Source organism: Impatiens glandulifera, chromosome 1 (assembly GCF_907164915.1).
Source record: "Impatiens glandulifera chromosome 1, dImpGla2.1, whole genome shotgun sequence".
Classification (NCBI taxonomy): Eukaryota; Viridiplantae; Streptophyta; class Magnoliopsida; order Ericales; family Balsaminaceae; genus Impatiens; species Impatiens glandulifera.
In genome coordinates, this window is record NC_061862.1 from 31,651,079 (window position 1) to 31,792,950 (window position 141,872).

Consider the following 141,872-nt stretch of genomic DNA (forward strand, 5'->3'; position numbering starts at 1 on the left):
TTGTCTAGTTTAAAGTGTTGCAAAATATAGGAATTTAAAATTATACAATACTTGTTTTTCTCTCCTTAGAAGCTGTCTTTTTGTTTTTTTTTTTAATTTCTTGTACTTGCATTTTTGTAATCGAAAATACAAAATTTAACTTAAAAAGAATTCTACTAATATATTATCATAGAACTTAGACAACCCAAACAGGACCCAATCTGTCTTTGTATTATGTTGGAAAATTACTTCTTAGTGGCCCATAAAGTCATCGAATATTGATAGTGGGCTGGTGGTGGTCCATAAAGTAATGGGCTTCCTTGAACTAGGCCCATTTAATATTTGATTGATTTATGGACTTGACTCGTTTTATTGTCATTTTCATAAATACATTTAAATTATATAATATTTATTTTAGGACTAAAGTAGCTGACTATTTTGCTTTCAAATATAAATTAAATAGTTTGAAAATCTAAATTAATTTTATTTTTCATTTTGTATATATATATAAACTATTACATTTGATAGCTTTACCATTTTCGGCTAAAAGGGTCATATTATAATTTCCTGTACTTAAAAAAAATTAAATTAAACTTGTATTAACAAAATGAGTTAACTAAAAAAATCACAAAACAAATAATTACAAGTCATATTTATAATCTTAGAATTGATATTGCAATTTAATTTAATATGGATAATTTAATTATATAGGGATTATTGGAAAAGAACAGTTTATCATCCTTGTACGCATGCGTTTCAATAGTGACTTTTCACGAGGTAACCTTTTGAGGATATTTAGATTGTGATGGCTCACCATCTTTTCTATTTTTTCAATCCTAATTAGAATTAATTAGTGTAACTTTTATTATTTTATTTTCAAAACAAATAATAATTTGGTTGGTGACTGATTTCTAATTAATTTCTAAAACATATTTTAAAAATAAGATTATTTGAAAAAGTAGACATGGAAAATATCAATTAAATTAATGCGTGCTAGCTTTTACTTTAGTAGCAAGCCTTGCCCTCCCCCACATAATTACATTTCAGATTCTTTCTTTTATGCTTCGAAATTCCACAAAGGTTAGGCAAACCCACAAAAGTGCTCCTAAAAAGTTTTATTTTTTAGTGATTTTTTTGAAAAGAATTTTTTTTTGTGTTGGTTTCGTTTTTATTGTTAAACTTAATTTATAACTTTTTTTTTAATGATTTGACTTTTCAAACCGACGGCAATGTGTAGATGACTTTTGCATTTTTTATGGATAAATAAAAATAAATGAAAAGGAATTATATTTTAAAAAAATTGTATTTAAGATTATAACTTTGTTTATTTTGAAAATGGTTTTATGAAATATTACAAAAATAGAGTATGGTGCTAGTTACTTATAAATAAATAAAAACATATTTTGTATTGTGTTTTTTTTTGCAATTATTACTATTTGTTTGTTGGTTTGTTTTTTAGACGGAAATTGTCATTTCTTTCATTATTTGGTTTTGATGATTACCCTTCTATCAACTTCGGAGTTTGTTGTTGATGTTTTGGAGCGCTCTCTCCAACTTTTTTCATTAAATCTAGACTCGAGATCTTCTGGATCGAATAGTAAATGAAAAGTAGTACTGCATTTAAAATAACTAAAAAAGGATATTTGTGAATTTGAGCTGTCTTAACTTGATTGTATGTTTGAATTCTTAGTTATTTGGATATCATTGTCTACTTGCTTTAGTGTTTTGTGTCCATTCCTAGGGTTTTGTTTTGATTTTCTGCAAATGTTTTTGTTATTGGCTTAAACGACGAAAACAAATAAATATGTAAATATCTATCCCTTGCTATGTTAAAAGTATAAAATAAACAATTTCGATAAAACTTTTTTATAATTTATTAAAGCAATGACACAAGATACATTAATCAAAATTTTGAGGATCAAGCCATTTGAATTTTTAAATAACAAGAAAGACTTACGTTTGAAAACTAAAATGGAGGTTCAATCATAAAAGCAATTAGATGAAAGTGGTGGATTCAACATGCGCCAATGTGCGGTTCTTCAAGACGGTGGACGCTAACAAACTATATGAACATTATTCTTGAATTGGACGAAAATGGAACTTGATCATGGTTACAAAGTTTTGCTTATCCAATGATGAAGGATACTTGCATATTCGAAAAGTGAACAGTTAAATATTATCTTCTTTGTAAACATATTATAAATTTCAATTTTATTGTCCCTAGAAAAAAATGCCTAATAAGTTATGAGAAATTAAAAAAAAAATAGCATATATCATAATATATAATATATATATATATATATATATATATATATATAAACAAAGAAACAATATTTGAAAGTCCCTCACTAATTTTAGTTTTCAATCATTTTTGTATATTGATTGAAATCTTAAAATCGAAAAAAAATATATTTACAGAATTGTTTTGTACTACATGATATGTAACATAAGAACTATTATAGAAATTGGGAGAGTACTTATATTATTATATATTAATAATATTATTATTATTATACATATGATCATCATCTATTGTACAAATTCAAATAATTAATTAGATCCGCAGTAGCTTGGTGAGGATAAATTATAAATAAAATATATCCACAGATCGATGAGATCAATGATATAATCTATTATATAATTAAGCTACTAATTGAGAGAGAAATGGAAAAGCAAATAAATATTAACTAATAGGAAGGAAGAGAAGAGAAGACTAACACATGATCTTGAAGAAGTCATATATAGAAGCTAGCTAGCTAGCTAGCTATGGGCCAAACTTTGAAGATCATCCAAAACTTGGCTTTCTCCTCCATTGCATGCATGCGAATCAGAACCCTCTTCATATTTTTTTTTGAAAAGTGATGAACTTTTCAACTCATGTAGTGGTGGTAACCCACAAATCTGATATTGATATCTGAATATCAAAATTTTCAAATTAGAGATATTGTTAATATGTAAATTGATTCCCTAGCTAACTACTATAAGTTAAAAAATATTCACACAAGTACTTGATTATTAATTTAATTAGTGATAGAGAAATTAATGTAGTGGTGAGGAATGGTTTCTGTGTTAGTAGAAGATAATTAAAAGAAATTGCATCACTTTCTTTTGGTCCATTCAGATATTCTTTGAAAATGAGTGGTAATAGTTAATGGAGATTTAATTTAATTGGCCGAAAGAGAAAAAGAAAAAAAAAAAAAAAAGAGGCATTAGCTAGCATGCATGCATCTAGCCATCTAGGTACTATGCTATATATATATGAAAGATAGATACATATATAATTGACTTCTTTTTAATCACATACATATATATTTATTACAGTTGACTCTATTATAATCAAGCAATTTTTAGCCATCAAGATTCTCTGTCTAATTAATATATGTGGGGACTATATGGAAAATTAATTTGATCACTTGTGTGGATGACAATAATTAGTATGTAACTTGTGTTTCTAATTTGGTTATATTAATTAAATAATTTGTTATTTGTTAAAAAAATACATAATAAAATGGACGGAATTGTTAGATTGAGACTCTTTATTGGAAACCAATTGAGCTTTCAGATCTCACAATTTGAAATTAATTATGGTTAAAATTATACGAAAAAAGGTTTTGTCTTAACGATTTTAAACACAGTTAACTTATTATTTAGATGACATTTATATATAAATAAAAGATTCATGTGTCACTATTTTAACTACCGAATTTCAGTGAGTTGAGAGTTTAAACTATCTATTCATAAAATTCGATAGTCAAAACCCTTAATTCGCTGAAATTCGGTAGTTAAATTAGTAACAATATTGATATTTTATTTATTTATTTGTAAATGTCACGTGAATAATAGGTTAACGACATTTAAAATTAAGATAAAACCTTATTTTATATAATTTTAACAATAAGAAAACTCAAATTGTGAGGTTTAAAATTAAGAAAAGATTTGAAATCACAATTTTTCTCTATAAAGAGTCACAATTTGACAATTTTATAGGAAGGAAAACACAAATGTAAAAGAAAATATGAAAAATAATAATAATTAATTATAATCCTAGCTAGCTAATTAATCTTTCTTAGTAAAAGAATAAAATCTTTTAACTTAGAACTAAATCTCTTAATTAATATAGATGGAGCTAGATAGCTAGGCTTTCAGTGATATTAATGCTTCCACATCAATATATATTATGTATATTATTATTGATGGAATATCTGAGCAAACCCACCCAATAGATTGTGGATGTGGCTTATTATTATAAATAAATAATTTCCATCCAATTTAATTAAAGGCTGCCTAGCTAGATTATATATGATCAATTATTTTCCTCTTTCCAAATCTAACTAGATCACGATTTCTGATTTTGGTATACTACCAAACAAACAATAGTACCGAAGCAATTAATTAATTAATTAATTAATTGAAGCTAGCTAGCATGCATTATCAAAATGATGAATTTTATATGAAAAGCATATATACTAACCAAACCTTTCATTGATTGCGCATTCCTGGAGGCACAATGTCGCCAAGAAGCCCTTCATCCATTGTTGGGTTGGGTTGAGGAAATATCGATGTTTGATGAACATGATGAGTCTCTCTAGCTGATAATTCATGACTTGTTGATGGTGATTCATGTGTCGATAGACTGCTGCTGGGAATTAGACCTTGATGGGAAAATTGATTTCCTTGATAGTTAAATTGCAATATTGTTGATGATGACGATGATGGGTGGTGGTGGTGGTGGTTCATTTGGTTCATGTATGAAGAATAATCATGACTTGTAGTGGTGATAAATCCGCCTCTAGGGTATCCAATACTGTGATGACAATGCTGGCCTTCATATGTAGTGATGACAATAGTTGAGTCTTCGGATGATCGTTCAACCCTTTTCTTTACTATGCATTTGCTGTTTGTGCACCTATAATAGCTCCTACATGCACAATTTTAAATTATTGTCAGATTTGAAATGTGGATAAAACATTTTTATGATTTAAACATGTAAGAGCAGATTGTAAGCTGGTACAAAACAAAAAGAGTGCCCACAAATCCAGTAAAATGAAACGAAAATTATGACAATTTCAACTACTCAAACTCCCAAAATCAACACAATATATATAAAAATGTTAGATTCCAAATATATATATATCTTAGAGAAGGTTGAAGAAAACAATAAGCAACTTTTCTTTTAAACTTTTACAAAAAAAAAAAAAAAAAAAAAAAACTTATTTGGAGCTGATAAAAACTCAAATCACCTTTAAGAGAGGGTTGTCACCTACAAGTACTATTCTACCCAGAATCTAAAAAGTTGAATCATGGTAGCATCTTAACTCTTTTTTCTTTTTCTTTTTCTTTCTAAAGATATCCAATATGCTGAGAGAGGATTGCTTATCATTAACATTATTATTAATTTGACATTTCTGAAAATAATGAACATGAAATCTAATTAGTAACTGAATACTTCTATTTGGATTATGAATTTTAAAAATTAAATAGGTATAGATAAACAAGATATGAGGTAAGATATTATGGATAGATATATATGTAGAAACCAATTACTTAATTAATTGATGAGATAATATTTTGAAAAGTGACTTAATTAAGGTAGCAACTTAAGTATAATTATATTTGTCAAGAAAAATAAAAGCTTATTACATAACAAGCTGATCATAGAAGAATCTAGAGAGGATTAGCTAGTTTTGTAGACAATAGATGGATTTTTCTTTTTGAAAAAGTGAAACTTTACAATAAATGGAGGTTGAAAACTTTTTATTGCACAATCAATTACAAACATAAATGGTTTCAGACTTTCAAAAAAAATAATATTTTAAAAAGAAACACTTTTTCATTAAATTTGGTCCTATAAAAATGACAGTACTAGCACAAATTAATATATATAGTCAACAAATACAGAACAAGTTAATTATGATATTATGAAACACATAATAACTATAAAAATAATTTAAGTTGAAATGAACCTTGTTATGTATTAACCATTTTCATACAAAACTAAAAGAAGATATTTTATTGGTGAATGAAATTAACTTGATTTGTTATCTTTTCGACTTTTTTTGTTAAAGAGTATTTTAGTTGGGCAGATGTAATATTGTTTGATTATTCCTAATTAATGTATCAATCAATCTTTGGGGTGTTATAGTGAACATATAGTAATTGCATCAGTACAAGGGAAGATATAACTTGTGTGCTACCTAATTGTAGTTTGGGTGGTCTAAATTATTATTATTATTATTATTATTATTATTATTATTATTATTATTATATATATATAAATAAAAGTGTTTAAGTTAGATTTGATATTAATTATAATTGTAGGAAAACATTTTAGTCCGAACAGATTTTAAATTTTAATTCTGTTCGGGCAACTTAACATGTTTCTTTGTATTTATAACTTCTTTAAAGAGAATTAGTGAGGTGTTTTTGGTTGTGTTTGTGTTGGTGTTTGTATGAGTTTGTTGTTACTAAAATACTTATCATTTAGTGGTAGAATACATGAACTCATTTCATTAAGATTATGAGTTCGAATATTTAACCAAGAGATATTTTCAAAATCAAACAAAAAAATTCATCACAACAAAAAGATATTTTGTTTTTGTTTAACTTGTAAATATATACCGGTTTGGTTTTATTTATTTTTTAAATAGGGAAGTGAGTTTAAGATTAATTGTCTATTTTGGTTCTTGCTTCACTTTCTTTCCTTTTTTGATTGCATGGTCAATTATTGTACTTGGGTGCACTTGTCAATGAAACTTTGCGATTTGTTTTGAAATCTTGACAGGCTTTCCAATTGTTTTATAAGAGATAGGACAATCACTTTTGTTTTAATTTTGATAGGAAAACTTATAAGTGAAAATTAAAAATATAGAAATTTCATGAACTAACTAGGTTAGAAACTATTGATGATGAGGGAGAGATGACAAACCTTGGGAATGGACTATTTTTAACAGCCTTTTGACCATATTTCCTCCACCTATAACCATCTTCCAGATGATCAACTTCACTCTTCGTCATGAATGCAAATCGTGGCTGTCGAATTCTCTTTTCCCCAGTCTTCCTAACTTTACTCCTGCAAATTATTCAAACATTTGATATCAGATCAAATGATAAAACCTAATAAATAACCATCCCACTAGCTAGAAAGAATCCAAAACTTTGTTAATCCCATTATAAGAAAGAGATAAAGGGTTCAAACTTTATCATAAAACCATGAATTAAGAAACAGAGGGAAGATATAGCTAGGTTCTTGAAATTAGGCTAACCAAAGAAAGGTGATCAGAATGTCCTCATGCAGCTAGCATTTAAAGAATCCATGCATTGCCATATTGGAGAAGAAACCTATTCATTCCTATCAGATAGTTACACAGAAGAATATATGAAGAACCTGACACGATTTCAGATAATTGCACAGATAAATTAGAAGCATGTGAAAGAAGAGAAAGGGTACACAGAAGTATAAATGGAATTGTCAAAACCTATACACAGAAGTTATGGAATCAATTGAAGAATTAGATGAAGGAGACCTAATTAACATTCTACGGTTTTGAGAGAGAAAATCTAATGTATAACCTAAATGAAGATGCCCGGCCAAAATATAATGCAGTTTAGTGATGAAAAAAGAAGGTAAAGGTGGGTATATATCATGCTTTAATTATTCCTTCTTCACTTTCTATTGTCTTCTTCATTTGGTTAGATCTGCCAAATTCACTGAACCTGTCACTTTCTTAAGTAATTTTGTTCAAAGAGAAAAAAGTTAATGCGGCGCCTTTTCCGCCGCAAAAGGCGGTAGTGGCGAGCAGTATATCGGATTGCAGCCGGAGAGAAGTTTCGCCGTTGTACGGACAGCACACACATATATATATATATACACTGATCGAGAAGAAACGCGGTCAGAAAACAGGCTTGGCAGCTTTTTGCGCATAATTTTCAGAAATCTGCTCGAGTCAGTGATATCAAATTACTATACTGCCCTCAATCAGGACAAAAATTAATGGAGTAATCTCCACGCAAACAAACGGACTCACACTGTCTCAGCAGGTGATGGCGGCAGTTTCTCGCCGGATAACAACTTCTCCGGCTGATCTTCAGATGAGCTCGAAGATACCGATGGATTCGAAACGACTGTTGTTGACGCTTCTCCTCCCCTTGCGGCGCCTTCCTCCATCTGTTGCTGCTGCTTCTGCGAATCGGACCTGTCTATCTCATCCGCGACTCCGATTCCGCAAACGCCTCCGATTGTAGCATCATTCCCCTGCTCAGACGATCCGAGAGGCCTTAAATTCCAGCCGAATTGGCTTAGTATAGTGTTCTCCTCCCTGTCAGTGGCGAAAAAGTAGGCGGCGTCAGTATCATCATCTTCGCAGATTATCCAGCTCGAATCAGGAGAAAATTGGCTGATCGATTGACCGTATCGGATCTTATCATGATCCATATCTTAATTAGCCTCGATCAATACACACATTAAGCGAGTTATTAGGGTTTCTGAGTGTATGAGAGAGAGAGAGTGATGGAGGATTGGATTTACGCGTAAGAAATGCTACTGTTGTTTATTTGACCTCTCTCTCTTTTCATCATCGGTGCTCTCTCTCTACTTTCTCTCTCCTCTGGTTATTTTGAAATGAGAGAGAGAGAAAGAAAAATCGCCGTCATAACTATAAATCGTACGTGGGGGAAGAAGAAGATGAAGAAAGAGGCTGAAATAAGGCAAATGAAGATTCACGATTGGAACCCACGCGCTTTCCTTTTACGTGCTCAATTCACCCTTTTTATTTTAAAATATCATTCTTGTCCATCAGCTTTTTATCTTTCTTATCTTTTTATCTTTCATTTTATTTTCATTCAATTTTACTCTATTTTTATTAGGAAATAATACTGACTTTCATCTTTTGTTGCACATGAAGATTGTTTCTTTATTTTTGTCTCCATTAAAATCTCTAAAAGTATGTTTAGTGTGAAAAAATAATATTAAAGAATGACCTAACTTGGTCAATTTTATAGACTTTTGGTTATAATATTTGTATTGTACATGGATTGTTTATTAGAGATGTTGATTTTGTGAAGGTAAAAAAAGTATTTTTTTTTCTAAAGAGGATAAAACATATAAACAAGTTAGTATGAGGAGACTACAAGTAAACAAATCCAATAAAAAAATCTAGTAAGAAAATAAAACTTCATGATTTCTAGAGTGAGAATATCGCAATAACTCCACGAAAATATTTTTCGAACCGAGCACGAAAAAATTAGGTTAAAATCATGTACTATTTGTTTTGGACCTTAGGTCAACATTTTTAACTTGATTAATAAAATGTTAAAATTGGGTCAACCTTAAATACCCAATGTAGACCAGTCAACATGTTTATAACTTTCATTTTGTAAAATTTTGTGTTTGTCATTTCTTACTCATTTATTATATTTTGTAGGGTTTTCTTCAAACGAATTCGTGATTTAGTTTCATTTTTGTTTTTGTGTTAATGTCATTTTAATCTAAAATAGAGATATATGATATTAATGACATCGAGTTAAATCGGGTTGGGTTTGAGTTGAGTAACATTAATCGGGTCAATCGGGTTAAGATCAGGTCAATTACAAATAAATATATTAGATTAAGGTTAGAGATTTTAACTCGAATTACTAAATTTGTAGTTATATTAGTTTTGTTCAACCTACTAACTTGCCAACCCAAACCTGAATTGCCACATCTAATTATGATAATTTAGGTTTTCAGAATTTTAACAAAAAGAAAAAAAGAAAAAAAAAAGTCATTGTTCTCAAACATACTTGGATTTCTTTAATGTTATATGGTCTACTAATAAATGATGATTGATATGGATGTCAAATTGTTCTTCCTAGAATGACACATTTTTTCCTAATTGATTTCATGATTTCGAGAATCGACCCAATGAAGTTTCCTCAACTTGAAATAATCTCGATTATTTGTTATTGTTAGGTGGGGTGGGGAGAAGCTCCTTCACTTCTTTTTTAGTTTTAGGGATGCTTAGGCCCCTCAATGCAATGTAATGGTTTCATGTGACCACTTTCTTGCACATGGCCTATCTAAAACTTGGCAAACTTTTTAAATGTTACTTCCCCTTTACCGGAAATTATTAGAGCAAATAGTACATTAGGAAATGTTTGACAAGACCAAAAACAAATTAGATGATAATGGGATTGGTGGAATTAATCCAATTATCCCCATCTATATTAAACTATTTATACTAAGAGTTTGGTTGAAATTCAAACTTATACATTTTCATTCATTAAAGTTAATTACAATTGTATTGATTTTATGTATGGACGAAAAGTAAAGACAATGGAAAAGATAGGACATATGACATTTAATTATTTGAGTGATCAATTACGTACACTTTGAATCAGTAATATGCCATTCTTTCATGTCTCCATTTTTTTGTGGTTAGATATTTGGAGAAAACAAACCGATTTATCTTTTTGTCAATTCAATGTCATTAATTGAGATGTTTATTATATTTTGAGGTGGATAGTAACATTAGCTATATATATAATCTAAGACATTTAATTTAATTAACTTAATTGATTTTGTTTAGGGTTGTAAATGAGGTGATCCTCAAAACCGAACAATTTAGTATATATTCAAGCTTGGTTCGAGATTTTATATTAGAATTTGAGTGGCTTGTATGTATTTAATTAGTTTAATTTGGCTCACAAGTTGTTCGATCTTGGTTCATTAATAGCTTGTGTACAATTTAAAATTTAGAATAAGGTTTCACATTAGGGTAAGAGTTTCACTTTTTTTGGGTTATTATTATTTTTTTAAGAAATATTAAACGAGATTTTGAACGAGTCTTTACACAAACATGTTTACGAGTCTATTAACGAGTCTCTAAACGAACATGTTCGTGAGGTGACGAGTCGAATATCTAAAACCTCTAGATTGACTCGTTTTATTTCAAGCTCTTCAACGAGCTCAAGCTTGACTCACTAAGACTAACGAACGAACTCGAATGAAACTTTTACCAAGCCAAAATTCAAATAGCTCGTTTACATCTATCTCTGATTTTGTTTAGTTGTTTGTAAGGCAATCAAAATGAATCTTGGCCCACAAATTGAGCCATGTGATAACCTAACCAATGTTGATAAATTATATATATATATATATATATATATATATATATATATATATATATATATATATATGTGAAATAGCATAATGAAAAGAGTCAACCAAAGATATCAAAAGGTCACGGAAAAGAGTCAACCAAAAATATCAAAAGGTCACGGGTATTGATTCACACTAGAAGTATTTTGAATGAAAGCGAAGAGTTGTGGAAAGAGTGCATGTTTTCTTTTTACACCACTCAAATTTGAGTTGGTGTTTTATTTTATTAGGTGTGGCAACTTATTTTGCCGGGTCGAATTTTTTATCTCAAATTTTTGTGATCCAAATAATACTCCTAACTACACGTGAGTCGTTTGATGTTGATATTCTCTAATTGTGTTGTTAGTGATCATTTCTCGATTCCGTGTCTGTCCCGTTCTTAACAACAAAAGAGACGAAATTATCGAATGTAGAATTGTTTTTCATAATTTGAATAAAGAGCTATTTAATTTGATTTTTCGTCCTCTTTTAGGTTTCATCTTATGATTCGTACAAGTTTCTTATTATTTCGGTCATATATACTATCATATATGTATATGTAGATGCTTAATGATAACTTGACATTACTTTTTTCGGTATTGCTTACCAATTTTCGACTAAGTATAATTTCAACCGCCACCTTGAATATTTAGTAAAAAAGATTGATACCGTTTCATTGGTTCGTTCGACATACTCTACTTCAACACACATTATTTATGAAATTAAATGAATTTGTCATTAGAATGATCATCAACAAATTGCATGATTGTTGGACCTTCTCTATTGAGAATTTTAGTTTTCTAAATTGTTTGTATTAATTTGTAAGTTTTATTCTGTATTATTACTAATTAATTTATTATATGCAATTCCCACTAATATAATAATTTCACTAATTAAGCATATAATGTACCTCCTTCAAGACATTCTTTTTTTTTATATTTTTTTTGCTAAACCGTTTGCTTTGTTTTTTTATATATATTTTATGTTGCTTTTGTCATCTTTTTTTTGGGTAAGTAGCTAGCTAGTGTTTTTCTAATAAAATAAAAAGAATTGTACTAGTAGTTTGTTAATAAAATAAAATTAAAAAAATATAGAAATCCCGACAAGGTCATGTTTGTTTTTTGTCTCTTGTTATGAGTCGACCTTTCAGAATGAAACATAAGGTGGGTCAAACAAGGAGGTATGGGCTCTCTTCTTACTGTTTTACATTTTTCTTTTCTCTTTTTCTCATTTGTATTTTTCGTAAGATGGTTAAATTCACACCAATAAATAAATTGATAATGATCAATTATTTTATTAATTAGTAGCATTAATTGAGATATCACATATCTATCTTTTTGTTTTGTTTTGTTTCGTTTCTTGCTTTAAACTTATTTAAATGTTTTTACTTTATTTTTTAATACATTTTTATTCAAATAATTCATGAAAAAGTTGAGAAAGAAAAGAGAACTATTTGTGCATGAATATGGAATAATTAATGCATGAGTTTTCAACTATATAGTCAGGCTCATAAATAGTTATCGAACTAGCTATATTAGCCACTATATATATATATATATCTATAAACAAATAAATATATATACATATAGATGATGATAGACTAATGACGTGGGAAACTTTTTGATTTTATTTTATTTGAGTTTTTGAAAATATTATTTTTTAGAATAAGGCCTCGTTTGAATCAGCGTTTATAAGTCGTGTATAAGCATTTGCATAATAATCAGAGACGAATACAAGCGGGCTTAAGCCCACCCCTAATTAATTTTTATTTTTTTATTTTATATATATATATATATAAATATATATAAATAAGAAGTTAAAATTCTATCCTAAAACATAGGCTATTTCCTTTTTCCGGTGCAATTATATATATATAATTCTTCATTTTCATTGTTTTGTTTTGTTAGTAGTTTGCAATCAATTAGATTTATTTTCCTTAATTCTAATTTTATAATTTCTCTATTCTCTAGTTAGTTTTATCTAAATATGAAATGTTTAATTTTCTAATTCCTAAATATGTTGAATCCCATCATTTTTTAATATTCTAAATTTTTGGGTAATTTTTTTTTTATCTTTTTATGCATATAATTATTATAAATAATTATATATATATAATTGATTGAATGTATAACAATGACCATGCGTCCTTTTAACATCACTTAGTCCATTTTTATACTCAAAAAATTTATTCAACTAATTTAATAGTGAGATATTAATTTATAACGAAGTTTATTCTGAAAATTTTATCGAAAAACATTATTATTTTGAAGTATGAATTGGTACGTTATAAATTTGATGCAAGGCAGAATGTAAACGTTTTTATATTTGTTGAGTTGTGTAAACAATTGATCGATAAGGATTATCTTGTTTTAACACTACATGTTTCTACTATTGATAAAACATTTTCAATAATTAAGAATGTCATGACAGAAATTCGTAATGAAATGAATGATATTTTCTTGTTGATTACATGACACTCTATATTGAATTAGATTTAACTAAAAATATAAAATTAAATTTTATTATAAAATAGTCTTATTTTTAAAATTTTATAAAACTAAACTTATTTAAATATTATAATATAATGTCTTATTTTTTATAAATATATATATATATATATAATTTTTTATTTTAAATTCAAGCACAACCCTACTAATATGTTTAGATCCGTCCCCGTAATAACTGCTACACTAACTTTGCGTAATAAGTTGCTGTGTATATATATATATATTTTGATAAACTGATGACGTGGAGAACTTGTTTGATTTTGTGTTATTTGAGTTTTTGAAAATATTGTTTTTAGATTAAAGAATAGGTTATTTTTGTTTTAATTAGTTGAACTATTATTTAAAAAATAAATTTTATAAAATAAAATAAAAAATGTAGTATTTTAATTGATATATTAAATGATAGGATAGTTGAAAATAAATAAGATGTAATATGTAAAATTCTGAGCCTAGTTCGGTTTTGAGTTAATTAAATAATTCAAATAGTATTTCACTTTTTTATCATCTATCAATTTGTTAATAAAATATTTTATTTTTGGAATTAAAGAAGAACTAGCCTAACATCCCACAACTATGGTTACGCTTAAAATTAAAAAATGCTTTTAGATGAAATTGAACCCGTAATCTTAACTCTTATCACTTGATTATCTTGGTAGGGTATTAAAATATTAAAATATTTTATATTTTAAAGTATATATTATTTTTTCTGTTATTTTTATATATATCAATATCATTTAAATTTTTATAAAAAAACATTTATATTCTCTCAAAATTATTACTAATCACCATTTTCATTTTTTTCTCTAGGTCATTTAAGGCTAATTTGATTCAGCTTATTCTCAGCTTATTGACGAAAGCTTATCCAGCTTATTTTCAGGTACATTTTATATGATCTTAGCTTATTTAATCGTTAAGCTTGGGTATGTTTGATTCAGCTTATACGTCCAGTTTATTTATTTATTTTTATATTTTTAATATATTATTTAATAATTAATATTATATATTAATAAATTATTTAAATTAAAAAATATTATATATTTAAAAATAATTTATTATTATATATCTTTTTCATCTTTTCATACTCTCTTCTCTTTGACCAAATTTTTGAATTGTAAATTTAATTTCAAGATCTCTCACCATCCTTGTATTATCATGTATGTTTAAAAAAATATATATATTCTAAAATAAATGATATGAATAAAAAAATAATTTATTATTATTATATATATTTTTTACATTTCCACACTCTCTGATCTAATTTTTCAATTGTCCATTTATTTTTGAGTTTTCTCATCCTATTCGTATTATCATTCATTTCAATTGTAATCAGATACTTTTAAATAATTAAGGTTAGTTTAATTTCTAAAATTATAATTATAAATAAAAAAATCATAATGTATTTGTATTTTATATTTTGCTTAATTATTTTATATATTAAGATAAGTATATTATAAATAATAAATAAAAATATATTTAAATGTATTTTTTTTATTATAATAATTTTATATAAATATATTAAAATATTATAAATATATGGAATAAATGAGAGAATGAATAAAATGATTAAAGAGATTAAATTGATAAGAGAGAATGAATAAAATGATTAGAAATGAATGAAATAGATGAGAGAGAATGAATAAAAAATATTTAAAATTGATGAGAGAGAAAAACGTTGAGATTATAATCTTAAAAGCTGAGGAGAGAGGTAGAGAGAAATTTGAGTTTAAACGCAAAAGTGTGTTTTATTATAATTTTTTGTGTGAGTTACGCAAAGTTACTGTAGCAGCTTATTACACAGACGCCAATAAGCTGTTTATAAACGCTAAATCAAACTTGCCCTTAATTAATCTCCACCACCAAGGAAGAAAAATAAAAATAAAATAAGAGGACAAATTAATTGATGTGATATGACATCAAAATATTGGTACACACTGGTGTGAACAACTTATAATTTGTAATGTCTCAAGCTAACACTAATTAATTAATAAGGGCGGAAACCCTTCAGACATAGAGACAACTGTTTAATAATGACATATTATATATATATATATATATATATATATATATATATATATATATATATATATATATATATATATATATATATATATATATATATATATATATATTTATATGAGAGATAATTTTGCAGTTATATATTTATGATTTAAGTTGGGTCACAAATATTTATAATTTAAGTTGGGTCACACAATTTTTGACTGTTAATTTAGTAGAGAATAAACTATTGTACTAAATTAAGAGATTATGATTGTTAAAGTTATGAGAATGAAATTTTTTTGTTTCATTTTAAATTTAAATTGTCAAATGTATAGTTTAATTAAGCAATGACAAAACAATAACAATTAAAAAAATGTCTGAAATAAACTATCAAATAAAAAAGAAAGTATTAGACAATGTTAAGAAGAGAAAATAAAATAAAAAATGAGTCATAAAGAAATGAAAACCTAAGAGGTTGTTCGGTTGTGGGTTTTTTAAAAAACCAAGAGAGAAAAAAATTAAATAATGGACGATGATTTTGAGGAGATAATGATTATTTTTGGTAAAAAGACTTAAAGAGTATTGATATATATAAATAAAATATAAAATAATAATTTAAAATAGAGGGTATTTTAATATTTTGATTAATGATTTGAGTGATGTGATAGATAAAAAGAGGGTGAAGTGATATTTGATTTTGAATTGGTTTTTTTAATAACCATAACGAACAAGGCCTTCGGATTGGGGTTTTTTAAAATATTTAGAGAGGAAAAAAAGTAATGATTGGTGATGATTTTGAGAAGGTGATGATTATTTTTGATAAAAAAATTTAAAGAGTATTGATATATATGAATAAAATAAATAATAATAATTTAAAATAAATTGTATTTTAGTTAATAAAATGAGTGATGTGATTGTTGAGAAGTAATTGATTGAAAATTGATTTTGGATTGATTTTTTAAAAAACTCAAAGAGAACAAGGCCTAAGTTTCACTAAAAGAAGCCAAGTCGAAAAACGAAAACATGGTCTAACTACCCCATATGGAGATTTTTCAAAAGTTTTACGATACATCAAGTTGAGTCAATTGGTTATTTACTAGTACTTTGAATATTCTTGAACACTCATTTTTTTTCGATTCAGCCATATAATTTACCCAAAGCCTGCCCTAATGTTTGGTATGCCCTAGCCTATAAAAAATCGTGATTTTTTATTGCTAAAAAAATGATAAAAAATAAGTTTGGTGAGGTTTGAACTCATGACAAAATAATAATTTTATGTTTCTTCCCAAACCACTATGCTAGACTTATTTATGTTTAAAAGTTTATAAAAATTTATTCTTTATTTTATTTAATGGGCTGCCCTAACCCAGAGGCTTGCTGAGCTTACCCCAGCCCTGAATTTACCGTATAGTAATTACTACTAGGAGTAACTTCTTATTAAAGTAAAACAATATTGTACACAACTCAACCCAAGTCAAGTATCCCATAAACCAAATAACTACATGGATGGAGCACACCAGAAGTCCCAAATAAGTGTCAAAGAGTGTCCACAATTGAAAAAGAATATGTGTGACTTATTCTCTTTGCACTTAAAGCACAATTGACATTGAGTAACCTAAGTAATAACTCTTATTCGAATGCTCTAAACATACTATATATATACCATTACCATATATGGAACACCAACCAAATAAGTACATATCTTAGACTACGTCCCGATTTTCACATCACCCATGAAAGAATTGAGTCTCTAATTTTCGCATCGCCATCCAAAGAGTTTGATCATTACTTTCCAATTAATTAATGTCAATTTTCCTCAGCTCAACTATTTCCCCCTCCCCTATTAGAAATTAGAAATTGCTTCTTAGGGTTTGATTCAAAGAGGACACATGCTTCATGCTTGTACTTATTATTAAACCATCTCTTTATATACTAGAATTTTAAGACTGATCAATAAAAATGGTTGTATATATGAGAACTATACATTTTATAAAGCTTTTAATTTCCCAGTATGCAAATAAGTGTATGATGTATATATATCAAGAAAAGTAAAATAAAAGATTGAATTATTCCTCTCCACAAAATAAAAAAGTTGACAAATCTTCTTTGGATTCTTGACAGTAGGTACGTACGTGTGTGTTCCTCATCATAAATTGAACTTATGATTTTTGGACGTGAACACGATGTATGTATGATTTCACCTCGAACTTCGATTTATATATATATATATTTTAATTAATGAGATTAATTATTAATGAATAGAAAGGAATTAAAAAAAGTGTATTATAAAACGTGGTTGAACAAGGAATGGAATGATTCTAATTGGCCGACACCACAAGTAATTTTTTTATTTTTATTTTAAATTTGGAAGTGGGGTCAAAGGGCATAATATTGGCAGAAGCATTGAACCTTGCTGATAGTACTACTATTATTGGATATCATCATCATCAACGATTGATTCAGCAATAATATTATTAACCGATATCGATCCAGCATAAATTCTCTTTCAAATTTATCATTATTTCTGCTACCTTACGTACGTACGTAGCACCCCTCTTTATATATTATAAAAATAATGTCACCCAACTAAGATGGTTCATTGGTAAAAATTAATTTAAAAGATCAAAATATTACGGATTCGATTTCATCTGAAAATGTTTTTTGTTGTGCAGTGTCATACTAGTTCTTTTTTAATTCAAAAAAATGAATGGGTCTCTCTTTCACAAAATCATATATAGATTTACTCTCAATTGGTTAATTGTTTTTTATTTTGTAAATGGTTAGGATGGATAAAAAGAACTATTTATACATAAATATAATATATATATATATATATTAATTATAAGTTGTGATGTTCTTTTAACTTTACTAGGAAGATTCCCGTGCGATGCACACGGATAAAAATATATTATTACAACGTTCCGCGTTCATCAAATTTGGTGTTGAATTTAAAATATAAAGTGTTATTAGCCTAGTTGGTTAAAGAGTTATACTTTTTTTTGTTAGGTTACGAGTTTGAAACATACCTATAGAATTTTTAATTTTATTTTTAACCGTTTTAAGTTTATGGGCGAGGAAACCCAGAATCCGACCCAAATATCTATTTACTTTTACATATATATTCAAATTAACCATAGCTCTCGGACCTGACAATCCGGACACTTTCAAAATTAAGTATCATTATATATATATATATTATATATATAAAGATAAGCTAATTTGTTGAAATTCCATTGGATCACTAATTAAATCATTTATATGGGACCTCCTTTTTTTACCATATCTATATATATTTATAATTATTATTATTATTATTATTATTATTATTATTATTATTATATATTGAACCACATGCATGACTGCTAACTAATTACATTATATTAATAACCTTAATTATAAACATATTTGATATATTTAAGGTTCTCAACACAAATATCATATTATATAACACATATATGGAGAGACTATATTCTAAAATAGACCATAAATTGTACACTTATCTAAACCTTCATATATGATATATATATATAGATCAAACTTATAACTAGCTAGGTCGACACTTCTACCAAACTATATATGTATGTGGATGAGGATAAACAAATTAATTTCTAATCTTTTTTTTAAAAAATAATTTGCTTGGACCGCTCTACACAAGGGAAGCTTTTATTATTATTGTTGATAACTTGGTTTTATTATATCAATTAAAATATATATCTCTACTCACTTATATTATCATTTTATTTGATCTAGATACGAGAGACTCAATTTCTATTTAGGAATCGTTTTTATCAAATTGGACTTGAAATTTGAATTGTACCGAAACTCTAACTATTTAATTTTTTTTCATTGTTTTCTAATTACTTAAATAGTACGTAATATTTTTTTCTAAATTAATTTATTACATTTAAACAAAAATAAAAATTCTCTATTTTTCCGATTTTTTCAATTATTCTCACATTTTTTAAAAATATTTAAACAATAGTCAGCAATTTTGAATGCATCTCAAAAAAATACTCAACTTAAAACATAAATACGTTCAAATTGGTAAACCCGTATACAAAGTATCATTGTTATTAAATTTTTTGATAAAAAAATAACATTTTGTTCAAATTTTTCCTTAAATTATACAACCTTTTTAGTTACCAAAATCAACTTGGATAGAATTTAAAAAACAATACTCAATTTTTTAATAAAAAAATTACATCCAAAACGTATCTAAATATTTTTTTATTTAAAAACTTGACAAATTAATTAAAAAATTAAAAATTATACATTATAATAAGACGGATGTTTAATCCATGAAATAAAAAATCTTAAATAACTTAAATTTTGATGGTTGGAATTTTAGACCAAATATGTAACGATTAGTTTTAAATAATTAAGTTAATTTATCCAAAGTCTGTTTTGTCACCTTTCACAAAAAAAAAAAAAAAAAATACTATTTTGTGATTATCTTTTCAATAAAATTATAATTTTTTTAGTTAAAATATGTACATACTCTTATCTTATCTTTTATCCAAATAACTAATTAAAACCAAACAAGCTTTAAAATTATGTGAAGTAACTCATAACCGGAACTGGACAGATTTGGAAGAACGAATATGTTTAGAAAAGAAATATATAAAAAAAAACACTTTTCTCTCTCACACACAATATAATACTGTATTTAATACATAATGCATTTACAGGAACGTGAAGCTTGATAGTGATATGCTAAGGATGTTGATGGGTCAAGTTGCAACCTAACTAAATCAACATCTTTCACTTCTATTATTTGGATTCAACTCTTTTATTCCAATAATTTCTTTATTTTTTTTACAAACTACAATACCTAAATATCTTATAATTTGGAAAATATAAAAATCAATAAACAGTTTAAATAATCCACTTCCTTATCTTTACTTTATACACTATTAATATTCAATATCATCGGTTGAATCAAATATACAGTTGACTGGTTTCAAATCTTCTTATATATCATATTATTCTCATTTATAATTATTACTAAAATAAACAAATAACAATATCTACTTGATTATATCAAAAAATATATATATATATAAGGTTCTGAATAAATCCTGCAAGTTCTAGAGTTACCTAGAAAAGCACATTTAATAAAAACATATAATAAATCAAATCTAAAAAAAAAAAAAAAATTATCAATATTTTAAACTAGACCTTAAATAACAAAAAAAAAAAAAATCAACTTTCTACCGGTCCCGGTATAAAATGAGGAATGATAAAGCCCTGTATAATACGAGGAATGATAGGGAACACGACTTAGGAGGAGCGACTCGTACAGCGTGACATCGCTATTATACGAAAGTGATCTCGCTGTTATACAAAAGAGACCTCGTTGTTATACGAGGTCTCTTTTGTATAACAACGAGGTCACTTTCGCTATACGAGTCGTTTCCCCAAAGTCGTGCTCCCAATCATTTAATCATTTTTCGTATAATATATATATATATAATACAATAATACTAAATAATGTTCTAATTATAAATTAATAAATATAAATATATAATTGTAGAATCTACTACTTCGATAATATGTTATTTGGTTAAATATATTTTTTATGGGTTTATATACGTCTCATTACCTGAAACAACTGAAATCCATTCCCATATGAAAACCTGATCCAGTGATCTTTCTCAAATAGACTCCATTATTGAGTTCCTAGTAGACTATAATTTGGAACCACACTCTAATTGGTGAGTTACATATGCTACTACTATCAACTATACAAAGCCTAGCTAGGAAAGAACAACTTTGGGAAAAAAGTTATCATCTAGCATTATAAATAGGGAAAAAAATTACCTTTTCCCCAAGAATCTTTTTACTTTTTGTAATAAGATCTTACTTTTACTTTAAAAGGAGAATGCAATGACAAGCACTTAACTACTATATATCATGTCTGGGGATCAATCAAAATATTCCCACATATTAAACTACACGTGATAATGGATACAATTATTGCAAAACTAGAGGGAAAAAAAGTTATAATAACGGAATATAAGCATATTAGGCACCGCCACCGGTTATTATTCCATTCCGATGAAGGCACCAAACACTTCAATCCTATAAGAATATGAAATTGGATGATCTACTACTATTATTCGAGCCTTATTCTTAGGTATATATGGCCTTCAATTATTCAATTCATGACATTTTTTTTCAATTCTAATAAGGAGTTCAACATGCATGTTCAGAGTTACCTCAATAACTTGCTTTTTTTCTTTTTCATGGTAACACCACTGGCTCAATAGTCCATATGTCTCTTGCATATTCATGAATGGTTCTATCACTGCTGAACTTGTATGAACCGGCAGTGTTAAGGATTGACATTCTCGTCCATCTCTGCAACAAAAATTTGGATCATGGAAATGTAATCCACCTTTTGAAATGAATTGTAGAAGAAAATTAGGTTCAAATTTATAATAATAATCTATGGGTACTTACTTTTTGGTCTCTATATGCTTCATCAACTTTTTCTTGGCATTCTATATAACTAGGGAAGTCTTTACCAACCAGGAAATAGTCAGCACGACCATAACCTTCGGTTCCTTCCAAAGAACCAATTAGCTCTTCATAACTGTATGGACCAAAAACACCACTTCTCACATATGCCTTGACCTCCTCAAATCGTGGGTCTGGAATAAACTGGAAATGTATATGACATACAGGTTAATTATAACCTATTAATGCATATATTAGTTTGCTGTTTTTTTTTTTTTTTTGTTGAGAACAGAGATTGCTGTTTTTATCTATAAGTGAAGTGGAAAACCTTTCCATCTGCTCTTTCTTGCCGCAGCCCAGCTATTTCGTCGGCCTCTGCTCCAAATAGGAAGAAGTTGTCTTCTCCAACCTCTTCCCTTATTTCAACATTAGCCCCATCTAAGGTCCCGATTTGGATGCATCCATTCATTGCAAACTTCATGTTGCTGGTTCCACTGGCCTCCATTCCAGCAGTGCTAATACAAACCAAAAATTGAGTTTTAAATAGACAAAATTACAGCCAGTTTGTAACCACAAATACCTGATGTGTTGCGACAGCTCGCTGCCGGGAATAAGAACTTCAGCCACACTGACATTGTAATCAGGCACGAAGACAACCTAAATTCAAATTGGACAATCTTGTTAACTACAATCATTTACCCTGAAAAGCTGGACTTGTTGAAATAAATCCTACCTTCAAAAGATCACCTATTTCAGGATCATGGTTGACTGTAGATCCCACATCTGTGATAAACTTTACAATTCGCTTGGCTTGGACATATGTAGCAAATGCTTTTCCACCGAATATGCAAACTCGAGGTACATACATTGTTTTTCTCTCCTCAGCCGTGGCTTCTTTCATCTTCTTATAACGATAAATTATGCCCAAGATGTTTAGAAGTTGTCGCTTGTATTCGTGTATGCGCTTCACCTGAAAATCAGAGAAACTCGTCGCATGATGAGGTTGAGGCAAGGAAGAGCAGCTTAAAAAATACAGTAATCCAGTATATATCACCCAAAATATCCTGATCTAAATGGAATTGATCATAACAGAAGTGACAAAAGAGAATCTCCCTATTAAGCAGGCCATGTTACTTACATAATATTTACTATAATAGTTATGCTAACATTCCAAAAAGTCTCTGAAGATATCATTTCAGGACTAACACTATAATGAAGAAAAATTGATGGATATAACAGAAATCATAAAAAACCATTTTACTCAAGAAGGGACAGAAAAAATCTTATAGAATTCTTCTTCTTTTTATTTTTAGGAAAAAACCTTATATAATTATTATTCCTTACTCCATATGGGTTTAAATTTTGATTGGCTTGTCAATCTCCTAGAAAACATAACACACTTAAGAGGGTAATTTACTAGTTTTGTACATACAAATACACCCAAGAACCTTAATTGCCATCTACCAAGAAAGAAAACCAGAGTGGCAACCTCTTTCTCTTTTTACAGAAAAAACACCTACTCCTAACTTGACACGGAAACTTCTCATAAAAGAGCTCTATTACTAGTTGATGTGATAGTGATTAGAATTTTTTTCATTGTTCTGTTTAACTCTGTACATCAACTAATCAGTTTTATTTATTGTCAACTACCTAGAAAGAAAACCAGAGAGGGACCATCTAGCAAACTCTTTATCATTGTACAGAAAGAACACCTATTGCTAACTCAACACGAACACTTCTCATAGAGAGCTCAAGGAATTGATGATATTCAAGTAATTACGATTGTTTTTATAATTCTGTTAACTCTGTACTTCAAATATTTTGTTAATCATTTTGATTTCTCGGTGTGTCAAGTATTCAAGCTCTCTCAATTAGTTTTAAAACCTTTAAACACTACAAGAGAAAAGTAATTACATGTATAATTCATAAACAGTGCACTGATAACAAGTTTTACATGTCAAACATCATGTTACTATCACATTAGTATTTAATGTTTCAAGTTCTGATGCCTAAATGTGGTGTGTTAGGGTTGAACCTATACTGATTAACAGGTCTATGGATATGGAAAAAACACGCTATGATATGACAAGAGGATAAGCCTAATGTTGATTATAGTTTAGAGTTAAGTCTAACTCCTCAATGGTCACATTCTTCAATTATGGCTCCTAATTTTCGGAGAACAGAAACTAGAAAAAGAGCTTTCAAAAGTTCTCTGAAATGATGGGTTGAAGAACTAGAAGTACTGGATATTGATGGAAGTGAAATTCCTCTACAACAATAAATGAAAGTACAACACAATGAAATCTAAAACTGAGAAATATCAAAGAGAAATAGAATTCTCTAACAGAAGATAACCTGAATATCAAACATCGAGTCATAGCTGACAATGTATCCAGTTTTTTCTTTGAGGAAAGATACAATCTTCATTTTGTTTCGCCTTTTTGATTCCCTCCATTCTGATTGAAGTTCATCGTTGTCCGCATACTACAGATAGGACAAATCAATGCTGGGACAAAATGGTACGTTTTCTTGTGATAAAATCAGAAAGTATACGGTCAATCTTCATAAAAGAAATACAAAAATAAGAGTATTACCTTCCTAAGTACTGCCAACTTCTCGGTATTTGTCACCCAGTCGTCTGTATCGGTCCACTTTGTTATGATTTTACTCAAATCAGGATTGCAAAAACGAATCCATCTTCTTGGTGTTACTCCATTTGTTTTGTTTTGAAACTTCTCGGGCCATAACTGAAAATGTATTTTAAAAGATTAAATGTTTTGCATCTTCATAACCTTAACAGATAATGTTACAATTGCAGTAAAGCAAGACCAAAGAGAATGGATGAAAGAAAATTTTGCTTAAAGATATGAGTACCTTGTAGAAATCATTAAAGACATCCTTCTTAACTATTTCACTATGGATCTCAGCAACACCATTTACTGCCCGCCCTCCAACAACACAAAGATTAGCCATCCGGACAACCTTTGGGAGTTCCTTACCCGGTTGAAATTTCAGTTTGATTTTACTTTCAACATCCAGTGGTTCATTTACGATTTCCTCTGTTTCCAGTTCCTTAGCTTCATCAGAAATGTTGTTTTCTGCAATAGTATCATTAGCACGACTCTCCTCGGATTTAATTAGAAGATTCATGATGGTATCGGGCAATTCAACATTCTCCAAAATTCTCATTTCCTTCAGCTTATGCTGTAACAAGTCAAGATCCTCTATGCCATACTCAGAAACAATGGTTTGGATGAGCTGAACAAACAGTAAAGAGAGAAAATAAGCAGAAAAGAAGATCAGAAATGTGGATTGCAACATAAATGTGATCTTCCTGTACACAACAGCTACATAAGCAGGTACATTCTATCTTAGTCCATAAGGTCTCAGATTGTGGAGTTTTGTTTTTATGTACCTCATCATCAATCCTCTTAATAATATCAACATGTCGAGGAAGCAAGTCCGTCAAAAGCTGCAAATTCCATTTCTCCAATGCTTCAGGTAAAACAGTGTGGTTTGTGTAGGCTACGGTTCTGTCAGTCATAAAAGATATTTTTTCCAAGGTGATTCACGAGAAGAACGTGGAAAGAACAAAAAGTAAAGAAACATGGTAGAAGGTTTTACCTTCGAGTAATATCCCATGCTTTGTCCCAACTCAAACCTTTTACATCCATTAGTATTCTTAATAATTCTGGTATGCAGAGGGTTGGGTGAGTGTCATTCATCTGTAATGCAACTTTGTAAGGGAAGGAGTCCCAATTCAAAGATTCCCCTGACCTTTTCTCAAACCGTTGAATTATATCTTGCAAAGAAGCAGAGCACAGAGTGTACTGTTGCTTCAATCTTAAAGTCTTCCCCTCAATTGACTCATCTCCAGGATATAAAATATAACAAATCTGTAGAGGATTTACCATTTTTGTGATAGGTTTCCTATTATGGAGTTGCAGAACAGAGATAACAATCATAATTCATCTATAGTCGCCTTACTCAAGAGAGAAAGAAACGAATAACTTCTTCCCAAAAGTATATCTAAGCATCAACTGCTGTGATTGAAATAGAGAATTCTAATGAAGCATCTTTGTATATTTTTTCCATAATAAATGTAAACCAATGATAATAGCAAGTTACATGCTAATAAGAGAAAAACAAATATACCATTCTTCTCATGCAAGGTGAATCTGCAATATAGAAAGCCTTGCCGAAAACAAGAAAACAAGGACAAAATGTATTATTGGATTTTTGTATTCATACCTTTTCTGCATTTTTCATTGTCTCCACCGCTTTTGAATGTTCTCCTAAGTTGAATGAATGTAAATCAAATTTGTCTGAGTGAACTTTTGTGGACCACAACCGTAGATTGATAGTGGTTTTAGTTTTATACCCTGGTATGGGGACATCATAAGCAACAGCTAATATGTCTTCACCTCCAATCCACTGTTTCTTTCCATCTGATCCTTGAACAACATTGCCATAAAACTTAACAGGATATGAAACATCATTCCTCACTATTTCCCATGGGTTGCCCATCTGGTAGGGATTGTATATTGGTCAACATGAGGATAACATAAACTTCATACAGGGGCCAAAAGTAACTTAAACGAAGTTCATAATATATGTGTTTAATCCTTGATTCAATTTTGTGAAATACGTGTTGGAAACAATAAAATACCTCAAGCCAACTTTCTGCTACTTCTTCTTGACCATCTTTGGTAATATATTGTTTGAAAAGGCCATACTTGTATCTGAGACCATAACCCCATGCAGGATAATTAAGAGTTGCCAAGGAATCCAAGAAACAGGACGCAAGTCGCCCTAATCCTCCATTCCCAAGGGCTGCATCTGGTTCCTGTTCAAGATTATGTAAAAATTCAAATGTACCCTTCCCTGATAAATATATCTTGAAGGTCATTCTGATCAATCTGGTGATAGTGTAGTGTATTGTGTGCTCTAGAAATCTGGAACAGCCTAAAAGTTGAATCAAGCTACGTCGTCTAAATTAAGTATCCAATAACAATCATTGAACAAATAATTTCTTAAAGTTCATCTCAAGTTTTTTTTTTTATATAAATAGATTGATTCAATCAAGGAATTAACATATCCTCGTGCTATGTTATGTAAGGACAATTTGTACTAAGTTGGAAAGATAAGAATTCCCGACTCACCTGCCAAGAAACAGTCTCTAAACTGAGGCCAAGATTTTGTAAAGCATCAGCGTAAGGCCCCGTAAGCTGCAAGTTGCCAATGGAATTTAATAGTGCTCTTCCCTGCAACATGTGATTTTATATCAATGCCAAAACATTATGTCATATGATAGTATTGATATAAAAAAAAAGACAACCAAACCTGAAGAAACTCCATGGACAAATAATATGCCTGCTTCATATTCAACTTATTGTAATAATCATACGTTGCATTCCAATTTGCGATAAGCATATCACGAACACTCTCAGCAGTTGCATAATATGCCTTTGTCGCATCAAATCGCTCCTGGGAAAATGATGGTGTGAATTCTGCATGGTACTTGATGTTTGATGCAACAGACAGAGAATCATGTGCTAAAGAACTGATACCACCAGCTACTGATCCACACAACAGTGAACAATATCAAGGACAGTCTAGGATGGAACATTTGAACTTGTTCTAAGCAATTTGGAAAGTTGCAAATATAAGATCTGAAATTACGCTGTACACATAAGTTTATAAAATGTATCTGATGTTGATTGCATAGAGAGGTAGTGTAAGATGGACATAGGCATGCACATAAGCCTTATACAATACGAGATTCTTCACATAACAACACGGAGTTGCAGAATGCAGACAGACAATGCGGAATGGTAGTACTACTACCTTCTTCGAGGTGTGGATTTTTCAGCGTTTGCTCTTGATCACTGGCGACATTCTTCAGGGACAAACGCCTTGCAGTTCGAGAGCGAGAGGTTGCGGTGAAGAAGAGGTTGGAGTTTCGGTAAAAGTAGTTTGGATTGAGGAAGGTAGAGAAGGAAGTTGAATGTGCAACAGAATTCGTAGGAGATAATGACGATGAAGTCGCCATTTCTGCTTGTTAGTAACAAGAGTGTGGTGACTGGTGTGTGATTGTGATTGTGAGAGTAAGAGAGTCGGTGCTCTTATCTTCTTCAGCTACTCCATGAATCTCCTGACTGGCAAGGAAGCGAAATGCTTCGAATCGTCGTTTTCTGTGTGTTGGTTCATCGCTTTCTATTATATATTCTTCTTCTATGGTTGTTGAATATTATTGTTAGATATTTTCCGACCCTGAAAACAAACGTGTGATGGAAATGAAATAGACCCCTTCAAAATTGAAAGAGAAGCGAATAGGGAGTGACTGACTCCCCACCAACTTCCCACGTGTTAGTGTCACGTCAAATTTGTTTTAATTTTTTTTTTTTACAAAAGTAGCACGCGTCTCCTCTCTCTCCCCTTCATCACAAAATTAGCGTGCCTATCTTGAAACCCATTACGTACAGGGGAGGAAAGGTTCATCGTTTGGTTTTCAAGTTATATTTGAATTTCCGGTTTGAATTTATCAGATTTTTATTTTTTTTTAAGTTAAATCAAAAATCGAACCGAACATTAAAATTCAATTTCGGCGAATTCAAATTCGGCCAGATATTAAAATTAAATATTGAACATTTCATACACATTTGTACTTTTTATTACAATAATTGTACTTGCTTTTTTTTTTATTTTAAAGATTAGAGTATTAAAGATTATAAATGACTAGTGAAGGACCTAATTTAATATATAATATAATACAATATAATATATAATTATATATTATAAAATATATAATTAAAATAAATAATAAAAATAATTCTGTTTTCAGTTTGGTTTTTGAGTTGAAACCCAACTTGAAAATTAATTGGAAAACCATATTTGAATTCGAATTGTTTTAAAATTCGATTCGATAACCAACAATATTGAACACCCTTAATTACGCTTATAGACACTTCTTTTTAAACCTACGATTTTGATCAAATCCTAACCCCCTCCCCTACAAAACTAGCGCGCCTCTTTCTCTTCCCTTTCTCATTCGCCATATGTCATTTTCGTTCTCCGTTCGACTATCGTTCTTCAATTTCGATCGAAAGTTCAGATTGTTTTCACTTTGTAAATGTTGATTCAAAGATAGTAAACTCATTCATCCTTTTCAACTACTTTCTTCATTTATTGAGTGATGTTGTTTAACTTGCGATATTTTATGATGTTTAGGAATCAAATAAACATGGTGTACTTTGATGCATCAGAGAAAAACGAAACAAAGAAGAGTAAGACAATGAAGAGAAAGTTGTGTGACAACGTTGAAAGGTAATAAACAAGAATATTTTGAATACTGCAAATGTATAAACAAATGTCAATCCTAGGATAAACAAGAACATTTTGATCGATTGTGTTCTTGAGATTTTGATAATTAAGTGACATGGTAATTAGTTTGATTATGTTATTTATTGGCTTAATCTTGTTGGGTATAAGTTATTTTGAAACTTCTTTGTGATTTGAAAATGTTAACTTGTTTGAGAGGTTTTGCAGACATGAGATTTCAAGATTTAGTTTCAATAGCTTACAGATTTTTTTATTTTTTTTAAAAAAAGGTCAATACCGATTGGTTAAATTATCAATCGTCGTAACCTATTTGAGAAGTAACGATTGGTGAATAAACCAATCGTTATAGTTTATCTAAGAGGTAGCGATTGGTGAATAAATCAATCGCTATAGGCTTCAACGATTGGTCATCTACCAATCACCGTTGCCAATGCTAATTAAGGCAACAACGAGAAGGCTTATGTCGATTGAGAGCGATTGGTATATGATCAATTGCTATAGGCCTGTAACGATCGGTTTAGAGATTACTGATCGGTATAGGGTGTTTTTTTACTAGTTCCTTTTAATGTTTTGAATATTGCAAATGTATAAACAAATGTCATTCATCTTAATGTTTTGAATACTGCAAATGTATAAACAATTGTCATTCCTCATAAAATTTTGAATATTGCATGTTCTCAAAACAGTGTTGTCATGTTTTCAAAACTGTATTGTCCTATTAACAAAATTGTGTTGTAATGTTGTATTAAATTGAAATGTCATGTTTCATAAACTGAAATGTCAGGTTTATTAAACTGGAATGTCATTTGTATTAAACTAATATTTCAGGTTAAGAAACATGACATTTCAATTTAATAAAAATGATATTTTAGGTTAATAAATATGACATTCCAGTTTAATAAACATAACATTTCAGTTTAATAAACATGACATTTCAGTTTATGAAACATGACATTCCAATTTAATAAACATGACATTTTAATTTAATACAACATGGCATTTCAGGTCAAGAAACATGACATTTTAATTTAATACAACATGGCATTTCAGGTCAAGAACATGACATTTTAATTTAATAATCGTGTTTGTTACGTAGTATTAAATTCTAGATATATGATAATAATACTTACAGTAAATTTGGTTAAATGTTTGGTTAAAATATTTTATATAAACAATATTTAAAAGTTATATATTTTATACCTCAAACTAGGTACAAACTTGTACCTAGTAAAACCCGTTACAAAGTAGTATAAAAAAATATTTACATATTTACCCTTATATTTTTATTATGTTTTTTTTCTTGAAAGCCCTACCATTTTATAGAAAGTTCATCCATTTCTTAGTCTATCCAGTAATTCCTCATTTTCTCTTTTCATCCAACTTCATCTGAAACCCTTTTCTCCATGATTTTCATTTTCTTGAACTATTTTTCATCTAAACTCATTTCTACCAGCATAAATTTGGAGAGATTTGGAGAAAATTCAGGAAACTCATTTCTACAAACATAGATTTGGGGAGATTCGAACATTTCTACAAACATATATTTGAGAAGATTCGGAGAAGAATCAAGAAACTCATTTATACAAGCATAAATTTGAGGAGATTCGGAGAAGATTCAGGAAACTCATTTCTACAAACATAGATTTGGGAAGATTCGAAGAAGATTCAAGAAAATCAAGTATTTGTATCAGCTGATAGGCTTAGCCTAGGAAGTTAAGGACGAGCCCATTGTTTGAAGACGAGGCTAAGAATACAAGATTTGAACATGTATGTTTTTTAACATACACAATACAATTTTTTTCTTGAGAACTTATTTTTCTATCTTTTGATCAAATGACTGTTTTTTAGCATCTACTAGTTTAGAAAACTATATGATAAAATAGAAAAATATCATTTTAGTCTTACAATTGTTCTACGACCTTCAAGACAGAATCAGATCAATACTCATTACAAGTTCATGTGTAAATACTATTATTTCAAACTTTTCACTCTGAATACTTATTAGAGTAATTTTGTTCTTTTTTCTTAGTTTAGTACTTGAATCGGACCTATTATAGAGTAATAAGATTGCTTATAACATGTATATAATAATTAATTTTAATTATCTGTTATTTTATGAAAAATAAAGATAAATTAGAGAGATAAACAAAACTATAGGGAGTAAATTAAAATTGCATTAATTAGAAAAGATGATTTTGATCAGTTTGTTCTAACTATAAAATTGATTAATTCATCGTGTACAAGATAATCTTTCAATAACAATAACATTGATTGAGATGATTTTTTTTAAAATATCATATTAAAAATCAAAAACACTTGCGGTAAGTAATTATAAAAAATTACTAATGATAAACATTGATTCATATTAGTTTATTAGTCTTGAGTTTGTCTTAACTAACATTTGTTAAATTACTTTATTATTAATTCTTCATATTGCTTTATTAGTCTTGAGTTTGTTTGAGACGTGACTGATGTATGTTTAGATTAATACATCTTCTTACTAATAATATTAAATTTTAATTATCATTATAAATAGATGGATGCTACTGATGATGAATATTACAATGGTGAAACGAATAATCATGACGGTCGTCATAATGCAATTTGTATGTTTTTGAAACGATACAAAATGAACTTGAATTTTTTTTTTTACAAAACATGATTATGCTACTTGCTTATGAGCAATGTTTATCGACTTCCTAATCTATTCTTCCATCTATCAATCCTAAGTAACTCAGAACAAACACTATAAATAGGATGACAAAACACAATGACACAAGATGTATTGACTTGTTAAGAATGGATAGAAGGGATTTTCTTCGTTTATGCAACTTGATGGAGATATCAATGTTATCTCACTCCAAAAATGTATTTTAAGAAGAAAATGTAGTTATATTCCTCTATATTCTAGCTCATCATATTCAAATAAAGAATGCTTCATTTGCGTTTTATCATTCTGGATGGACAATTAGTAAATATGTGCATGAAGTCTTACTTAGTAGTTGTTGGATACACAAATAGAGAGGGTTTTTTAGCGTCATTTAAAGGCCATAAGTACCATTTAGGATATTGGGATGTTGCACAAACACCTTGAAAGAACATTTCGTTTGCTCAAACTTAGATGGGCTGTACTAAGAAGCATTATATTTTATCCAATTAAGACGCAATATCGTTAATTATTTCATGTTTCTTACTACATAATTATATAAGAATGAAAATTCTAATAGATCTTATGGAATAATTACTAATAAATGAGCTTTATACAACAATTGAATCCTCAAAATGGAGATAATATGAATGCTATAGAGATATATGATGATTGGACATAATGGAAGATTGAGTTAGCAAAGACAATGTTTCTTGAAGGGAGATTTGGAAGAAGTAATGAGAGTAAAAGATAATTGTTTGTATAATTTCTATCTTTTGAATGTTACAATTTGAAACCATTTTGTTTAATACTATTAGTATTTATTATTGTGAAAAAAGTTTATCTATTAATATTATGTTTCATATTATCTTTTGATTTCTTGTTTGTACAACAGTAACCCACTCAACATATGCATACTCATTTGAAAATCTTAATTTGTGGTACTTGTTATGTCACAAGAGTCATCTAGTTCACTTTCTTTCTGATGTCCACTCATTATTATTTAATGTATTTTCTGATATACAATTGTGTTACTACAATTTATCCATTGATGTTATTAATGCTTAGATATGGATAGTCAAATCGATGATGTAGTACCTCAACATGTTAATAAAAAATGGAAGAAAAATGTTACTAGTAAAAGAAGTTGGACTGACAAAGAGCAACAAGTTTTTATTGAAGCATTGAAAGATATTGTGAACTTAGGAATGAAGACATATAATTTATTTCGGTCAGGATACCTAAATGTTTTGTATGACAAGATGTTGATTGTGTTTTCTAGTATTGACCTACATCTTATGCCACATATTGACTCAAAATTTAAGGTTTGAAAAAGAATATACGTTGCAGTTGATCGAATGCACACTTTATTAGGATTTTAATGGGATGATATAGACAAAATCATTACTTGTGATGACGATGCTATTTGGGAGGCACATGTTAAGGTAAACAATGTTATATTTAAATTTGTTTTCATATTTTAGTTTCATATATACTTTATAATTTTATTTTGAATAGGTTGATCTTAATGCACATGGATTGAGAGACAAGTCAGGATTTGTGTATTGTATTTGGAAAGGATCGAGTAACTAGAGAATTTGTTGAAGGACATGTAGAAGTAATGACAGCAATGAAAAATGAAGTGGGGACTAATGATATAGAGTATGAAAATGTTGGAAAAGAGCTTACATCGGGGTCAGTTTATGAAAGAATTAGTGATGTAGAAGAAGGAAGACTGGGTAAGAGAAATAAATCCAAACATCTAATGACATGCATGAAGGAAATGAATGCCACAATGCGAGAATTCATTACAAAGTCAACAAAACAATTTGGTTGCATTAATTGATAAAACTAGTTACTAACATGATCTATCAACGACAAAAGTGTAAGTATGTGAAATGATTTATCGTCTTCATCTTGATCCAGTTGACAAGATAGATGCAACTATTGCAATTACAACCAATGAATAATTTGTTGACATATTTACATCTTTAAATGATGATGTTGACAGGTTATTGTTAAATCAGAAAGAAAAATTGTATGGGTGGTTAAAAAAAGGTAGGCATATATACTCCTTGTTTTTAATAGTAAGGTAGATAACATATTATTTTTGTCCTTGCAAAAAAACATGTACAATTGCATGTGTTTTGAGACTATTAGATCATAAATACTTTACATTTAACATATTATCTTAATTACATTTTTTTTAATTATACTTTGCCGAATCTATAAAATTATGTTATCAAGGAAGTTAATATATTGTCACAATCTTATTATTATGTGAACAATTTGGTTGTTAATTATTTTTTTTATTAACTAAATTTATATTTTTAAATGAGGTAAAAACAATACTTATTAATTTAATATAGAGATAAAAAAAACTTGACTCTTAAAATAAGATCAAAAGAGTTTAAGATTTTCTTATAAACAAATAAGTAAAAGAACTAGAGATGAGAGATGAGAAACAAAACAAAACAAAATTTAATATTCAACATAAAATAAAGAAATATAAAATGTGTTCACAAATTACAAACAATAATAAAGAAAAACATGAAGGGAGAAAAAAAAAAAAGTAAATATTAATTTAACAATTAGATTAAATTTATATAAATATAAAAGATAAAAATATTTTTTTACATTCTATACAATATTTTTATACTACCAACTGAACACATAATTATAAAATTTATACTTTATAACCGTCTTATATTTTAACTAAATACAAATAATATATAATTTACCTCTTAATATCTTTTACCACTTATATCTCCTGCAATTAATACAAATATATGACTAGTACGAATAATAAATTACTACCCTATTTTCTCACTTAATTAAATACTTTGTCATAATTTTATTCAATTATTTATTCATTATTAAAATCAGTTTACAATTTTTTTTTTGTTTTTAATATAAAAAAAGTCTTTCTCACCTAAAATTATTTAAAATTTTATTTTAAACATTATTTTATTTGATATTATAAAATATTTAAAAATAAATAAGTTGACACCTCATTTAAATTCAACTAAAAATTCTATATATTTGAAAATTGGTTCAACCTTATTATAGGAAACAGATATAATTGAAATTAAAAAATTACATAAATAATAAATATTTTTTAAAATTATATAATTTCACATATATTAATATATAATATTTTTACTAGTTATTAAATTTTAAAAATTAATAAATATATTTTTAAAATATATATATATATATTAATAATAATTTACATATATAATTTTAAATTATTTATATAACTGAAAACTTGAATAATAAAAAATTAATTAATTAAAAACTAACTAATAAGAGAAGTTTATAAAATAAATTAATAATTAATAATTAATATATCTATTTTCTTATGAATTTGATATTTGAATAAGAATAATGAGTTTTTAATAATTTATTAAAATAATTTATAATATTAAATAAAAATAATATTTAAAATTTTAATTGATTTAAATTTAAATAATTTATAAATATATGATTAAACATTTTTAATTAAAAGATAAAATTTTGTTTATATAAAAAAAATATATAAATATATTATAATTTCTTTTTAATAAAATTAAATAAGTAAAAAGAGAGAGGAGAGATGATAAATTAATCTTATAAATAATTATAATTAATTGAAAGATTAAATTAACTCATTTTTAATAATAAATATCTTGTATATATATATGTGTTAGTTATAAAGTAAATACGTTTAAATTTTTAAAAAAAAAATCAATTTAAAAATATATTAATAATAATTCATTTCTGTTATTAATATTATATATTAAATTCAAAATATATTTCTAATTAATATGTTAAAATTATTATAATTAATTTCTGATGTTATTATTAAAATGATAATAATATAAATGACTTGAGTGCTTCATTTATTAAATATAGCTGAAAAGAGTACTGGAATTTAAGTTTATATAGTTATATTTATTCTTAATCTCTCTCGTTAATTAAAATATCTTCTATTTTTTCATTAAATATTTATATATATAGTTAATTTAATAATAACATCAGTTATTGATGGAGGTTATCTAGCGCGCCCTTTTCTCAAATTCAATTTATTATTTATTTTTCTTTTCCGGTATTTGAAACTTGAAAAAGTTGTTTGTATTCTTCCTAGATTTACTACTTATAAGTATAAATTTTAGATTTGAAAAACCTTTTGGGCGTTTTCTCTCTCTCTCTCTGCTAGCTGAGGCCTGAGAGTTCTTAAACTGATCGGCGCTATCGCCGGAAAAAGTTTCAGCTGGTTTACCTATAATGACAAGTTATCGTGTTTCTACTGCATTGTTGGCGATCTTCCTACTGCCTTTACTCTGCAATGTCCTTGTTGATTGCAAAACTCTCAAGAGAGACGGTACATAATCTTTTCCTACGCTCAATTACAATTTTCTGTTATTTGAAATCTGTGTTTATTCATCTCGTTCTCCAATGAAGTGTGTGTATTGAATTTGTATTCAGATCTTCGTAACAATTTCAATCCCTAATTAGTTCTCGTGTCTTTACTCTTTAGTTGTGATATTTTACTCTAACCTATGAGATTTAGAGGTTTAGGCTATTACAATTAGAGAGAAGCTTCTAATATATTAAACATGTCTGCTTTTAAATTAACAATGTACATGAAAATCCTGGACGCGCGTGTTTTATCTTGTTTGTCACTGGTTATTACAATTTACAAGATGTGATTGCTCTGTTGCTAATTTGATAAACTCAGCTGTTTGTATCTATGCTGATATGGTGGTGGTGTTTGTCCTCTTATTCTGCAGTGAATGCTCTGAATGAAGTTAAAGAATCTTTAGGATGGAGGGTGCTATATTCATGGGTTGGTGAAGATCCATGTGGAGATGATGGTTTTCCTCCATGGTCCGGTGTTACATGTGAAAATCAGGGTGGTTATAGCGTTATTACGGAATTGTAAGCAATGCCTTGTATTGCTTATGACTAATATCATATGGAACAAATAAGTGAATGTATTTATCTCAGAATTATTTCAAATGTCAACTTTTGTTTTTCAGGGAATTGTGTTCTGTGTCCATTGTTGGTCCTTTTCCTGTTGCTGTGACAAATTTGTGGGACCTTACTAGACTGTAAGATTATTATTTCATTCTCGCTAATCCTTCATCTGACATCTGAGTATTTATTTTGCAGCATTGTATCAAAGCTGCTTCACATATTTACTGGCATGAGATATTCCTTGTTGTTCTAGTTATTATACCTTAATTATATAATAATGTTGAGATATATTCATTTTTTAGGGATCTCCATAACAACAAATTAACTGGACCAATTCCTCCTGAAATAGGTCGTTTGAAGCAGCTCAAAATATTGTAAGTATGCTTAAATGATACATCTATGTCTTTATGTGTTGTTTTGATAATAACCACCCACTATAGAGAACAATGAATTAATGGAAACAGAGAGAGTTTTGTAAAAAAATCTTCAATGCAGCTTATTGAGTGATGTGTTAATATTAAGCGATTTCCAAAGGCACTAGTTTCATTACAGAGAAGCATGTTACTTTCTAATTTCGAGATTGTTCTCAAGGATCTACTTTGTTTTTCATTTATCCTATATGTCTCATTCTTACATTGTTTCTTTCTAGAAATTTGAGGTGGAATAAATTTCAAGGTGAAATTCCTCCTGAAATAAGGGAACTGAAGAGTCTTACTCATCTGTGAGTAATTTTCATATCTTCTCTGTCATTGGAAGGAATTCCATTTCTTTTGGAAATTTACACCACTAAACAAAATGTATGATTTTAATTTTGTAGATATCTTGATTTCAATAACTTAAAAGGAGAAATACCAAAAGTACTAGCCAGTCTACGAGAGCTACGTTATCTCCATCTTCATGATAATCAATTTGTTGGTAAAATACCAACAGAATTGGGCACCTTGCAGCATCTCCGACACATGTAAGTCCAATTATATCCAAAGTCTTGGAGCTTATTTGATCATGGGTTATTTGGTTATTTTCAAATAATCCTTTATCAACAATCAAAATATCCTATATATATACAATTTAAAGTTTAAATACAAAATGATGTATAAACAATTTATCTAAAACAATATACTTTTTCATCAAACAAGATTTTGAATTCATAACCTAGATTTTTTTCAAATAAACCAAGATCAAACAAGCTCTTGGGATGTATAACTAGGTCAATCTTTATACATTCATGTCACGTTGAATATTGCAACCTCATGTCTCAGGGATGTTGGGAATAACCAATTGGTGGGAACCATAAGAGAACTCATACGCCTAAACAGATGCTTTCCTTCACTTCGTAACCTGTAAGTCAACTGCCAGTGTGGCCATCAAACTAACTTGGTATAGTTCAATGATCTTCGACCTATTATTTTTATTACTGCAGTTATCTGAATAATAACTATCTGACGGGTGGAATTCCTTCACAAGTAGCAAACTTGACTAAGTTGGAGATCTTGTAAGTTGTGACATAATTAATAAGCAGAATGCAGATAGAGTTAGTATCTTATTATTTGTGGATTGGTTGCTTTTGTGTGCAGGCGTTTATCATACAATAAGATGTCTGGTGTAATACCTTCTGGACTTGGTCATCTCCCAAAATTGACTTATCTGTAAGCTTTTGAAATTAGTAATAAAATAAAAATTTCTTTCTAATGTAAATTCTGCTAATTAATTACCAATACAGGTATCTTGATCACAATCAGTTCAGTGGGAAGATTCCTGGTTCAATTTATAAGCTTCATTCTAGTCACTTGAAGGAGATGTGTGTTTTCTTGCCTGTCTTCTCCATTTACTATTTACTATTTCAAAGATTGAGAGATTGAATCTTTTTGCATGCAGGTACATTGAAGGAAATGATTTTGGTCCTGAAGTTAAACCAATAGGCATACACAAAGTTCTTGATGTTTCTGACATGGATTTCCTGTTTTAATTTTAAATTAGGAATTGATTTTGGAGCTAGGTTAAAGATTATTTATTAGTTTTTTAGTTTTTGAACAATTGATTAAGCTGTATATAATTAATAGTGACAGGCAGGCATATTCATTTGTTGATATTATTCACCTTCAACTGGCTTGCTTTTATAATTCAAATGATATAATTTATTTTTTATTTTTTTTAAATGATTCATTCAATTAAAATAGTAATAGCTTAAACAAAACGTTAAAAATATAACATGAAAAAAGTTTAAAATTAAAAAAGAAAATTATAAAACAAAATACAATTAATTAGCTAAAAAATTCTCATAAAAATAATAAAGTTTTCAACTGTGTCAACAAGTTTTCTAATTTAATCTCTGACATTTATGTTGAATTTTTAACTACTTAATGTTAGGTGTTAAATGTTCTTCAATTTTTTTTTTTCAACCAGATAGTTCACCAGAAAATTAGGGACATATATCCATCTTGTAAGTCTCGCTCACTACTCGATTCATGCCTCCAAATAGTCAGTTAGTCTGCAATGGTTGTCGTATAACATTGAATTCTAGTCAAATTTAAAAAAAAAAAAAAAAAAAGTCTAAATATTTGTCACAACGTAACAATGAAAAAAAATAAAAAAGGAAAGTTGACTCCACCGACTTGTAAAACAAATAACGACGACTCAAGTAACAATGTCTATGTTCTTCCGCATACATTTATCATGAGTTATAATTCCGCCGTGAATAACACTCTAACAAAAAAAAAAAAAAATATTAATAGACATCTTAGACTCCCACAAATTTTCCCAACAAGATTCAATCATGTTGACTTTATTGAACAAAGTAGAAAAATGTTCCAATTGAAATTATCAAAATTACGCCACCGTATAGAATCCCGAAAAGACAGGAATAACCATTATTTCTAGCAATGACCAATAAGCATATAATGTGACAGGCTATCTAGATGATCATAATTGATTCCAATAAAGAAAGAAAGTGTATAAAATTGGCACATGCAGTGGAGATATAGAGAAAGGAAAAGAATAATTGTCATGATGAATGATTCTAATCAATAATAAGAAGGCCGGCCTTGCATGCAAAGCAATATCTAATCAACAACTTTAAATAACATTCTTAACCCATAATAATAATAATAATCTTCAGGCAGATCATGAGTACTACTCAAGACTATTATCATGCAACTGCATTAGCTGCAGCTGCATTTGCTGTTAAATCATTAATGGATGATCATGAACTAAGGATTATTGATCAAAAAGATAAATCATCCCTGAGCAAGACACCATCATCGATAATTAATTATGTGAAGAGTTGGGATAAAGGTCCATCATTGAATAAGACACGTTCAATAAGAAGAACAGAAACTGAAGCAGATAAATGGGAGAAAGCTCAAATGGGTAGGATCGAAGAAAAGTACTCGAAGATGAAGGCTATGATTCTGGATTGGGAGAAGAAGAAAAAGGGAAAGGTTAAACACAACAAGGCTGTAACCGAGGTACATACATTAGTCATATCATATCATCTATATCCAAATAATTAATTACATAATACTGAGATTTTATTTACTGAGATTTTATTTATTTGCAGAGTGAACTGGACTGCAAAAGATCAAACGCCATGCAACATTACCGTGAACAGATTGATAGAATTGAGAAAATTACAGGACGGGCAAGAGCTCAAACTGAAAATAATGAAAGAAATGAGAAATTGAAGGTGGGGGAGAAGGCTAATAAAATAAGAAAAACTGGGAAACTACCTGCAGCTAACTTTCTCTTTATTTGTTTCTGAAAAATAAAACCAAATCATAACTTGTTCAATAAGCACAAATTCAATGTATCTATTGATTTCCATAATAATAATAACAATAATAATAATAATAATAATACTCCAGCAATAAAATCTCCTAAATATAAGTTCGTATAAATTCTTTTGAGATGTATGTATGTTAGGGGATCTTTGTCTCTATGTTATCCGTCTCATCTCATGTCAAATTTTTAGTTTAATTGGAAGATTGACGAAAAACCGTCTCATGTCAAATTTTTAGTTTAATTGGAAGATTGACGAAAAACGGTAATAGTTGATTTTAATAACTTTCAACTGGATTTAGTGATATGGTTGGAACGGTTTGAACATCGAAAAACACAATTATAAAGAAGGTTTAAAAAAATAATTTTGATTTATTGGTTGATTCGTTTATCTATAAATCAAGTATAATAGACATTTTTAATGTAGGATACTAACCTAAAAGTAATAAAAATCCCTTTTTTTTTTTTTTTACCATAGTTTATTGGCAGCCCTAGCCGGAAAGTTGGGGTTCATAGTAAAAAATAATTACTTTTTATTTATTTATCTGGTTAATATTAGAAATATAATAGTTTTTTATTTAAATTAAAAAAGAAAAATAAAAGTAATTTAGTCTCTTTAATTGGCTTCTTTTCAAACTTTATATATATATAAAAAAAAACCTTAATTATTAAGAGATAATTAGATTTTATCTCTTTATTCAAATGTCTATAATCGGTTGGTTGATCGATAGAGTATGGTTGAGTTCGGTTTTAAGGTTTTAAAAATCACTTTAATTTAATATGACATTTTATCGATATGATTCCGGTTAAACCTGTTTCATCTCAAAACATTTTAAGATCAAAATATTTTAAGATGAAATTGAACTCGTAATTTTTTGGTTTGTAAATTAAAAATTATTTCAATTTTTAAGTGGTAATGTTTAATTAATATAAAAATAAAATTTCGGAAGTGTAGTTTAAAAAATAGATCATAATCTAATTTTTATTTTAGTTTTATATTCCAATTAAACATATATATGATAATTATTAATTTGTAATAAAAATAGTTAATTAATGAAAAAAAATCGATACCAAACAAGACAGACCCTAAATAAGGGCAGGTGCTCGTCATCTTCATGGTCGCCGGTTTGTTAATCTGAGCTCCCCAAAACCCTAATACACTACAACAGAGATCACCATGGATATGGATATCGATGAATCGAAGACTGCAGAAAGCGCGCGCTCATTCAAAGCAGAAGACCTGTTCAAGGCGGCAGAAAATGGAGATACTTCTGTCTTCACTTCGCTCTCTCAAGACCAACTCCTCAACTCGCTTTCTCTCCGCAACGAAGACGCCCGCTCCCTCCTCCACGTCGCCGTCTCCTATGGCCAGACCGAGGTCTGCATCTTTCTAGGTTATTTTTCATCCTTCCATTTCTAGATAATAACAAACACCACACGCTTAATTCGATATAGATGATGCAATAATATTAAAGTATCACCAAGTAATTGAGTTAGTATCTCACCGAAAAGCTTAATCAGGTTGTTGAATGCTGATCATGTATGTATGTCTATATGTTCTGATTAGGTTGTCAAGATACTGTTAGCTGGAGATCCATTGAAGAGTGGTGTAAATAGTGCTGATGAGGAAGGCTGGGCTCCAATTCACTCGGCAGCTAGCTGTGGCAATGACAAAATTCTTGAGATTTTGATAAGCAGTGGTGAGTGAGGATCGTTTTTATGCAAACCAATGCTAGTCTGAATTTTCCTTTTGTCTTTGAGAATTCTGCCTGACTTTCTTTTCATCTTTGCAATTGGTTTAAAGCATTTCAGATTCATCTAGGATAGGATTGATCCTTTCTCTATATGTAGTTATGCTCAGGGTACATGTTGTAGGGTTTACACAATGACACACTCATCATTCTCTTGCATTGAAATCGCGATGATAACTTGAGAAGCCATGTTGGTTAGTAGTAGCTAGAAGTAGTTTCTATCCAGATTTGCTCTCCTCTACTCTGCGGTTATGACTGAGATGAGATGATTTCTTGTGTTAAGCGAATAGAAATGTGTTTCAGTAGCTGATTATTACTCCCTTTACCTTTCCAGTAAATCAAATGAACACTAATGAATCAACATCAGGAAAATAAAGGTTATTTGGTTCAAGAAAGACAATTTCACACGTTTTTTCTTTGACCATCCAAATAGGAAGTGCTCTTATAAGAAATGTAGAACTAATTGAATAATTTTGAAATGAGGTGCAGGAGCTGATGTGAATTTGAAGAACGATGGTGGTCGTACTGCACTCCATTATGCTGCTAGCAAGGGTTGGCTAAAAATTGCAGAGATTCTGATTTCTCATGGTGCAAAGATCAATTCAAAAGACAAGCTTGTAAGAATTCATCTCTTCTTTTGTTTGCATTCACTGTTTATTCATTATTGATTTTTTCAGTTTCTTAATTAGTTTGTCTTGTTCTATTGAATTGTAGGCTGGATGCACCCCTTTGCATCGAGCATCAAGCACAGGGAAAGCAAAACTATGTGAATTTCTAATAGAGGAAGGAGCTGAGATTGATGTTGAAGATAAAACAGGTCAAACTCCGCTCATGAATGCTGTGATTTGCGGCTACAATGAGGTAATTGTGAAGAAATCATCATCGGTTTCATAAATTCTCGGATTTTTTTTGGGTCTCAAAACACGTATTTGGTTCATTGTCTATCTATAGGTAGCTCTCCTTCTGATAAGGCATGGAGCAGATGTTGATATAGAGGACAAGGAGGGTTATACTGTTCTTGGTCGCGCCTCACCTGATTTTCGATCAATTCTGATCGATGCAGCCAAGGCTATGCAAGAGGAAGAATGAGAGATTTATTTCTTCTTCATCTTAACTAATGAATGAATGAATGAATGGAAATGAGTATTCTATACTAATTTTCAAATTTTCCTTTTCTTGTAAGACAGAATATAGTTATTCCATTTGTGTTTGCTTAGAGTGGGTATATTTTTACTTTGCTACTTAAAAATAAAAATATCATCTATTTTAAATATATAAATCTTATATTTATAGTTAACATTTTTCAAAATACACATTATTTTTCTTAAATATATTAAGACTAATTAGATTCCAACAAATTATATTTTTCATTTAAAAAATACTTGTTTATGAATTAATTGAATAAAATATAGATAGATATTTATAAATATTTTATTTTAATTATAACATAATTTATTTGAAAATTATATCTTAGGTATTTTCTTATTGGGTTTTTCAAAAAAAATCTTGTATTTAATGGAATTTTTATTTTTATTTTGTATGAAAGGTGAGATTATGATTTTTGGATTGAATTATTATATAATTTAAACTTTAACAAGTTTAATTTATTTTATACATTTATACTTAATATTTTCTCTTACATAATTATATATATATATATATACTATAAATAATTTATATTTTTTTTTTATTATAAATACATAAAATTATTAATATAATTTAATAATTTTAAAAGATATAAATATAATGATTAATGTTTTATATTTTATTCAAAATTATATTATTTGAAACTTATCTTTTTAAAGTGTCTTTATTATTAGATAATCCTAAGTTTCTAAATAAATAAAACTTAATAGTGTGAAAATATGATTTAATTGTATGATTATAAGATCAATTATATATCTCTATATATATCAATTATTTGATCATCCAGTAATTTTTTTCTACCTAAATAAAAAAAAATGAAAATTTTAAATGTCAAGGTTAATTAATAATGGAGAGAACATGATAAATGAATTATCTTATTTCAAATGAATTATGCTTTTATGTTACTACTGCTGCTGAATAAAATTTGTGAAAGAAGAAATCATAATTTGATCAAAAAGAATTATTGAGTTAAAGTGGTAAAACTCCCATTTTACCCCTCCTCTCCAAACACAAATGCTGGCGAACCAGCAAAAATGGGGGGCAGTTTCGACCGTAAATGAATAAAAAAGAAAAAAATCCAAGTTTTCTTTCACGTTTCCGAATTCCGGCAAGAAAAAGGAGTGATCAGGTCCAACGATTTCGATTTCTCTGTCTTCTCTAACTCGTGTTTGTCTTTGCGCCTTTGCTGAATCCCTTGTTCATGGTATCCTCTCTTTTATTTACGTTTTCTTGCTTAAATTTATGGGATTATGTTTATTATTTGATGGGTCAAAATAATTTCGAATCTTGTCTTAAGGGATTCACCGCATTTCACTCAATTTTTTAGGGTTTTTATTCAATGTCGATCCATATATTGGATTGCATTTTGGGTTTTTTTGATGAAGAAATCAAATCAACTCAGCTATTATCCTCAACATTTTGTACAGGATTGCTGAGGATTCAGTAATTTCTGGTGAAGGATTGAGCAAAGAAGTTGTAATAGGGTTGCAAATATGTATGTAACTGTAGATAATGCTGCTAACAGGGGTGGATCACCTACTAATGAAAACTTGGATTCTGGTGTTGTCAAATTGGATCAACTACCGTGTTGGAGTGATGCCGAGTTTCGGGCTGATTCTAATGAGAATGGGGATCCAGCCTTCCCAAATTTGTACTTTCCAGACCCATTGGCACCTCCTCCAGGATCAGATAGTAGTGGAAATGGAGGAATGTCTAGATTTCCTGTAGATTATGATATCAATTCTAAGATATATTTGTGGAGAGGACATCCATGGAACCTTGAAATAGATGCTGTTGTCAATTCCACTAATGAGGCAAGCTGTTCCCACTTTCCTTCCTTTTGAATTGCTTTCTTTTAGGATGAAAAAACAGCCCCGTTTACCTTATCGGTGGTATAATGTTACTTCCAAACAGAGCTTAGACGAGGCACAAAGTAGCCAAGGGTTGCATGCTGCTGCAGGGCCTGGTCTTGCTGATGAATGTGCAACTCTGGTAAGGAAACAGTTATTAAGGTTTATTCACTTCCGTTTATTGTGTGACCTTATTTATAGGATAACTTAATTGATTGATATTGGATGTTTTAGAGATGAACTGCCACTATTGAACTTCAGAGGGTTTGATCTTGTTTTCTTAATATTCTTATAGGGTGGTTGTCGAACAGGTATGGCAAAAGTTACTAAAGCGTATAACCTACCTACCAGGTGAGTATTATCCAGTTCATCTTTGCCCCATTTGGAATGCATATTTTGAATTTGTTCAAGAGAAACGTAAATGCATTTTAAAATTTTTCTTTCATTAAGGCAATGTTTGATAACACAACTTATTACTTAATCTATAAAATTTAAGTGTTTGATTCAAATTTAGCTAAAAAAGTTAAGGTAGAATACTTGGCTTTCAATTCAGTAAGGTATAAATGACTTAACTCAGTAATATAGTATGAACATGTACAAAGACAACTTTAACCCCTAATCAAATTACATCACTATAAGGGTAAAATGACTTTCAAATACTTTCTCAACATTAGATTCATATTTTATCAAATCAACTAACATATCAAGTACTTAAAGTTTAGATATTTGGTTTATTGAACATATACATATTTAATAGGACTATTCATAATAGAATTTCTAACTTGAGTGTTATCTGTTTTCGGTCCTTGAAGAACTAACCTACTTTATTATGTTATTTAGGAGTGTTATCCATACTGTTGGTCCAAAGTATGCAGTAAAGTATCATACTGCTGCAGAGAATGCTTTGAGTCACTGCTACAGGTCTTGCCTTGAACTTCTTGTTGAAAATGGTCTTCAAAGGTCAGTTTGAAGCAAAAACATTTTGATTTTGGTAATTGAAGTTGAGCTGTCAAAATGATCATTAAAACCGTGTAACTCGATAAAATGCAGCATTGCCATGGGGTGTATATACACGGAGGCAAAAAATTATCCACGTGAACCAGCGGCACATGTGGCAATAAGTGAGATTTTCTTGTCTGATTTTGCTGCTTTTATGAAAGTAGTAAAATTGTAAGGATGGGAAATGTAGGTTGAGATTCAGAACCTATTTTGGCATAGGTTTTTGTCAACATGATGAAAAGACAGTAAAATCTACATTTGGCATGAGTCTCTAACCGGAAACTGATCAATGGAAATTTTTGGATCACAATCCAAAATTTGCCTCAATCACACTTCTGATACCATAGGAAAAAAAATTCACTTTCAATTTCTTTTGATGATCTTCCGATGTGATAGTGATTGTTACTAGTTTCCGATATGAATATTATGTCGAGATTTCATGATTGACCAAGTATTATAAATTGGGTTCGTGGAACATAAACTTATCTTCATCCTTGCTATTGTTCTCATTAGGAACTGTACGAAGGTTTATTGAGAAACAGAAAGATAAAATAAAGGCTGTGGTGTTTTGTAACACAACACTGGTCGACACAGAGATATATAAAAGGTACATCACCCTAAACGATTGACTATATTCTTTTCGTGGATTCATTTGAATTTTACTGTGTCCGGAACTCTCATTTCCTTTTACAATGTAGGTTACTTCCTCTTTACTTTCCTCGGGATAAACATGAAGAAGAAATTGCCATATCAAAGCTTCCTGCTGATGTTGGGGATGAAAACGGAGAGACTTTTATTGTTGAGCGCAAGATTAGAATAAATCCTTTGCCTAATGCAAAAAAGAATGGCGCAAAACCACTTCAATCATCTATGGATTTTCCTGCTAGTGATCTTGGGTTGATGAGGCGGTAAGATTCATTTGATATGGAGTTATTTAAATATATAACCTTTAGTAGTTTAATGATTTGAATTATGTGATTATTGAGTAGATTGTTGATTGGATAATGGATTATTTGAAAACAATCCCAAATAATCCACATTAAACAAGCCCTGATATATTCTAGGTCTTTTACAATATGAATTCACTGAACACGCTAAGTTTTTTTATGAACAGAGACTCGTCTTATCTTGAGTCATATTTGGATCCTGCTTTCATGTCACTAATGAAGGATCCAGATCAAAGACGAAAAGAGCAATGGGAAAAAACTGCCCAAGCACAGAACAAATGGAACGGTCCTAAAATGCTTGGTTTTGGCGATCTGGGTGGCCCTCTGTTGTCTTCTGCAGAAGAATACTCGCTTCATTCCCGATATATTGCTAAAGCAAATTCTCTCAACCTTTCTGAAATTGCAGAAATGAAAATTGTGTATGTCCTACCATAAAATTGTGTATGTCCTACCTTTCTGAAATTTTCAAGCTCAAATGTTAATTTTGATTGCAATTCAGATATCGTGGAGGTGTGGATAGTGAAGGACGTCCAGTTATGGTTATAGTAGGAGCACATTTTCTGCTGCGATGTCTTGACCTAGATAAATTTGTTCTCTACGTGGTTAAGGTGAAGTGTCTTTATTTTTTATCTTTTAGAAATCGACTCATTGCTTATTTCTTGCTACCAAGATTTGTTCTTCTATTTGATGCTGCAGGAGTTTGAGCCGTTGATTCAGAAGCCATATAGCCTTGTTTATATCCATTCCTTAGCATCTTTGCAAGCGTAAGCTTCAATTATTACTTAAAATAATAATAAAAAAATACTGCATCTTTGTTAAACTCTTGAATTGAGTAAACAGGCAACCTGACTTGGGATGGATGAGAAGATTACAGCAAATACTTGGATCAAAGCACCAAAGAAATCTTCATGTATGCTTACAGTGATCACTATTTTTCCAAAAAGTAATATAATAAACTCTGTTAATCGTTAACCAATCTGTGTGCAAGGCTATATACATTCTTCATCCTACTTTTGGACTTAAAGCTGCAATCATGGGTTTGCAACTGTTAGTAGATAACGTGGTATGATGTCTAATCCGATCCTAACTCGTTTAGCTGATCATATAACTTATAATCTAATTATTGCAAACATTCTTACATGATTTAGGTGTGGAAAAAAGTGGTATATGTGGATAGGCTTTTGCAGTTGTTCAACTATGTTCCACGAGAGCAACTCACCATTCCCGATTTTGTTTTCCAGTTAAGTATTCTGTTTATTTTGTTCAACTATGTGGTTTGTTGTGTTGCTGAAATCACGGACACTTATTGGAGGGTTACTCCTTATATTGGTAGGCACGATTTGGAAGTGAACGGAGGAAAAGGCGTTATTGTGGACCCTAGAACAAAGTACGTGTCTATCAAAAAGAACAACAATGACGACGAAGAATAGAAGGTGATTTTATATTTATTTATTTATCCACTCCTCCATTAATTTTGTATATCATTTATCTGTGTCTGTTTTGTAATGACCAGTAATTAGTTGCTTAAAAACTATCATATGGCTAGAACAGCAGTATTAATTTTTCATTTTCATTTTCTTTTGGGAGGTGACAGTAATAATAATAATAATAATAAACATTTGCTCCCTTGTGTAATTTGTTGCAAAATAAATTGAAAGAAGTAGATTGGTTAATATTATTTAGATGTGAATTGTTTATATATTATTATTAATAATAATAATAAAATAGATAGCGACAGAAGAAGGCAAAGAGAAAGAAAGAAGGATGAGTTAAGAATGTAAGAAGACTGACTATAAATAGAAAGGTACAACGTGGTGGAATGGAACATATCTCATCTCCTGTCTGTCGCATGCATCATCGCTTTACTCCCCCACGCGCTTTTCTTTTTTTCTTTTTTTTTTTATTAATTAGCCAATTATAAAAATCAAATCTTCTCATTTTCTTGTTATTGTCTACATCTATTATTATTATTATTAATTTTCAAAAGTTAAGACTAATATTCTTGTTTTTAATGAATTTGAATTTGCTGTGTCATAATTTAAGAAAGTGGATAGAAGAAAGAAAATTAAATATTAAAATAAAATGTTATATATATAATTTTTTAGGATTTAAAGTTTAGGGTTTATGTATAATTTTTTATTTATCTCATTTATCAAAATTCACATCGCTGAGACAACAAGTGGGACAGTATCCTCACTCGTTTTTTAACACGGAAGACTTTCTAAGTTAGATATTCAACTCATCGATATCCTTTTCTTTTATCATTACCTTCTTTTTTCTTTTCTTTTTTATCTGGGTAAATAAAAAAAAATTATTCAAAACCCAAATAAAACCCCAAGACCAATCAAGTTTCTCATGTTTACCTGCAATTTAACCATATGTCTATGATGAAGAATCGTTGATTACCAAGATTAGGGCAAAAACAGTTTGTATTGTTGCCTAAATGTTGGGTAAAGGTTCTTCTTAGATAATTGTTATATAGAGGCATATTTATATTGAATTGAGAGAGTAGGATATGAATGCAAAAAAGACAGTAAGATGGAGTTGATAAGAGAATAAAGAAAGAAGCATTTACAAGAAGAAATAGTAGGGGTGTCCTCAATTTGTTTGTTCAAGAATGAAAGATGAAATGATAGTATTAATTAGTTAATACTAATAATAGTAGTAGTTATTGGATTGAGATTAGAAGTAGAAGAAGAAGAGTCTAATCGTCTTTGCCTACGGGGCCGCCTAAGAGTCTTCCCCCACACAGTCAGGCTTCTCCCTTCGCTTGCCTGCAAAGATTGATGACCACCTTCTTCTTCTTCTTCCTCTGCCGGAGCTGTGGGGGGCAGTTCAACTACCGACCGTCGTCGTCTCCCTCTGCCACCGCCGCCGCCACCCCTTCTTGGAGACACCCAAGTGTGGCCAGTAGCTTTCATCAACCCCGAAAACGTTTGAATATCCTGGCTCACTTCGTGTCTCGATAAGGAAACCAAACCAGGGAGTATATCCCTTTGAAAGTCCCTCCTCTGCTTTCCTCGTCTACTTCTTCTACTCCGCTTGTTGTTGTTGTTGTTGTTCACCACATTTCCTCCCCCTTCTTCTTCGTCGGAATTATTCCCAATCATAATAAGCTCCTTCGGCATATACTCTTCTGCCTTCATCTCCGGCAGGCTCAAAGTTACAGCCTCAAAATAATCCATTGTTTCTTCACACGTTGAACAAGGCACAACAATCTCCGCAAACCATCCTAGTGGATCCTCCATTGAGTTGTTCTCATCATTCTCACCACAATCACCTGAAACTGAAATCAAGACTATCGCTTCCGCAGCACTCCTCACATTCTCTTCTTCCTCCTCTTCCTCTGGCAGTAGTAGTGGCGGCGCTTCCAGATCAATCTCCATTGAAACTTTTGGTAGTACAAGAAGGTTGCTTTTCACGGGTTCAATCGCCACCTCTTCTTCTTCTTCTTCGGTTATGCATGAGTTAAGGTCGATATGGGTTCTCACCTTTTTGTTTTCTTGTTCTTCAGGCTCCGGATCATAATAAGCCACATTAATATCGATTAATTCGCGAGTTGGCTGAAGAGATGCAGAAGTAGATGCAAGAGAAGACGACTCCTCCTTTGATGTAAAACCGACTATCTTTCTCAGAGGAGGAGCAGGAGCAGGAAGGGATTGCTGGAAGCTCGTTTCTGCAGAATTTGGATTCTTTGGTTTAAGCCAAGATGGCAAACGTGGATGGTCATCCTGTTTCCTTCCCCCATCTTCATTTGGGCTTACATAGGCTAGTGCATCCTTGTAACCCGATGAAGATCCTCGATAAAACCCATTATTATTATTATTAGCTAAAGGGTTTGTAAAACATAAATTGGAAATGGGACCCTGAACGCGCCACTTGTCTCCGAGAGTCTCGTGGGTAGTCGTCAACTGTCGCGACGAATATAAAGATGAATTTGTATGAAGTGAAGTCTGATTGGAGTTTCCCCAAGATTGAGACCAATCTATCTTATGGTTGAATGGATTATGCTTTCTGCCATGGAGTTCTCTCCTTTGTTCAGATTGAAGAAATCCCAATGTTTGGATTGCATCTCGAGAAGACGATGATGAATTCAGATGGTTTCTGTAATGTTCTGATAAACAACAAAGAAGAACATTAAAAAGAAATTCAAACCACATTAACAAAGTTCAAATAATGTACCTGCATCCGAATTATACATTGACCAGTCTCCTCCTCTTCCATTCGATGATCTTATAGCCTCTTCGTTCCTCCTCCTCGATGTTTCCTTAGACAATCTATGAAGAAATTCAGATTTCGATTTGGCCTCAATCTGGCAAGAAATTGATTCAGTTTCCTCCGCCTGAGTTGGTTCATTTAAATCAGCAAGAAAAACAAATCCCTTTCCACTGCCTTTCGAAGGATAATCCAAAACATCATACAAGCATTCCTCCTCCTCTTCTTCATTACCATTGAACTGCAGATCAAACAACCTTTTCCTAACCTTGGACGGCCTGTGATGATCCAAAATCTCACAATCTTTCGAACCAAGCGAACCACCTCCTTTATTACTGCAACTCAAAGGAGAATTCCAAGCAGAAAATGGGCTCGAAGAAGACGACGCCTCTTGTGGGATCATCATCATCATCCCCATGGTGGTCCTGTGTTTATGAATAATATCTTTCCTTCTAGCTTCCTCCATCATATCTCTCTGTATCTTATAAAGACAATGAAGTTCAACCAGCTGCCTCTTGAAAATAGCCTCATGCTCAAGCATTGTCTGCCTCAATGTATTCCTGTCAAACCCTACTAGTGAAAATCCATTGACTACATATTCTCCATTACTGCTGGGCAAAGATTTGTCACCACAAAGCATTGGCCAGTTATTACCACTAGATTGCTCATTATTATTATTATTATTAACATCCCTCATCGAGTAATAACCATACCCTTTACTATTACCTTCAATCTCCGTTCCCATTCCTGTTCATTCATTCATTCATTCATTCATTCATCAATCATTCAATATAATCGTTTTTACACTACACTACACTACACTCAACATATAGATAGATAAGATAGATAGATTACCTGATCGAATTATGAGAATCGATTATTAATAATCTTGTTTGTTAGCTGAAAATGAACATTTCAAAATGATGGTAAATCGAGTTTGATCTTGAAGAGATAGATACCAAATAAGAAGACCTAATTCTATTTATTACCTTAGAGCGGCATCATCATCTAACATCCATCCATTGATTTGGATTGGATTGGATTAATGAACAGTTGATTCTCCAGAATTCACGGCAGGGCCCAGAGGATGAGGAGGAGAAGAAGCAGTATTCGCCAGAGACAAAATAAAATATAAAAAATTACAAAGAAAGAAGCTCAAGAGAGAGAAGAAGAAGATTCTGAACAAACAACACAACACGCAGTTGGTGTTTTTGTAACTGCATCAAGTGGTTAGATCGTCAACAGGTAAAGAAGAAGAAGAAGAATATGAGTTTATTGGAGATTCCGATCTAAGATCTTCTTCTTCTTCTTCTTTGTTCTTCAGAGAAACAAAACTATCTTAATATTATTATTATAACAACAACAACAGTGACACATGAAATTTGTGTCTGTTTTATTCTCTGATTGATGCCCATTTCTTCTTCATCTTCTTCTTCTTCTTCCTTACTTCAATATCTTTAACTTTCTCTTTCTTCTCTTTCCATGAATATGAATGAATTTGTTGCCAAGCCAATTTAATAAGGTCTGTGGATTTTCAGGGAAATTGAAAGAAATGGGCATTTTTCTAGATTCTCTCCACTTTATTTGCATTTTTGTACAGAGATTAATGAGAATTAAATACTGTATACATCAACTTTTTGTTTTTCTTAATTACTATTTTTTACTCTTTTCATTATAACCCTTCATCAAATTCTTTTTCCAACTATCATACCTAACTCTTTTTTATATTCTCTCTTTCTCCTATTTATAACTTTTTCTTACTTTTTTTTTTATTTTTTATTTTAATAATAAAACATATATATTAGGGCTTGTTCATTTAAACAATTATCCACCTAATATTTGATAAATTATAAGATCAGATGTAGGAGATTCATGGTCTTGATTAAATATAAATTAATATACTCAATTCTTAAAAATAAAATCATACATTTAGGGTTTCTTTCACATGGGTTATATTTGAAAAGAGGAGATAGAAAAAGGAATTTGATAGAGAGAACGATGTGTTACTATATTCAGATTGTGTCATGTAATTCCTTCTAATTTCTTCTCACAAATTTTTTCCGCGATCATTTTTTATTTGAAAAATATAAAATACGATAAAGAGAATTTATAAAATATGGTATAAAATTTCAAAAAAACTTATGTTATGCCAAAATGTGAGAGTGCTATTGAGAAGAAACCAAACGGTTGATTGTTTAAGAATTAGAAAAAGATTTGAGGGATTTGGAATCTAGTCAGATTTATAATATTATTATTATTATTATTGTTAATCCCGAATAAATTAAGTGGGTTTATTTTGGTAAAACAGGTGTGGGAGTTTCTATTTTAATTAGAGTTTAATTGGGATTTGTAAGAGGATTGAAGTGGGGTCCACTAGAGAAAGAAGGAGTACAATTAGTTAACCCTTGACGTTTGGAATAATTACGAGATTGGTACCCCAGCTCTCTCAGTACCTGTACCTGATTGGTAGCAAGTAATAATCTCATTCTTTCATATACTCCCACGCGCCCCCTCTCTACGTAACTTCTACGCGTTGTATCCTTCTTTTAAAAGTTTTTTTTTATTATTTATTTATTTAATTCAATTCAATTATCATTCCAATTCATAGATCCAGAAAGTGTATTAAAAAAAATTAATTAGTGTACAATAAGTTTTTATAAATATATATATATAAATCATTTTAGAGCATGTTTTGTAATTAAATTTATTTAAAAAATATTATTAGGTATCTATTGTAATTAGATGATTTTTGTAATAAAAATATTTAAATGATATTAATATATAATGATAAAATAAATTATTATTTTATAAATATATAATATTTTGGTTGATGAAATAAGTAATTTAATTATAAAATGATATTTAATTATGATTAAATTTTTAAAAAGGAAAATAATAGAATTAAGTAGTTTGATTTTTTATTTTTGTAAGAAGGATTCTTATAAATAAATAATAATAATAATAATATTGTATGAAAATTTTAATTATATTTTTTAGTTTTAAGATTATTATAATGCCTGGTTTAATTGAAAATTATTTCATCATGGACTTAGAAAATTAATTTCAAGCTAGGTAGTCTTATATTTTACCAGCATGATCAGAAATTTCCTTTCAATCTTGTATTAAAAACCCAAACATAATCCAAAAAATTAAGACAATAATAATTCAATGATTAATATTTATATATATCAAATTAAAAATTAAAACTAACAATAAAACATATTTTTATTAGTTATTCCATCAAATGGTAACTTTTCATCTTAAATTTAAGATCTATTTAACATTTTAAGAATTTTGTATTTCTCCAAAAACTTATTCATGTCACATAAAACTAAACAAAATAAATTTAATTGTATTATTTAACTCATTGATTTCTCAAATACATGTGAAGTTTATCAAGAAAATATTTATACATTAAAATAGTATAAATAATATAACAACTTTTGAAAATAATCAAACAAAAGTTTTTGCTTCAAACTAAATAATAACAAAACATAAATTTATTTGTTTCAAAACATTCTTAACTTATAAATTATTAAAATCAATGTTTTTGCTCAATTTGTTTTTTGTTTTTTTTTTGAAAAAGTATGAAATGTATAATCTACTTAACATGGGTGACTTTCATAGAAATATCATTAAAAAATGACTTCAAAATATAATATAGTAAAATTCTTTATTTAATTAAGGAAGTTTTGCAATAGTTTAAAGGGAATTTATTGTGGATAGCAATAAACAAGCATAATAATAGTGGGCCTTTTCTTTATGAAAAAGACAATAGAACCAAATCAACCAATGACTCTTACCTATCTCAAATAGTTTTAGGAGAAGAAAATTAATAAGAGAGAGACACATAATTTTCTACTTTTTTTTTCATTTTAAAAGTGAAAGATACTATTTTTTGTAATATCATATCTCATTAATTAATTATTATTATAAATTATGAATAAATTTACTATAAAATTATTAAATAACATTGAAAATTTGAAGGTAATTTCATGTTGCAAGTTGGTCTAAAAATAACTTATTATGTTATTTAAATAATTGAAAGTATTTAATATTTTAATTGATGAAAAAATAATTAAAATAATAATAATAATTTATTTAAAAAGTATTTCAATAATCAAACAAAACGAAGCTTCATTGAGAAGATTAGTATAAACATACCTCAAAATCACATTGCTCTTCATTGACCATCCATATCATTATAAATTAATATTCCACCCCCAAAAAATATATAAATATGAAAACCAATTAAATCAATGGTTATATTATAAATTAATTATGCAAACCTTAAAAATAAAAATAAAAAAAATAAAAAGTTACTCCATTTAGAAATTCTTGATAATCACACTACCATTTTTTTTTAATCAAATATACTTCTCACTTAAGCTACCATTATGATAGCTTAAGTGACAAGAGTGATTCTTCGATTTTCACTTATGGGTTAATATTAGCCTATTATTTTAAAAAAAATATATAAAATAAAATCAGCCAATGTGTATGTTATTAATATGAATTTAGGCAACTATCTTTTCAGCTTTGATTTGTTTGTAGAGATAAATGTGAGTTTGAAATTAAGGATTAATGGATGTAAGTTAGACCTAATGTGGTCCCTTTAGTATCCAATTGTCACCATCATGGGAAAATGAGGGACACTTACTAACACTAGTGGAAGATTTGGCTAACTACATATCAATGGGACCCTCATTCACATTTCTTGACTCAAAAGCCCCCAATATTGTTATTATTATTATTATAATAAACTTTGTCAAAGTTATATTCTAATTGGCTAAATAAACAACATATGATGATTTTTCAAAAAAGAAAGACTTTTCCTACTATTAACCACTAGCCAGCCTCATGGCTTGGAGTTTTTCCAAAGCAGATAAATGTTTGGTCCCTATAAGATGACTTTCTAGAGGGATTTCACTTGAGCATTTGGCATTACATAACTCACATGTAAGAGGGTTGCTCATATGGTATCCATTTGCTTTCAGCAATTGTAATTTGTCTTTGTGGGAGCTACTTCCAGTATGATGCTTCAGATTATATACTGTAGAAAACGACACCTTGCAAGCCGAGCAAGAGAGGAAATCAGCTTTCTTTTCATATGATTGTAGATTCTTTCCAAGCTTCATTATTCCAGATGCGGTTTCTGGAGCTTTTCTCTTTTTAGTGGGCACAATTGGAACGAATAATGCCTCTTCCTGAATTTAAGAAATGGAAAATATTAAAGTTTTTCAAGTTCAATAGTAGATATATACATAGATTCTTCTCAGTTCTCACCGTTGGTAAACAGGGAGCTTGATCATTAGGGTGGTGCAGAATCTGCAGATATTCCGGTTTCCCTTCAAATGCTTCAATCTTCCTCCTATACTCGATCTCCCTTTCAAGTGCAATTTTAACAGGCATCAAGTTATCCAACACAATAAACTCTTCATCATCCATCACACTTTTACCATTCTGTCAAGGAATTCATTCAGTCAAAATGTGATATACATATATATCTTTGTTTGATAAGATAAAAGCAAATCTTGCCTCTGAAACAACCTCGTGATCGTCACAATCACGCAGACTTAAGGGTTTTCCAACTTTCCTTCTACGTTCCATCTCCCTTTGGAGAGCAATTTCAATGGGTAAAATGTCATCTAACATAATCATTTCATCCATCACAATGTTTTGAGTATAAATAAATATGTATAACCTATTTCTTCAAGCACACTTAGTAAACCTGCAAGTACCAGAAGCTGTTAATAAGAGCAGAACAATTCTCCTTCACCTATGTTCATAACTGCAGAAAGTGTACAGTCTATACATCAAGAACAACACTAAATAGGCTGATTTCCACCTCAAAATGAACTTATTTGCATCATTACATAATGTTATGAAGGAAACAAAGGATTATTGATAAATGCCCTAAATTTTCTGACTAGATCGGAGGATTGAGATGTTCTTGAAATTGCACTCTATATAACATGTACGTTACGCACGAGTGTAGTAATTTCCGAGGAGAAATCATTCTTCTCAACAAATTAATGAAACATCTACAAAAGAAAGGTTCAGCATTTCGTTTCCGAGTTACAGAGAATCTTACGCAGAGTTCTTGCGACCTAGAAAGAGAGAGAGAGCGACGCCATGAAACCGAGTTACCAGTGGCCGACGAATCTTTTCATTTCAGATTATTAAGCAAAAGGAGCAGCAATTGCAAGCTTGTGATCATGTTCTTAATCATACAGTTCATTCAATGACAATGTGCGTCGCTGGGTAACTTAATTCGGGAATAAACCCTAATTTTAAAAAGACAATGGCTGTTTCGATTTTGACAAGTGGTTCATTCAATAATCTTATGTATTTCATAAAATTAACCCTTTTTAATTTTTTTTTTTTTTGCTACAACATTCTTTTTTGAAATCGCCAAGAAGATAATGTTAAGTAGAATTGTTGATGAGTTGCTGCGCAATCTGATAACTTAATTAGGGAATAAACCCTAATTTAAAAAGACAAAGCAATTAGAGAAGAAACCCTAATTTTAAAAAGACAAAGCAATTAGAGAACAAACCCTAATTTTAAAAAGACAAAGCAGGAATGACCCATCCAGATTTTGATTTTATTTCAGACACTTTGAACTGGTCAATATTCTGTCCGACCGGTACATTCAAAATCTGACCCAAAAATTTTGGGTTCGAAACTTAGCTCCCGAAGGCTACTCAGCTTAAGAAAAACAAGTTATTGCATTTTTCACACGATTGCGTCGAACTTGTCACGAATTCGAATTCCGAATGTTAGAGGGATCCGTAGAGAAACCAATGTGGAAGGATTTGGAGATTGAGCGTGACAAAATCACCTAATTCGTCATCGTTGGCTGTTGATCTGGTTCAATTGGGTAGAGGATTGATTAAGGAAATATGCAAATTTGAAGTTCACAAACCATTCATTGTCGTTCATTCTTGTGGACAATAACTTTCAAGCGCATTTTGGGTCGGAAATGACTAGAAACCATCTATCATTCCATTTTCTTTTTGTTAAAATAAAAAGTTTGTTTTAAATCTAGACTACAATAAACCAAAATTCACCCAAAAATCAGGTTGAAGACCGGAATGATTTCCAGAATCTTGTATATTTTAATGACCAGCATAAATCTGTTTGAAAGATATATGGATGCCTCGCATGTCTACTCAAATGATCGTAAAATGAGAAAAAAATGAAAAATGGTTCAAACTCTTTGCCAGAAACTTGCACAATCACATAGAAAATAATTCTCAAAAATTGCAATGTATGGCCTAAAATACATTTGTTTTTCAAAGTCACTAAGTAATAAATCAATAAGAGGTAAACTAAATAATGTAATTGTAAGTGTAGGACAAAAATAAATGTAAAAAATCTAACCAAAATATTATAATTTGAAAAGAATTACAGTTAGAAATGCTATAACATTAATAAAAATCCATATAAATTGTTAGTAAACTCCACAGTTGTGGTCACACCGAACCAGAGGTTGATTCGCGAACTATCTCGTATACCGAAATAACATTTTCGATTGTTAACAAGAATATAATGCACCATTCAAGAAGATCCGACCTCCTATTTTGAAGAATTTCTTGCAGAAAGTGAATATTATGCTGCAAATAATAAAAATTACAGTAAGCACTAACCTTATTAACTAACATTTCAGAAGATAAAACAATCCAACAAACAAACCTCGACGAACTTCAATTTATAATTTAGGTTTCCAAAACGTTGTGTGATCTCATACTCTTCTCGAAGGTACTCATATATCTCAGCGTATTTCGCATCCCTCCAAGCAATTTCTGACCTAAATAATAATCAAGTTTCTTTAACTATTCTAACAAGACTAAGAAAAACAAATAGTTAGATAAGATGCATCACCTTTCGAAAAGTCCTACTTTGAGAATGACATCGGCCAAACTAGAATTAGCCTTTCCCATAAGCTGAAACAACTTTCTTCGATCCATAACAAAAGTACCCGTTTTTTCCATAACCCGATTAATGTCTGTGAATTCTTCAAGAATACCATCAACCTATGAAAACAGAGGACTTACTATAAAGCTTTCTCCATTTGAAAAGTTTAACAGTTCATGTCTTATACCTGTGATACAAAATAATCAAGGGCAATACTCTGGCCAAGAACACTGCCAATTATTCGAACGCTATCAATATCCAGGCTTCTTAAAATAATATGATCTGAACCGCCTTTCATGTCTGCTGTCAACTTCGGCTTCTCTTTCACCATATAATCTGTTAAAAACATCAATTAGATTCAAAACTTCATTAACTTTTTCAAAATTGATATGAAATTCAGCTTTACCATCTTTCTTCATTTCAGGTAACAAGCCCGAACTGTGTCTTCTAACAACGTTGAGATAACATTCGACTTCATGATCCTCGACATTGAACATGATAATTGAACCATATTGAAACACCACCATATAGATTGAGCAACTTATGTTATTGTTTTCTAACCCAAGACACTGAAAAAAGATAAAAATTCAACAAGCAAAAACTTATAATTAAGATTTAAAGAAGAGGGTTTGTCTTGGTCTTAACATTTAATGGAAATTTGCCAAATCTGAGAGCAATATGATTCGATGATCGAAAACTAGCTGGAACAACATTGCTTGAATTCTCTGCTTGCAAGCTCTTCAAGTTAATACTGACAAAACCATGACAGAAATACAAACATAAACATAAGAAATCAAGATGATCTTTCATCCCTTTCATACCCATATACTTTGAGATTGTTCAATTTGAGCTGGATAAACAAAGAAACAGAAATTTGGGTAAATCTAAAGAAGGTAAAAGTATAAACCTTGTGCAAGGAAAGTAAGCTTTAATGGGTATTTTCAAAGTCTCGGCGGCTTCCTCATCTTGGGTCTGAACCCTTGTATCAAAATCAAGAAACCTAGAATCTGATTCGTCGGCATATATGGTGGCGGCGGCAGAAGGAATTGATGAAAATTGACTTAAACAAAAACGTTGTTTAGCGGACGTCGTCGGAGAAGGATGAAATAAAGGGAAAGTCGTCGGAGTAAAACCGGATTTGCCGGCGGCGGCGAAGCGAGCGAGGTTGCGAAAAGGCTTCCATCTTCCCCCCATTCAATGACGGCTCTTTTTCTCTCCCTCAAATAATATCTCACGGCTCCACACACGGGTTTCTCTTCTTGTTTTTCCGTTAAACATTGATTCGGAATTTAAAAAATAAAAAGAGTTCAAGGGTAGATTTCAAAATTATAAATAGGGTATAAACTATAAACAAAATAAAATAAAAAAAACTTATTTCAGTAAAAGAAAAATGTTTTGTTTTGATTATTTTAGTAAATAATATCTTTAATAAATTAAAAATGTAATAAAAAATTAAATAAGAATAATTTTAATTAAAATTAAATAATATTAATTTATTTAAAACAAATCTAAACAAATATCTATAAATCACTCTCACCTAATTATTCAATATTAAGAAGATAAGAAAAATCGATTATATAAACTGAATTAATCAAACCGTACATACTCCTATATTAGTGTAGTAAATCATATCAACTTATATCTAGGGGTGTTCATCGGTTCGGCTTTCGGGTTATTCGAGTTCCTCGGTTCGGTTAATTCGAATTTTTATTTTTTTTAGCCAATTCGAAAACCGAACCGAATTCGAATAAATTTTAATGAAACCGAACCGAATTCGATATTCGGTTTGAATTTTGAATAATTCGAATTCAAACCGACCGAGAATTGAACCCGAGTCTGTACCGTGGCAGGGTAATATTCCACCACTAGACCACTGGTGTTTTTGTTATCATTTTTTTATTATTAAATATTGACTTCAAAATATTTTAATTTGATTATTTAAAACTTTTTCTTAAGCTAAGTTTGAAGAATAAATAATAAAAAAATGAATTCGGTTTTTGTTTTTTTTTTCGAGTTGAAACCCAAACTCGAAAACCAATTCGAAAACCGTATTTGAATTCGAATTGGTTTGAAATTCGATTCGAAAACCGAAAATGAAATTCGAATTCGGTCGGATATTCGGTTCAGACCAAATATTGAACGCCCTTACTTATATCTTCATAATCATTTATTCGAGTTTTCACAAATTATTTTAAAAAATAATAATAATAAATAAATAAAATAGTTAGAGTAATGGGTGAATTGGGATATTATTAGTTTAATTTTTATAAAAAATTTATTAGTATCATTTTGTATCAAGTTTAAACTTTTTTAAATGTGTCTTCACACAAAACATTTAAAAATAAAATAAAAATTACATGTAATATGTAGATTTATAGATTTGATATACTTTACTAATAATGTGTTTATTTGTCTCTGTTAAAAACAATTTTATAAATATAATTTAACTTCTTTTATGTAATTGAGAAACACTGTCTGAAACGCTGGTTAGGTCAACACACGAACAAACCCTAATAATTCAACAGTGAAGAGTGACGCCTGAAAGAGATCGAGAAAGAAGATAAATTAATCAAATGGCAGGTATTGCTTCTGGAGGAGATCTGACCGTCGTCTCTGCAACATTCGGATCATATCGATCTGTTCGGAGCTCATTTCCTCCTTCGCCTTCACGTGGTCGGGTATTATATCTATTTTTCTTCTCTATCACGGTTGATTTCTGATGAACTGTCCATTTGGAAACGGATTTGTGATTTCAATTGTTCGATTGATGAGTTTTGTGATTCTAATTTGATTACATTCTTCTTCTTCTGCTGCATAAAGGTGGATTTTGTTGCAGGTAGAGTTTTACTCAAATGGTGTTCAAGTGAGTTAATTAACTGTCATTGTAATCCCAAACGCCCATCATATGCTCAATTTGCTAAATATGATCATTTCACACACAACAATGATGATGATGATGATGATGAAGATGAAGATGAATCTAATGAGAGATTTCTTCTTAGTGCTGTTGTAAACATGAAATTCTTGGACAGACTGAGTTTAGCCTGGAAGATAGTATTTCCTACTACTACTACTACTACGACACAAAGAAGTATGAGAAAATCAAACGCAAAAATTGCTAAGCAGCGTTTAAAGATGATATTATTCTCAGATAGATGCGCGGTTAGTGAGGAAGCGAAACAGAAGATAGTGAACAATGTTGTGAATGCTTTATCAGATTTCGTAGTCATTGAATCACAAGACAAAGTTCAGCTTAATGTCTCCACCGATGGTTCCTTAGGGACTATTTACTCGGTAACCATTCCTGTTCGTCGTGTGAAGTCTGAATTTCAAGAGGAAGAAGAAGAAGTAGTAGAAACCAATATCAAACACAAAGATGATGATGGAGAAAGAAGAATTGAAGATTCAAACTTAAATGCTTCTTAATTTTATCTCCCCATTAGTTCATTTATGAACTGTTTTATCAAACATTGGTACATGGTATGATCCCACCTTTGTTTAAGTCTATGAAATTCACTCATAGAGTGGTAATCTGCCCCCGAATCCCAGAATTTATACATGATTGTTCATCAAATATTTGAATTATTTTTGATCAAATTAAAAACTAGTTTGTTAAGTAGGTAAAAAGAGAAACATACAAAAATTTTGATATATATATAATAATACTTAATTTTTAAAGTATTCGGATTGAAGGTTAGAGAGTTGTGGTTAACTTGAATATGTATCTGAGAGTAAATGGATATTTAGGTCGAGTCGTGGGTTGACATGTCCGCCCATAAACTTGAAAAATTAAATAAAATTTGTATTATACACAAGTTTCAAACTTGCAATCTTACAATAAACTCAAATTCACAATTGAAGGAAGTATAACATTTCTAATAATATAATTCCAACATTTTAAACAACTAAATTAATAATATTTTAAATTCGTTTATATAATTTATTTTATATATATATATATATTTTTAATAATTATATATATATATATAACATTTTATATAGAATTGTTAGTAATATCAATTATACTTAATGATTAAGTGTTTAATATACATAATAAAGATATTGGATGGTTGTAATAATTATAAAAAGTGAATAAAAAATATGTTAGTTGACGGAAATGAGTTCGTAAATGAGTGATAATAGTATTGTTGTTTGACGAAATTGAGTTGATAAAGGTCGATAAATAGGAGATAATTGAGTTCGAAATAGGAGATGATAGAATAATATGAAATATGTTAGTTGATCAAAATGAGTTGATAAAAATTATTAAATAGGAAATAGTTAAATAATATGAAATATGTTGGTTGACCGAAGTAATTGATAAAAGTTCTCTTTATTTATTTTTTTTCATTATTCTTATAGACTAGTGGTTTTTTTGATTTTGAGTATATTTCTATGTTTTATTATTTTTTTTTAAATTGGTCATTGAAAATTGTTATAATTGATCAAATTTTAATTATTAAAATAAATTTGATTGTTTAATTTCATATTATTATTATTTTGGTCATAAATATTATAATATTATTTAATTTTTTTATTATCTTATTTTGATCCTACAAAAATAATAAATATTTTAATATTTTGATTAATAATTTAAATTTTATGTGAGTGATAATAACAAAATTTTGTTCTGGTCGACAAACACCTATTAGAACGAGTCTATATATTTATTATCATTATGGTATGAGTATATTAAATAATAATTATTTAAAAATATATTTTAAAAATATAAACTAATATACAATTATGCATATCAACTAAACTTATAAAATAAAATTAAAATTGATAAATTAAAACCAGTTTCATTTACATTTGTTCTTATCAAATATAACTATAAATATACCTAAAAATTATTTCAGAAATGCAATTAAAAATATTTATCGATTTCTCAGATATTCAATACAATTCCAACTCGACTTCATAATCGTTTTCAAACAGAGTTAATGTTTCTGGTAACTTATGCAGGCTAGCAGGCCTGCTAGCCCGGACCTACTGTGTAATAAGTGAGACAATTGTCTTAAGCCCAAATATTTTTGGGGCACCAAAATCTTTAAATTTTTTTTTATAATAATATGTTCATGAGCTTATTTTTAAAAGCCCATAAATAATAATTGATAACCTATCAATGATAAGCTCTAACTTAATTTGTATCCAAAAAAAAAAAAAACAGTATCGAGAAAAGTATCGCACGATTTCCATTTATCAACAAAATCAAGAAAAAAAATAAGAACAAGCATTCTGGAAAAAGAAACACTTCCCCCAAACCCTTCGTTGATCCTCCAACTTGCCGGAATCGGAGCAGAAAACTCGGTCATCTCCTTCCCCGAGCTCTTGGGCCTTTTTCGCTCGTTCCAGCCTTGTTTCTCGGCACTGCGCCACTGCCCACTAGAGTTCTTCCTCCGATTTCGGTGAGATTTTGGTTTGATGAGATTAACATTGTCAGTAAGTTTCTCCAATCATAAAAAATGGATATTGATGTTGCTATCGGACAGTTAAAGGGGCTTATTTCTTTTCTCCAAGAGTTTAGAGAATCTGAATTTAATCAAGCCTTGGTTGAAGCCGAACATATTGCAATTGAAATGGGAATTGAACCTATTTTGCAAGTGACTATGTACTAGTTCGGAACATTAATTTTATATTTTGTTTGGATCTTCTTTGTGTTTTTTAGTATTTATTTATGACATATTGTTTTGATGATATTTTATTTCTAGAATTAATGTTACAAATATTATTATATTTAAATCGATAAAAAATATATGTATGAATATTAAGCTTTGAGGGCACCAAGTTTTGTGTTCGCCTTAGACCTCGAAATCTCAGGTCCGACACTAGGATTGGATTAGGTTGTCATTATTTTTAAATTCAAAGTTATAATATACATATATTAATGTAATTTTATGTATCCGGGACAAAAAAATACCATCTCCATTCTGATACTTAATCAACGTCTTCGAGTTTTCCGACTCACACTAGTCGGTTTAGATCGACTCGATTATCGTGGTGTATTTTTTTTGTTATCCCTACTCATATTTATACTCATATTCTATAGTAAAAATAGTCAATCTACCAATATTACTGGGATTAAATTTCTAATATTAATATGACTTATATATATTAATATTAAAGTATGATGACTTATATATTAATATAAAATCCAAATAAGGGATTAAGAGACTTTACTCATTGCCACCAAGTGGGAGAAATAGTTGGTTGACAAATATTAATAATATCTAGTACCTACAGCCCTATAAAGGCCGTTTATTAATTTGGTTATAAACCCAAATAAATTCCCAACAGCTAAAATTATTATTTATTTTGTTTAAGGCTTTATTTAATATTAAGGAATGTCAAGGGTTGATATCATTATATATATCATCCATTATGTTTAAACTGAATTAGTCATTGCAAATTTGTAATAGCTAATTAACAATTACTTTATTGGCATCTTGAGTATTTCTTAATAAATTTATGAATTGCTTAATATATTAAAAACTATCTCATTACACAATAAATAAATATTATTATTATTTTAAATTGAGACACTTTTAATTATAAAGAACCTGAGATAACTATAATCAAATTAAGAAAAATTAAAATAATTCAAGTGACAAAAATCTTATTTTATTATTATTAATTACTTAGGGTCCTTTTTCACAAATAAAATTTGAATTTAAATTGTCATTATAATTTTAATTTCACATAAATTATTTATAATTTTATTTTAATTCTTATAATTAAAAAAGAAAATAATAAAAACATTATTTATATAAGACTCAATGTTCATTCACAAATCATTTAAATTGAGATTGTTCTTAGCCCAATCCATACCATGGATAAAATTAAGTTACATGATGCACTTAGTAAGTCACTCTTGATTTTAATCATTTTTAACTATATATTATTCCATATTATTAAGATATTTATTTGACACATGTTATTAAGATATTTTAAGTATTTATGGTTCGATTCGGGTTAAGAAAACTTGTTAACTTTATAAATTAAAAGAAAAAAATATTAATATGATATTTTAACTTTTAAAATTCAAAATATTAATTTACTAAATTTATAAAAAAAAATATTAATTCGACATTTTTAATTAATAATTTCAATAATAAAAAAAGTATCTGTTGAACGTTATTATTAATTTTTTTAGACAACATTTTTATCCCGTCGAACAAACACGACACGACATCGAATTCATTCGTGATTTTGATTTCTAACACATAACATGACGTTTTGATTGTGGTAAGAAGGCAACGTCATCTCTATCTCAAAAGATTATTTTAATTATTATGTATAAAAAAATAAAAATTATTAAACTAAAAAAACAGTAATAAAATAATAACAGCTATTAATTCTGAATATATATTTTGTTGAGAAAGAAGCAAAGACAGCTTGGAATAAAAACGGTTAGTTATATGTAAAACACGTTGACATCGTGGGCCACTTGTGAGAGAGAGAGAGAGAGAAGCAAATGGTAGTTACATGATCAGTTTACGAGCAGACGGTAGCCTTGTTCATTTTCATATCTCCATTTTCACATCGCCGGCGACCGGCGAACCAGAGCAGTTCATCTCCGACGATTCTACGAATTCATGAACGCGCTGCTTCGCTAATTTTTATTTATTTGTTGCCTTCAATGGCTGATAAGGAAGGATCCACTTCATCGTCTACTCCTGCTCTTCCTACGGTTACACTTCCTCCTCGTAGTTCCATAGAAAGTCTCTTCACCTCCGGTTCCATGATCAGTCCTGGTCCGATGACGCTCCTCTCCAATTTCTTCTCCGATAATGATCCGGATTCCGATTTCCGCTCTTTCTCTCAACTTCTCACCGGAGCTATGCTTTCCCCCTCCGCAGCAACAACGGACTCAATTCATAATAACGATACACGCCGCCACGGAGGAGGAGGCGGTAGTAACGATTTTCAGTTTAAACAGAGTAGACCTTCAGGTTTAATGGTTGCTCAGCCGCCTCTTTTCACAATACCTCCAGGTCTAAGTCCTGGAAGCTTGTTCGATCCCTCCGGATGGTTCTCCGCCACTCAGCAGGTACTCTTTCTTCTTCATTGGATAACTTTTGATCTAGTTTCTAGTTCAAATTTCCATATATTCAGCTGTTTTCCTTTCGAATTGAAAATGAATTTGCTGTTGTAAAATATTAGGGACAATATGGAATTCCTCACCATCATCATCATCATAATCATCAACAGGCTTTGGCAGTCACAGGCATATCTCAATCTGCACATGAGCCTCATGATCAACAGAAATATGAAGTGCGTAGAAATACGAAAGAGGATTCTTCTGGTCAAAGATTACAGCCACCTTCCTTCAATATTGTAGTAGACAAGCCAGCTTTAGACGGATACAATTGGCGTAAATACGGGCAAAAGCAAGTGAAAGGAAGCGAATATCCAAGAAGCTATTACAAATGCACACATCCAAATTGTCCAGTGAAGAAAAAAGTGGAAAGATCTCACGACGGTCAAATAACAGAAATTATATACAAAGGACAACACAACCATCACCAGCCATCGCCTCAAGTTAATAAACGCGGGAAAGACAACACAAATGGGACTAGTACTTCTAGTCAAGTTACACATGATCATCAAGAAGATGATGATGATGTTGTTGATGACGATCAAGATCCTGATGGCAAGAGAAGGTATATATCATATATGGTAATTAAATTAGATGGATATTTGATATGGGGGTTGATGAAAATGTGGTTTTGCAGGAGATTGGAAGATGGGATTGAATCAAGTAGTGGATCTCAGAGAACAGTTACAGAACCAAGAATAATTGTGCAGACGATTAGTGAAGTCGATCTATTGGATGATGGATTCAGGTGGCGTAAATATGGACAGAAAGTAGTGAAAGGAAATCTTTATCCGAGGTAAATATGAAATTTCTATATACAATTGAAATATTAGTAATAGTAGTAGTGGTTTGGATTATATGTGTTATGATATTGAGACAGGAGTTACTATAAATGTACAAGCGATGGATGTAAGGTTCGAAAGCATGTGGAGAGAGCACCAAGCGATCGAAAAGCTGTGATAACTGCATACGAGGGTAAACACAATCACGATGTACCCGCAGCTAGAAACAGCAATCAGCACAATAATAATATCATGAGAATAAACTCACAGCAGCAACAACAAGTGGCTGTTTTACAGTTCAAAGAGGAGCGCCTATAACGTTTGGTCTGTTGCACTTTCTGCATTACTATAACCAAAAACAACATCAACAAAAAAAAAAAAAAAAAATAGTCAATTCATCTTTTATTTGACTGGATTTGAAAAGGAAATTTGTTTTGTTTGTATCTAAAGCTAACTTGTTGAAATATTTATTTATTTTTTTTGTGAGGGTATTTTTTTTTTTTTGTGAGGGTGGGGTTATACTTGTAATTTATATTATCATATATACCATTTGGTGATGTAACTTTATATTTGTTCAATTTTTTTTTATTCATTTGGAAAATGAAATATTCTTATCATGTAATCATCATATAACAGTTTGTTTATTTTTCTTACATCTAAGATGCTTTCTTTGTATGTGGACAGAATGGTTCGGTTTGAGACGACATTTTCCTGATTTGAGGAGTAGTTAATCGTGATAATATTTGTGTAGAGTATTCCAAAAGCTCTATAACTACTTGAAATGTTCTTCCCTCACTGTACCCCAGAAATGACTTTAAAAAAAAGAAGATAAGATACCCCTTATCTGAAAATGCTAAAGATCTATTTTTGGGACAAATAGATTCTAACAAATATCAGGGCTTTAAAGATCCAAATTAAATATAGAATATCAATAATATTATTAGTTTTCTTTATAAAACTCTTAAGTTTTTTTTTTATAATAAGAATGTGTAATATTTTATAATATATTATATAAAAATATTATTTCATAATTTTAACATACACAAATTTTATTTTATTTAGAGAGGATGGACGATAAATGCATTATCCGGTGGATGGATATTGGTAGGTATGTTCATATTGAAGAGAGATATTTGATTGATTTTCAATTAAATTTAAAATAATAATTTAAATAAAAAACAATAATATAATAACATTTTTTTTATTAAATAATAACATAATCATATATTTATCAAATTTCTTCATTAATCATAATATTAATTTATATTTTGAATGCAAATATTATTAATTCAATTATTTTACCCTACATGTGTTTTCAATTTGGATTGGATTGTCAATTCAAATTCATTTGAAAAGTCACCCTTAGCTCCAGCCTTATTTGATATAAAATTATTTGAATAACCAAAATATTATTTTAAATAATTTTATTTGTGGTAGGTTAATAAAAATTTAAGTTATTTAAGTAAAGAGATATTAAATATATAAATACTTAATTTGACATTTGGTTATTTAAAAATAATCTCAAATAACTCACCTAACATAAGTCTAAGTATAAGTCTCATATAATTAAAAGTATAAAACCACCAGTCCACCACCAAACAAAGGAATAATTTTATTAGGAATAAACCATATTCCAATACTATATAAAATAAAGATTTAAAAGTATACAAAGTTGGGCTCATTTTTTTTAAATAAATGGCATTCTACTATGCAAAAATTCTAGGTATTTGGCCATGATTTACAAAATCAATCTTATGAAGCCGAACACAACATAAAACCTTCTCTGGTAGCTCCTCTTGTTTCTGTGCCTGACAAGTTCAAAATGTTTTCAGTTAATTTATCTCATCAATGGAAAATGGGATTCGATTTTTACTCAAATTTTTGTTTACCTGAATGGTCAATGCAAGGTCGAGAATCCCATGTTTTAACCGGTCCCTGAATGCGTCGAGGCCTCTACGTGAGATATAACTAAACCGATGTATATCCAGGTCTATCTCAAAGTAGTTAGATCCCTAAATAGAAAAAGAGCCAAAACAACTAAGGTATAAGCAAAAGTTATATAAAAAAAAATAACCAAGTAAAAAACTTACATTGTAGAAACTATGCTGGGGACGTGAAAGCACTGGCTTATTGTTATAAGCATGCAATAGCTTCTTCTCTGTAGAACCTAGCCGAAGGTCTTCTGGATTAACAACACCAACCATGATTTTCAGTCTTTCTCTAAACGGGGTGGAAGATTCTCTAGCGAATCCCTTAACTATTTCTGAGTCATCTTCAACCAAACTCTATTGAAAATCAAAATACAACAATCAAACGCAGCTGCAAGTGTAAAAAATATTGATTTTGTGTTATACCTTGATATGTTCTTGGTATTGGGGAGAAATCTCTTTGTCAAAGTTATCTGAGATTCTGAAATACAATACAAGGCTTATACCCTCTCCATCATTATCGCCAAGGAATGTGGCAGGATAAGAAGGCAGCTGTTAACAATCATCAATGATCAAATTAGTTAAAAGAAGCAAATCTGAATGCATTTATTTGATAACTAACCTGTATGTTAACAATCAGTAACGATGGCACATTCTTGTGAGCTTTGACATTTTGAAGTTCGAGGTGTTGAGCTATATGATTTATCTTTTGTGAACACGAGAACATGTCGATTCCAATTGGAGTGTAAGGGCTGTAATCAGGAGCAGGATACTTCTTTTTTTCCCTGCAGGTTCTTATTATATCAATAGGTGGTGTTACTGAAAAAAATAATCTAATTGATGAGATATAAGACCTGAAATAATCTGCTCCCCTGAGCTTGAAGATAGAAGGTGCTACTGGACTCCAGCATCCTGGAGTTGGCCTCTCAATTGGTGAATATGAAATGAATCCAATCCTAGGACCTGTACATACAAAATGTTGAAACTGAAATGATCGGTTTTTGACTGAACAAACATAAGTAACACCACCTAAGCCACATACATACCACTATGTATACCGATGAATTCATCTTCTGAATCGGATTCAAAGAAGCTGCAAGAATCAAACCATGCTTCATCTTGGCATAATCCTGCAAATTCAAACCACATTTTTATCAACACCAAAGTTTTCGACGAACCATTTAATAATTGACTTTACTCCATTAACCCATATTAAGCATCTTTTACTATGTCAAATCACCTGGTTCATCTATCTTATACAATAAATAAAAGGGTTACCTTCCATTGGAGGTGGCCGATTCCATTGTGAGCTGTGAAAAGACAAGTTAGAGACCTCAGGTCCTCTGGAAATGGGTGAATCTCCAGGATCAGTGGGCTGTTGCAGCACAGGCTCAATGGAGACCAAAGAGTTTATCTTCCTGTGTCGTCTTCCAGATCTTTTAAAGTACTTATGTCTCTTGATTTTCTTGTTTGATGTCGAAACACAACCACCCATTAACAACAACAACAACAACAACAACCGAAGAAGAGGATCAAAATCAAATCAATATAGCCTGCAAATTTGAAGGCAAAAAAGGTGTTGATAATGAAAAGTGAATAGTGAATCACATGCTTATATTGACCAAGAAGATGAAAGCATATTAAAAATGAAAGTCAATAATATAGCCAGCCATAAGAGTCATAGAAACGTAGGTGCCAAGAAGGTTAATAAGTCAATAAAAGCATCTCCCAAAAGATTATCATATCAATCACCATGAAAAACAACTGAAATCTTAAGGAAGCTTAAAACCTCTAGAGAGAAGAACAGGGTTTTGTTTATTAAACTAAGATTGATTGAAGAAAAGAAGTTAATAAATACATGAGTAAAAGGTGAAGCTGAAAATAGGAATAATACTAAATGAAGCCTGCTGTTGTTTTGTTTTACTACATCAAATCCAATCCATAAGTAGAATCTAAAATCAAAGACGTATGATTTATGCAACAGAGAGAAGAAAGAACACGCGCAGAGAGAGAGAGAGAGAGAGAGAGAGAGAGAGAGAGAACCTGGAGGTTGATGATGGTGAGACTAGAGAGAGAGAGAGAAGTCCAAGGAAGAGTGGGGAAAGTAAAGGATCGGAAGCAGTTAGTGCTACTACTAATTATAATCTCATATAATATATATATATATATCTTATTTACTTTCTTCTAATCTTTAATAAAATAAATATTATTATCTTTTCTAAAAGTAAATAAAATAAATCTTATAGAGATTCGTGGTGATTATAGATAATTCTCTATGAATTAAATCCCTTTTTCGTTTTTCAAATACAAATAAATCAAAATGTATCAAATGAACTAAATGAATATTAGGATATGAGCCAAATTTTCTAAAGAAAAATTTCCAAATGTATTTTTTTTTAGAAAGTGAGTCAGTTAATGTAATCTATTGGATTGAATTTTTTTTTTATTTTTTCTTATCATCTAAAAAATTAGAGAATAAAGTTAGAGAGAGTCATATTTGGTCCAAGTCCTAACATGACTTTTTTTTTTCATTTAGTTTTTTTTTTTAAATCAAAGTTTATTTTGTAAAGTAAAATAGTACAATCTTACATTTATGATTTCATTTCAATTTATAACGAATTTATCTTAAATAAATCATTTCTCTTAAATTATTTAACGAGTTTTTAAGTTGAGACTTATTATTAAAAAAAACTCAAATGTCATGATTATGTTAAGTCATACCATACTAATTTATTGTGGTTATTTTCCTTTAACTGCAGTAAACTATCAATAACAATGTTATTTCTCGTTAATGTTACCCTCTTATATACTAATGCTAGTTATATAAATACCAGATATTTTAGGTCATCCGAACTACATCATCCGAACTACAATCCAAGTTCCTTAGGGTAGATCCACACTTACATAAAGTGTGAATATTCGTCTATGGAATTTGAAGGCTTTAATGGATGCATGCTGAGGATTGAAGAGGAAAAATATCTCTCTTTATATAGAAAGATAACTATTTGCATCTTTCATTTTAGTTGTTTAGGATTATGTGTTAGAGTCACAGTATCATTGAGAATGAATTTTACACTATCGACTGATTTCAAAGTTTAAGGTGTCTTAAGCGAAAATGTATAATAATTTTATATTATAGTTATCAAATTAATTTAGTCTAGTTGATTAATTGTTATATTGACCTGTATCCACCCTATATAAAACAATTTTATTATTTTAAAAAATTAAAAATAAAATAATCAGAATCAAAGAGAACTAAATAAATAACTTTGAGGACAAGTTTAGAAAAAGAATATTACAAATTTACAATGAACAAGGTGTCATCATCTTCAGGGAGAAACAACCGACTGAATTGCCTTCCACCAATTACTAATTGGCTATAAAAGTTGTTTGGATTCTTTTGTATTTTCTTAAATTAATTAATTTTCAAATATTATGGTTGAGTATGACATATGATATAGTCAAAGAAAATAATTTGTCAATTCTTACCAAAAATAAATTGACAAGAGCTGCCGTTTTGTCAACATTTTGTGACCATTTTAAAATGAGAGCAATTTTAGAATCTTTGAGAATTAATAAATCTATATATAACCATATGAAATGTGAAATTAAACTATATATATATTCCTTAATGTGCTATTAATTATTATACACCACTTTGATCTTATCTATGTTTATTATTAGTTTTTTTTTTTAAATTCATCATTTCAAAATTCACTATTGTAGACACTTATACACCTATATACAAACTTAAAAGTAATTTCATTGATATATATATATATTCTTCTTTTAACTAAAGAGTAGTTTGTGTATTAATAAAATTTGAGAAAAAAATGAAGTTATTAATATTATTAGTTTTTGTTATTAGTTTGAAAGTTTTCTTGAATTTAATTGTTGGGTGTAACTATTTTCCTTTTGTTTTTGTACAACGTCTCAACATTAATAATCTTCACTTTATTTTGTGAAATTAAATTAATTTTAATTTTGATGAGGCAAGGTAATGTAATGAGAAGATGTTAGTCAATTACATTATATATTCAAGTTCTATTGCATTATTTGAATTAGAGAATCACCTATAAAATATTTGAATAAATAAATAATATATTTAAATGATAATTTGATAAAATAAGTAATTGATAATAGTAGATACTTTAAATATTATTTGTCAAATAAGGTTTTAGTTCAAATATTAGGCAGATGCATAATATTTGTTTGTTTGGTGAAGGATGAAAACGAGAAATCAAAATGCATCGAGACATCAATGTCAATTTGGTGAGTAGAATGTCACATCATCGACGCAATTTAACTAAAAAATAAAACATTTAAAATTATAATATCAATTCAATGCAACTCAATACCAACTTAGGAAAATAAAAAATCAACACCCACCTATCTATGGGCCATTATTAGGTAACAAAAAGCAACTGAAATTTGGTATTTGTCTTTCATATTTTAACTCAATTAAATACTAATTTCATTTCATTTGAGTTTCTCTCATCCTATATATCAAAAGTCAATCCAAATCATTTTTTTAACAACAAACACTTTATTAAAAAAAACTCAAATGTCATGATTATGTTAAGTCATACCATATTTGGTGTCAGACATAAATTTTTTTATATAACAACTCATTTCAATTATATTATATTGTTTACCATTTTAAATATTTGTTTTTAAGGTTTTGAATGAGAATCAATTCTCTCATATATCTAACTTGTTTTAAAAGAATTTTGTTAGTTAAGCTACTTTAATATGTTAATTTTGCATATTTTAAAATAGTTAAGAGCATGTACATATAATATAGTCGCAAACAATTCTCCGCAAAAAATATCAAAATAAGCAGTAACAAAAAAATGCCCAAATTGAAAATAAAACAACAACATAACCATCTAATTAAGGTCAAAACCTAACCAAACTTGAAAACATTTACATTCCTATCATCTAATCGTTGTCACATCCAATACTTACAAGATCCACAATGGTATCGAACAAAAAATTCTATAAATTTTCTTACTTATACATTACACAATTATTTTTGACAATTATACCAATAAAAATACATGAATATGGTAAAAAATAAATAAATCAAACATCAACTATTGACTTGGGGGCATGAATGATGCATTAAGAGTATATATTCAAAGTTGGAAGGTAAGAACCCACTAATATATTTTTTGGAAAAACAAATTGAAGAAGTAAGCTAATATTGCTATATAATTAGAAGAATCTAGAAAAGTTTATTTAATCATGACTTTCAAACCATATCTCTTTTTTCTTATTATTACAATAATTTTGAATTCATATTGGAAGCAAAACAATTACTTTTTTTTATTATATTAATAAAAAAAATCATGTTTGGCACATTGCTAATATGACAGCAATAACGCACATCAAATGTTCCCTTACCTACAACCCATCAATAATCATATTTACATATATTGCCTCAATATTTAATTATTTTATGATCCTTCTTTTGCCACCCTATAATGGGACCTTTTATGTCCTTTCATAAAAGTATATTTAAATTTTTTCTAAATAAGTTTTTCAATATTATATTATATACATCCAATTAAATAAACCACATACAATACAAAGTCTTCTATCCCATTGATTCCTTAGTCCAATATCTCTTATGGGCTTTGATATTACTTGGGCAGCACAAAATGGATCAATTTATATAAAATTATCAACTAATCATTTGCAGCTTACCAAATTAGGCATTTGTTCGGATTTAGGTTTTTGAAAAAATTTCGAGAGTAAAAAAAGTAATGATTGGTGATGATTTTGAGGAAGTATTGATTATTTTTAGTAAAAGACTTAAAATATATTGATATATATGAATAAAATAAAAAAATAATAATTTAAAATAAAGAGTATTTTAGTATTTTGGTTAATGAAATGAGTGATATAATTGTTGAGAAGTGATTGATTGGAAAATTGATTTTGAATGAGTTTTTTAAAAATACAAGGAGAAGGAGAAGACGGCCTAGGTAAAGAAATTCAATGTAAATTAGAGTGATCATATAATACATACTATATGATCAATTTGTTTCAAATAATAAGCAAGAGTTAATCTCAAATCAATATGAATATCACAATTAGGTGCAATTGGTTATTTGTGAATAATCACAATTTTGGTGACCCAATTTGTTGTCCTTATTTTGACACATAGTGTGTATCTTGTAATTGGATATATTTTAAAAAAATTAAAACCAACCAATATTGTCATAGTAAAATATGAATGGAAAAATATTGTAAAGTGAGACATTGAGTCATACCTAATAATGCGGTTGTTATATTTCTTTTTACTAGAAATCATTTTATTAACTCTGAATTTTGTTCATATATAGTAAAATTTCTTATATCAAAGGTTTTTCAGATTACTGAAATACTTTTCTAAATTTATGGTGCTTTAATTTTTAGGTTTTGTTTGATTTTTTTATATTTAACTATAATCAAGTATACATACAATTCATTAATCAAAATGTCTTTTATTTAATTTATTTTATCGTTATATATTAATATCTTTCAAAAATTTTACCAAAAAAAACTTATCTTTTCAAAATCACAAAGTTTAATTGATGAAATTGTTATAATTTTTTTAATTTTAAAATTTAATTTTAATATTTTTATCAATATAAATCAATTTGTTAATTTTGTTTTTTATTAAATAAAATCATACAAAAATAATAACCAATATCAATCTAGTTCTTTAGAGTTTTTTTATGTTATTTTTTCTATGAATTTTTTTAGTAACATAAATCACTCCATTAATTAATATGTATATATTTATAAAATTTATATTTTAAATACAATAACATATTATAATAATTTAATCATTTATAAACTTAGGCATTCATTAGTGGCTTGAACTAGAGCTGCAAATGAGCCAAGCCGAACTCAAACTTGTTTGAGCTCGAGATCGACTCGAATAATTATTTATTAGCTCGACTCGAGCTCCAACGAATTTATAAATTTGAGCTCGACTCGATTATTATGTACAAGCTCGGCTCGACTATTACCTACAAACTCAGCTCGAAACTTTGAACAAAAATTAAATTTTCAAGTTCATACTCATCTTGAATTCAATCCAAAATTTATTTTCAAAATGAAAATATCAAACTTTCATATTTATTCAAATATAAAACATGATCTTTAAAATGAAAATATGAAATCATTGTAACTATTCAAAATTTCAAAACATGATATATAAAAGAGTTTGTTTCTTCTTCGTCGCTAATTTCCTTAAAAAAAAAAAAAATAGAGTTTCTAAAAGTAAAAATAATAGCGAGAGTAAAATAATAGAATTGTGGGCTTGATATATGGACTTTGAAGAGAGAGTAAAAAAAATATTTGTTTTAAGTTTTTAATATTAAAATAAATAAAAATTATATTATATATTACCATGCTCAAAAAAGCTCGACAAACAATCATACTAATACAAATATTATACGAGGTCGAGCTCGACTCGAATATTAAAGAGTCGACTTAAATCGAGTTTTGACCGAGCGGCTCACAACCAACTAGGCTCATTTGCCGCCCTAAGTTGAACTATGTAAAAAATATATTGATGGAGAATGATTTTAAGTATTTTTGGTAAAAAAAAATTAAAAAAATTTTAATATTATAATTAATGAATTGAGTATTAAGATAGAAAAAAATAATATAACAATTTGGTTAAAATTATTTTAAAAAATCTCAATCCAATCAATCCAACTCAACCAAACCTTAAATACCCTATTTTAGTTTATTTTTATAATCAAATAAAATTTATTTAAAAAATTTAACATGAAACAACCAAACCCTAGTTTATTAGGGTTTATCTTTATGCGTGGCTTGTGTTGCATACGAATTGATGAATTAATATGCTTGCATTAAAATTTCAAATAGAGTTGACCAAATAAACTAACAAAAGTCAAAAGAGATAAAGTAATTAATATAATTATTAGTTGGCATGTTACATTCATTCTCTACCAAAATCGAGATTTATCTTTCCAACGCATAACTATCCTATACAAGTGGTTCAATTTCGGGACTTGAATCTAAAATCTATTTTTCTTATTTGAATTTATGCTAAATTTTTGACACACATATTCATACCAAAAAAATTAATAATATAGTATTTTATGTGGCCTTACACTATAGTCTGAGATTCCGGTGGATGTAGATAACTTTAATTAGATACAAATACAATGTTATATTTTTTGAATAAAAAAATACATTATAAATTATTAGTTGAAATAACCCATAAAAGAACAAACCCTATTTATTTCACCAACGGTATATTAATAAATGATTGATGTTTTTCTTCATTCTATCATATTAGGTTAATAATTAATGTACGTAGTAGTAGTTAAAATAATTAGAACACATACATTTTAAATAAACATAGGGGCACGTGATTACAACCTAGCTACTATCTTAGCTTCAACTGTTCCATTTTTTTAGATCCTGTTTGATGCAAACTATATAATCCATTATACCTTTAAAAACATTTTTTTTTTTTAAATTCATTTAAATTATTAATTAAAATATTTTTTCTATATTTTATAAATTTAATTACTTCAAATATTTCCACATCAAATAAGTTTTTTTTTTTTTTCAAATAATTCAAGATTAAAAGGGATTTATTTTCAGAGATAGATTAATTTGATGTTGTTTTTTTTTATTAAAAGATTTATATATTCATATTTGTTTTTTTTAATTCATTAATTAAAATATTATTATTTTATTTTTATAAAATTAAATTATATATCTATTGTTTTATTTTATATTAATTATTTTTAGTTAAATTAATGTACCTATTAGTAGTTAATAATTAATGTATTGGTTTAGCTTCAACTGTTCCATTTCTTTTAAATCTTGTTTGATGTGAACTATATATATATATAAATTATAATCCATTATACCATTAACAAACACTTCTTTTAAAACAAAAAATCATTTAAATTATTAATTAAATATTTTATTTCTATATTGTATAAAGTTAATTACTACAAATATTTCTATTTCAAATAAGTTTTTTTTCCTTCAAATAATCCAAAATATAGAGTTTATAATCCAAAATTCTATAAAGATAATTGATTAATTTTATTAATTTTATTATCAATCAAAATCATTTAAAACATTCCAATTTTTTTTTTGGTAAAATTTAAATAAAAAATATTATAATAATTCAACAAATTATAACTAAAATAATTTTTTTTTCAAAGAATCTAATAACCGGAAATCGATCAAGCTCTATTTTTGTAGGTAAAAAAAAAAGGATAATAAATACAAAAGTGTAATTACAAGAGTAAATACAAATGAGAGTTGTTGGCAATTACACAAATTTGGCTTATTTAAAAACTAAGATTCCAAAATGAAACTTAATATACTATATATTTCAATCAAAAGAAAAAAAATAATTTGTTTTGAAGCTAAAGTGACACATGATTTCTCATCATGAAAAAAGGGACGAAAATAACCAAACAGAAAGTAAAAGGAGGATGTAGGGTAACTAGGTAATTTAATTATTATTTAGGTTTCTTACAAAATTAATTACACTCATCTTCTTCTTTTCTCTAGTCATCACAAGTCACAAAAAGGCAACCAAAATTCACCCTATTTCAATGAAGAGTGTTGAAATCATTATTCTTCTTCTTCCTTCTTCTTCTCCTTCTTTGGTGGGATAGTAGAATTAGTAGTAGTAATAGATTAAAGCAGTGAGCTTTTTGTTAATTTTGTCTCGCATTTTCGTTTGCCCATACACACCACCATCATCATTCTCACTCTTCTCGCGGCCCACAACTGTTTTGAGAAAAATCCAACCATCCAACATCCCCCATTTCTCTTTTTTCTCGATCATGGCCGGAGCTTAGAACAGATCAAATCCAATCCAATCCAATCCAATCAAAAGGGCAAAGAGATTGATTGCTTCACGAATACACCTGCCCCCCTTTTGCTATCTCCAATTCAAAGATGAGGCGCCATGGATGGCAGCTTCCTTATCACCCTCTTCAGGTTTCTTTCTCTCTAATCACATCTTGTTTTCAAATACCCAATTGGGTCTGTCGTCTCTTTTGTTGATCGTTTGTTTTTTGCTTTGTGGGTTTGGTTTGGTTTGGTTTGGTTTGTGCAGGTTGTTGCTGTTTCTGTATTTCTGGCATTGGGTGTTGCTTTCTATGTGTTTATTGCTCCCTTTGTGGGAGAAACTCTTTTTCAGCATATTGCTATAGGAATCTACACTCCTTTGGTAAGTTATGTAAGAAGAAGAATCTATTTGTTTTTATGTCTCTAATGGGTTTGTTTAATCTTTCCCCCGATCACTTGTTTTTTCTGCTTGTTGGGTTCTGATCTGTCACTTCTCTTTTTCAAAATATTCGATTTGTTTGTTTGCCACTTAATAAATAATGTAGCTCAAGAACAAGAAGATGACAGTCTAGATCTTTTGGTTTTTGTAGATTGTATGTTCGGTCAGCTTATACATATGGTGCACAGCAGCTGATCCTGCAGACCCTGGTGTCTTCTTAAAGTCGAAAAAACATTTGAAGATTAATTCAGATGGAACTACCAGAAACAACAAATCATCATCAGACATTAATGCATCTCATTATATTTGCAGCTGTTCAAACGTTTGCGAAGAACAACAACAACAACGACAAGCAAACGAAGATGGGATGTTCTACTGTAATTTATGTGAAGTAGAGGTGGTTATGCATAGATTAATTAACAATTGAATTATCTGTTATATAAAATTATTAACCATAAGCTCATTTGTGGAAGAAGGTGTTCAAGTACAGCAAACATTGTAGAGTCTGTGATAAATGTGTCGACCAATTCGATCACCACTGCAGGGTATTTTACTGATACTTTCTTCTTCTCGTTTTTTTCGAAAGCTTATTCTCTTATATAAATGTTAACTTTGTTTGCAGTGGCTGAATAACTGCGTTGGCAAAAGGAATTACCATAAGTTTTTCACCTTAATTGTCTCTTCCCTTCTATTGGTAAGATTTTCATCATCTACAATGGAGTTCATTATAAATATTGATTGTTGGAGTTTGTAAGATTGCAGCTTATACTGCAATGGTCAACTGGAATCCTAGTTTTGGTTAACTGTTTTACTAAGCAAAATCATTTCTCTTCTGAGATCACTTCCAAATTGGGAAGCAGCTTCTCTTTACTTCCTTTCGTTGTTGTCGTGGTGAGTCTCGATTCAAATATTGATTGTTTGTTCTCGATTCGGCGTCGAACCATATTCAAATATTGATTGTTTGTTCTCGACAGGCTGTCTGCACCATCTTGGCCATGGTTGCCACTCTTCCATTAGCTCAACTTCTCTTCTTCCATATTCTTCTCATAAAGAAGGTAGGCATCTCATCTTTGCTAGTTCTCTTCATTGAATTAATACTCATTTGTTGGTTGTTTAATTCAGGGAATAAGCACATATGATTATATAATAGCTTTAAGAGAACAAGATCAACAGAGTCCTCAAATGTCACCTGCTAGTTCCTCCATTACTGGATTAAGCAGTGTAAGCTCTCTTAACAACTTCCATAGAGCTGCTTGGTGCACGCCTCCACATATGTTGCTCGAAGATCAGGTACGTGTTACCCATTGTTTATCGCACTTCAATGGTCGTTTTTTTGGGTTTTGACGAATGTCTCGATCTTTTGTTAGTTCGACGTGGTTTCTGCTGATACCATATCTGTTAATTCACTGGGAAAGAATAAAATGAAGATGAAGAAGAAAGGGGATAGTAAAAGAGGTGCAGGTTCTGTAAAGATCAGTCCTTGGGCTTTAGCTCGATTAAACGCAGAAGACGTAGTAAAGGCTGCTGCGGATGCAAGAAAAAAGTCTAAGATTTTGCGGCCAGTAGACTTTGTGGTCCAGCAACAAAAACAAGCTTCTATCAATTTGGAATCTCGATTGAGTTTGGAAATATCGAGTCCTTCGGTTATTGCAGCTTCTTCTCCTGATAGCTGTGGTATGGACTCTCCTCCTCGCTTGTTTGGACCGTTTCGTGGCTCGACTTCGTCGGTTGCTAACGATGCACGAGGGCTTACGGGTGTATCGAATTGTATGATGCCGGCTGAGGAGCATATTTCGTGGTCAAGATCGACTAGTGATGGGTATGAAGCTTCTGGGGGCGAAGATAGTGATCAGTTTCCGTCCACGATAAACTTGACTAATAGACAGTCTGTTTTTGATCGGGACGAGATAAGACTGGTTAGCTTAAGGGATTTGGCTTCGTCCAGCCATGGTCATAGTAGGAATAATCTGTAGAGAAGAAGATGAGGGGAAGTATGGGTTTGTATGGTTTTTCAAACCCAGAAAGGAAGAAAGACAGGATGCCATATAATGTTTTCAAATTGGGACAAAAACCATTCTTGCTTGAAATCATTCATTTCACAATCATGGTTGTATTTGATATTGCTGTAACATTATATATGCATGAGTTCAAGTTCATTACTCCAGAATTATTGCAAACAGTCAAAAACAATAACTGAAAACAGGAAAACACAAATATAATAATAGGAAGTCCGTGTTAATACCGTGGATCAGACATGGAAGAACTCAGGAGATAGGAGAGGATAAGTAGAGCTTCCAGTGTCGCTAGTTGTTGAGTAACGCATTGGCAAGAACGCTGGGTCTTCATACGAAGTCGTCATCTTTCCATAGAAGTTATTCATTCTGTAATGATCTTTCATGTCTTCTCTGTCCTTCTTTATCAAACTCTGTCACCAAAATCATTGAATGACTTCAAAACTGGATAAAATTATTACATAAGAAAGTTGTTGAATGAGTTAGTTACCTCGGCTGAGTATCCATGGAAATTCGGAAGAAAACGTTTCCGACAATAGGAGTTGAAGATAAGCGTCGCTGCAGGAAGAGGGAACACCAAACTGGCAGCCACTGGAAGCTTCTTAGCTGTAAATATCCCCACAGCAATTGCATGCATAAGTAGTAATGAGAATATCATACAGTTATGAACAATTGGCCAAAATCTCCCTGCAGTCTCAAACCTAGGAGCATACACATTTAATATCTGCACCAACAAAGAGCAACGGTTTTAGGTCTTCCTTAACAGCAATTATACATTCATAAGCATACCTGGTTACGATAAACAATGTAGGCCATGCAGAAGTAGATCAAGAGGAAAGGAAGAATGAGAGGGGCGAGGAAGAAATAAGTAATACCCAACAGTCCCAACAAAAGAAACCTCGGGATGTCGCGATGATAACGCAAATCGGGGACTTCAAATTTACTACTGCAATGTTTCTTTATCAGGCTGCTTATAAGAGGGAACAACTGGAGGAGTTCTATTGAAGCACTTGTCCAACCAGAGGTAACAACATAAGCAATAAAGAAAGAACCCTGCCAAAAAGATTTAGTCACATTTTTTTAATGCTCTCGAGGAAAAAATTGTTTGTAAGGCTCATTATCCTACCTGGGTAGGAACAAGTACACCGAGCTTATAAGGGAGAGATTTGGGGTCCAAGAATATGGAAATGTTGTTCAAGGCACTTCCAGAAAGCACATTGGCAAAGAACACATTCCATACTGTAAACCAAACAACCTTTTCGCTAGCACTTCTCATAATCTGGCTGTAAGATATGTAGCCTTGGACCGACGAGAAGAGCCACATGATTGGGGGAACCATTTTTATGAATAACAGAAGAATAAGACTAGGAAGATAACCTGTCACAATTTCAGAAACAGCTTTCCTGCCAACCACAATACAAAGATTATGAGAAGCTCATCTGGATGCTGATTTGAATTAGATAATGCTATTATGTATTGATGGCATAGCGGGTAAAGGGAGGGAAAAAAGATGTAACATACACAGATAGAATTCCATCAAGGAAGGGAAACCAAGCTTCTATCTGGTCAAGGTTAGTGAGACCTTGCACGATTACCACGGGAATGAGAAACAATATGGTGAAAATGATGCATGAGAATATGACAACCAGCCTAGAAATCCATCTTCCCATGAAAGTAAACGAAAATTTAGGCCAGTAGACATCATGAGGCTCGGGTGCCTGCTCCCCTACCCATTCTGTCGGGTTAGTCGATTGTTGCATGGAGAGAGCAGTTGCAGCACCATAGCGAGACTTAAATGAAACAAAGGCAGCCCTCACTTCCTACACAAAGACAAGCAGAAGGTCACAAAGGACTTTATTTGAGATCTTCTAAATCAGTGAAACACATACTGTTTTCTCTGCAGTCTCCAACCGTTCCAATCTCAAATGCTCCTCTAAAGTTCCCAACCTCGTTTCATAATGGTGTAAATGATGATCATTTCGCCTCAAGAGTTCCAATAATCCACAAAAGCATCCTTTCTTAACATTTTGCCTATTTCGTTCTGTTCGTAAGTGAGTAATCCTTCCGTATACATTATGCATTTCATTCTACACAACCAAGAGTAGGAAACAGCTACAGTAGTGGAGTGGAATGACCCAGGAAAACTAATCTTGACAGAAGCTAGAACTTACCATGAGATTTCGTATTCTGCTCGTTCGACAAACCACCACATACGACAAAAAGGTAGACGGGTGATATTCTCTAAAGAAGCTTTCCAAACTGGCACTGACACTGCTTCCATGAGAAACAGGGATACTACGAACTAAAATGGTGAACTGATGTGGCTGAGGTTTGGACATGTAGAAATAAGCAACCCTCTTTGCAGATACATAGAGAAACTCCTGAAGAATCCTAAACTTATGATGTCGTTCCATGTATGTCACCAACAAATAATAAAAAAACCGACACTTACATGATAAAGCAGGTAACAAATGAAGATTGTAAGAACATATACAGCACCAAAGTGGAACCATAACCTGCCATAGAGAAAATTAACCAAGAAAACATCTTTACCTTAAGAATACATGTCAGTTATACTTCATTTTCATAAAATGAAGAAGAAGAAGATAAATGGAGTCACCTATTCGAGCCATTGTTCACATTTGAGATACTAAATACATCCAACGAGTCATTCGTGATATTTTGAAAGTCAATATTTTCCAACTGGTTTCCTAAGCAGTTCACTGGAAGAAGAACAAAGAGCCCAATGATCCCAGCAACACAAAATACTCTCAAACTGCATTATTTAGATGAGAAAAGAAAAAAAATGAATTTGCACCAAGACAAGACAAAACATAATAAAGAAATGAACTCCAATTATTAGCATATTTCCACTCTAAGATTAACCTTACAATGATCATTTCAAATGATAACATATCTAGATCATCATTAGACATTACCTATCTCATTTTTTCATTCAAAAAAATGAAATCCCCTGTTGTATTTGGCAATAGGATTACCAGAAAATAATAATGCGCATAAACACAACAGCATCCAAGCCCGAGGATTCTAGAAGTTCATCCTCCGTTGCTTTCCACGCCTTTCTCATCCATCCTGGAGCAGGTAATAGATGCTCCACTTTGAAACGGTTTCTAATTCCTTCAGCCAACATCCTTGGAGCATAAACATTATAATAACCAGGTTTCTTCCTCAAGTAAGAATATAAAGTAAAGAATGTTATACACAGAGCAAAATTGATCCCAACAGATGTCAGGAGTGCATAAACAAGCATTTCCACACCGAATAATCAGCTTATCTGCATCAAATATGTTGTTCCTTTTAGGTTTAAGATCAAAAGACTAAGATAATTAAGAAGATGAAAGGACTTACAGTGGCGCTATTGAGCGGGTAATGAAATTGGGAGGAGTGCGTATGGTTTGATAGAAAGGGAAATAAGAGATTGGAGCTTCATGGAGAAAAGATCAAGCGTCTTCAGACACAAGATTCAAACAAACAAACGCGTGTTAGAGAAGCTTGATTTTGGTTTTGGATGCTTGCGGGAGTCGACAGTTGAAGCTTCCTTAAGACTGTTGAGAGAATCTGATGAATTGGTTTGGGAAATGTCAACGGTCAAAGGAGAGAGAGAGAAGGGCGGTGGATATGCCGATCGCCGCCATTGATACTTCTTCGTCTTCTTCTTCCCGGTGGCAGGGTGTGCTGTTTCAATGAGGTGGCGCCAAATACATGGAGAAAGAACATTAATTAATTAATTAATTAGTTAGTTAATAATAATAAATTAGAAGATTACAAAATTCATAAATATCCTTCCTTTGACTTTCGTACATTTTAATTTTAACAATTTTATGCTTAATAGTTGCTCTATCTTAAATGAACGTCTTGCTTATTCGCTTATCGCTTATTCGGGTTTATGCCTATCTGATTACCGACCTAATTATTTTTTGGTGCACTATCTAGTTCGAAAGAAATTGTCGAACTTTCACTTTGTAGTCGTTTGATACGCATCATTCGTAATGTTATTTTTATGATGTTTTCTGATATTCATTTTTGAAATTCGATTAAGTCTGTTGGGGAGTTAATCGTTTTTTCGAGAATTTATGAACTCGATAACATATTGAATAACGTTTTTAGTTTTATTTCTTTGTTTTCTATTTTTTATTTTTATTTGTTTTTATTTTTATTTATGTCATATTTTTCGTTGGGTTCAAACGAGTTTATCATTTTTAATATACATTTATATTAAAAAAAGTTAATATTTAGTAGAATAAAGAAAATGATGACAGGTAGGGCATTTTTGTTTAAATATTAATTATTAAAATATATTTAATTCAATAAAAAAATCTCAAATAATTCATTTTTCTTCCATCATGCTATTTTTAATTTAAATAACACCTTATCAAACATGCTCAAAGAATTTGAAAGTATATTAAAATATCCTTACAAAGTTTGATTGGATTGGTGGGAGACTTGTAAATTTCCTTAAACAATTTTTTATTAGATACAATTTTGAAAAAAAAAATCAATTAATAAATTATTTTTCTATATAAAGGGGTAATTTGAATGAAAGTTAGTTTCATTTCAACCAACTGATTAAAATGCATTAAAAAACACACATCCACAATGAAGAGTTGCATTCTTTCCTCTTTTGTAATGAGATTACTCACAAAAATCCAATTCAAATGCATTTATTTTTAAAAAAATTATTTGATTGAATCAAACAAGTAATTCAATTAATGATAATGGAAAGCTAATTATCTTTTCATGATCAAGATACTTGTGAATAATTCAACACATGATTTCCCAAATCCAATTGTTAAACTTGGCATGATCCATCATATTCACCATAGGTTTCAAATTGGTCACTCGAAAATAATATGTCACTTCACTTAATATACCATAAAAAAAATCTCCAAACAGTGTTCCATTATTGCAAACACAGGTATACACCACTAAAAAAATTACCATATCAATGAAACCTTTTTATTCTAATAAATCATACATTTTGCCAGAGACTAAATTTTAAAATTTTTAATATGAAAGAGCTTTGTCTCTCTGTTTCATTTCTGAATAATCAGCAATTAGGTTACAATCAATATATTCATTTGTGAAGGCAATCTTAACCTTTTGGACATGTTCTTTGGCTCACAAACATGTCTTTTGTTGATGTCTTTGATGTGTCTTGAACACCCAATTTCTGAAACTTGTAAGGAAACCAATTTTTGCATTTACACAGAAGAAACTGGTTAAATTTTCTCATAACAATTCATTCCCTCCAAGAATTGAATTTCTAACATCAAACTCCAAAGCCCTAGTTAGAAGAAGTATCATTCCTTATCCTCTTGATCTTAGAACTCAACAACCCTCTATGTCCATAACCATATAAATTAAGCACCTGATTATCTGCAAAATTGAAAGCTCTTTCCATCCCTTTCAAGCATCTCTCAACAGAGTAATCTCCATAACTTCCACAAGGTTTACAACCCACAAAGTGTGTCACAAATGGCCATCTCTCGTCCCCAAATCCCGCCCTGTTTTTCTCAATCATCTCCTCATACCTATCAACTATCCCTTCCCAATATCCATGCAAGTAATAAGAATTCTCAATGAACACCTTCTTCATAATCCACTTATCTTCTTTCTCTTTGATTAACAAGTATATCAATGCAGATTGATCATCAGCCTCAAATAACGGTCTACCCTTGAGATTCTCTGTCAAAATCTTCCCTGCTTCTTCTCTAATCTTACCCTTTGGACCCATTGGTGCCCAAGCATCAAGCAAATCTAATGACCATTGACAGTTCCTCATTAAGAAACTACCTGTGTTTAAAGCAACCCATGATTTCTCATTAAACAATAGGTTAGGATACCCATGAATGACTAGATTGTGATTTTCATACTTAGAAACAGGGATTTCGAATATCATGTCTGTAAACAAAGCATCACTGTCCATCCACCATAGCCATTCAACTTCCGGATGAGCAAGGAGTAAGCTCCTGAGCAATGGAAGCTTTGCCCAATACCCAGAAAGCTCTGTGTCTAAATGTGCCAAATTGTAAACTATTTCCATTCCGTGAATCCGACAATAATCAATTTTGTTCTTAATCGATTTCAATAGATAATGATCCCCAATTGGGTTCTTGCACGGGCTTGGCTGTGATCCTGTTACAAGTAAAATACGAGGTTTCCCATTTACATAATTAGGGAAATTAGGATTCTGATTAAGCCAGATTTCGCGATCTTTATCCCAATTGCTGATTTTAGGTCCTAGAGAGTATGTCGTATTGGAAATCCGCGAGGGTTCGTCGTCTAGATCGGCGCCGGATCGGATTTCGGCGACAATACGATTTGCCTCCTTTAGAAGCTCTTGCTGACGATGATCGTTCGGGTCAGGTAATCGGTTGACGCCAATAGTGCCGCGAAGGACGAGGATGGTGACAATGCCGCAGAGGATTGTGATCTTGAGGTTGCTTGAAGACTTTTGGGTACGGCGGCGACGGGGACCAATGGGGGTGGTCATGGGTAAGGGTTGGGAGGTTGCTCCGGCGGAAAAGTCACTTTTCAGGGCCGTGAAATGACCCATTTTGATCGCCGGCCGGTGAATCAATAGTCTACTCTTTTATTACAAGGATTGTGTCGTGTGGATGAGTAGAAATCGAAGCTCAAACAGATTCATTGAATTTGAACAATGGAGAACTTTTCCCACAAATGAAACTAGGACAGGGATATATGCATATATTTCATTCCTGTTAAGGCAGATCTGCATGCGCATTATAATGGGGGACTATTAGTTAGAATTATAAATAAATTTAATTAAATTTTGTACTTTTAAATTAAAGTTATCAAGAACTAATGTTTTCTTCCATAATTCATGAGAAGTCTTTTGGACTAATTAGGTATATATATCATTTTTATGTTTATTTTGATTTCTACTATTCACTTGTCTAGTGTTGTATTTAGGGATGACGAGGGCATCGACGGGAATATGTTTATCATTTTCGTCTCATTTTATTTCGATTTTTTTTATTATTATCCACGCTATGTTCGGTCTTGAAAAACTTGTTATATATATTATAATATATTAAAATTTATATTATTATACAAAAATAATCTTAAAATTATTATAAAATATAAAAAATAAATAAATATATTAGTTATGTTATATATAAATATATATATATATATATAATTAATTGTGTTTATTAGTGTTAAAATCATGATCATCGAGATACGGATAACAAAAATATCAAACCTGCCCTCGTTCACCATCCACTTCAGATAAAACCCACAATTCGAATTGAAAACAATAGATATCCACAAAATTGTATTAAACTGTCTCTCTCATTCTTTATCATAAAAAACTCTAAATATATTTTATACATTTAAAAGTATATATAAAAAGTATCTTACAATCTCATGTGATCTATCTTTAGCTGGTTTAAGTTCACATGGAGATAAAGTACAAGTCAACTCTAATGTACAAATCATAATAAAATTTTGTTCAACTAATAATGATCCCCATAATATTTTTATCAACTTGTCAATATTTTTCTCAAATATTGCATATATATCATATTTGTGATATATTTGACAGCTTATCTTGAATAATTCTTCATCACTTTTGTAGACTTTTCTAAGGTCATGCCATGCATCTACATAAATTACTTGAAAATACTTTGAATATGCTGTAGTTATTATTGTTAAATTTTTTATGTGGATGACTTTATATAATAATTGTTTCATTCAGAAACCAAGGATAAGATCTAGTGGCATTAAAATTAGTAATAGATGATGATGACAAATCAAAAATCCAAGTCAACTTAGAAAATATCAACTATAGGATATATATTGATTGACAAATGAAAAGTCCAAGAGGATGTAGTTATTTTTTTATAAAAAAAAATAACCTTGGTTTGATTTTGATAAAAACAAAAGTGGGTATATTTTATATTATATATATGTTTAAAATAGCTTTTCTATTTAATATTATAAGTATAAAAATAAAATACATGTATTTTAATATATATATATATATATATATAATTGAAAATTCAAATGGATTAAGTTAATAACAGTGAGAAGAGAGAGTTTTTAAAATTTTAAATATTAGTACTAATTTTTGTAATCTCAACTCCCTACTTCAACTTAAAGAAATTAAAATTGAGATTTTTAATGATAATTTTTTTAATTAAAGTTGTTTTATTGTCTTAAAATTATTATTTATTTAATTTTGATTTCAAATTTGAAAACTTATACTTATGAGAAAAAATTTCATGAAAAAATGGTAGAAAAACAGTGATAATATTAAATACTTCTAACTTTTTATTATTATATTAATAGAACTGTTAAAAAAAATGAAAGAAATTAGTTAATGCCAGTTTAAGAGTTTTTGATTTTTTTTTTTTTTTGATAATGTAAGAATTTATGCCTTAAATTAAATTAAAAAGAAGGCTGGACTATCTTAATATAATATAGATTTAGATAATTTAAACGGCTAATATTTAACAATAATAAATATCTCATAAATTATAAGAATATTCTTTTATATCCATTCCTTTGTACTAGTTCATCTCTATTTGACACAGTCTTCTCTTTTGACATGTGATTATCTGACCCAATTCTACTTTATATATATATATATATATATTTTTGGATTTACACAAAAACCAAAAATGAAATCAAATATATTTTCATCAATCAAATAATTTTTCTAAATATACAAAATAACCCCATCATTTAAATATTTTATAATTTTATTATACTATTATTTAAGGAGTTTATAATCATTTTAAAAACTATTTTTTTTTACTTTTTATATCAAACAAATTTTATTTATTTTTAATAAAAAATCAAATTTTATCATCAAATAACCAACCTCAAACAAGCTAGAATGTTTTCATAGGAAGGTTCATTATATTCTTATATAAAAAATTATTAGTTATGAAATATTACAATTATTTAACTTCAATCAAATAATTTACATTCTAGTCCCATAATATTATTCTAAAATAAATATTCCCAAATACTTATACACCAAACAATCCCAATTAACTAGGGCCGATAATTTAGGTCGAATTTGAGTGGACTGAGAGATTAACGGATTGAGCGATACTAACCTGAACATGACCTGTTTAGTAATTTAGGTTAAAATGTTTAACATTAACCTAAACATTTATTTGTAATTGATCCGAACCTGACACGATTAATTTAACTCAACTCAAACCTAACACGATTTAATCCAATGCAATTAATATCACCTATCTTTATTTTAGATTAAAATAATATCAACACAAAACAAAATTAAAATAAAACTAAATTACAATTTCGTTTACAGAAAATCCTAAAAAAAATGAGTGAGTAAATAGGAAAAGAAACATAAAACTTTATAAAAAAAAATTATAAACATGTTGACATGTCTATTTGGTTCATTTAAAGTCGATCCAATTTTGACCTAATCAGGTTAAACGAGTAAAATTCAACCCGAACAAAAAATACATGACTCTAACATTATTTTTTTGTGTTCGGTCTGTGTTTTTCGCAATGATCAGGAATTTTGCTGACCATACAATTAATTACATTTTTTATTTCATCATCTTTTCTATATTTATTTTCAGGTTTTTAGTTAATTTTATTAAAAAAAATGTGACAATATAGTGTTTGTCAAAAATTGAAGAAAAATTGAAAATTTAGTGATAATTTGAGCTAATTTCTTATTACTTTGTGTTAAATAGAAAGGAAAAAGAAAAAGAAAAGATAGACATTTGAATAAAAGGGGTAAGAACAGTCATTATAAAGAAAGTACCTGCTTTCTTCATCCATTCCTCTTCTTCTTCTTCTTCTTCCCTAACTTACGGTTACAGCTTGATACAGGTTGGCTTTCCTTTTCAATTTCCTCCTGACCTTTTCATCACTCCACACGTTAATTCAATCCCTCTCATTTGAATTCACACTCCGCAGCTCTTACTGATCTTATAAACCTCCATCTGAATCTGAACCAATCATCTTATCTACTTCCAGCCATCGGATTTCATCAGAGCAGGAAGAAATGAGTGCTAGTGAAGAACCTCCAACTGTCGACACCAGCCATTCTCCGTCGACGGCGATTGATAAGAAGAAGGAGAAAGGAAAGGTGAGCAGAACGTCTCAGATGTTATGGCACGCGCATCAGAATGATCCTGTTACATTAATGAAGTTGTTGGAAGAAGATCCGTCGTTGGCCATAGCTAGGGATTACGATAATCGGACGTCTCTTCACGTTGCAGCTCTCCATGGATGGATCGATGTTGCCAAGTGTTTGCTCGAGAAAGGAGCTGATGTTAATGCTCAGGATCGTTGGAGGAACACGGTTAGCTTGTTTGATTTTAGGTTTTCCTGAGATTTTTACTGCAAATTGTCTTGCTGATGAGGTTTTCTGATTTACATGTTCATGCAGCCTTTAGCAGATGCTGAAGGAGCTAAACAGTATAGTATTGTTGAGTTGTTAACGTCTCATGGTGGATTATCCTATGTAAGTTGTGATTTTTTCATTATTGTGTGTCTTTGTTGTTGGTCTGGTCTTTATCTTTCAGACTTTTACTCAGAAATATCATTATTGGTAACTTGCAGGGACAAAATGGAAGTCATTTTGAATCGAAGCCTGTCGCGCCACCTCTTCCGGACAAGTGTGATTGGGAAATTGAACCTTCTGAATTGGACTTCTCGACAGCGCACGTCATTGGAAAGGTTTATATCTTTTAACATATTCTATGAATTCTTTTATGTTCATTTATAATTTTATTGATGTAAGAATTGAATCAATTGAATTAATGAGTTTAGATGCATGAAAGCCAATGAGTTTTTTCTGCATTAGAGTTAGCTTTTCCATCACATTGTTAGCAGTGTTTTGTATTAAAATCATAAAACTTATTAACCAACCATTGCGGTATTCCCATCAATAACTTTCACCCAAAGGGTCATATCCTATACTGATCATCTATTAATTTCCATGGATTTTACCATAAGCATACCATAGCTCCTTTTCTTGCATAGCTGTTTGTACAAGGACATTCATCTTTGTTGTTATGAGAAAAGTTCAAAATATTTCCCTTGAACTCGATCTGCAAGGAAAGGAGATGAGAAGATCTACTTCTGGTTACTGACAAATGTCTTCAGAAATCTTCTGACCCAGAGAAGCAAGAAACAAATAAACAACCTTTTTTCTTTGCTTTTGCAATTTAGTTATTGTTCTGGTTCTTTGTTTCTTGCTACCTTTGATGTTTATCACTTATTGTTTTTGATCCACTGCGCCTTCTCAAATGCTGCATATGCATATGCTTTATCTTGAAATTTGCTTCAATATGTGAGTTAGACTGATCAGAGATGCTTTTGATATTGGTAGGGGTCTTTTGGTGAGATAATAAAGGCAAGCTGGCGTGGAACACCTGTAGCTATCAAACGTATTCTTCCGAATCTGTCAGATGATAAATTGGTTATGTAAATTCCTACACTCTGTTCTTGATCATTATAACTTTACCTTCTAGTGAAGTCACTTTCTGTTCTTTCTTTTCAAAGTAAAATCTTAATTTAAATTTCTGCTTTGTTTCAGTCAGGACTTCAGACATGAGGTGGATTTGCTGGTCCAGCTTCGTCATCCTAATATTGTCCAATTCCTTGGAGCTGCCACCGACAAAAAGCCGCTAATGTTAATTACTGAGTATTTACGTGGGGTAAGCAGACCCTAGAATTGCCTGTTTGTATATTTACATATATATATTTTTAAAAGTAAATATGTATATTTCCTTTAAACAATATATACTGACTTTTTTGGTACAGGGTGATCTTCATCAGTACTTGAGGGACAAAGGGGCATTAAGTGCATTACCTGCCATCAACTTGGCTCTAGATATTGCTAGGTTGTTATTATAATTCTCTGAAATTTCTAATAGGCAAAAGATCTAGGCAGTCTTACTTACTGAATTGTTATTTGACCAGAGGCATGGCTTATCTTCATAACGAACCAAATGTCATAATTCATAGAGATCTGAAGCCAAGGTCAGTTTACTTCAAATTGTTCCTCTTCTTCTGCAAATAAATTATTATGATTTAACAATGAAAGATTGTATGAAAATGATGCAATTTGACGACTGAGCAGGAACGTTCTTCTAGTTAACTCTAGTGCAGACCACTTGAAAGTTGGGGACTTTGGATTAAGCAAGCTCATTAGGGTGGAAAAAGCTCATGATGTCTACAAATTGACTGGTGAAACTGGAAGCTGTAAGTTCTCTCAATTAAACTAATTGCCTTTTGCGCCATTAGGAATTGAAATACCTTGGAGACTAATACAGCTTCCACCTTTGTGTGAACATGTTTGTACCAAAAGATCGTTATATGGCTCCTGAAGTATTTAAGCACCGCAAGTATGACAAGAAAGTTGATGTCTTCTCCTTCGCAATGATTCTATACCAGGTAAGTTTGAATTTTGGAAAAAGTTATGAACTTGCCAAAAGATTATCCTATTTGGAAACAGGTATATTGTCACAACACTCCAAAGTTAAATTTGAATGTTTGGTATAAGATTATTCCAGAATCAGCCAATAACAAATGTACACATTTTCGTATTAAGATGAACATGAAAAATTGGAACAAAATAATACCAAAGCAGCCCATTAATATTGAAACAAGAAGAGTAACCGATATATGGCTTGGATTGATTCAGATGCTTGAAGGTGAACCACCATTGTCGAACTATGAACCTTACGAAGCAGCAAAAATTGTAGCTGCAGGAGACAGGCCGGAGTTTAGGGCAAAAGGCTACCATCCCGAGTTGCAAGAGTAAGTACTAACTGCTGGTGTGTCAAACAACAGCTAGCTAGCTAGCTAGCCGTTGAGTTCTTACATATTGTGTTGCGTGGTTTCAGGTTAACGAAAGAGTGCTGGTCTAAGAGAATGAACGAGAGACCAACTTTCTTGGAGATTCTTAAAAGACTGGAGAAGATAAAGGAGATGATATCATCAGATAATCACTGAACCTGTTTTCGTTTGAAGATAGATTTAATTAGTAATGTTTTCTGTTACAACCTGTTGTGTCTTGTCTCATTTTTTTTCCATGAAAAACTAACTGTACATTAATTTGCACAATATGTAACTCATTCAGATTACATTGTTGAGTCAGTCAGTGTGTACATTCTTCATTCAAAAATAATGTGATTCATAATATTTGACCTTATTGGGTTGGAAGTGGGATGATTTTTTATTTTATTTTTGAAAATTAATTATACTTGCAAATACAACTTTAATATTTATTATGGATTCCATTTTAAATTAATACTAGTAATTATTTTTAGAATATATTTCTTTTATTTATAATATGAAGAATATGAAAGAAAGGAGTTCTTCCCACCACGTATGTGCAATTAATAGAAGGCTCGCACGTAGCCGGTCGTCTTCGTGAAAACGCTGACGTTTCTTCTCCCCGAACGCAAAGGCTGAATCTTTCTTCTTCAACGCTTTCTACAGTCTAATCTAACAACTCCTCTTTTGATCTGATGCAAAGAATTCATAAACGGTGAAATCAAGGTCGAAGAATCAGTTATTGGGTTATTGACGATGGCGATGATTGATCATAGATCCACAGTCGTATCAATTGTTATTATAGTCTTGGTGTTTGTTTCTGTCATAGCTGAATCGCTTCGATTTGATCTAACATCGGGCCATACAAAATGCATAGCCGAAGATATCAAGAGCAATTCCATGACTGTCGGGAAGTATCACATAGTCAATCCAAACGAAGGCCAGACACTACCCGAATCTCACAATCTTACTGTCAGGGTAATAATCTATTAACATTCTCGATCTTTCTTTCTTTTCTTTTCTTTTCTCATTGTTTTGTTTTGTTTTGTTTTTGTTTTGTTTTAGGTTACTTCTACGTATGGAAACAGCTATCATTACGCGGACCATGTGAATTCCGGGGAATTTGCTTTTCAGGCAGCCGAGGCTGGGGACTACATGGTTTGCTTTTGGGCGGTTGATCACACACCACAAGTTACAATTTCTATTGATTTTGATTGGAGGACTGGTGTAGCTGCCAAGGACTGGACCAATGTTGCTAAGAAAGGCTCAGTTGATGTAAGTTCCTCGCACTTTGCTTCAATAATAGGTGGTAGTATTTAGAGCAGAGCTTTGAAAAAACATAAATTAGTCCATTACCCCCTTTTGATAACAACAAGAATAATATGAAATCCCAAGAAATATGTTGCTGATTGCCATGTTCATGAGTTTGATATATCAACACCAATCCTGATCTTTCTATTTAATCCTTGGTAATATCATTATTCTTGTGACGAGAAGAAAAGAGATGATCATGATTGACTAGTTGGTGGCATTAATTTCCAATGAATGTTGTCTTCTTCTCTTTGAACTGTTGTTGCTAGTTCTCGAAGTCCCACTTGTTCTGTAACTGGTTTTGGTCTGATTTATAATAGTCAATGGAGTTTGAACTGAAGAAGCTACAGGAGATGATTACTTCGATTCATGAAGAGATGTTTTATCTCCGCGAAAGGTGAGTTTGATTGAGCTACTTACTCTCTTCAACATACAAAACATAAGAATAAGAGATCAGCCAATAAATAAACTCAAAATTTTGATGCAGGGAAGAAGAAATGCAGAAGCTAAACAAAAGCACAAACTCCACAATGGGTTGGTTAAGTTTTCTTTCCCTATGTGTTTGCCTATCAGTAGCTGGTTTGCAATTCTGGCACTTGAAGAACTTTTTCCAAAAGAAGAAGCTCATTTAGTTTCATGCATTCATTCCTCGATCTGTTTTTATTTTTGTTTTTTCAACTCGTTCATGTACAATGTTCTGTCCTAGGTAGTAGTATACTCACGTTTTACACGCACTTTAGTTTTATTTATTCGGGGGAATCTGCTGATAGCTCGTTGGCCATGGAAATCTAAGAACTAAGGTGGTTGTTGTCCTGCCATTAGGATCTTCTTAAATCTGACAATTGTTGGAATAGTATATCATGTTGGTTTTACATGGTTGGTTGATCTTTTGCTTATTATAGTTTTTAAAAGTAGTTATCTTGTGATTATTATTATTATTATGCCTAATTGTAGTTAATTAGCAAAACTCAACATGTAGGCAGTAATAAACATCTTAGGAATTTATATATTTCTCACATTACCATATATGGTAATGTTATGTTCTTTATTCTGATTTTTACTACAAATGGTAATTTAGCTTTGCAATTATTTAAACACCCTTATGTGTCATAGTACTAAATAATTATCTCTATTTAAGTATATTATGTGGTTATTTTGATTCCAAATAAATCAAAATTCACAGAAGAATATGGCTAAAGGGATTGTTCTTGATCTTCTCCCAGTTATATTGTTTTCGCATATCAGACTATTTGTTCTTAAAAAAATAAAAAAAATAAAAAAAAATGAATGTGAAAATGATTAAGATTGATAGATGTGTGGAGTGGTGTTTGGTTAGAACTATGTAATTATTTTCATTCATAATGTTTGGATGAGAGAAATTATTACTATAATCGATACTAATCTAAACAAGGATTAATATTTCAATCTCAATTTTTATTATATTTATTTAATTAAAAATATTTTAACAAAATATAAACACCTAATATCAATAGAACTAATTATATTTTTTTTCACACAAAAATATACTTACAAGTTACAACTCTTTTTCAATTTTTTTACAATTTATAAATAAAAATTATTAATTAAACATAAATAATATAAGATAAATTTTTTAAAATATTATATAATCATATTTAAGTAAAATATAACTGTTATTTTTCTTGAAAACAAAGAAAGAGAATCCACACATTTAATAACATATATTAAAACATGGTATAATTTAAAAAAAAATATTTTATGTTTAACTTTTAAAATAATTTTTTACATATTTTTTATTTTATTTTTAAGTTTTTAAATTTTTTATTTAAATTTATTTATTATAATTTTATTATTAATAATTTAATATATAATATTTAAATTAATTATATAAAAATAATAATAATATTATTAGTTATTGTAATTATTATTAAAATTTATTTTATTAATTATATTTTATTTTAAATAATTTTTTAAAAATTAACTAAAGTAGTAAGTAAATAAAATAAACAAAAAATATCAAACAAGCCGGCCTAGGTTAAATGGAGCCTGGTTGCGGGTCGGATCGGGTCGATTAAGGTGCAGGCGAGTTACGTGAGTAGGCTGGTAGACTTTCATTCATTTTCTCGGCCATGAAATAAAATTTCGGTCGAAAAACGAGTCATGACTGGTTTTCTTGGTCGAAAACCAGACCAAGACATAAAAACTCGATCAGATGCTAGGTGTGGCTGAAACATGCAACCGACTAGCTGAAAAATATATTTGTGACTGAATTTTCTCGGTTGGATGGCAACTTGACTAAATTTCCTCGACCTCCCTTCTAAAACTCGGTAAAAAAAGGTTGTGGCGAGTTTTCTCGGTCGAAAATCAAAGCATAACCAAAATCCTTAGTCACTAGCTAGGCTTAACTAATTTTTCTAAGTCAAAAACTTAGTCAAAGACAAAATTCTCGATTGTTGGCTTGGCTGACTAGCCTTGGGTGATCCTCAATCGTTTCCTCGATAATAAACCACACTAGAGGCTCTAACCCTCGGTCAGAAACTAGGTGAGGCTGATTTTCTCGATAAAAAATTAGGACACTTCTTTCATAATCCAACATTAAATCATCATTCATAATATCAATCATCAAGAAAAATAAAAGAAAACCAAGAAAATCATTTGAATAAAACTTTAAAAGTTTTAAAATCATTCTAAATCGTGTTTTTAGAGGCACTAAACACCCAATTTATCGAGCGAGAACTCTCGGTGAAAGACAATATTCCATCGGTGATAATTTTCACCGAGGGCAACAAACACTCTCGAAAAGTGTCGGTGAAAAAAAAATTAATATCACCGAGAGCATTTGTCGCTTTAAAAAATAATTAAATTATTTTTTTTACCGAGACAGGGTCAATGCTCTCGTTGATAATGGGAAATTTGATGAAATAACCCTCAAAGAGGGTTATTACCACATACAGCATACCATTTATAATTTTTTCATTTTTAACCTTACTTTTTCCCTTTAATTAAAAAAAAATTAAAAAAAATTTGATTTTCTATTCTCCCCGTCGTTTCGTTTCCCTTTCCCCCCTTCTCCTTTCCCTCCCTCTCTCTCGTTTCCAACTTCCCTTTCCTCTCCCGAAGACGACCGATCAAGCCCGAAGACGACGACGACGACGAAAAGCCACTGAAACATCGACGACGTCCTCTTCCCCGAACCCCGACGAGCCCCCGACGACAAATAAGAGCCCCCGACGAGAATCACAACTCTAGAACAACGAAAGTGAGTTTATCTTCCCCGTTTCTATCATAGTTCTCCCGTTTTATATCCATGCATGCTATAATGGAGGAATGGTTGTTTAGGTTTAGGTATGGAAATGTGTCTTTGCTATGGTTGTTTGTAGAAGGCATTTGTAAGTTAGTGTAAAAATCTCACCAAAAAATTTAAAGCCCATCGATCGAATTGTTGATTTTAGGTATAAATGACAATTAGTGCTTCCGCGTTAATAAGAGATCATATGCCTATCTTTTTTCTAAAATTAATGCCTCTATTGGATTCCTTACATCCATGTGGTGATACATCATTTTTTTAAGCTCAAATTTGGTCAAATATTGAGGGATTTATCGTCGATCAACAAAATCATTAGTGCCGGACTCGTCTTGGATTGAGTCTCCACGAAGAATACGCGAAGAACATTTGAAGCCAACGAATCTAAGTTAGTCTAATAGTAAACCAGAATTGTAGAATTAATATGGTTGTTGTTCTTGCTCATTTTTGCTCTTAATTGTTATTACCAAGATTGATGAGTGATCTTAATGCAATTGACCTCTAGTTTGGTTATATCTAGAGTGAACCCTTACTTGTAACCTTGTTGATGATAGTGGATTGTTAAGTGACCTATTTAGATATCGTGGTTTTTTACTTTCGATTTGAAAAGATGTTTTTTCAGGCTAAAACTTGTCTTTCATTGTCGATTCAATTTCATTATGTTTTGAATAATAAATTTTCCCATCACGAAGAACAACCCATATTGCTTGAAGATTGAACGAGATCGTTAATATCGCCCAAGAGCAGCCTACATGGGTCTTCATCGCCATGTATTGTTCATGCAACGTCCTCTTAGGCTTAGGTCTAGGTCTCGGTTGACTATCCCGCCATACCATTGATGGGACCGATGGGCTTTGCCGGTGGTCTCACCGACCAACGACTTTTCCGACCAAGTTCGTCCACATATTTATTTATTTTTCTTTTTATCAAAATATCTAAAAAAACAAATAATATCTTATTAATAACAAATAAATTCATTTAAATTCATATATTTATTAACTTATCATTTACGTTTTATATATCTTTTGATTTTTCTAGTCGAAATCAATTATTTTTGGAGCTTGATCGACACAACGATATCTCCAACAATAATTATTTATTTAGTAAATAGTAATATATTAATTTATTCAAATCAAACCTATTTACTATAATATCATTTATATTATAGTTCAAAATTAATTATTTTCTGAGTCCGATCTACACGACGATGTCTCTAAAAATAATTATTTATTTAATAATATGTTTAATATGTTCGTATATGAATTTTAGAAAATAATAGGCTCAGAATTTATTAAAAATAAAATTATAAAATTGGGGAGTGAAAAATGAGTATCTACAAAATTTGTATATTGGACAAAGTTTGGAGAAAATATTCGATTTAGTAAAATGCATGTCCAAGCTTGAGAAATAGGCACTACATCTGAAATTCCCAATTTTATACTTTCTTTCAAACTTGTTTATTTAAAATAATAAAAAGGAAAAGAGAGCAAATTTGATGAGTCTCTCGGGAGGGAGACTCGTATAACAACTTTTCACCTCTTAAATTTGATTAGTGTTCTAATCGTTGCAGACTTGACTTAATCTATAAACATGACTCTTTCAACATGTATACCTAGACACTCCCAAAAATATACATGGTGGTTTAATGCCAATACCTCGTTATTATGAATCATTCTCAACGGAATTGAATTGTTAAGCATTGTGAATCTATTAGTCACTCCTTACTTGAGAACTACTTAGGACACTGTTTTAGATTAAAGATATCATTAGAACACCATAGTAACTCTAGAGGAGTACTATTCGGGACGTTATCTCTGAATTGGGTGAAGTAAAGTTAATACCATAGTAACTACAAACAAGTACTATTTATGACAATATCTTTGAATTGGGCGAAGAAAATCAACAACATATATATTTCAGATGAGTATTATTCAGGACAATACCTATAAATTGGGAAAAGTAAAGTCAACACCACAGTAACTCCAGACGAGTACTATTCGGGCGATACCACTAAATTGGGTGAAATTAATATCATTAACACCATAGTAATTCCAAACGAATACTATTCATGACAATACCTCTAAATTGAGCGAAATAAAGTCAATACCATAGTAACTCCAAATGAGTACTATTCATGACAATACCTCTAAATTGAGCGAAATAAAGTCAATACCATAGTAACTCCAAATGAGTACTATTCGGGATGATACCTCTAAATTGGGTGAAATATCATCAACACCATAGTAACTCCAGACGAGTACTATTTGGGATGATAACTCTAAATTGGACGAAGTAAAATCAATACCATAGTAACTCTAGACGTGTACTACTTAGGACGATACCTCTGAATTGGGTGAAACAAACTCAACACCATAGTAACTCTAGACGATTACTATTAAGGATGATACCTCTGAATTGGGAGAAGCAAAGTCAACACCATAGTAACTTTAGATGAGTACTATTTAGGATGACACCTCTAATTTTGGAAAAGAAAAATCAATACTATCATAACTTCGGACAAAACTTCGGACAAGTACTATTCGGGATGATACCTCTGAATTGAGCGAAATATCATCAAAACACCATAGTAACTCCAAACGAGTACTATTATGGATGATATTTCTAAGTTGGGTGCATACAATGCCTACAGTTGAGACGATTGCCAACATAATTTATTAAGGAATAAATCATCCGTAACAGGATAACTCACAATGTATCTCTAGGGGATCAAAAGAAGAAGTGAATCACTCAATCATTTTATCCTAAAGATTGTTTCCAAGCATTCAAGGATGGTGGTATATTCATTATTTTCATTCTTACATTGAATGCTCCTTAAAAAAACAACTAAAAAACAGAACTCTGAGTCTATAATAGTTGAAGAGAATAAATATCAATATGATAATATAGAAAATTTTCTTTTATTAAAAATATAATAATAAATTTGTTAAAGTCCTCGATAGGGATTACTTGCTAAAGGAATGCTTACCGAAGGGCAAGGGAAGGATCGTGATTGGATTCAAAAGTAAAGCATCCAGGAAGTCCATCAATAACTAAAGTAACTATTAATGGAGGTATCAAAAGACAATAACTTCATATGCTAAAATGAAAATAATGCCCAAATTATGTTAGAATAGAGATTTTATTGAATAATATATAAATTACATAGTTATGTTTATAATATATATAACCAGTAAAGAAATTAATATTATATATATATATATTAAACTGTTAAGTAAATTAATATAGCACGGGTAAGAATATAAACAAAATATTATTTATCTATAAATAGTTTAAATAAAATTAATATTATTCTAATTTAATTAATTTAAAATTAGTTTTAATTTATAAAAATTAAGTTAAATTTAAAATGTATTGTTGGCCTATATTTTAAAATGGGCAAATTATCTGGGCGACCCTCAAACTATCTCAATCGCTCACTTTTGGCCCTCAAATTAATTTTTGAAACAAATCGCCCTTTAACTTTTATAAAGGTTACCAGTGGCCCTTTCATCAACTTTTTGGTTAAACTTAACGGTTTAAGTTTAAAATATTATTTTTTTATATATTATCTTTAATCTTATATTTTATATTTATATATATATAATTATTAAATCGCTTATATATAATATTATATATATATTATTATTAAATTTTATATAATTATTAAATCTTTTATATAATAAATAAATAATATATATATTATTTATTTTTATCTATATCTATATAATTTATATATATTATCATTAACTAATTTATATATAATATTTATATAATATATATTTTAAAAAATAATTTAAGTATTAAAAGTATTCAAGTAGTTAGAAGGTTACAATTACTTTTAATAAATTATTTTTAATATATATAAAATAAAGTTTAAAAATAAATTATATAGATTATCCCTAATCATTAATTATATATATATATATAAATAAATTTATATAATTTATAGAATATATATTTTACAAAATAATTTGAAAGATTAAAAGTAATTGAAACCTTCTAACTACTCAACTACTTTTAACACTTAAATTATTTTTTAAAATATATATTATATAAATATTATATATTATATATAAATTAGTTAATGATAATATATATAAATTATATATAGATAAAAATAAATAATATATATATTATTTATTTATTATATAAAAGATTTAATAATTATATAAAATTTATAATAATATATATATAATATTATATATAAGCGATTTAATAATTATATATATAAATATAAAATATAAGATTAAAGATAATATATAAAAAAATAATATTTTAAACTTAAACCGTTAGATTTAACTAAAAAGTTGATGGAAGGGCCACTGGTGACCTTTATAAAAGTTGAAGGGGCGATTTGTTTCAAAAATTAGTTTGAGGGCCAAAAGTGAGCGATCGAGATAGTTCGAGGGCCGGCCAGGTAATTTGCCCTTTTAAATTTATTTAAAAGAAATGTAGATTTCTTCTTAATAAGAATCAAGTCAACACAATTTTTCTTGTTAGGTATTATAGATCAATTTACTTAAAGTTGTGTCATAATTTTTTCTCTTATTTAAGGTAATGTTAAACGTGCTTTACAATATTAATGACCTTTTATCCATTACCGCAGCCTTTTTTACCATCACTTCGATAAACCAACCACCAATCACACAATCCACATCTCATATTGTGACTTCACACACCTTCATATACCTATTATCTCTCATCAAATCAACCATCATTCTCAATCGACCTCTCATATCATGACCTCACATTTTTCACATGTCTCTTATCACACTCGACAAACCAATCATTAATCTCAATTGACCTCTAGTATCGTGAACTCATACATTTTCACATTTTAGTCAATAAAAAATTCATTCATATTATTTTTAACCATCGATATCTCCTTCATTATCAGTCTCTTATCCCCACAAATGTCACCTCTCATCTCGTAATTTTTATCCTTATCGATCGCGACCTATTTTACCACCAATTGACCTCTTATCTTGTGACTCACACTTTTTCATATTCCTCTTTATCCACTTGAAAAATTACCCACAAATCACAATCAACATTTAATCGATCTCATAACCTCACACACTTTTACAATTTGATTAATCAACATCTTATTCATATATTTTAACCACTATTTCTCATTTATTACCATCCTCTTTTATATTACCGCGACTTCTTTTTTTATCCCCACTTCGATAAACCAATCACCAAATCTCAATCGACATCTCATCACGTGACCTCTCACACTTTCACACACCTCTTATTCTCGTCAAACCATCACCAATCCCTCAATCGACCTCTAATCTTGTGACTCACACTTTTTCATATGTTTCTTTGTCCTCTTAACAAATAACTCACCAATCACAATCGACCTATAATATCGTGACCTCACACACTTTTATATTTCGGTCAATCAACATCTCATTTTTAACCATTAATATCTCATTTGTTATCAACCTTTTAAATTATTCTCCACTTCCAGTAAACCAACCACCAAATCTCAATCGACATCTCAACTCATGACCTTACACACTTTAACACACCTCTTATCCCTTGTCAAACCAAACATCAATCTCCCCAATTGACTTCTCACACTTTTTTATATGCCTCTTTATCCTCTTAGCAAACCACTCACTAATCCTAATTTTGACCTCTAATCTCGTGACTACACATTTATACTTCGATCAATCAACATCTCATTTATATATTTTTAACTGTCAATATCTCCTTTAATTATCTCGGCTTCTTATCCTGACAAATCAACCACAAATCTCCACCTTGCATCTCATCATATTTACTTTTATCGCGACTTCTTTTACCCCCACTTCAACAAATCAATAACCAATTCCCAATCAACCATTTCGGTCAATCAACATCTCATTCATATATTTTTAACCACTAATATCTAATTTGTTAAGAAGACCTCTTATATTTTACCCTCATTTCGGATAACCAACCACCAAATCCAATCGACATTTCATCTCTATGACCTCACACACTTTTACACACCTCCTCCTCTCGGCAAAGAACCCACCAATCGTAGTCGACCTTCTTTGCCCCCCACTTCAACAAATCAACAACCAACTTCAATCGATTACACACATTTTATCCCTCGTCAAACCAACCACCAAGTCTCCAATTGACCCTAATTTTGTGACTCACATTTTTTTATATGTCTCTTTATCTCCTCATATACCTTTTTACCCCCTCGGTAAATAACTCACCAATCTTAGACGACCTATTTTACCCCAACTTTAACAAATTAACAATCAATACCAATTGATTACACACCTTTTATACATCGTCAAACCAACCACTAACCCCTCAATTAACCATCATCTCGTGACTCACAATTTTTTATATGCCTCTTTATCCCCTTGGCTGACAAACTACCCAACACTTCACATGTCTCTTATACATTGTTTAAAAGTTGTGTTACCATATATTATACTCAAAAATACATTTTTTAACATCGATCTCTTAAATATTTATAATACTCACTTTTAAATTTGCAAAATTTGTGACAAACTCAGTCTTAAGCATTAAATATGAACACCTTAATTGCTAGACCACTTGAAATTATTGAAATAATTATATAATTTTGTGTATGTAGATATATTTTGTATTTAATATGTATTACCAATTAGTTAATTAGTCGACATTTGTGACTCACACTTTTTATATGTCTCTTTATCAAGTTCGAAACATACATTTAATATTTTAAAATTTTATTTTTAACCATTTCAAATTTATCAACGGGTCAATTCACGATCTGATTAAAGTATCCATTTACTCTCACATATTTATTCAAATTAATCACAGCTATCGACCTGACAAACAACAAACAAATTCAAATTAAACATTATTATATATAGATAATGATATTATCGTAATATTAATATCTTATAAATATCTTATTTTATATTATATAAGTCCAGTTAATAAGTTACATTATTTTATAAATGAAATAATTACCAATTTGCCAGTTTGATTTTCCTCCAATAGATCACAAATTAAGTCGACATAATAGGGTATAAAAGACAGCCCATATATATCATGAAAAATGATAAACTCAAAAAAATATTCAATGAAAGTAAGTCCACGAATCAACGTGGCATGACATGTGGGTAGGAGAGAGAAATTTTTCAAAATGTCCCGAAACGACTTCATAATGTCTCGAAACGGTAATTTCGGGTCCCGAAACGGTTATTTTGGAACAAAAAAAAATTCTTCCCGAAATTAGCGATTTTGGGACGTGGGGACACCTGGCAGGCCACGTCGAATTCGTGGATCTGTTTTTGTTGAATCTTTCGTTGAGTTTATCAATCCTCATACATCATTGATAAACTGTTTTTGGCCAATTTTTGGGAGCTCTAATTAAGAATACTCAAAGGAAAAATAAAAACTGTTTCAGTTTAACTTAAATTTGCTAAATGAGTCGTTTATTGAAATAATGTTTATGTGAGGTGTATTGAATACTTTTTCATAACACAAATAGTGATAATTGAAATATGCTCATTATATTGAAGGAGAAGAAATATAATTGAAGGTATTGTATCCCTTAGACTTCAATATATCTTTTATATATTAAATCAATTAATATGATGGATCATCTACCACTCTCTTTATCAAACAATGAGATATTGGGTGTCACTACGTTTTCTATTGTCTACTTTTGTGTTTACGATCATACTTTTCTCCAGAAATTTTATGAGCTCCGGTGGTGATCGATTAGCAGCATTTCTCGGAACTAGAGGTGAGATCAAAGAAACTAATTAATACTTGATATTTATGTATCTTATGTTTCTTATATATATATATATATAGGTTTAAATGTTGATAAACGCCACGACACATTTCTCGGCTTCGGGGGACTACTCGAAGAAGGTTATTACGATGAAGGTTCATGCACAAGCAAACGCGAATCAACTCTCTATCGTAAACCCTCCCTTCACGAGCCTTCTACTTACTTAGTCTCGAGATTACGAAAATATGAGTCCATGCATAGAAAATGCGGTCCTAATACTCAAAATTACTACCAAGCCCTAAAATTGCTCTCCTCAAATAATAGTGGTTCTGGTGTTAATTATCAAAATTTTGAAGATTGTAAATACCTAGTTTGGATTCCTCGAAGTGGTTTGGGAAATAAATTAGTAAGCCTAGTCTCTACATTTCTATATGCCCTCCTCACTACTAGGGTTTTGCTCATCGATCAACAAGTTAGCATGGAAGGTCTCTTCTGCGAGCCCTTCAAGAACACGACGTGGATCCTCCCATCGGATTTTCCCTTGAGGAGTGAATTCGGAGGCTTCCGCCATGGCTCTCCTTACTCTTATGGCCGGATCATACTAAATAAGATGAACACAAACGCCTCATCTTTTGTGTATCTCCATGTGTCTTTTGATTCTGACGATCTTGACATGCTCTTATTTTGCAAAGAGTATCAAATCCCACTTCAAAAAGTGCCATGGCTTGTGATAAGATCGGACCAATATTTCGCCCCGTCTCTATTCTTAACTCCCACCTTTGATGAAGAACTCGAAAATCTATTCCCAAAAAAGGACACCGTCTTCCATCACTTGGGAAGGTACCTCTTTCACCCTTCAAACGAAGTTTGGGGACTCATCAAGAGGTACTACGACGCGCACTTGGCCGACGCGAAAGAGAGAATTGGTATCCAAATAAGAGACTTCGCCACCACTCCCATGGGGTTCGGACGAATGAAGAAACACATATTCAGACACTACCTCCCTCAATTCGCGCACGACGAATCCATCGTGCGACAGATTGAGGATATTTGTAACGTGACAAGCTTGGACCGACACATGATGGACCGAGTCGTGTCGTGCTTCCTCGAACGCAAGCTCTTGCCAAACGTGCGCAATCCAAACCTAGCCACGATGAACATCTCAAACGAAGACCAAACAATTAGGTCGAAGGCAGTTTTAGTGACGTCTTTGAGCTCGTCTTACTACAAGAATATAAGCGAGATGTATCGAGATATTCTTGGAGTTTTCCAACCGAGCAACGAGGGCGTACAGAAAAGTGGTAAGAGTACGCATAATATGAAGGCGTGGGCGGAGATATATCTATTGAGCTTGATGGATGAATTGATAACGACCCCGTTTTCGACTTTTGGGTATGTAGCTCGAGGTCTTGGAGGCAAAAGGGCATGGATGGTGAATGGACCTCATAGAGAAATGGAAGCAAATGAGCCATCTTGTATTCAAGTTACATCAATGGAGCCTTGCTTTCACAATCCTCCATCTAATTATCATTGTAACTTCGAAACTAGATCCATGGTTCCTAATTATGTCCAGCACTGTGAGGATTTGAAGTGGGGTCTTAAATTGGTTGATGTTCATAATCACTAGTTTTTTTTAATAGAAATATTGGGTCCAGAAAATTAAAAGATATATCATACAATTTGTATTTTTGTTATTTATATTTTTATCCCGGATCCCCACATTTGTACGTGGTAATTTATTTGTAAGTTTTGCCTACGTGTCGTATATATTTAATCGAGTTAGTTTGTTTTTGAATAACTTTTATTTGATAAAAGAATAAGGGCTTGTTTGATTGGAGTTTATTTGAATAAATATTAAATTATTTAAAAAATCATAATAGATGTTGAATTTGAGAAAATATGTTTTTTTGGTAAAGAATTTAAAAGTATTAATATATAATAATAAAATAATATTTAAAAAAAATACAATAAAATCTCTATAAATTTTAAAATTACATCAACTATGGCTATCGGGCACAAATTGATACGAATCACTTTCTAGATTATTATGGTGAAAATAATGAATGTTACGAGGTTCAAAACATTAAAGAAATTGTGGAAGATACTATTCAAAATCAGATGACGAAGTTGAACATGATTCAATAGCTTTGGAACCGATCACTCGAAAAGAAGCATGGCAAGCGACAATCTTTACAATTTTTTTGTTACGATACAAGACAATGCCTCAACTCTTAAGTGCAATTAAGAGATTTAAAGATAAACTAAATATAGATTTAAAGTTAAAAAAAAAAATTGACTAAAAATTCAATTTTTTAATAAATAATCTTAAAATTTGGAAGTTATTTTTTTTTAGTAATTATTAATTTATAATTTTTTTGGACCAATATATATACACGAGAATTAAAAAAAATATTATCTTACTATTTTATCCATCATTATTTGTTTTAATTGGTTCAGATATAATTTAATTAGTAGTCAAGTTAATATAAGAAAATATAAAATGGATGTTTAATTATATAAGAATTAAAAAAAACTACCTAATAACATAAAATTTGAGATTGTTTTACAATAAAATATTAAAATATATTTTTATATTTACAAAATAAATTTAATAAAATATTTTATTTAATAAATTAAGTAATTTATAAAAAAATTTTTATAAAAATTGTCTCAAAATCAAATATAAATAAACAAAGATACAGTAGAATTTGTAATTTCATTTTAGTGATTTAAAAAAATTATAAAAGTTTTTTTATTATATTTTATTTTATATCTCTACATTTATAGATGATATTTTCATTGCAGATTTTTCATATGATTTTGGACTTTACATAGAAATATGTAAATGGTTAAAAAGAATAGATTGATTGAACTTTTTTTATAATGAATTATTAAATAATTTTTTATATTTAAAATTTGAATTTAATAAAAATAAAATAAGAGTTATAATATATTAATAGATGAATAAAGTGTTTTAATGCTTATAACTTATAATTATAATTATTTGACATAAATTTAAAAACAAAATGAGAATTATGTAGAACTGAAATGTACACGTGTCACTTTTTTTAAATCTCATTACGCTACTCATTTGACTTTGACTAAATTGCGATCCATCATATTAAATTTAATTATTTAAATATGCTATGAATATGACTTGAAAAAATGATCTTCTACTATCTTCCTTTAATTTCGCCTTTTTCACGTTAAAAGTATAATAATAAATAAATAAACAAATAAACCCAAAATAAAACAAAATAAATTCTAAATTTTAAAGAACTAATAATTTAGAAAGATTTAAGTCTCAAAATTTCTTAAGCTAAATATCTTTACATTGCACATTTGTATTATGGTAGACCGGTTTTTCTCAATACATATAACATTTTTCAAATAATTAACTTTAAACCCCATAATGTAATTCTAATATTGACATTGAAAAATAAGATTATATTCATTGAAAAAGCATAGAAATATAATGTGTATGAAAAACCCTAAGGAACTTAAAGGATACTCAAAGGGTTTTCTAAAGATATGATATTAAAATGTTTCGTAGGCAGCAAATAATAAAGTTTCTTGGAAGTAATAATCAAATTAATCTGTATATGATCAAGATTCAAGATGATGTTCTTCAATCTGTGATCACATTAACTCATTATTTCTTAATTTCTTACAATAATCAATGGGGTGGAGATGGATAATCCCTACCATGGTGATCTTCTGTCTCACCTTCTTCTTCAAAGTAATTTTTGACAATGGAGGATTTGGAGTTACAATGTTTTTGCTTCAAAGGAATTACGCCAAATGTACGAATTACATAATACCTTGATCAATCAATCATTCATCATTTCATCTCAATCTCAACAATCATGTATTCTAATTTAAGTTATGTTCAATTATATATATATATATATGATGATCATGAGTTTATGTTTATTTAGATGTTGATATGCACGAAGACGTTTTGCTCGGAGGATTACTAGAAGAAGAATCCAATAAAGGAACTTGCATAAGCAAGCGCGAATCCGCACTTTATCGTAAACCTTCGCCTCACAAACCTTCTCCATATCTCATCTCGAGATTGCGAAAGTACGAAGCTATGCATAGAAAATGCGGACCTAATTCTTCCAATTTTGATAAAGCCGTGAAGAGATTCTCCCCGGAAAAGGGAGCCCCCTCCATGACTAATTACTCGATAGAAGAATGCAAATATCTCATTTGGATTCCTTCCAATGGCTTGGGTAATAGATTGGTGAGTATAGTTTCCGCATTCCTCTACGCTCTACTCACGAATAGGGTTTTCCTCATCGACGAGCCGGAGAGCGAGGATGATCTCTTGTGCGAGCCATTCGAGAACACAACATGGCTTCTTCCTCCCAGTTTTCCGCCAAAGATATATTTCACGAGGTTTCATCGAAACCTTCCAAATTCTTACGGTAACACGATAAAGAATATGAACACGAGCACCCGTGATTTCTTCATTAATAATGCGTCGGTTCCACCTTTGTTTTATCTTCATCAGCTATTTGATTGCGATGATCATGACATGCTCTTTTATTGCGACGACTATCAACTCCCGCTAAAGAAAACGCAATGGTTGGTGTTGAGATCGGATGAATACTTTGCACCGTCGCTATTTTTAATGCCAGCCTACGAGCAAGAACTAAGTAGATTATTCCCCAAGAAAGACAAGTTGTTTCATCATTTAAGTAGATACCTTTTCCACCCTTCAAATGTCGTGTGGGGACTTGTCAAGCGGTACTACGATGCTTACTTTTCCGGGGCAAATGAGAAAATCGGTATCCAAATAAGGGACTTCAAAACCACACCAATGTCTTTCAAAGGGTCGAGTAAACGAATTTTTAGCTACTATTTTCCTTTTTTTGCGCGCAACAAAAGAGTAAATCAACAAATTCGAGATATTTGCAGCGTAACAAGCATGGATGCTTACATGATGGACCGGATCGTGTCATGCTTGCTAGACCAAGGGATTTTGCCCAAACCGGTTATAAGAAACGTCCCTAACGACAAGTACATTGTATCATATCCAAATACAAAACCTATATCAAAAGCCGTCATGGTGGCATCATTGAGTTTGTCATACTACGACAACATAAGCAACATGTATTGGGAACAACCTACGGAAAATGGAGAGGTTATAAGGATTTGCCAACCTAGCCACGAGAATAGCCAACATAACGAGAAGATGACACACAACATGAAGGCGTGGGCCGAGATATATCTCCTAAGTTTGATGGATGTGTTGATCATAAGCCCATTTTCTACGTTCGGCTATGTAGCTCAAGGATTGAGCGGCAAAAAAGTGTGGATGATTAATTCTCCTCACGTGAAAATCCCACCAACCGAACCGTCTTGTGTTCGAGCTAAGTCGCCCGAGCCTTGCTTCCATAGTCCTCCTTATTATGACTGCAAGGCTAAATATGGGGTTGATCCAGGATCAAGGGTTCCTTATGTGCAACACTGTGAGGATTTAAAATGGGGGATTAAATTGGTTGATGGTGATGACTTATAAATACATTTGCATTTCTTTCTTTCTGTTAAAACTATATGACTTTCCTTATTTGTATGCTCAACTCTTATTTTTTAATATTTAGTGAACCTTTAAAAAAATATTATTATAAGTATGTATTAAAGTTGAAAAGAAGATTCAAATTATTATTGTTTTCAGCTATATAGTCGATTTTGTACTTACTTTAAAAGGGATAGCAATGAGAGGGTTTAAATCGGAAAATCGCATTACTGTCCGCCCCAATCTTGACCAAAATTTTAAATATAAACCATCTCCACCTCAGGTGGGGACAATCTTACGGTGTACAAAACCGAAAAATAGTTTACATTTAAAATATAAATAATAAAACAATTCATATAATTATAATTATAAATTATGAAAATATCAATGATTTATAATTATAATTATTACATTTAATTAAATGAGAGAAGATAAATATTTTTTTTATTGAAAAAAAACAATCTATCATTAAAAAAAATTACATATTTTCGGTTCGGTTCAGTGTCGGTGCGGGATATGTAAATATCATCCTCGCCCCGAATCCCGGACAATATATTTCGGGTTTTTCTCGATCCTCCCCGATCTCTGAACAAAGCGGAGAAAAACCACACCAATCGATTTGGTTCGAATTGGATATACTGGGACGGTTTCAAATTGTCATCCTTACACTTCAATCTTTCTAAGACATTTTTTATGTTTAAAATTTTAAACTAATTGAGTAATTTCTAACATGTACTTTAATATTTTGTTATGATATTTTTCACTCTATATTTGTTATCTTTGCAAAAATACAGTTTAATAAAATAATTATTTCCTTTAAAACAAAAACCAAATATCTGGAATAGTTGTTTTCAGGTTAAATTAATAGCAATATTTCGTCATTTATTACTCATTTAAGAAGATGCGAAAATGTTAAAAAATTAGGAGCGGAAAGGAAAGTGTCAAAGTGCCAATGTTAAACTTAAGAAAAGTTCAGTAGATAGTTGATGTTTTTCTTATTGTGAGTATATTTATTATTTTGTATTTGTATGTTTTTTATTCTATTTGGATAATTTTAATAATTTTTTTTTTTATTTTAAGTTAAATTATATTTGGACCGTGAATACTCAAACTCATATCCTCAACTATGAATACATTATATGCGCTCTAAGACCATCTCCAACCGAAAAACTCATTTTCAAACTCATTTTAGTGTAAATATCACATCACACAGTAATTCTTATCCAACCGAAAAACTCATTCTCAAACCCAAAATAATATTCTTATAATATAATTTTTATATCAACTTTTATAACTTTTTAATATCACCCCATACATTTTACAATTTTATAAATTATACCACAATTTTTTAATATTACCCTATTATTTTAAATTTGATTATAAATTAATTATAAAAATTTATTAAAAATTCAAAATTTATAATACACAAATTAAAAAAAAAAAAAGATATATCTAATAAACTGTAATGTATTTTGCAATTTTTAATTTTATATAAAAATAAAAATAAAAATGCATTTAAATTAAAATAATATAGAAAGTTAAATATCAAAATTAAAATGTTAATAGATTTGAAATATAAAATTAAAATGTTAATAAATTTGAAGACCTGTTACAAAATTTTGATTAAATTATGTTATCAACTATATGAATATATGAGATTTTTGGAGTGAGAAAATAAAGGAACGTATTTTGGGTTTTGGTTTGCTGTTCGGTTGGAGGATAAAAATAAGTATAGGATGAGTTTTGCTGATTAGTTGGAGATGGTCTAAGACTTGGGAGCTATAAGTTTCAACAATAATATCCCCTCTTCTAGCCTAGTGGCAACAAGAGGTGGATATCTCATAGGCCTCCATGAGGTCCTGGGTTTGAGCCCGTCAGGCGGCAAGTTTTGTGTCTGGTTAATTGGTTAAGTATGTTTGCGGGCTATGTATTTAACTCGCGGGAATTAGTCGCACTCCATAAGAGTAGTGGAACCCAACGTTCTAAAAAAAAAAAAAAAGTTTCAACAATAATTTGATTTTTTCAATTTCATATTTTTTAAATTTTACACTCAATTCAAATTTCTCTATGACCAAACAACACATAATTAATACAATTCAATAATAGATATCGTAAAATAATATTGACAAGTCACAACATACTCTGCCCAAAATGCCAACTAGCAAGAATGTATAAAAAAGAAAGATTCTTGAGGGACTATATTGAATCATATACAAAAGTTCAAGGGCTTTAAACTAAAAACAAGCTGTATCGAAAGATCTGCACGTGCACATGAGTTACATAAATTCAATATCTAACCCATCAAGAAACTTTATTAAAATAATCTTAATTTGGCCATATATAATTTGACCCTAACCTAGTCAGCATTAGATAATTAATCTAATTATTTATAACTTTTAATATACACAAAGGCAAAACCATACATCAATAATACTAATAAGTTTCGTGCGGTGTACTATTATTCATAGTCAAAAGTTAAAACAACCATCCACACATTTCTATATTATTTACTCATGTATATGATTGAGCTGAATTTATGGAAAAAACATGTAAATATAGGAATTATCAAATCTCAAGTTAAATGAAACCTGAGCACTTAAACCCGATCAATTTTAAATATTTTTCTCATTTCCTAATGCGTTAAAATTAATAATAATATATTGTTGAATGTCTACCATCACATTTTTATAAATAATTTGAATAATTGTGAAGATTGATAAAGATTTGTAACTATTAGTTTAGTTCCGATTACTTAATATTTGAAGAAAAAGAATAAGAATAGAAACACTAGAGTGGATTTATTCTAAAATTGTCTTTTTTTTTTTTTTTTTTTTTTAGAGTCAACTTAATAATTCTAATATTTAATTTGGGTCTAATCATAGTAATTTGGGCATTGTGTCAAAATATTTTTGGCTGTTTGAAATGTATTGTCAAGGTCTGAAAGAATAATTCTAAATAATTTTGATTGTTGTTTCTATATTTGTTTATATTACGAGGTTTCAAAATATTTTCCAAACTATATATGATTAAAGTGATTTGGGTCACTAGAATTGTACCATAAATCTTTTAAATAATAAAAGTGTAAATTTTAAAAATAAATTTAAATATAAATTGAAAAGTTATTTAGGAAATAAAAATAAAATAAAGTATTAAATGTTATTTAAATTTTAAAAATATCTACATATAACATTTTTTCAATTTAAATAACAATGATTATTTGTAATACTTAAAATGTTCATGGTGGTAGACATAATAATAATAATAATAATAATAATAATAATTTATGACGAAAACTGAAAAAAATAAATTAAATAGTGAAGTTGGATTTGAATAATTAAATGTTATTAATATATAAATAATTATAAAAAAATATAATATTATAATAATTTTAAAAAAAAAATAACTCAGTTCCAAACTTCGGGTTCCATGACCAATAATTGTCCGATCTCAATAAGTTTCATTCTTATCCTCTCCAACTTATTTGAAGTATTTAAATGAAAAAATAAGTTATTTAGTTTTTAATTAATTAAATTATTATAATATTTTATATATTTAAAATTAAAATTAAAATTTTATAAAAATAAAATAGAATTATTTTAGTATTTTAATAAATTATTTTGAATGATTAAAATAGTTAAAAATAATAAATAAAATATAATATCATGTATTAATATATATATATATTCCAACATCAATGAAGGCCTTCTAATATGCGCCACTTAAAACTATATATACTTCCACACATATATTAATTAAAATATTAAATTTTGCACGTGTTTTTTTTCAGTTAAGAGAAAGCATTTGGTCATCTCTTCTCCCATTACTGCGCCTGCATGTCTTGTACTGATCTTCTTAATTAATTAGATCCATTTGGATTTTGTGACTTTTCTATCTACAAATATATTGGACTAAAGTGTAGGATGACATAAATAACACTCACATTGTGACATATTTGCTATGCACATGTCGGTATAATATTATTGGTATAAATTTGTGTCAATAATAATTCTATTCTTAAACGGTGATTGGTTTAACTAATTCTAGTATGTACAATTTGTTTGTAATTCTAAATTGGAGTCAAGCCAAATCGAACCAACTAAGAATCAACCTTGAGTTTTTGCGTCAAATGTCAGAATCATAACGACAATTAAACATATCATGTAATTATTAAATTATATTTAAAATTTTGTCTATAAAAATATTAAAAATAAAATAATGATTTCAGGCTATTATAAGATAGAAAGTCATTTCTAATTGTCCAAATCAGATGGGATTGAAATGTTAGATTATTTTGTTATATATCTTGGTTATATAACTTTTTGTATAAGATTAAATGGCCAATTACATTCATTTATATCATTAACTTAATATATATATTATTATTATTATTATATATCACCCTCCCTAGTAGAAAGCCTTGTACATTATTTTAATATTGATTCGTACATAATCTGAATGCTTAATTTATATTAAATAATATTATTATTTTCTTTTAAAATATTTAATTATATTATATTCATAAAATTAGTTTTTCTTTTATCATAATTAATAAAAATAATAATTACATTACTTAATTTTCATACATTAATTTATGTATGAAAAAATAATTTACTATCTAAAATGAAATATGATCTAAAATAAATAAATAAATAAATAGATTTTGGTGTTTGATATTTGCTGATCATTCGGTCATCCCTATCCCCCAATATGAATGATGACCCATATGCAAATCAGATCAATTATTATATTCAAAGTTAGTTTCTTTCATAGTCATAGTCATGATCTTTGTCTTTTTCCAAACTTTCTTTTTGGTAAGAAACTTATTTATTAATACCTTAAATTCTTACTGAACGTTCACATGTAGCTTGCTATTTTTTCTGGCAAGATTCCTGCACCATATATATTAAAAACAAAGTAAGTTAATAAATTAATTAAATGGAGTTAATATATATATATATATATATATATATATATAATTTTATTGTTGAACCTTGAAAATGATATTCCAGCTTGTACAATATAAGAAGCAACATGGATAATTAAGAAGAATCACCATATATAATCTAATTTGTATCATGTGGTATTATATTACTTAATACGTTCTTTTATCTATCTATCTAATTGAGATCCACTATTACTAATCGGTCAATCGTCACGTATGACGTACCTCACATCTCACAAGGATAATGATGATTAAAAAAAATTATTTATACTTTTACACCTACGAATAGGGCACATGAGTCACACCTAGACATCCAAAATCTCTTGACATTTCTATCTTAATATCTAACGTGTTTGGCCATGTCTTTAATATCTCTTTTTTAACATAGTTATTATCTGAGCGTCATGTCTCGTAGTCAACATATTATTAACATAAAATAAAATGATTAAAAACTGTTTATTAGAATTTTTTTTAAGTAAACACACAGATCTTCTTTGATTCTTTGATACTCATTATTCATCATAAAATAAATAAATTTCTTGTACCATTGTCTCAGAACTTGTTTTAAACCGTATAGACTCTTCTTCAATTTATAAACTATGTTTTTTTTTTTAATTTCAAATCCCTCTAGTTGTACCATGTAGATCTCTTCTTTTAAGTTACCATGGAGGAATGCAATTTTGACATCAAGTTGTTCAAGCTTAAGATCTAAATCAGCTACTAGACCTAACATCGCATGAATAAAAGTCATCTTTACCACTAATGAAAAAATCTTCTCAAAGTTGATGCCTTATTTATGTCCAAAATCCTTTACAACTAGTCGGACTTTGTACTTCATAAGTTATCCATTTTCATCTCTCTTTAGTTTGAAACTCATTTGTTTTTCAATGCCTTTCGGCCCTTGGGAAGCTCCACCAGCTCATATGTGTCATTGTTTTTCAATGACTTCGTCTCGTCTTTCATTGCATCCTTCCACTTAGTTTTTATCTTTATGAATTTGTGCTTCTTGAAAAAACTTATGGCTCTCCTTTTTCTGTAAATAGGATATACTATGAAGAAGAGTATATTTTAGAAGGTTGGTACTCTCTTTTGGAACCTTCTTACTTGGAGCTCTTTTGGCTCCTCTTGATATGTTGCTCCCCTGCTTATGAGCATCATATACAGTCTCATCATCATTACTATCAATAATGTCAGATGTTTTCTTAATGACTTCTTCATTATGTTCATCTTTATTTGCTAATGTTGACTGTATATGTGAGGGAATTGGTATGAGTTATATTGACTCATTAACTCTCTCTGACTTCTCGTTGATTTTCGAATTTATCCCGATTTGACCCTCAAAAAATAACATCTATGCATCTGACAATTCTCTTTTTTTCTGGGTCCCATAATCTGTTAGAAATTAAAGTAATAATAATAATAACAATTAAGGAATCTTTTTGTTATGCAATAGTCTCTTGGATTGTCCAAGCCTCTTGATCTTATCTTTAGTAAATGAGACTCTTCATGTCTCTTAGTTATGTTTTACTTTATTTAACTTTTGTAATCGTGTTCTTCTTTCTAATCAAGTTCAATAGACAAAGTCTCATTCCAGTTTTGTTTTTCATTCTATAAATTTTCTATTCACTTTCATATATATTTCTTCACGGTTCGATCATCGAAATCCTGATTGTGACTTCGTTACTTGGTATTAGAGCTTTGGTAATATTGTTGAAGAAGATATCGTTGTTATTCGATATGGAAAGTGGTGGTCGTGTAGCTGGACTCGGTTTGGAGTTGTTAAACCAGTCAAACTACCGGATATGGAAAACCTGTATGGAATTGTACCTGGTTGGGGAAGATTTGTGGGACATTGTCGTAGACGATGATGATGTAGCTCCTGAGGATGTTGCTGAAAATGCAGAAGCATCGAAGAAGCGGAAGAGACTCAACGCAAAAGCAGAATTTGTGTTGAAGTGGTCAATCTCCCACAATCTGTTTGATCATCGGTTGTGGATCTGCTCGTGAGATCTGGAAAACGCTTGATCGTCTTTTCAATCAGAAGAACGAGGCTCGTCTTTAGATGCTTGAAAACGAATTGACAGACGCAAAACAAATCGGATCTGTCTCGGAATTCTTTCTTAAGGTAAAGAACATATGCTCAAAAATTTCTTTATTGAACCCAGATGAGAAAATCTCAGAGGTTCGAACAAAGAGGCATATTGTTCGAGGACTTCGACCTGAATATACCCCATTCATCACATCGATTCAAGGTTGGGCTCAACAACCTTCACTCGAGAAGTTTGAAAATCTCTTGTCATCTCAAGAGTCGTTGGCCGCACAAATGGCTAGAACGAGTATAAAGGAGGAGTCGAACAACGCGTTGTTCGTGAAGAAATCGAGCTGGAAAAAGGGAAAGTCGAAGAAGGAAGAAACATGTCAAGATTCTTCAAATATTCCTAAAAAGCCCCTTAAGTGTTTCAGCAAGACTGGACACTTCAAGAGAGACTGTCGAGTAAATTTAAATGGAAATTTTGCTGGTTCAAATCTCGGAGAAAAGTCTAACCAGCGTGTTGAGGAGGACTAGGACAAGGCTTTTCATATCGATGTGACGACTTCGAAGGAAAAGAAAACAGAGGCTTCTCATGGTAAACAGGAGATCAATCAAAGGTGGATCGTCGATTCAGGGTGTGGACATCATGTTACTGGAGATGATTCTGTGTTCTCGTCGAGTCGAGTTCATAATAGGAGCGATGGCATTGTCACGGCAGATAACTCGGTTCATGAAGTTAAAAAGGAAGGATCAGTTGTCATTGAAAGCGATAAAGGAGAATCTATTACTCTGAAGAATCTCTACCACGTTCCAGGAATTCAGAAGAATCTATTCTCGGGTGCAAATGCTGTAGACGCTGGAAATCTGGTGTTGTTCGGTCCACATGATGTGAAGTTCTTAAGGAACGTGAAAGAAATCAAGGCGGATGTGGTTCATACTGGAACTCGGGTAAATGATCTCTTTGTCCTTTCAACTTCAAATTCATACATAGAAAAGGTGAACGACAAAAGCACCTCTTTTCTATGGCATGCAAGACTTGGGCATGTCAATATGACTAAGCTCAGTGTTATATGTCTCGAAAGAAACTTGTCGAAGGTCTACCTGAAGATCTGAGAATTGAGGAGGGCAGTGTGTGTGAAGGATGTCAATATGGGAAGGTTCATCGACATCCATTCGACAACTCTGTATCGAGAAGTAAGGGTCCTTTGGATCGAGTTCATAGTGACTTGATGGGACCAACTCGAACTGCCTCATACTCGGAAAGTAAATATATGATGTTATTTGTGGATGATTTCTCCAGGTTCACATGGGTGTACTTTGTGAAAAAGAAGTCTGAAGTGTTCTCTAAATTTCTCGAGTTCAAGGAGACGGTAGAATGAGAACAAGAAAGGAAAATTCGAGTATTGCGGACAGACAATGGTGGAGAATTTTGCTCAAAAGAGTTTGAATTGTTTTGTAGGAAAAATGACATAAAAAGAGAACTCTCCTACCCTGAAACCCCGCAACAGAATGGGATAGCCGAAAGGAAGATTCGACACTTTACAGAGACTTGTAAGTCTTGGTTGCATATGAAGAATATACCAAGGCAGGTATGGGCAGAAGGCATGAGTTGTGCTGCTCATGTCATCAATCGAGTTCCGCTTAGCCCAAATGAGTTCAAATCTTCATTCGAGATGCTTTTTGGTTTTAAGCCAAATATTAAACATTTTCGAGTTTTTGGATCTACTTGTTATGTCCATATTCCAGACTCGAGAAGGAGCAAATTGGATGCGAAGGCAGTCAAATGCGTGTTTGTCGGTTATGACCAGAGAAGGAAAGGATGGCAGTGTATGGATCCATCAACCCACAAATGCACTATGTCGAGAGATGTTGTTTTCGACGAAATTTCTTCGTACTATATGAAGGATGTTGAAAAAACTGTTCAGACTGATATTCCCATTCCCACGTCTATGAGAAGCTCTTGTAGTAGTGATAATATTGACAGGGGGAGCCATAACTTAGCTCAAGATACTTCAGTCGATGAAGGAGCCAAAGGTGAAAGTTTACCAGAAAGTCCACATCAGGAAGAATCAAGTCAACAACAGAATGGGGTATCTCGACCAAAAAGGAACATTGTAAGGCCCTGTCGATTCAGGGATGATAATTTTGTAACAACATTTTCTTGTTTCTTGGCAAACGCAATAGACGATGAGGAACCCACTTCTTATAATGAAGCAAAGAATGTCAAAGAATGGGTGGCAGCAATGGATGAGGAAATGAATGCTCTCAAGAAGAATGAGACATGGGACGTTGTTCTGAAGCCTCCTGATACTCAAGCAGTCACATGTAAGTGGGTGTATCAAATCAAACGAAAGGATGATGGAAGCATAGATCGATACAAAGCTAGATTGGTCGCTCGAGGATTCTCACAGAAGTATGGAGAAGATTACGAGGAGACATTCAGCCCAGTTTCAAAGATTACGTCAATTCGCACTGTGTTGGCCTTAACAGCAAGTTCTCGATGGAAGTTGTGGCAATTGGATGTCAATAATGCATTTCTCTACGGAGAACTTGATCGTCCAATATATATGGAACAACCACCTGGATTCGAGAAGATTGATGGTCCCCAGTTGGTTTGTAGACTTAAGAAGGCACTATTTGGATTAAAGCAAGCCCCGCATGCTTGGTATGGAAAGATTGCAGAATATCTTCAATTTTGTGGGTACAAGGCTTCAGAATCCGACTCAAGTCTATTTATAAAGCAGAATCATGGACAGATGGTGGTGCTTCTTTATGTGAATGACATAATCTTAACGGGCAGTAACTATGATGAGGTTGCTCGTCTACAAGATAAGCTCTCGCTTCGTTTTGAGATGAAGAAGCTGGGTGAACTTGGAACTTTCCTTGGTCCGCAAATCGAAAATTTCGATAAAGGGTTGTTTGTATCGCAGATCAACTATGCAAAGAAGTTGGTAGAAAATTTTGGTATGACTGATGGAAAAAAGAGCTATACTCCTCTCGACGTAAATCTCAGACTTAGTCGAGACGAAAGAACATGTCTACTAGATCCTCGTCCTTATCGTGCTCTTGTGGGAAGTTTGATTTATCTGACTATAACAAGGCCTGACATTGCTTATGCAGTTGGAGTGGTGAGTCGATACATGCAGGAGCCAAGGAAACCACACCTTGAAGAAGCGAAGAAAATTCTAAAGTATATTAATACCTCACCAGATACTGGTCTACTCTACGAAAAAGATGCAAAATTCGTCTTGCAAGGATATGCAGATGCTGACTTTACTAGAGATCGAGACGATCGAAGGTCCACATCTGGGTTTGTTTTTCTTTGTGGAAACACTAGCATATCTTGGAGTAGCATAAAACAAAGATCGGTATCCTTATCTACAACAAAAGCAGAATACAAAGCATCAACTCACGCAGCACTGGAGTGCATATGGCTTCGTAGACTCTAGGAGGATTTTTATGTCAAGTTTGATCAGCCAGTTCCTATCCATGGAGATAATTTGAGTGCTATTAAATTGACTTCAAATCATGTGTTTCATGCGAGGACAAAACACATTGAGTTGGAGCATCACTTTATTCGTGAAAAAGTACTAGAGGGAATCATTGAGATGGTTGCAGTAAGGAGTGAAGATAATGTTGCTGATATCTTCACAAAAGCACTTCCTAAAGATCATTTCGAAAATCTACGATCTAAGTTGGGACTAGTTCATCGGGCATCACTTTAAGGGGGAGTGTTAGAAATTAAAGTAATAATAATAATAACAATTAAGGAATCTTTTTGTTATGCAATAGTCTCTTGGATTGTCCAAGCCTCTTGATCTTATCTTTAGTAAATGAGACTCTTCATGTCTCTTAGTTATGCTTTACTTTATTTAAGTTTTGTAATCGTGTTCTTCTTTCTAATCAAGTTCAATAGACAAAGTCTCATTCCAGTTTTGTTTTTCATTCTATAAATTTTCTATTCACTTTCATATATATTTCTTCACGGTTCGATCATCGAAGTCCTGATTGTGACTTCGTTATTGCTAATGTTGACTGTATATGTGAGGGAATTGGTATGAGTTATATTGACTCATTAACTCTCTCTGACTTCTCGTTGATTTTCGAATTTATCCCTATTTGACCCTCGAAAAATAACATCTATGCATCTCACAATTCTCTTTTTTTCTAGGTCCTATAATCTGTACCCAAATTCCTCATTTTCATATCCAAGGAAAATACATGGAGTTGTTTTATTATCCAACTTTCATCTTTGTTATTTGAAATATGCACATATACTTTGTATCCAAACAGGAAGTTTTTTTATATAAAAACATAACTTGTTTTATAACCAACATCCATTATACTCGTGTTTATTCGTGTTTATTAAGATGGAGATAAGATGGAAAGGATGATGTGCTCATGTGCAATATTCATTCTTCTCTTCATAGTCTTCCCTTTAACAACTTAGTGTGATGAGAAAATGTAAAAGAAAAAAAAATATGGATTTTCGCGATCTAGTAAGTTCAATAATAAATTTGGAACCTTCTTACTTGGAGCTCTTTTGGCTCCTCTTGATATGTTGCTCCCCTGTTTAGGAGCATCATATATAGTCTCATCATTATTACTATCAATAATGTCAGATGTTTTCTCAATGACTTCTTCATTATGTTCATCTTTATTTGCTAATGTTGACGGTATATGTGAGGGAATTTGTATGACTTATATTGACTCATTAACTCTCTCTGATTTCTCGTTGATTTTCTAATTTATCCCTATTTGACCCTCGAAAAATAACATCTATGCATCTGATAATTCTCTTTTTTTCTGGGTCCCATAATCTGTACCCAAATTTCTCATTTTCATATCCAAGGAAAATACCTGGAATTGTTTTATCATCCAACTTTCATCTTTGTTATTTGAAATATGCATATATACTTTATATCCAAACAGAAAGTATTTTTTATATAAAAACATAACTTGTTTTATAACCAACATCCATTCTACTTGTGTTTATTAAGATGGAGATAAGATGGAAAGGATGATGTGTCATGTGCAATATTCATTCTTCTCTTCATAGTCTTCCCTTTAACAACTTAGTGTGATGAGAAAATTAAAAAAAAAAAAAAATATGATTTTCGCGATCTAGTAAGTTCAATAATAAATTTATGTCTAAATAGTGTCACAGATATTCTGCTTATAGATTATTTATGAGTTTGTTTAATCATATGTAATTATGGGACAAACTGGTTGAGATAAATTCACCAAACATATCTAGCTAATAATCCCAATAGATGAAGTATATAGGAAACATATATATATATATAAATATATATATGTATATATATATATATATATATATATATATATATATATAGAAGTAATTTCATTATCAATTCATGTTTATGGTTGAGCATGGTTCATCGGTAAGATTTTAGATAGATATCTACTGTAGAAATTCCAATATGACTAGAAAGTTTCCCGAATAGATAAATATTTTCATTTACAAGGAGGCTACAGTTAAAAAATTGTTTGATCATAGGTCATAAAGTTTTATTCCTAAATATGGATCATGCTCTCTCATGTGGAGAACTTAATATATAAAAGAGAATATGATCTATATGTAAGATGAGACAATCTCAAATGAAAGAATATTGATTACTATAATATTCGACTATCTTACGTAACATTCTCGGGCCTATGAATATTTAGTGGTTGTCAAAATTTATTTATTTGATTAGAGAACTAATGTACTATAAATTGAGCTATTTTAATGGATGATAGGTGTATAGAAAAATGTTTTGTTAGGATCATCAAATGTCCAATGTATTGTAATGATAGGGACTTCTACTCATTTATTCTACATTGTCATGATGTGGATAATACTTGGATTGGATATGCAAGATAAGTATAATTGAAAATTCAATTTGTCATCATGCATATAATGTTCTAGTAGCACATATACCATAAATGAAATCTTAAATTGTAAAATTTTGAACCTATTATCTTGAGAACATGAGTTTTTGAATAAACATATAGTTCATATACCATGACTCTACCACTGCTAGCTACTTAACTATATATGAGTCTTCACAATATTTATTTAATTTTTTACTATATGTTTGTACTTTGTAGGTAATTTTTAATTTTGTATATATTAAGTCTCATGTTATTCTCCAAAATAATCCTTTTAAAATAAACATACTATATGTTTGTATTTTGTAGATAATTATTAATTTTATATATATTAATTCTCATGTTACTCTCCAAAACCATCCTTTTTAAAATAAACATCGAAAAATCAATGTTGCATTATGGAATAACGTTAACTCAATGGCATAATGTATATATTATAATTTTATTTTTAAGAATATATAGGTAGATTTAAAGCAGAAGTATCATGTAACTTTCAAAGAAGGGCACATCTATAATAATTTTTGTAAAAGTATATTATCTGTAAGACTGTAATAAATTGATATTCGATGACTTAGACAATCTTGTCCTGTCCACTATATTTTATTAATCATACCACCTTTTGAGATTAGACTTCCAACTCATGTTGGAATTTATGATTAAAACCACTATGAATAAAAAATATAACATTTATTAAAATTCCCTTCATTTTGATATGACTTCATCCTCTGGGCGGGCCACCAGTAAGATTGAAATTTCATATTTCGTAAGTTTAAAAAAAATGATTAATGTATTATTAAACTATATAATTATTTAAGGACAATAAAATTAAATATGATATATAAAAAAAAATCTTCCAATGAACACAAAACGAAGTCTAAGAAAGTGTGGTAATAATATCGTTATAAATTAAACTTATTGAAGTATTAATTTGTAATAATGTTATTGTAAACTCAGGTAAAGAGAAATGAACTATATTTGTACTTTTATTTGAAAAAATGAGGGTATATATATCTACCACTACTATGGAAACTTTATTGAATAAATTTGTTATATAATAATAAAATATGAAAGCATGCGTAGAAAATTAGAGTATATATCTTCTTTTAATTAGGTGTAAATGTGTAATATAAAAATCATGTATATGACACCTTCTCTAATCTTCTCACGCCATTGACCCATTCTATTCTTGCTTTATTTTGCTTCTCACCCTTTTCTTACATTTTTGCTTCATTTTAGATCTTTATCTCTTTTTATTTTTACAAAACCAAACATTCATTTATTATTTTTCGTGTAGGAATTATATTTTCTTTTTATTATAAAAAAGGATAAATCTTAGCTAGGAAAGGAAAGGAAAACACTTGCTTGTTTGATATTTACATTTGTTATATACATATATTAGAAAGACATAAATCTCTTAAATTGTTTAGACACACAAATTAAGTTTTTGAATACATATATATAATCTCCCCTATTTTTTTTTATCAGCGGGGTTGCCTACTCCGGATGATTCCTTATTTTATGTTTTTCCTCTCCTAGGGGAAAAACAGTAAAAAAAGAAGTTAAATGACTGTTTTGTCTCCTCATGTGAGGGGAACATGGAATCATCCAGAGCAAAAAATTCTATCAATTTTTTTTATAACATTTGACTTAGCTTATTAAGGTAATTTAAAGAGTCATTATTGTGAAAGATCGTAAAAATTTCTTTCAAAGTATAAACTTTGATATTTTAACTAAATCGTATAATTAACACACAAATAACCGGGAAAAAAACAAAGATAAAAAAGGTTAAATTATGATATTTTATAGGAAGACTTGTCTTGTTTGCAGCATGGTGTGAAGTCTGGTCTTCATTAGTAAAAAGATGTATCCTTTAATTTTATTTGAAAAGGGTGGGTGTCGAATCATGTATAAAAAGAGTGGTGGTGGTGGTTCCATCAATGGCTTTCTTTCTTTCTTTTTCTTTATTCATTTAATTAGTTGTCATTAATTAATTAATTAATTATTAACAAGTGACTTGTTGGACTGAATTTCATTCAAATTAAAGTATACTAGTACTTCTTCCTCTTGTTGGCTCCGCAATATCATAACAAGTGTCCTAACTTTCATTTAATGTGACAAATTACATGTCAATGTTCAACAAACTTAATTTCCTTCTTTAATTTCTTCTCTCTTTATTTTGTTTGTGTGATAGCTAGATATTACTAGATAAATCCACTACATTTAATTTCCTTCTTTCAATTTCCTTACAATTTTATATATAATTTAATTTTATGTTTTGTTCTTACCCCCTCACATTTCTTTACTTCTATTGGTAACTCATTGAATAATGGTAAATAAAAACTCCACTGGCCTAGGGATAATTGTGATGACAAATTAAGAAACATTGAATCTATTTAATATATATGAGCTCATTGAATAATCACATCTTTAATTAAAGTAAAATAATGATATATCCCAAACCAGGCCTAACAGTCCAATGGAACGTGTGTTCTTTTGCATTTAAATAATTTATAATATATAAATATAGTCCTAGGTTTTGAAACATGTCTTCATTAAAATGTGATAACATCCTTATAAATTATAGGCGCCTTCAATAAGTAGGTGCCTAATTAATCAATAAAAATACTTTATTACAATAAACAATTAAACTATTTTGATTATATATATTTTTACTATAAAAAAAATAATAACGTATGAATTTATTATTGGTTCGCATAGTTGAATTAATCGTGGATCCAATCATTTTATGGCAGCTTAGTGCTGACACGTTGGATTTGTACTTGATTTGGTTTGTCTTTAATTAATACTTTTTAAATTATTTAAATAACATAAAAAAATACTTAAAAATATTGTTATAATTAGTTTAAAAATAAGAAATAAAGAATATTTTGATAATTTAGTTATTTGAGAGTATTATAATATTTTTTTATGATTATAACCCAGTCCAAACGAGGCTTAAGATGTTTCTTTTTCAAAAATTCATTTAATAAAAAAAGAATAATGTCTTGTCAAGTTCACTGTACAGTTGGATAAGATGGATTTGGAAAATACACATTCAATGAATGTATTGGGGGGTTAGGAATAAGGAAGGTTAATCTACTCTGGCAAGTATGGCATGACACTAGACAATTTAAATTTACAGCATTTATTTTGAAAAATTAAAAATAACAACTATATAAAACAAGACAACCTCAAAATATATAAATGGGCAGCTCTCTCCTTGTAAACATTTCAAACTCTCTAGCTCTTTCCAATTGATTATAACATCCTAATTCTCTACAAAATAAAGGTTTTATTCGATCTTCGACAATAATGGTGGAAAACAATAGCGGTAACGATCTACCTCCTGGATTTCGATTCCATCCGACCGATGAAGAATTGATAATGCACTATCTTAAGAACCAGGCTACCTCGCAGCCATGCCCCGCTTCAATTATTCCTCAAGTCGACATCTACAAGTTTGATCCTTGGCACTTACCAGGTACTTACAATACAATTAATAGTTAACTAATTAACCAAATTCTTGGAAACTAATTAATTACTTGACCATTGCAGATCAAGCCGTGTTCGGGGAGAAAGAGTGGTACTTCTTCACCCCGAGGGACAGGAAGTATCCAAACGGGGCACGACCCAACAGGGCGGCCGTGTCTGGATACTGGAAAGCAACAGGGACCGACAAAGCCATATATAGCGGTTCCAAGTATGTAGGGGTGAAGAAGGCGTTGGTTTTCTACAAAGGTAAGCCTCCAAAGGGCATCAAAACCGATTGGATCATGCATGAGTATCGACTCATTGATCATAGCGGTCAAACCTTGTCACCAAAGATGATTAACAAATCCATGAGGGTATGAAAGTAATTTTCTTATTTTCCTTAAGGTTGAGAAATTAATATTTAATAAGTAGAATTAACTTCCATATATACATGCAGTTGGACGATTGGGTTTTGTGTAGGATCTACAAAAAGAAGAAACCATTTTCCATGGAGAGAACATCATTTGTTGATGAGATGATCAAGGTTGAGGATTTCTCTAGCAACCAATTAGAAGTGACTTATAATAATGACAATAATGCCCTGCAGCCGGAGTTGATGCCGTCGCCGGCGCCGGCGCCGGAAGACATGAAGTTTCAGTTTCCAAGGGTTTATTCTATTTCACACATGTTAGATTGGGAATTGGATTGCTTTGGTCTTTTGAATGAGAACAACCAATGTGGTAGTGCCAGCTCATCATCATCAGCATTTGATTCGATTATCAATAACGGCGGTGGGTCCCAATGGAACATCGAACCAGCCAATCACCAGTATTACACAACGTCCACGTCACTTAGGCCGCCGCAAGAGAATAGTCAGACTAGTGAACTGTTTGGATTCAATTAAATAATATATATTTATATGTTGTTGAATTAATTATTAATTATGGGGAGTGTGATTTGGGATGTTGAATTTTAAATCATGTTGATGGGTTAATTTCTACTATTTAGTTGATAAAAAATCAAGTGCAACCGACTTTTGATTGGAAATTGTAAAAATTAATTAAATTAAGGAACTATTATATTTGACTATTTAGTTATGAATTATCATATTTTTAATTAGTTTATAATAACTTATGGGTGGCAAACCTCTTATATCCATTTAAAACTTATCTTTATCAAAAGTAGCTAGGTGTGAAACTAACCAGCAAAAAAGAAAAAAAATAATTATATGTACATGTTACTTAAAACGTGCTATTAAAAAATATCATTTAAAATAAAAAATAAAAGAAAGAAGAAAAATACAAATCAAGCCGCCATTTTGGCCTTATGTGATGGTACGTCAGTTTCACGATTTTTTCTTATTTATCACGCCACCATATATAGTATTTAATAAATTAATTTAAAACATATGAGAAAATGTTTTTTTCTTTCTTTATAGAAAAGGTCAAATCCATGAAATGATAAAATAATAATTTATGTGTAACCATTAAAACATGTGAATTCATTAATGTTAAAATATATATATATATATATATATATATATATATATATATATATATATTTATAAAAAGAAAAACGAATATAAATTTATTTAATATCATCCTTTTCTGCAAACAATTAGTCACACACGCCTGAAGCATCCCAATATTCTATATGACCGAATTTCTACCCTACCAAAGTCATGAAAAAATGTTATTTTTTTAGCTAATAATATATATATATCTTGAAAGATAATTTTAATATTTAATTATAAAACTTTTTTGATATCTTTATTAATTTAATATCTTGTCAAATTAATTCAACAAAGAATTAATGAATTTTGATGCACATGAAGATAGTTTGACGTGGGTTTTTGAGGATTTTTAGAATTTTATTCAGATTTTTGTTTTCACTTTTTACTTAATTTGAGATTTGTTTCTACTACCAATATTATATAGTTCTGATCACTTGTTTGAAATCGATAATGTGTATTTATTTGGTTTTACTTCTTTTTGTTGTGTGTGATTTCCTGGGCATGAAACAATATTATATAGTTCTGACTTGTTTGAAATTCTAGATCTGGGTTTGAACCATTATATTTTTTAATTTATTTAAATTTTTATTTTTCAAATATTAATTAATTAGATGTTGTAATGTACATAAATATTATTTTATTATATATATTAATAAATTTAATAACTCAATTATATAAATTAGAAGATGCATGATCAGTGGATTTGAGTTGGATCATTCCATGAGATATATATATGCAAAGCTAATAATTAATTAATATATTCTCCAATGATAATAGTTCCATAAAATTAGGGTATCTCATGCAGGCTACGACACCAATTATTTTATAAAAATACACATCATCTAACAAAGTAGATAATGACGATATTAGTATATGAGAGTGAAGGTCTGGGCATGAGTAGAGTATATAATTCTTAGATTTTTAGTTTTGAATCGAATTTAAAATGGTTGATCTTCGATGTAAGTCTCTTTTCATTTGAAATAATTTAGTAACTTATTAAAAATTTACATGGTGTTAAATTTTTATAACAAATAAATTAATTGAAAATAATAATATTATTATATAAAGTAGTATTATTGACCAATTTACCTTTGTTTTATGTGAGTAGTGGGGTGAGGGATAAGAAAGTGGACTCCATCAGGAAAAACAAAATGAAAAGAAGAAATAAAGTAAGCTCCAATAATATAATCTAGTTATTCTCTTAGCTAGATATTTATTACTTTCTTGTGGATAAGATTGAGAATCCTAATAATAAATATATTAATTTGTCTTTGACTAATAATGTTACTAATTGCTTTGTGATTTCATTATTTCTCTTAATTATCTATACTAATGGTTAATCATATTACCCGCCCGAAGTTTGATATAGTGATTTATGATTGGATTTAATCTTACAACAAATTAGTGTCTATCAAATCATTATTTATACATTTTTTTTAAAATAATAACAGTTTTCTTTTTGTATAATTAAGTTATCTAGTGGTTAGTAAGACAAACGACAACATTGCATGTCTTAGGTTTGCGTTTATTCTAATAAAAAACTAAAATCAAGCCACTTGTTTTTATTGAAGTTTTTTTACATTATAATTTCAAACCACCTTAACTCAATTTTTGTAACTCCATTATGAAAATAGAAGTCATCAGCTAAAAAATGTCCTACAACAGAATTTAGTAATAATCATGTTTTCTTAGTGATCACTAGCTGTTGGATTCACACATTTCAAATAACTCACCTAAAAAACCACAATCATAACAACAATTTAATACAAAATTAAAATACATATTTTTATCAAAGTAATTCTTCAAATTTTCAGTTAAATAAGACCACAAATACAAATGCACTACAAAAATCATTTTAAAATATAAATATGCACATATAAAGAAATAACGTGCATCATTATACTAAAATTCAACAAAACATTTGAATAAGAATATTACAACAAATTTGACCAATGACAACGCTAAAATGAGAATTTACTGACACAAATTACCACTGGTTTTAATGTTACCGACATAATATTCTAGCAACGCATACATTAGCGTTGGTGAAAACTAATTATGCTTTTATAATAAATTTAAGCTAAACTTTCTTTCTGAGGCTTATTATATTTTTATCAAAAGTCTCATTGCTTTGATAGTTTCTCTCTTTCTCAATTTACTATTAATAGATTTGACACATGATTAATATTTGAGATTTTTTTATAAAAATTACACTACCTCACATTTTGTCTTAATAATAATTTTATTGTTACTTTACGTTAGAATCTATAACAAAATATATAAACTACTATTTATTTGATAAATTAAATTCTTGACTTCGGTTTATTAACTTAGTTTAAATGATGTTAATTTGAGACTATTTTAACATTCTTGAGAGTCGATTGCGTTGGACACCGTCCGACACTAGGTGGATAAAGATCGACTCTTATGCCTCATTTCTTAAAAACAGATCTAAATCGTCTTCCGAAAACAGATTTTAACATTTTTAAAGTCTTTGACCAGAACTTCAGATACTTTTACTCTGTTGTGACTTGTGACCGATGCCATAATAATTCGTCAAATCATGTGGTGTGTATGAATAATGACACTGTCATTTTCGAGTGCAATGTCAAAAGTTTAGTCTTTGCCATTCTTGATAAACAAAAAAAAAACAAATTATTGAAGCCTCAAACCTGTTATATAAGATATTATGAAAATTATATCTTGTCATTGTCACTTTAAAGTTCAGTTCATCCTTAACCTGCAGTGTTAATAAATTCACAAATTGTATATCAAACACATTAAAAAAAATGATTTTCCTCGGTCAATTTTTTTACACCACTATAACAACTCATTTGTAATAACGTTACGTTTTTTTAATTATTCAAAGATGGTTTATAAAAAATAAAAATTTAAATTGAGTTACACTTTTGCTTCTCTTTTTAACTTTCTCTCTAGCTAAAACCGATTTTAAAAATAAAAATAAAAAGTCATTTTGTCCTTGTAGAATGAGATGTCTTCCATTTGATGTCTCTGCTTAATATATACGGATAGTGTTACATTTACCACTTATATTTATTCTCTATTTTAGACATTCATAATGTGCCACAAGCGCAGCTAAGGAATTATTGCCAATAATAAAACAAATACATTAGAGTTACTGGAGTGGAGTATTGAAGCACTAATTAATCACACCCAAAGGATTTTAGACCCTCTCAATATAGAGGAGACAAGAGAAATGCCAAAATACAATCAACTGTTTAGTAATTCCTTGGATTTACAACATTAATAACTGTCATAAATATTTGACTTTCAAATAATATTTAATACTACGTGCTAAACATTTTTAACCAATGCTTATAAAAAAAAAAGCAATAGTTTTAATTGTGGTTCATAATGTTTGGTAAATATATTTTTTTCTAACACTACTTGAATGATTTGTTCACTCTCTATTTTATCAATCATCCTAAAAAAATTATATAATTGTTGAATTCACTAAAATTTTAATTTTAATAATCTATCACATTATTTTAAATTAAAATTTTTATTAGTTGTGTTGATTTGTTAGATATTTGGTAAGATAGATAAATTAATGAAAAGAAAAAGAAAATTAGATTTGGTATTACAGCTTCAATCCTAGATCAGACAATTCAGAACCAGAGGAGAGGTATGTAATTTTTTTTTTAAGATGAGAGATAGAGAGGAAATTTGAGAGAGAATGATATAGGACTATTTCCTTAATTAGAAAAATGATAAAATGTAAGGAGAAAACTTATATAAATTTTTAATTTTTCAACAAATCAGATTGCCCTACATCATTTTCACTAAAATTACATCTCAAATCATTTTTTTAATATTTTATAAAAAGATTGTTTGGAGTTGGGTTTACAGAAAGTTTAGATAAAAATTATGAAATAAAAGTTAGGCCCATGGCCATATCCTATTTGTTTTGAGTACTTTTCTACCTGTTGGCCAGAGAAAGTCTCGTGGCTGGTTCACAACGAATCAATCTTTGTCCTTCCCATCTTTCAAACCATTTTTTCTCCATTATACTCGTTTTTTTATTTTTTTTTTTTCAAAATATCCACTTTTTTCCCTAAATCAATAATTAACATATTAATTATATATTTCTCACTAATCTCAATTAATACTTTATTTTACAAATATAAACATATATAATTAAAATTAATAAAATATATATTAAATAAAATATATTACATAAATATTAAATTAACACATATATTTTATTTTTACTTAATTTTATAAATATAATATATATAATTAAAATAAAACATTCTAAATTAAATAATTCAAATAAATATTATAAACTAAAATAAAATATTTTACATTAAAATAAAATACACTACATAAAATTTTAATATTATATATTAAAATAAAATATATAATATTATATTATATAAATATTAAAATAATATATATATTACATAAAAGAATAAAATATTATAAGATTTATATAAATTATTTCATTTCAAGGTTGTTTAATTAATTGTTTTATAAATACTTTTAAGATTTATGTAATTTATTTTAAGTTTAATTTTATTTTATTTCAAATTTATGTTATGTATTTTATTTTAGTTTATAATATTTATTAAAATTATTTAGTTTAATATATTTAGTTTTAATTATATATATATATATTTATAAATTAAGTAAAATTAAAATATATATTATTTTAATATTTATGTAATATATGTGTTATTTTAATATTAATATTATACCGTATATTTTATTTTGATATATAATATTAAAGATTTATGTAATATATTTTATTTAATATATGTATTATTAATTTTAATTATATATATTTATATTTATAAAATAAAGTATTAATTGAGTTTAATGAGAAATATGTAATTAATATATTAATTATTGATTTAAAGAGAGAAAGATGAGTATTTTGAGAATGAAAATATAAGATGGTATAATAAGACAAGAATTAGTTCCGTTCACACTCACATTTCAATAGTTATTGATTTTTAGTTTATTTTCATTTAATTTCATTTCCATTAAAATGAAGGTTTGAGTTATGAACTAATTGTTTGTTAGTAAATTATTTTTTTGGAAATTTTTTCTTATATTACGGTTAAAGCCCCTCTTTTTTCCCTTATATTATGTTTTAATTTCTCGCTCCTCCTATGAGACAATAAAAATATACGTGTAGGATGTACTAGAAAAAAAATAAATTTATTATCGGGTTTATGTATTCAAATCTTTTAAATTAACTTACTATAGACTAGTAATTTTGTGGTTTAAAGATAAATAATGTATATATTTTTTTAGTTTGATTTTTTTAAGTGCATATTATTAATTGTTTTTCTTGTATTAACAAACTATCTACATTTTTTTTTCTTACAACATGTTTAAATCCCCAACTTAAAATTAACCCCCAAAAAAATAACAAAAAAATAAAAGGCTGAATTGAATATGGCCCGATGTATCCAAACTTAAGAGGGGCAGGAATTTTAAATTTTTTTACTTATTAATATAAATTAAAAAATATATATTTAACCTCTACATAGTTTATAAAACATATATGATATGTTGATAGTTGTAAAAGTAAAAATGAATAAGTTTTAGTTATATGATTATATTAATTAAAATGATTTAAGTTATAATTGACTTATGATTATAGTTTATTTTTGATTTATGGCTATTGAAATTAATAGGTTAAAAAATTAATAAATAAATACTTTAATAATTGTACATTTTCTATTAAATATAACTTTTTATAATTTAATTAATTGTGATAAATGATATTGCGGGAATTATAAGCTGTGTAGATAATTGAATATATAATAATACTATAGGTTATAAGTTAATTAATAATTTGTAATAATTGTATTGATATTTATTAAAATAAAATTATTAATTACTAATTATTATGGTAAAATAATAAAAGTGTAAAATAAAAATTATAAATTAAACTGACTTTATAAGTTTATAAATTATTACTATTGCAATAAATTTAATATATGCAATTTAAACAAAAAAAAATAAAAATAAAATAAAATAAACAATTGATTCACTTAGAATTGTTCTTATAAGTTTATAAGTAAGATAATTTTGATATTTTTAAAATATTGTGATATAAAAAATGTAGATAAATTAAATAATTTTATATTATTATTTTTATAAAAAGGTTCATCTATATTAAAAACGAAAAAACGAAAAAAAAATGGTTTAAGCATATAATAAAATATGACATTAAAATAAAAAATAAGAAATAAGAAAAAACGATACTGCATAATTATCGAGCTTGTAAATTCTAGAAAAAAATATTAACTTTCCGATAGACTCATTGTATTTCCTGAACGAATCTCAGAAATCGGTATAATAATAATATTACGAATGATAAACATCGGACGATTAAGATAATTGAAAGTTCGACGGTTTCTCTCAAGCTAGATAGTCGACCAAAGAATAATTGGGATGGTAACCAAAATATGTATGCATGTCATATTAACCGCATCAATCAAAATTTTTTAACAACTAGCCAAAGAATTGATAATCAATAGGGACGGATCTATGTAGGGGTCCTAAAATTTTATTTTTTTTACGATACAAATCATTATTAAATAAACTATTAATAGCAACCGAAAATAGTAATCCTTTTTTTAAGTAGTTGGTATTAAGGGTCTAATGTCAGATTAAAAAAATTTGTTAATATAAAATGGTCAATATTAACCGTTTTTAAAATTGTTTTTATTGACTCAATTATATTAAACGGGTTGATATTGACATATTCTATATGAACGGTTCAAAAAATTGTTGAAATTGAGTATATATAAAGGATAATATCAATTGTTTTTAAAACGGTTAATATATATGATCAAAATCCATTGATTATTAAAATAGTTAATATATATATATATAGTTAATATCAACGATTTTTATAACGGTTAATATATATGGTAAATATCAACAGTTTTTTAAAACGATTAATATATAATATAATTTATATCAACGATTTTTAAAATAATTAATATATATGGTTAATATAAACTGTTTTAGAACGGCTGTTATAAAAACGGTTAATATATATGATTAATATCAACGTTTTAGAACAATTGTGATAGAGTGAGTCAATATCAGATTTTAAGTTTATATATAGAGGGATCAATATCAATCATATGTAAAAAAAACCATTAATATTGACTTTTTTTTTTATTTTTTTTTTTACTTTAGCAAATTTAGTTGATGATTTATAAGTTATATTATATTGTTCAGTTACATTGTTAATATTTATCAAATATAAATTTTATACTTGTAAAAAAATATTTATTAAATTTAAATTATATTAATAATTATTTTGATAAATAAATATATTTATGAATAATAATAATATATAATATATGGTCATAATTATTAAATTATAAGTAAAAAAACCTAAACTTTTATGAAAATATATTTTAAATTTAAACATTATATAATTTTATACATTATTTAATTATATATATATATAAATAATTAAATTTGAAATTTAATTAATAATTTATAAATTATATTATATATACATCATTAATTAGCTTAATATATATATATATATATATATATATATATATATATATATATATATATATATATATATATATATATATATATATATATATATATATATATGATAATTACTATATTTAAAATTTATACTTTATATATTTTGATATTTTATTTAGTTAAATAATATATATATATTATAAATGTTCAAATAGATAAATAATTTATAAATTATATTATAAATGATTAATTAGATAGTTTATATATATCAAATTTTATATTTGTAAATTAAGTTTATTAAATTTAAATTTAAATTAATATTTATTTGTATAAATCAATATTGGATTTATTAATAATTAATTTTATTAATTATTTATATGATCATAATTATTAAATAATAATAAGTAAAAAAATTAAATTTTTATGAAAATATACTTTAAATTTAAAAATAATATATAATTTCACACACATATATATATATATATATATATATTCTTTAATTAAATAAATATATATTTGAAATATTTATAATATGTATGATAATATATTTTAAATTTTAAAACATTATATAAATAAATTTAATTACTTATTTAGTAAACTAAATAATATATCATTTTAACCGTGGTTAATTAATATTTGACCCGTTTCAAATAGATAGTAAATATATAATATATTTATATAATTAAATTTATTAAAATTTAATATAAATATAAATATATATATTTGATTAAAAAATAAAATAAAAAATGAGTAAAAACTGAAGTTTGTTAATATATTCTCAATTAACTAATTAATTCTCTCCACAACTATATTTATTTAAGCTGTGGCATATCTTTCATCTTTTCTAATTCGTCCTCTCCAATCCTTAATTGCTCGAAGATATGTTTTTATGTGTTTAATTAAACTCTTAATTTGTTACAATGATATTTTTAATCACTGAAAGATCATCTTTATTGCAGGTACAATCTTCGTCGGGTTTGCTCAACCAGGTTATTCCTTGTACATAGCTTTTATAAGATTTGGTGATCAGGTTATTATTCTTAAACCTTGTCTAAATTCTTAATTTGTTGATACAATTGATTTTAATTGATCATTTGTATAGATACTCTCCTAACATGTATTATAGGTACTAAAACTCATTAAATTTGACACATAATTTAGTATTATTGAGTTTGTCAATAACACTGTTTTTGTATGAATACTTAGAGCATCTCCAGCGGGTACATGTTATACTTGACAAAACACTCTAGGGGTACATCTCTAGCGGGTACATGTTGTACATGCTGTACTTGTCAAGATTTCTCTGCCCTCTTATTTTTGTCAAATCAATCTTCCACCTTAGCAGAAAGTGGGTAACTTCCGCCACCATTTTCTTTAAATAATTTAAATGTGAATTTTATTTATATTATTTTAAATAAATAACTAATTTATACTATTATAACTAATATTGTTACTATGTTATAGGAAAATTTGAGAATTTAAATCCTTAAAACGTGTTAATATAATTAATAAAAAAAAATATTAATTTATTTAAAATATATATTTATTAATTAAATATAAAACTAATATTCCTATAAAATTTGAGAATATATAACTAATATTTCTATATTATAATAAAATATAAAATATTTTTATAATTTAAAATATATTATAATATTTTTATAATTAAATATATAACTAATATTCCTATATTATATGAAAATTTTAGAATATATATTTATTTAATAGTATTATAATGTTCCTTAAAAATAAAAATAATGAAAATGTCAGAGACAGTTGGGCACGGCACTACCCTCCTTTTGCTTTTACATGCAAAAAATTAAGAAAAGCAATGACCTGCCCTTTTCCACGCTGTTCAATGCGGGTACAGGTCATGCGCTGAAGATGCTCTTATCGTTTAGAACAAATTGTTTAGGACAAATATTTTAGTTCGTCTGGTTTCTTTCTCAAAATTTAATGGATTGACAAATGTGTAATTTATGTACTAATCAATTTAATGGAAGAGTGCCTCTCAAAAAATTTAATTAAATCAGACATTTTAATTTATTTGTCACGCTGTTATTGACATAAAATGTCTAATTCATTTTTAATCTCTCGGAAACATTCAACCTCATTTGTAATGTGATATTCCTATATATTATAATATAATATAGGATGATTATATAATGTATAATTAATGATGGTAAATGTGTTTAACTTTGTAATCATAGTTTGATGCTTATTTGATTTTACTTTTGAAGAATTGTACATAATCTATTAGTTGTATATAATTACCCTATACAATTCAAACTTTTATAAAGAGTCCTAAGTAATTGTTAAATGAAATTTAGATTTAAAAATTATAACATAATAGTTTTTTCTTCAATTTATAAAAATATAGATACCCCATAAAGAGTTTGATGAATCTTGGGTTTTAACATCAATATCTTTCTAAATATTAGAGGGGTTGATTGGTTTCTAAATTTTATTGAAAATTCGGGTAGAAAAATTGCATGTCCGTACGTATATTAAATGTTGTAAAAAAATTGATGTAAAAAGAGCTATGAGATGACATTTGATTGATCATAGAATAATGGAAGATAATAAGAAAAAAAGGCCCGAAATGATAATATTTGTTTAAAAGATTATATTGATGGTGTGAACGATAATGATATTGAAGGATTTGATGATTTTGATGATGATTGTTTAAAAGATGATCTAGGTGATAATGATATATAAGTGTATAACGATGAATGTATGGAAAATATTTTAAATGATTTATTATATCTATATTGCGACTCCAACAATTGTGAACTACAAAAGGATGCTAAATTTTTTTATAAAGTATTGAAGGATACGAATGAACATTTATACAAAGGATCAAAAATTTCAAAAGCATTTAGATTATTAAAAACTACTTCACTTAAAGAATGTTGAACAATGGACAAAATACATTATTTGACATGTTATTGAAATTGTTTAAAAATAAATATTATAGGAAAATTCTAATCTTTCAGATTCATTTGATGAGTCTAAGAAATTTCTTCGGGATATCGGCCTTTCTTATAAAAAAATTGATACATGTAAATATAATTGCATGCTATTTTGAAAGGATGATAAGAACTTGTAATGCTGTAAAGTGTGTG

The 141,872-nt window shown here is 29.6% G+C and overlaps 20 protein-coding genes across 24 annotated transcripts; 12 read left to right on the forward strand and 8 right to left on the reverse strand.

The window, feature by feature from the left end:
• Positions 1–2,539: 2,539 nt before the first annotated feature.
• On the reverse strand, positions 2,540–8,628 carry LOC124921648 (probable WRKY transcription factor 57). Of its 2 annotated transcripts, XM_047462330.1 has the most exons (4): positions 8,004–8,628; positions 6,905–7,048; positions 4,456–4,897; positions 2,540–2,893 (listed from the first exon to the last, which is right to left on the reverse strand). In XM_047462330.1, the coding sequence occupies exons 1-3, from the start codon at positions 8,408–8,410 to the stop codon at positions 4,459–4,461; spliced, it is 990 nt and encodes a 329-aa protein (XP_047318286.1). In that variant the 5' UTR covers positions 8,411–8,628; the 3' UTR covers positions 2,540–2,893; positions 4,456–4,458. The 2 variants fall into 2 exon arrangements, with proteins under 2 accessions (XP_047318286.1, XP_047318285.1); XM_047462329.1 differs by lacking the exon at positions 2,540–2,893 and having other exon boundaries at positions 4,448–4,897.
• A 12,856-nt stretch (positions 8,629–21,484) lies between these two features.
• On the reverse strand, positions 21,485–28,267 carry LOC124921649 (alpha-1,4 glucan phosphorylase L-2 isozyme, chloroplastic/amyloplastic-like). The gene is made up of 16 exons (XM_047462332.1): positions 27,904–28,267; positions 27,400–27,635; positions 27,219–27,320; positions 26,726–26,902; positions 26,308–26,583; positions 25,681–25,952; positions 25,472–25,589; positions 24,931–25,314; positions 24,651–24,803; positions 24,412–24,540; positions 22,790–23,026; positions 22,637–22,713; positions 22,385–22,571; positions 22,060–22,260; positions 21,816–21,957; positions 21,485–21,678 (listed from the first exon to the last, which is right to left on the reverse strand). Exons 1-15 carry the CDS (start codon positions 28,106–28,108, stop codon positions 21,841–21,843), a joined length of 2,871 nt encoding a protein of 956 aa, XP_047318288.1. The 5' UTR covers positions 28,109–28,267; the 3' UTR covers positions 21,485–21,678; positions 21,816–21,840.
• An 8,043-nt stretch (positions 28,268–36,310) lies between these two features.
• On the forward strand, positions 36,311–39,029 carry LOC124923724 (probable leucine-rich repeat receptor-like protein kinase At1g35710). Its single transcript, XM_047463690.1, has 11 exons — positions 36,311–36,407; positions 36,817–36,964; positions 37,066–37,137; positions 37,306–37,377; positions 37,653–37,724; positions 37,821–37,964; positions 38,263–38,343; positions 38,424–38,495; positions 38,578–38,649; positions 38,724–38,801; positions 38,879–39,029. The coding sequence occupies exons 1-11, from the start codon at positions 36,311–36,313 to the stop codon at positions 38,967–38,969; spliced, it is 999 nt and encodes a 332-aa protein (XP_047319646.1). The 3' UTR covers positions 38,970–39,029.
• Positions 39,030–40,125: 1,096 nt separating this feature from the next.
• Positions 40,126–40,760, forward strand: LOC124923735 (remorin 1.4-like). Its single transcript, XM_047463702.1, has 2 exons — positions 40,126–40,467; positions 40,560–40,760. The coding sequence occupies exons 1-2, from the start codon at positions 40,126–40,128 to the stop codon at positions 40,758–40,760; spliced, it is 543 nt and encodes a 180-aa protein (XP_047319658.1).
• Positions 40,761–41,873: 1,113 nt separating this feature from the next.
• Positions 41,874–43,750, forward strand: LOC124920970 (26S proteasome non-ATPase regulatory subunit 10). The gene is made up of 5 exons (XM_047461562.1): positions 41,874–42,155; positions 42,345–42,477; positions 43,018–43,145; positions 43,243–43,389; positions 43,480–43,750. Exons 1-5 carry the CDS (start codon positions 41,955–41,957, stop codon positions 43,615–43,617), a joined length of 747 nt encoding a protein of 248 aa, XP_047317518.1. The 5' UTR covers positions 41,874–41,954; the 3' UTR covers positions 43,618–43,750.
• A 1,333-nt stretch (positions 43,751–45,083) lies between these two features.
• On the forward strand, positions 45,084–49,105 carry LOC124921655 (protein GDAP2 homolog). The gene is made up of 14 exons (XM_047462338.1): positions 45,084–45,488; positions 45,589–45,666; positions 45,820–45,875; positions 46,365–46,484; positions 46,575–46,645; positions 47,037–47,130; positions 47,222–47,431; positions 47,638–47,889; positions 47,970–48,078; positions 48,167–48,234; positions 48,311–48,380; positions 48,459–48,533; positions 48,619–48,710; positions 48,804–49,105. The coding sequence occupies exons 1-14, from the start codon at positions 45,168–45,170 to the stop codon at positions 48,898–48,900; spliced, it is 1,713 nt and encodes a 570-aa protein (XP_047318294.1). The 5' UTR covers positions 45,084–45,167; the 3' UTR covers positions 48,901–49,105.
• An 881-nt stretch (positions 49,106–49,986) lies between these two features.
• On the reverse strand, positions 49,987–53,245 carry LOC124922424. Its single transcript, XM_047463154.1, has 4 exons — positions 52,675–53,245; positions 52,541–52,585; positions 51,653–52,432; positions 49,987–51,584 (listed from the first exon to the last, which is right to left on the reverse strand). Exons 3-4 carry the CDS (start codon positions 52,428–52,430, stop codon positions 50,113–50,115), a joined length of 2,250 nt encoding a protein of 749 aa, XP_047319110.1. The 5' UTR covers positions 52,431–52,432; positions 52,541–52,585; positions 52,675–53,245; the 3' UTR covers positions 49,987–50,112.
• Positions 53,246–56,224: 2,979 nt separating this feature from the next.
• Positions 56,225–58,099, reverse strand: LOC124921633. 2 transcript variants are annotated; one of them, XM_047462310.1, is made up of 4 exons: positions 57,780–58,099; positions 57,236–57,416; positions 56,972–57,148; positions 56,225–56,892 (listed from the first exon to the last, which is right to left on the reverse strand). In XM_047462310.1, the coding sequence occupies exons 2-4, from the start codon at positions 57,353–57,355 to the stop codon at positions 56,527–56,529; spliced, it is 663 nt and encodes a 220-aa protein (XP_047318266.1). In that variant the 5' UTR covers positions 57,356–57,416; positions 57,780–58,099; the 3' UTR covers positions 56,225–56,526. The 2 variants fall into 2 exon arrangements, with proteins under 2 accessions (XP_047318266.1, XP_047318265.1); XM_047462309.1 differs by having other exon boundaries at positions 56,227–56,892; positions 57,224–57,416; positions 57,780–58,087.
• Positions 58,100–58,963: 864 nt separating this feature from the next.
• Positions 58,964–60,847, reverse strand: LOC124921164 (protein RETARDED ROOT GROWTH, mitochondrial). The gene is made up of 7 exons (XM_047461785.1): positions 60,513–60,847; positions 60,251–60,356; positions 60,012–60,174; positions 59,793–59,941; positions 59,573–59,724; positions 59,384–59,498; positions 58,964–59,304 (listed from the first exon to the last, which is right to left on the reverse strand). Exons 1-7 carry the CDS (start codon positions 60,797–60,799, stop codon positions 59,164–59,166), a joined length of 1,113 nt encoding a protein of 370 aa, XP_047317741.1. The 5' UTR covers positions 60,800–60,847; the 3' UTR covers positions 58,964–59,163.
• A 1,220-nt stretch (positions 60,848–62,067) lies between these two features.
• On the forward strand, positions 62,068–63,162 carry LOC124922033 (cell division topological specificity factor homolog, chloroplastic-like). Its single transcript, XM_047462756.1, has 2 exons — positions 62,068–62,283; positions 62,426–63,162. The coding sequence occupies exons 1-2, from the start codon at positions 62,179–62,181 to the stop codon at positions 63,029–63,031; spliced, it is 711 nt and encodes a 236-aa protein (XP_047318712.1). The 5' UTR covers positions 62,068–62,178; the 3' UTR covers positions 63,032–63,162.
• A 4,023-nt stretch (positions 63,163–67,185) lies between these two features.
• On the forward strand, positions 67,186–68,803 carry LOC124923746 (probable WRKY transcription factor 3). Its single transcript, XM_047463714.1, has 4 exons — positions 67,186–67,655; positions 67,769–68,268; positions 68,341–68,499; positions 68,584–68,803. The coding sequence occupies exons 1-4, from the start codon at positions 67,245–67,247 to the stop codon at positions 68,801–68,803; spliced, it is 1,290 nt and encodes a 429-aa protein (XP_047319670.1). The 5' UTR covers positions 67,186–67,244.
• A 1,271-nt stretch (positions 68,804–70,074) lies between these two features.
• Positions 70,075–72,387, reverse strand: LOC124920835. Its single transcript, XM_047461399.1, has 7 exons — positions 71,692–72,387; positions 71,460–71,543; positions 71,036–71,376; positions 70,840–70,965; positions 70,576–70,770; positions 70,375–70,497; positions 70,075–70,293 (listed from the first exon to the last, which is right to left on the reverse strand). Exons 1-7 carry the CDS (start codon positions 71,906–71,908, stop codon positions 70,192–70,194), a joined length of 1,188 nt encoding a protein of 395 aa, XP_047317355.1. The 5' UTR covers positions 71,909–72,387; the 3' UTR covers positions 70,075–70,191.
• Positions 72,388–80,022: 7,635 nt separating this feature from the next.
• Positions 80,023–82,866, forward strand: LOC124921661 (probable protein S-acyltransferase 22). The gene is made up of 9 exons (XM_047462346.1): positions 80,023–80,415; positions 80,534–80,647; positions 80,856–81,101; positions 81,181–81,249; positions 81,327–81,398; positions 81,467–81,595; positions 81,679–81,759; positions 81,827–81,994; positions 82,072–82,866. The coding sequence occupies exons 1-9, from the start codon at positions 80,374–80,376 to the stop codon at positions 82,675–82,677; spliced, it is 1,527 nt and encodes a 508-aa protein (XP_047318302.1). The 5' UTR covers positions 80,023–80,373; the 3' UTR covers positions 82,678–82,866.
• On the reverse strand, positions 82,764–86,380 carry LOC124921660 (CSC1-like protein At1g69450). Of its 2 annotated transcripts, XM_047462344.1 has the most exons (11): positions 86,086–86,380; positions 85,716–86,011; positions 85,337–85,492; positions 85,169–85,232; positions 84,888–85,097; positions 84,606–84,803; positions 84,238–84,536; positions 83,843–84,119; positions 83,506–83,769; positions 83,207–83,440; positions 82,764–83,129 (listed from the first exon to the last, which is right to left on the reverse strand). In XM_047462344.1, exons 2-11 carry the CDS (start codon positions 85,985–85,987, stop codon positions 82,953–82,955), a joined length of 2,151 nt encoding a protein of 716 aa, XP_047318300.1. In that variant the 5' UTR covers positions 85,988–86,011; positions 86,086–86,380; the 3' UTR covers positions 82,764–82,952. The 2 variants fall into 2 exon arrangements, with proteins under 2 accessions (XP_047318300.1, XP_047318301.1); XM_047462345.1 differs by lacking the exon at positions 86,086–86,380 and having other exon boundaries at positions 85,337–85,439; positions 85,716–85,882.
• A 1,599-nt stretch (positions 86,381–87,979) lies between these two features.
• On the reverse strand, positions 87,980–89,291 carry LOC124921153 (probable xyloglucan 6-xylosyltransferase 3). The gene has a single exon (XM_047461775.1). The coding sequence runs from the start codon at positions 89,228–89,230 to the stop codon at positions 88,022–88,024; it is 1,209 nt and encodes a 402-aa protein (XP_047317731.1). The 5' UTR covers positions 89,231–89,291; the 3' UTR covers positions 87,980–88,021.
• Positions 89,292–92,545: 3,254 nt separating this feature from the next.
• LOC124920303 (integrin-linked protein kinase 1-like) lies at positions 92,546–95,965 on the forward strand. Of its 2 annotated transcripts, XM_047460766.1 has the most exons (12): positions 92,546–92,580; positions 92,728–93,055; positions 93,143–93,217; positions 93,316–93,432; positions 94,088–94,182; positions 94,295–94,415; positions 94,522–94,601; positions 94,681–94,740; positions 94,841–94,962; positions 95,069–95,154; positions 95,405–95,520; positions 95,607–95,965. In XM_047460766.1, exons 2-12 carry the CDS (start codon positions 92,756–92,758, stop codon positions 95,713–95,715), a joined length of 1,281 nt encoding a protein of 426 aa, XP_047316722.1. In that variant the 5' UTR covers positions 92,546–92,580; positions 92,728–92,755; the 3' UTR covers positions 95,716–95,965. The 2 variants fall into 2 exon arrangements, with proteins under 2 accessions (XP_047316722.1, XP_047316720.1); XM_047460764.1 differs by lacking the exon at positions 92,546–92,580 and having other exon boundaries at positions 92,598–93,055.
• Positions 95,966–96,096: 131 nt separating this feature from the next.
• LOC124920765 (transmembrane emp24 domain-containing protein p24delta9-like) lies at positions 96,097–97,897 on the forward strand. The gene is made up of 4 exons (XM_047461318.1): positions 96,097–96,516; positions 96,604–96,813; positions 97,170–97,246; positions 97,337–97,897. Exons 1-4 carry the CDS (start codon positions 96,295–96,297, stop codon positions 97,479–97,481), a joined length of 654 nt encoding a protein of 217 aa, XP_047317274.1. The 5' UTR covers positions 96,097–96,294; the 3' UTR covers positions 97,482–97,897.
• A 9,853-nt stretch (positions 97,898–107,750) lies between these two features.
• Positions 107,751–109,608, forward strand: LOC124922188 (galactoside 2-alpha-L-fucosyltransferase-like). Its single transcript, XM_047462923.1, has 2 exons — positions 107,751–107,882; positions 107,954–109,608. Exons 1-2 carry the CDS (start codon positions 107,762–107,764, stop codon positions 109,498–109,500), a joined length of 1,668 nt encoding a protein of 555 aa, XP_047318879.1. The 5' UTR covers positions 107,751–107,761; the 3' UTR covers positions 109,501–109,608.
• Positions 109,609–111,819: 2,211 nt separating this feature from the next.
• LOC124923752 (galactoside 2-alpha-L-fucosyltransferase-like) lies at positions 111,820–113,403 on the forward strand. Its single transcript, XM_047463724.1, has one exon. The coding sequence runs from the start codon at positions 111,820–111,822 to the stop codon at positions 113,401–113,403; it is 1,584 nt and encodes a 527-aa protein (XP_047319680.1).
• Positions 113,404–129,566: 16,163 nt separating this feature from the next.
• Positions 129,567–130,685, forward strand: LOC124921434 (NAC domain-containing protein 2-like). The gene is made up of 3 exons (XM_047462096.1): positions 129,567–129,750; positions 129,825–130,114; positions 130,198–130,685. The coding sequence occupies exons 1-3, from the start codon at positions 129,582–129,584 to the stop codon at positions 130,642–130,644; spliced, it is 906 nt and encodes a 301-aa protein (XP_047318052.1). The 5' UTR covers positions 129,567–129,581; the 3' UTR covers positions 130,645–130,685.
• Positions 130,686–141,872: the final 11,187 nt, after the last annotated feature.

Bases quoted from the DNA above. Each gene is read 5' to 3' on its own strand.
- LOC124921661 (XM_047462346.1), top strand. From the start codon at position 80,374: ATGAGGCGCCATGGATGGCAGCTTCCTTATCACCCTCTTCAG. The intron at 81,102-81,180 runs GTGGTTATGCAT...TTGTGGAAGAAG, and splicing joins GTAATTTATGTGAAGTAGAG to GTGTTCAAGTACAGCAAACA. The intron at 81,760-81,826 runs GTAGGCATCTCA...TGTTTAATTCAG, and splicing joins ATATTCTTCTCATAAAGAAG to GGAATAAGCACATATGATTA.
- LOC124920765 (XM_047461318.1), top strand. From the start codon at position 96,295: ATGGCGATGATTGATCATAGATCCACAGTCGTATCAATTGTTATTATA. The intron at 96,517-96,603 runs GTAATAATCTAT...GTTTTGTTTTAG, and splicing joins CTCACAATCTTACTGTCAGG to GTTACTTCTACGTATGGAAA. The intron at 97,247-97,336 runs GTGAGTTTGATT...ATTTTGATGCAG, and splicing joins ATGTTTTATCTCCGCGAAAG to GGAAGAAGAAATGCAGAAGC.
- LOC124923735 (XM_047463702.1), top strand. From the start codon at position 40,126: ATGAGTACTACTCAAGACTATTATCATGCAACTGCATTAGCTGCAGCT. The intron at 40,468-40,559 runs GTACATACATTA...ATTTATTTGCAG, and splicing joins ACAACAAGGCTGTAACCGAG to AGTGAACTGGACTGCAAAAG.
- LOC124921633 (XM_047462309.1), bottom strand. From the start codon at position 57,355: ATGGATGAAATGATTATGTTAGATGACATTTTACCCATTGAAATTGCT. The intron at 57,149-57,223 runs GCAAGATTTGCT...ATTCCTTGACAG, and splicing joins ATCACGAGGTTGTTTCAGAG to AATGGTAAAAGTGTGATGGA. The intron at 56,893-56,971 runs GTGAGAACTGAG...TCTTAAATTCAG, and splicing joins AAGCTCCCTGTTTACCAACG to GAAGAGGCATTATTCGTTCC.
- LOC124920970 (XM_047461562.1), top strand. From the start codon at position 41,955: ATGGATATGGATATCGATGAATCGAAGACTGCAGAAAGCGCGCGCTCA. The intron at 42,156-42,344 runs GTCTGCATCTTT...TGTTCTGATTAG, and splicing joins TCTCCTATGGCCAGACCGAG to GTTGTCAAGATACTGTTAGC. The intron at 43,390-43,479 runs GTAATTGTGAAG...GTCTATCTATAG, and splicing joins TGATTTGCGGCTACAATGAG to GTAGCTCTCCTTCTGATAAG.
- LOC124922188 (XM_047462923.1), top strand. From the start codon at position 107,762: ATGAGATATTGGGTGTCACTACGTTTTCTATTGTCTACTTTTGTGTTT. The intron at 107,883-107,953 runs GTGAGATCAAAG...ATATATATATAG, and splicing joins AGCATTTCTCGGAACTAGAG to GTTTAAATGTTGATAAACGC.
- LOC124920835 (XM_047461399.1), bottom strand. From the start codon at position 71,908: ATGGGTGGTTGTGTTTCGACATCAAACAAGAAAATCAAGAGACATAAG. The intron at 70,966-71,035 runs GTTAGTTATCAA...GATTGTTAACAG, and splicing joins TACTGATTGTTAACATACAG to CTGCCTTCTTATCCTGCCAC. The intron at 70,771-70,839 runs GTATAACACAAA...GATTTTCAATAG, and splicing joins AATACCAAGAACATATCAAG to AGTTTGGTTGAAGATGACTC.
- LOC124923752 (XM_047463724.1), top strand. From the start codon at position 111,820: ATGCACGAAGACGTTTTGCTCGGAGGATTACTAGAAGAAGAATCCAAT.
- LOC124921164 (XM_047461785.1), bottom strand. From the start codon at position 60,799: ATGGGGGGAAGATGGAAGCCTTTTCGCAACCTCGCTCGCTTCGCCGCC. The intron at 60,175-60,250 runs GTTAAGACCAAG...ATCTTTTTTCAG, and splicing joins TTGGCAAATTTCCATTAAAT to TGTCTTGGGTTAGAAAACAA. The intron at 59,725-59,792 runs GTATAAGACATG...CTGTTTTCATAG, and splicing joins TTGATTATTTTGTATCACAG to GTTGATGGTATTCTTGAAGA.
- LOC124921153 (XM_047461775.1), bottom strand. From the start codon at position 89,230: ATGACCACCCCCATTGGTCCCCGTCGCCGCCGTACCCAAAAGTCTTCA.
- LOC124920303 (XM_047460766.1), top strand. From the start codon at position 92,756: ATGAGTGCTAGTGAAGAACCTCCAACTGTCGACACCAGCCATTCTCCG. The intron at 93,218-93,315 runs GTAAGTTGTGAT...GGTAACTTGCAG, and splicing joins CTCATGGTGGATTATCCTAT to GGACAAAATGGAAGTCATTT. The intron at 94,741-94,840 runs GTCAGTTTACTT...ACGACTGAGCAG, and splicing joins CATAGAGATCTGAAGCCAAG to GAACGTTCTTCTAGTTAACT.
- LOC124922424 (XM_047463154.1), bottom strand. From the start codon at position 52,430: ATGGGAACGGAGATTGAAGGTAATAGTAAAGGGTATGGTTATTACTCG. The intron at 51,585-51,652 runs GTACATTATTTG...GTTGTTTATCAG, and splicing joins AATGTATAATTCGGATGCAG to AACATTACAGAAACCATCTG.
- LOC124923724 (XM_047463690.1), top strand. From the start codon at position 36,311: ATGACAAGTTATCGTGTTTCTACTGCATTGTTGGCGATCTTCCTACTG. The intron at 36,408-36,816 runs GTACATAATCTT...CTTATTCTGCAG, and splicing joins CAAAACTCTCAAGAGAGACG to TGAATGCTCTGAATGAAGTT. The intron at 37,378-37,652 runs GTAAGTATGCTT...GTTTCTTTCTAG, and splicing joins TTGAAGCAGCTCAAAATATT to AAATTTGAGGTGGAATAAAT.
- LOC124921648 (XM_047462330.1), bottom strand. From the start codon at position 8,410: ATGGATCATGATAAGATCCGATACGGTCAATCGATCAGCCAATTTTCT. The intron at 7,049-8,003 runs GTGAGTCCGTTT...AATAATTTGCAG, and splicing joins CCATCACCTGCTGAGACAGT to GAGTAAAGTTAGGAAGACTG. The intron at 4,898-6,904 runs GTTTGTCATCTC...TTGTGCATGTAG, and splicing joins AAAAATAGTCCATTCCCAAG to GAGCTATTATAGGTGCACAA.
- LOC124922033 (XM_047462756.1), top strand. From the start codon at position 62,179: ATGGCAGGTATTGCTTCTGGAGGAGATCTGACCGTCGTCTCTGCAACA. The intron at 62,284-62,425 runs GTATTATATCTA...TGCTGCATAAAG, and splicing joins CTTCGCCTTCACGTGGTCGG to GTGGATTTTGTTGCAGGTAG.
- LOC124921660 (XM_047462344.1), bottom strand. From the start codon at position 85,987: ATGCTTGTTTATGCACTCCTGACATCTGTTGGGATCAATTTTGCTCTG. The intron at 85,493-85,715 runs GTAATCCTATTG...TAAATAATGCAG, and splicing joins ATGCGCATTATTATTTTCTG to TTTGAGAGTATTTTGTGTTG. The intron at 85,233-85,336 runs GTGACTCCATTT...TCTCTATGGCAG, and splicing joins GTGAACAATGGCTCGAATAG to GTTATGGTTCCACTTTGGTG.
- LOC124921655 (XM_047462338.1), top strand. From the start codon at position 45,168: ATGTATGTAACTGTAGATAATGCTGCTAACAGGGGTGGATCACCTACT. The intron at 46,485-46,574 runs GTCAGTTTGAAG...GATAAAATGCAG, and splicing joins GTTGAAAATGGTCTTCAAAG to CATTGCCATGGGGTGTATAT. The intron at 46,646-47,036 runs GTGAGATTTTCT...TGTTCTCATTAG, and splicing joins AGCGGCACATGTGGCAATAA to GAACTGTACGAAGGTTTATT.
- LOC124921434 (XM_047462096.1), top strand. From the start codon at position 129,582: ATGGTGGAAAACAATAGCGGTAACGATCTACCTCCTGGATTTCGATTC. The intron at 129,751-129,824 runs GTACTTACAATA...TGACCATTGCAG, and splicing joins TGATCCTTGGCACTTACCAG to ATCAAGCCGTGTTCGGGGAG. The intron at 130,115-130,197 runs GTATGAAAGTAA...ATATACATGCAG, and splicing joins TGATTAACAAATCCATGAGG to TTGGACGATTGGGTTTTGTG.
- LOC124923746 (XM_047463714.1), top strand. From the start codon at position 67,245: ATGGCTGATAAGGAAGGATCCACTTCATCGTCTACTCCTGCTCTTCCT. The intron at 67,656-67,768 runs GTACTCTTTCTT...GTAAAATATTAG, and splicing joins GGTTCTCCGCCACTCAGCAG to GGACAATATGGAATTCCTCA. The intron at 68,269-68,340 runs GTATATATCATA...GTGGTTTTGCAG, and splicing joins GATCCTGATGGCAAGAGAAG to GAGATTGGAAGATGGGATTG.
- LOC124921649 (XM_047462332.1), bottom strand. From the start codon at position 28,108: ATGGCGACTTCATCGTCATTATCTCCTACGAATTCTGTTGCACATTCA. The intron at 26,584-26,725 runs GTATTTTATTGT...AATCCCTACCAG, and splicing joins TAGCAGAAAGTTGGCTTGAG to ATGGGCAACCCATGGGAAAT. The intron at 21,958-22,059 runs GTAAGTACCCAT...TTTTTGTTGCAG, and splicing joins AAGCATATAGAGACCAAAAA to AGATGGACGAGAATGTCAAT.